This window comes from Phlebotomus papatasi, chromosome 1 (genome assembly GCF_024763615.1).
Source record: "Phlebotomus papatasi isolate M1 chromosome 1, Ppap_2.1, whole genome shotgun sequence".
Classification (NCBI taxonomy): Eukaryota; Metazoa; Arthropoda; class Insecta; order Diptera; family Psychodidae; genus Phlebotomus; species Phlebotomus papatasi.
In genome coordinates, this window is record NC_077222.1 from 81,092,414 (window position 1) to 81,229,927 (window position 137,514).

General features: G+C 34.3%; 9 protein-coding genes across 21 annotated transcripts; 4 read left to right on the top strand and 5 right to left on the bottom strand.

The window, feature by feature from the left end:
- Positions 1 to 612: 612 nt before the first annotated feature.
- Positions 613 to 36,156, bottom strand: LOC129810330 (choline-phosphate cytidylyltransferase A-like). 4 transcript variants are annotated; one of them, XM_055860725.1, is made up of 4 exons: positions 35,874 to 36,156; positions 25,388 to 25,849; positions 10,288 to 10,611; positions 613 to 2,457 (listed from the first exon to the last, which is right to left on the bottom strand). In XM_055860725.1, the coding sequence occupies exons 2-4, from the start codon at positions 25,664 to 25,666 to the stop codon at positions 1,828 to 1,830; spliced, it is 1,233 nt and encodes a 410-aa protein (XP_055716700.1). In that variant the 5' UTR covers positions 25,667 to 25,849; positions 35,874 to 36,156; the 3' UTR covers positions 613 to 1,827. The 4 variants fall into 4 exon arrangements, with proteins under 4 accessions (XP_055716700.1, XP_055716703.1, XP_055716702.1 ...); XM_055860728.1 differs by lacking the exon at positions 35,874 to 36,156 and adding an exon at positions 35,516 to 35,751; XM_055860727.1 differs by lacking the exon at positions 35,874 to 36,156 and adding an exon at positions 30,795 to 31,016.
- Positions 36,157 to 39,948: 3,792 nt separating this feature from the next.
- On the top strand, positions 39,949 to 51,800 carry LOC129810324 (uncharacterized). Its single transcript, XM_055860716.1, has 3 exons — positions 39,949 to 40,443; positions 44,184 to 44,318; positions 48,833 to 51,800. Exons 1-3 carry the CDS (start codon positions 40,140 to 40,142, stop codon positions 50,584 to 50,586), a joined length of 2,193 nt encoding a protein of 730 aa, XP_055716691.1. The 5' UTR covers positions 39,949 to 40,139; the 3' UTR covers positions 50,587 to 51,800.
- Positions 51,801 to 57,115: 5,315 nt separating this feature from the next.
- LOC129810335 (NADH dehydrogenase [ubiquinone] 1 subunit C2) lies at positions 57,116 to 57,665 on the top strand. The gene is made up of 2 exons (XM_055860734.1): positions 57,116 to 57,348; positions 57,409 to 57,665. The coding sequence occupies exons 1-2, from the start codon at positions 57,201 to 57,203 to the stop codon at positions 57,600 to 57,602; spliced, it is 342 nt and encodes a 113-aa protein (XP_055716709.1). The 5' UTR covers positions 57,116 to 57,200; the 3' UTR covers positions 57,603 to 57,665.
- LOC129810329 (galectin-4-like) lies at positions 57,618 to 64,760 on the bottom strand. Of its 2 annotated transcripts, none has more exons than XM_055860723.1 (3): positions 64,420 to 64,760; positions 63,735 to 63,856; positions 57,618 to 58,953 (listed from the first exon to the last, which is right to left on the bottom strand). In XM_055860723.1, exons 1-3 carry the CDS (start codon positions 64,630 to 64,632, stop codon positions 58,044 to 58,046), a joined length of 1,245 nt encoding a protein of 414 aa, XP_055716698.1. In that variant the 5' UTR covers positions 64,633 to 64,760; the 3' UTR covers positions 57,618 to 58,043. The 2 variants fall into 2 exon arrangements, with proteins under 2 accessions (XP_055716698.1, XP_055716699.1); XM_055860724.1 differs by having other exon boundaries at positions 64,021 to 64,755.
- Positions 64,761 to 67,478: 2,718 nt separating this feature from the next.
- Positions 67,479 to 68,691, top strand: LOC129810334 (ADP-ribosylation factor-like protein 6). The gene is made up of 4 exons (XM_055860733.1): positions 67,479 to 67,971; positions 68,035 to 68,163; positions 68,239 to 68,367; positions 68,431 to 68,691. The coding sequence occupies exons 1-4, from the start codon at positions 67,794 to 67,796 to the stop codon at positions 68,583 to 68,585; spliced, it is 591 nt and encodes a 196-aa protein (XP_055716708.1). The 5' UTR covers positions 67,479 to 67,793; the 3' UTR covers positions 68,586 to 68,691.
- A 544-nt stretch (positions 68,692 to 69,235) lies between these two features.
- Positions 69,236 to 73,984, top strand: LOC129810328 (trifunctional enzyme subunit beta, mitochondrial). Its single transcript, XM_055860722.1, has 5 exons — positions 69,236 to 69,502; positions 69,620 to 70,095; positions 72,897 to 73,268; positions 73,330 to 73,719; positions 73,779 to 73,984. The coding sequence occupies exons 1-5, from the start codon at positions 69,439 to 69,441 to the stop codon at positions 73,890 to 73,892; spliced, it is 1,416 nt and encodes a 471-aa protein (XP_055716697.1). The 5' UTR covers positions 69,236 to 69,438; the 3' UTR covers positions 73,893 to 73,984.
- LOC129810327 (protein amnionless) lies at positions 73,918 to 75,657 on the bottom strand. Of its 2 annotated transcripts, XM_055860720.1 has the most exons (3): positions 74,623 to 75,657; positions 74,126 to 74,561; positions 73,918 to 74,045 (listed from the first exon to the last, which is right to left on the bottom strand). In XM_055860720.1, exons 1-2 carry the CDS (start codon positions 75,644 to 75,646, stop codon positions 74,143 to 74,145), a joined length of 1,443 nt encoding a protein of 480 aa, XP_055716695.1. In that variant the 5' UTR covers positions 75,647 to 75,657; the 3' UTR covers positions 73,918 to 74,045; positions 74,126 to 74,142. The 2 variants fall into 2 exon arrangements, with proteins under 2 accessions (XP_055716695.1, XP_055716696.1); XM_055860721.1 differs by having other exon boundaries at positions 73,918 to 74,561; positions 74,623 to 75,656.
- Positions 75,658 to 80,144: 4,487 nt separating this feature from the next.
- Positions 80,145 to 113,812, bottom strand: LOC129810337 (fasciclin-3). 8 transcript variants are annotated; one of them, XM_055860739.1, is made up of 9 exons: positions 112,226 to 113,205; positions 111,855 to 111,969; positions 93,145 to 93,798; positions 88,444 to 88,764; positions 87,822 to 87,935; positions 83,635 to 83,662; positions 83,304 to 83,380; positions 80,632 to 80,756; positions 80,145 to 80,518 (listed from the first exon to the last, which is right to left on the bottom strand). In XM_055860739.1, the coding sequence occupies exons 2-9, from the start codon at positions 111,904 to 111,906 to the stop codon at positions 80,369 to 80,371; spliced, it is 1,521 nt and encodes a 506-aa protein (XP_055716714.1). In that variant the 5' UTR covers positions 111,907 to 111,969; positions 112,226 to 113,205; the 3' UTR covers positions 80,145 to 80,368. The 8 variants fall into 8 exon arrangements, with proteins under 8 accessions (XP_055716714.1, XP_055716717.1, XP_055716713.1 ...); XM_055860742.1 differs by having other exon boundaries at positions 80,145 to 80,546; positions 112,226 to 113,202; XM_055860738.1 differs by lacking the exon at positions 83,304 to 83,380 and having other exon boundaries at positions 80,632 to 80,887; positions 112,226 to 113,206.
- A 14,600-nt stretch (positions 113,813 to 128,412) lies between these two features.
- On the bottom strand, positions 128,413 to 135,205 carry LOC129810338 (zinc transporter ZIP13 homolog). The gene is made up of 3 exons (XM_055860746.1): positions 134,841 to 135,205; positions 133,634 to 133,916; positions 128,413 to 129,655 (listed from the first exon to the last, which is right to left on the bottom strand). Exons 2-3 carry the CDS (start codon positions 133,866 to 133,868, stop codon positions 128,802 to 128,804), a joined length of 1,089 nt encoding a protein of 362 aa, XP_055716721.1. The 5' UTR covers positions 133,869 to 133,916; positions 134,841 to 135,205; the 3' UTR covers positions 128,413 to 128,801.
- Positions 135,206 to 137,514: the final 2,309 nt, after the last annotated feature.

The following is a 137,514-nucleotide window of genomic DNA, read 5'->3' on the forward strand; positions in this document are numbered from 1 at the left end:
TACCGTCTTTATTTACTCTTAAATCATTTTTAATACATTTTAAAATGAATAAAAATGTAGACATAGCTTTGGTGCCCTATTTCGGCCACCTTCATTCGCATAGTTCTTTGCCCTTAGGGAATTCTTTCAATGACTTTTTCACGTCATCTCGTTTGTCGAAGCTAGATTTTTTGATATTCTTTTGCATTGTATAATCTCTAGAGTACTTAAAATCTGAAAGTTCATGGAAATTCGAGGAACAAAAAAGGTGGCCGAAATTGCAAACTGGCCGGAATTTGGCACACTTACCCTAAGTCTGTCATTTTTTTCTTGTTTTCAAATCATATATTGTAGAATTTTTGCAACATTAAAACACTTGATTAGAAATAGTAAAATCTCACTTCTCACTTTCTCACTGTTATTGCCTTTTTTTCTCGAAAGAAAATCTTGCTAAAGTTGTTCGCTGGCTTGAGTACCATTATCTCGATTAAGTATTACAATTTTATAAGTTAGAAGTGTAATTATTTCTTGCGCAGATCTGTACATCATATTTTTCTCTATTCTATGTAAGAATATTGTATAGTTACCTCTTTTTTGGATGAGACAAATTTCGCAAAAATAAAGAGAAAAATGTTGGAATTTTGAAAAAAATAGTTTATTTTTTCACTGATTTTGTTTTTTTTTCTATTTTCATATTTTAAAAACACAGTTCATTTAAATAAGGGGGTCATTTCTATGTCGCACATTGTGATATTTTTCTCATAATTTTTGCAAATATTTTGTTCAAATTTAGCCAAATTTTGCAATGACTGCAAAATTTAAGAGATTACCAATAACATTAATGCATTTACAATTAAAGTAATTTCAATGGTTTCACATGAACTGCTGTTGTTTTTTTTCTTGCTTTTATGAAGGCCTCACTTTCTCCTTCAAGAATCCATCAATTGTGCCAAGAATGCAAAATCTTCTTTATTTTTCGCAAGGCACAATTTTTGTTTTTTTTTTTTAATCTGGTGCGTTTTTTCACGTTCTGTTTTTTTTTTTCTTATGTAAGATTTTTCATGAACTTTGGGAAAGGTAGATTGAGGCAGACAATGTTAACTTAGCAAAAAGGAATTTCACTTTATATTTTTATTTCTTTTTTTTTCTTGGGAAACAATAAATTATTTTTTTTTACTAATATTACATTACCTACAAAAAAAGAGGAATCATATTTTGTTGCATCTAAAAAAAAGACAATATTTTTTTAAATTATCCGTCTCACATTACTCTCATCGCACTAAATATAAACATAATTTAAAGGTTTTAATCAATAAGCGCCTCCTCCAAGAAAGATTCTGTGTTCTTTCATCTCTGCAACACTCGCTCTAATATTTTAGAATGTCTTTTTTCTTTCTTTTTATCTCAGCTAAAAAAATTTCTCAATGGTTTTCAGCTTTTATAATAGTCTGCAGTTTCTATGCTCTCAAATTCATTTATCAATTAAGCCTAATTAGTCAAATATTTCTAAATTTATTTATGTTTTTTTTCTCTTCTTTTACTTCATTTAATAATTTCCACTATAGATTACCAAATAAGTGAATAATTTCTTTTTAAGCAGTTAATTTCTAACACAGAATTTGCATTACAAAAAAAAAACATTATTAAATTTTGGTTGACACGCAGCGATTTGTGCACAATGTTTTGGACACTGCGTAAAAAACAAAGTTACAATGCATCTAAATGGAAACGATATTGAGGAAAGACAAAAAAAAAGTCCCGGAGGGTGGATAAAAAATGAGAAAATGACCGAGACATTTAAGAGTGTCAAAATACATGAGGGAGGAGAGTGAGAAAAGATGATTAAAACTAATGCTCTTCCATATCACCATCCTCTGAATCTGAATAATCATTGGGATGGTAAAAATGTTGTGCACGCTTCTTGGTCGGTGGTGAATTTGGCAGGGAATCACTACCCTGTTCAGGATCATCATCGTCCCCATTGACAGATCCCGATGGACTCCCAGGTGGACTAAATGCCTGCATTATTCGTCCCTTTGACTCATTCCAAATATTCGACAGACGTTCCCGTCCAAACAACAATAAGAATGTCTCAATGAAATCCCGAGATTTTTCTTCCCACGATCTCAAAAGGTCCACTTTCACCTCCTTAGCCTTCCCCTTCAGTTCATCCATCTTATTTTGCAGTCGGAATTTTTTCTCATTGAGAAATGACACATTGAGGTCCTTGGCCGAATAGCCACGTGCCAAATTCCTACGCACATAGATGTCATAGTCCTTAACAATTCTCGCCACAATATCCGACGTTGACACACCCTCAGTCCTCTCTGTAGCGACAAACATACCACGTTGCTTCAATGGGCCATAGATATCATTGGTATCCTCAGCCCCATAGGGAATCTCATCATGAGCCACAAAGTCAATTTTGTGCTTCTCCAAATACTCATCAGATATCTCCCACGGTGCATTTGTGATTATCTGCAAATAACAGAAAGATTCTTCATATACCTATCCTAAAAAATTCTATTTTTATAAATATTCTCATTAGAATTCAATGTCCTTTTAAAGTGATAAATGTACCAAATTGATTTAACTTGAAAAAAAAATCACAATCGAACACACTGAAAGACAGGAAGCAATTTATCTGCATCATAGATCATTTTCTTACGCTTTTATAACTAAAATAGTCTTCCAAAGCAAAGTCTTCCAGGTTTTACGAAGTGCGCGAACTACTAGTTACTTATTGATGTATATTGTTAAATGATGAACAATAGTGGTACGGGACCGGGCTTCCCAACCAGTATTGTATATAAGCCATGAGATGAATAAATTGGTTTAGTCTACCCCGAAACCTCGTCTTGTACATTACATTTTGGCGTCGAGTATAAAAGTCCTTTGTCTTTTTTTCTCAGTTTTTTTTTGCGTGTGCGTCGTGAGTGTCCGTGCGATGACCAGTGAAGGTGCCCCCGTGATAAACGTTACCGGTGGTGGGCTGATCGGGAGCGTGAAAGAATTTGTACCGGGCTGTAATGTGTCGGTGTATATTGAGCGCTTGGAAAACCTGTTCTTCATGAACAAGATCACGGAGGACGCTATGAAAAAAGCGATTTTCGTGGGGTTTGTGGGTGATGATACCTACAAAGTGCTCAAGAATGCTATTCACCCAGCAACTATTGCTTCTAAGACGTATCAGCAGTTGGTGGAAGTTCTAAAAGCGAAATACGCTCCTCGCCATAGTATAATTGCTGAGCGATTCAAATTCTACAGGCGAGATCAGCAAATGGATGAAACGGTATCTGAGTACATCATGGAACTGCAAGCTTTGAGTGAGAAATGTGAATTCGGGGATTTTCTTTCTTGGGCATTAAGAGACAGACTCGTGATGGGTTTGAAAGAAAAGAGAATCCAGGAGAAGCTTTTGAGCTTAGACGCTAGCTTTGAGGAGTCTCAAAAAGCAGCAATTCAAGCCGAACTCACTAGAACAGATGTGGGGTTAATGAACCCTGGTTCAAAGGTCGATTGGGTGAAAAATAACCGTAGCAATGACTCACGACGGCAGCAATCTAGAAAAAAAGATGTCCAGGGAGTGCGAGAGAGAAGCAGGCAGAGAGAAGAGCACAAAGGATCACACAAAACCCAAGCCCATGGTGGAACGAGACGGAAAATTCAGTGCTATCGTTGTCACCAGTGGGGGGATCATTTTGCCGCCAATTGCCCTCAAAAGAGACAGAAGACAAGGAGGGTCGATCACACGGAAATATCGAGTGAGAGTGAAGGAGATGAATCCTATGGAGCAATTTCATCGATGTTTCTGAACAAATTGGATGATGATACTGCAGAGATTGTAGTGACCAGATATTATGATGTCTCACAGGAGGGAAATGTTCCAGAAGGGCATCGTGAGGATGGCTCTTATGTGAGAGATGGTGAGCTTCGTCGTGAGGATGAAGTCCAAAAAGCTATTCATCGTGAGGATGACCTTTCAATTTATTTGGCGGTGAGCGCAAAAACTCAGCGGTAGCTGCGGCAAGAATCCAAAGGTGGTCAATTTTTTTGGGCATGTACGATTTGCGTATTATCTATAAGAAGGGCATTCACAATGGAAACGCAGATTTCCTATCGAGATATCCGTTGAGTGAGTCAACAGGAGTGAATGATGCGATTGTAGGTTTTGTTGATACCAAGGGGGATATTGCTCTGGATGAGTGTAAGATTCGTGAGGAATCAATTAAAGACCCTTTGTTAGCAAGGCTTCGATCGTTTATTCAAGAAGGATTTCCACTGCAGCATATTCTACAAAAAGATGAACAACTTACTCCTTATTTAAAATTTAAAAATGCCTTTACTGTGGAAAATGACATTGTTTACTTGGGTCATAGAGTGGTTGTTCCCCAGTCCTTACAAAAACGAATTTTAAAATTGATTCATGAAGGCCATGACGGTATTGTGCGGATGAAAGCCATCGCTAGGGGTTGTGTTTGGTGGCCGGGTATTGAGCAACAAATTGAGCGAACAGCTAGCGTGTGCGAGACATGCCAGATAATTGCTCCTAAACCGCGGAATATTACCTTAACAAAGTGGACGGAGACTTCTTTTCCATATGAAAGAATTCACATTGACTTCTTTCATTGGGATGGAAAAATTTTCCTCATAATTGTTGATGATTTTTCTAAATTAATTGACGTAAAGTATTTAAAAAGATCAGACGTCTGGACAACAATAGAGGCTCTCCAGAGTAATTTCGCGATTTACGGATTGCCGACTCGTTTAGTATCCGATAATGGATCCCCTTTCCAATCCAAGGAGTTCGCGCAATTTTGCAAAGTGAATAATATTTTGCATGAAACTTCGCCACCTTACCACCCTATGTCGAATGGTGCTGCTGAGAGAGCAGTACAAACCGTTAAAAGAGCGTTCAAGAAATACATGTTGGACGAATCAAAGCAGAAAATGTCGATTTTGAACAAGATTTCGTTCTTTTTATTCAGGCACAATAACACACCATCTGTTGTGACGAACGTCGAACCAAATTGCCTCACACTAAATTATCGTCCTCGGACTATGTTATCAATGCTGAATGAAAAGGGGGGAGGAGAGTCAGGGAAGGTGAAATTGAGGAAACAGGAGAAATCGAAGGAGCCCAACACTGTCAAACGAAAATGCAAACAAAAGGAGCCTCTGAAGGAGAACCAGGATGTTCTCTATTTTAACACACTTGGTGGAGAGTGGATCAGAGCAAAAGTTGTGAGACGATTGAGCAAGACAGTCTACTTATGTGACCTTCGAGGTACAGTCAAAAAATGCCATCGAGATCAACTGAAGCCATTCCAGAAGAAAGTAACCTTTGTCGATCCATCTCGGATTACTTCACCATCAACACCCCATCGAGAAGAACAAGCTTCACCACAAGTATCCAACGAGGTCTTCAGAACACCACCCGAAGAGATACGGCCTCCTGTGCAACGAAGAAGGAAGAGGCAGCAGACGAACTCCACCTCAACTCCTATCCTGCGACGCAGTGAGCGCATAAAGAAAACATTGTCCTTTGAGTAATATAGTAAATATTTTTGTTCGTTTAAATTGTATAAAAAAAAATTAAGGGATATTAACTAAAACCTAAAAGGGGGGAAATTATGTATATTGTTAAATGATGAACAATAGTGGTACGGGACCGGGCTTCCCAACCAGTATTGTATATAAGCCATGAGATGAATAAATTGGTTTAGTCTACCCCGAAACCTCGTCTTGTACATTACACTTATATGCTTGCTAAACCTTAAAAGTAGAGGAAAGTACTCTCCCTTCGAAAGTTCATGCCTTCGAATAATGTGAATTTTCTTTTAGTATTCCTAAGACACTTACACATTTCTATTAAATATTAGTTGGCTTATCATCAATTGTTGATAATTCCATGATAATTTTGTGTAAATCTCTTACGAAAAACACAAGAAATTCACATTATTCGAAGGCATGAACGTTCGAAGGGAGACTTTCCCCTATATTCGCATCATTTACCGTTTACCGGTTCTCAACCGATTTGAAGAGGATCTCAATGGCGTAATAGGCAAGACCGTTGGTCTTGGGCGGATGAGATCTCTGACTCGACTTTTATGGTGTCTACACACTAGAAGCAATTTTCCTCAAACATTCCTTTTTTTTAATTCTGACATTTCTGCCTAAAATGATAGGATAAATTTTCTTTAAAAAGCCATTTTTTCCAGAAATTGCTCCTAGTATGTAGAAGTCTTTACAGTTGTGAGTTCGAGTCCCGCCCAGTGCAAATAACTGAATATCTATAAAAGAGGCATTTTCACAGTCTTATAACGTAATAAAAAAAATGCACCGCTTCCGCCCAAAAAACTTCTGAAGCACGGAAGAAGCATTCACTACGGAGAAGGCGTTCCTGGGCGATCAATCAGTAGAATCTTTCAATACGAGACAATTGAAACATTGTAAAATTATTGATTGAAATTGATCACATTGTAAAAAACAATAAAATGTCTCGATACGATTTTAAAAAACAATCAATTTGAATCATTTCATAAATCACTCAAAAGATCCCACAAAATAGTTTTAAGAGGAATACAGGAGACTCTCGTTAATTCGGCTCCTGTAGGATCGGTATACTTTTTAATTCGGGCAGCAGTTACTTGAAAAAAGTTTGTTGTCATTTTTCAAGTTTATGATTATCAAAAGAAGCAAATATGGTCAAATTTGCCATGGTAGGTCTTTGTCATGATGTGATTTTGAATTATTAAGCAGTTTTCACGAAATTTACCAAAAATATAAGAAATATAAACTTAGTATAAGTATACAGATGAAAAAAACGTTGCATTTCAAACAGTTTGTCGCCCGAATTTCTCTCTAATTCGGGTGACATTTCGGTTCCAAATGCCTGAATTTGAGAGAGTCTACTGTAAAATTGATTTTCGGACAAAAATTACTTATCGGTTCATACCCGGTTCATTATCGGTTCATAACCGATCTGAACCGATTTATAAATCACTTAAAACATTGTTCAAAATACACTTTAAGAGTAATATAATTGAATTTCGGATGAAACTTAGCATTTTAACTTTGAAACTTAGTATTTTAACCTATTAGCATCGGTTCAGGTTTGTCAGGAATTCAAAGATTTCTAATGTGTTGAAATATATATCTAATTCAAAATTAAGGAATTACACTGCTTTCCCTGTGGAGTTCGAGCAGTATAAAAAGAAGCTATTGCTAAGCATAGTTTTGCCTGTTCAGTCTGCGGTTCTTTCATTGTAAATTCGAAAGTCTAATAAACTGCTGATAATCTCAATCTAGGAGATATTTCTGACATAAAACAGGAAAGTAAAATCATTAATTTTGATTCCCGCAATGTGAAGGTGGAAAATGAGGTCTCAATGGTCTTAAGGTCTTCCAATGAAAAATGAACATGTTTTTTTTTAGTAATTTATTGTTTTCAAGTGCTTCTGCATTATCGACTTTTCTGTGTTTTTTGTCACGACTGTTTGGTGGTCTTGGAACACGACGGGGACTGGTTAAAACAGTCGAGCCAGGAACCAAGACAAAGTAAAGTGCTAAAAAAAAAATATGTTAATTTTTCATTAGAATAGCACCATAAAGGTGCAGAGCTGATCTATAAATACCTAGAGAGTACTTATCAATAGTCCTCGAAATTTATAAGGCTTCAGATTTAATATTTATCTTGCAAATATTGAATATTTAGCTTGCAAAACTTAACACTAAAGAACCAGATAAAGGAAATTTATGAAAAGCATCTCAATCGATGATCTTAACCACTTATTGTATGACAGTTTGGGACAAATGTTTACTGCTAAATTTTACAGGCTAATTCTCGAGGATGAGCCTAAGTCTATATAGAGCTCTGGGATTGTATATTAAAAGTAATTAGTTAAACGTATTCTTAAAAATTCCTTATCTTTTAGAAATCCGAGATATTCGGGAACTGGCCTAAATTTCTACACATAAAAAATATCTTGTAAAATTGTTCGTAAATGTTTGTGAATTTCTACTGGGGACTTACGAAATGCTCGTAAATCGTATAACACACAAAAAAAATCGTAAAAGTTTGTAATTTGTCACAAACATTGTTCGTAACATGATTTCTTGAAGAGAATTTTTTGTTCTTTTACAGACTTGTTCGTACATTTTTGCTTGTCTGGCAAAACTTTACGAACAAATGACGTAATTTTACGAACACTCGTAAGGTATTTATTATATAATCTCAATTGGTATCTCCTGCACAGACGCTATTTTGAACAAAAAAACACAAAATATTTTATTGTATTTAAAAAAAAATCCTTTAGAAATCCCTTATAAGTTTATACATTTAAGAAAATTCAAGAATTGTAAGGAAAATTTCATGAAATCAAAATTCACATCTCTTTCTTTCTCACAAGATTGCAGGGGTCTATTTCATTCTTTTGCATTCCAAAATTGATTGAGCTAAATTGAATTTGTTGTGATTCCTAAAAGAACAAGAAGAGCGCGAAAGAATGAGATAGTCATATGCAAAGTGTGTGAGAAAGAGATTCGAATTTCGACTTCATAAAATTTTCTTGATCTAAAAGGTGTGCTAGCGCTATAAGAATTTAAATTTATAACCTCTTATCTTAAAAGAGATTGAATTTCATAATTTTCAACTTGAAAAATTTTGCTCCAGGGTCTTTTCTAGGTAATAATTTTTCTTTTCATTAAATATGAGAATTTGACGAGTTAATTCAATTTAACCCTCTAACTTTAAAGACAATATATCAAGGGCACGCATCAAACAAAAATCATATTTACACCGTCTAAATTCACATTTACCTTCAGAATAAATGTCAGAAAGACTTAGATTAAAAGCCGCAAAGCATTTTTTAATCAATAAATACTTTATTATTACAGTAAATTTTACTTTGCTAATGCTACCCCTGGGGAACCATCGGGTTTTAGAGGGTTAATTTGAAGTTTATTTTATGTCTAAAGGGAATACAAAAGTAATATCTAAAATTAATATCTTTCGCATTTGCTTGGACTTGAGGTTTATTATCGTTATGAAGTCTCTAGAATTGGTTTTAGTGGTTTAAAATGAGTAATATCAATGAAACAAGTAAGCTATTACTGTGTTATCACACTTGCACATTAAAATTTTAATATGATTCACATTAATTGTCGCTGGTGAGAGTCCAAATGTGTAATTTGTGTATTTGAATCATTTTATATTCAAAATTTGATCTATTTGTTGATAAAAAGGTAGACTTGGTCCGTAAAATTTGATATAAATTGATTTATCGCATTAATGCGAAAAATTAATGCGATTTTCTCGTTAATTTTTTAATGTGAAAAATTTTTATGCTTTAGGTAAATTTTAACTTATTTTTGCAGGCCAAGTCCACTTCTTTATCAATAAATAGAAAAACCCCAAATATTAAGTGACTCAAAGACACAAATAACATATTTGGATGCTCACTAGCGACAATTAATGTGAATCACATTAAATTTTAATGTGCAAGTATGATAACGCCATTAAACTAATACTTAAAATGAAGTTCAACGTTCAACATTAGAATTTTTTTTCGTAATCATAAAATTTGCTTCATATTCTTCAAGCCATATTAAATTGAATGAAATGGTAAAATTCTACTTTTTATAAAAAAATAACGTGTATTTAAAGATATTAAAAAATGAATTTTGGCAACAAGTCATATTCAAAATTAGAGAAGATCAAAATTTCTATCTTTAAAATATGAGATGGATTGAAACAATTTATTAAATTATGGGATTACAGTGGTTGTGATTTTGAAAAAGTCACACCAAACTAGCTCTATAGCCAAACATATCAGTTCTTCTCTATGTAATTACGCAACCTATTCACAGTGTGACTTCAGTTGCAGAAGTCATTGCCATTTTCTGCTAAATGAATCTAGGTGATCTTCTCTCCTTCTTTTTATCCCTCTTTCAATTTATGTGCAGCAAAAGCTTTGGCTTTTAAAAAGGTGTCTTTTTGTATCTTTTGCAATCTCTAATTCCAATGTTCTTGTGTCTCGAGCATCGAGATAAGATGCTATATTTAATTTCGTGTTCTTCTTGATCCCATTGATGTTGTTTTTGGACTCTGCAGCAAATCTTGCAATTTATAACAAGTTCACTTGCAAATACACTCCAAAGACTTTTAAATTGTAACTCTAGACAGAGACACTGAAATATATTTCTTTTTACGGTTGAACTAGTTCAAGAGTTTGGTAATTCTTCAAAAATGAGAAAACAAGGTTCCGGAAGATTTTTTAAAGATTTTTGCATTCAATAACAACTCACCTCATCCACATAGCGACAATGTCGAACTCCCTCATAACGTTCTCGGTCATTCATGACTGTTCGTCCTTTGCGATTGTGAGTCAATTCATCGCTGCAGACACCAACAATAAGGTAAACATTGGGAAAGACATTCTTGGCCTGCATCAGCTGCCTAGCATGTCCCTGGTGGAAGAGATCATAAATGCCATCGGCGTACACTCTAACGCGTCGCGGCGACTTGCCACTGCGTGCCATCGAGTACGTTATCTTGACATTGTAATCGCACATTTCACGCTCCTGACAAGCTTCGGGATCCGTCGAGAAGGGAGCCGGCTTGCAAATTGTCTGCAAAGAAAAAAAAACACACAGATGAAGCGTGAGTCAGGGACAGAAACAAACGAGATTGTGGCGCGAAAGAAAGATTAAAATTTAGATTTTGCGTCATGACCTTCAAATTCTTTGGGTGAAATAAAAAAATCACATACTCTCTTAAGAATATTTTGGTATATGAGATAGAATCGTAAGATTTCTATGTGTCCACTAATAGGGGAGACTGAGGCAGATCGTACAGTATCACTTTTCGCATTCATTCGCTTTTTTTCGCATTCATCGGAAAAGTATGTAATAAAACATTTTTTTGCTAATAAAGTAGTAAAACAGCCGTAATATGTTTATTAAGATCACCAATTTGCAGCAACACAAATTTTATGAGAATTTCTGATTCTCACGATTTTCAGAAAAGTAGTGGAACTTGGCGAAAAACTGACAAAAGGAATATTGTATTTTTTATGAGCTTCAAAATGACTTGACAGACTTATAATTTCTCTATTTATTGGAAATTTACGAGCAGTAAAAAATGAGTAAACTAGCAGTAAAAAGTCAAATTTGGTTAGCAAAAAATCGAAATCATCAGTAATGGCTCCGGCACACCTTTTAGATCAGGAAAATTTCATAAAGTCGAAATTTTGATACCCTTTTTTCTCACATGTTTTGCATATGTCTATCTCATTCTCTCGCACTCTTCTTCTTCTCTTAAACATCAGTCCAAATTTAATTTAGCTCAATAGAATTTGGTATGCGAAAGAATGAGATAGTCATATGCAAAAGATGTGAGAAAGAAGGGGATCCGAATTTCGACTTCATGAAATTTTCCTGATCTAAAAGGTGTGCCGGAACCATAAAAATAAAAAATTGTCAGTAAATAAAAAAGGCAGTAAAAAGTTAAAAAGGGTAGTAAAAATAAGAAAGAGCAGTATTTTCTTAAAAGCGGTCAGTAAAAAAAGAAAAGCGGTTCGTAAAAAGTGAAAGATGATCAGCAAAAAATAAAAAGTGGTCAGCAAAAAAATAAAATATGATCAGTAAAAAGTAAAAGACAATCAGTAAAAAATAAAGTGATTAGTAAAAAATTAAAAATAAGCCGTAAAAATATTCAATTTGGTCAGTAAAATGAGCAGTAAAAAATTTAAAATTTTTTACTGATCAACTCGAATATTTCTACTGATCGCTTCGAAATTTCCACTAATCAAATTAAACTTTTTACTGACAAAATTGAATATTTTTACAGATCATTTCGAATTATTTGCTGATCTAATTTTAATTTCTTGCGCACCACTTTTAACTTTATACTGCTCATTTATTTTTCCCCGTTAAAATCTCGGCGCGGCTGCCAATATTGGAAAAATATTTTGAGGGACGACAATAACTTGGAATTCAAATGGTATCAACTACGAATGGGACTCATGTTGTAATGTCCCACAACCAATGATCAAATTTTAATTGAAATAGAAAAACATCCACGATTGCATATTTTAATATTCGACTAGTAAAATTTACCATCTGGCTAGTAAACTCTACTATTCGGATATTAATTAGCGATATTAGATCCTAGGAAAGGGTTGTGGTGAAATCTGAAAGAAAATAATAGAATTTATCATTCGACTATTAGTATCTACAACCATAAGATAACAAATTCTAAAGACGGGCATGTATATTAAACAATTTCTGACTGTCCGATCTAAAGGTGAATTATTAAAGGTGAATAAGGGAAGAAAACCACAGATTCGGAATATTAGGAGGCATGCTCGGTATGTAGTTGAAAATATAAACTCCAAAATACTGTTTGGTATTTTTGAGTATACTACTTGATATATTAGTGATCCATTTAACTCTTTCGGAATTATATTTATTCAGAAACATATAGGAAAAGTTTAGTCATTACGAAGTTTGAGCTCGTACAAAACATAGACATTTCTCCTAATTGAAAACTGGCACTCTATCGTCATGAATGGGTTTTATAAATTAAAATTTGAGATAATGTAGTGCATTCTTGTGAGAGTTAAATGGTAAAAAGTACCGAATAATTGTTAAAAAATCATTTTATTTTGGAGCAAAAATACGGTGATAAACTGACGATCAGAGAAACACTGTCGATCCCTGGTGGTCTTCCCTTACATCAATATGAACCAATTTTGAATATCTTTTCGGTTTTAGAGTTCTCATGTAATTTTGTTGTTGACTGGCTTCAATGATTAATAAAAATATTTATTTTTATTTCAATTTGCTTTTGAATCTATAATCTAATTCTAAGTAATTCTATCATATTTTTGTTATTTTATGAAATTTAGGTGAGCTTAGATACGATTTTACTGAACCGATTTTATTCTTCATCGTCATAAAATTAAAGCTTTTTGCAGCAGGGCAGACTGAGACAGAATTAGCCAAGCATGGTATGAGACAGTGGGATGTTACTGCTTGCCTTAGAAGCCTTAGAAGGAATATTAAAGAAGCCACTATTTGTTCCAAATAAACACCTCCCTTTTGGGGATCTCAGTGGCGTAATAGGCAAGACATTTGGTTCTTGGACAGTGAGATCTCTGACTCGACTCTCACAGCTATGAGTTCAAGTCCCGCCCGGTGCAAAGATCTGAATGTCTAGAAAAATACATTTTCACTGTGATAAAACGTAATAAAAATGCACCGCCTCTGCCGAAATATTCCGGGAACATGGAAGAAGTATCCACATTATGAGGAAGGCGATCCTGGCGATCTACGTTTAGCAGATTCTTCCAACACGAGCACGTTGTAAAGATTACATTGTAATACAAATAAAGTGTCTCGATACGATTAATATTAACCTCCTTTCTTTTTCATTGAAGTATTTATCAACCTGATACAAACATTTTTTTATTATTTAATAAAAAGTTTCATTAACTGGCTAATTCTGTACCGGTGCGCCCTATTGAAAATTCACAAAAAGCGGTGAATTATGTGCCTTAGCAATACATGAAAAAATTAATCCTTTTTTTTAGAAAATTAAGGTGGAAATATCAATAAGAACTAAAACAGTTTTAAATTCTTTCCTTTTATGTATTTTATTTGCTTTTTGTTTGTTTTTCAAACTAAATTGTAGGACATTAAAAAAAAATAACGTTAGGGTAAGTGTGCCAAATTTCGGCATAGTTGCATGCAAGCGCCAAAGTCTCAAGTTTGAAATGTAATATCTTTAATAGAAATTAATTTTTTCATTTCCTCTACTTTAGGAGTGTTGCTTAGAACCTTGTAGACAGTTTATCATCTTTATTTACTTTAAAATCGTTCTTAATACATTTTAAAATGAATAAAAATGTAGACATAGCTTTGGTGCCCTATTTCGGCCATCTTCATTCTCATAGTTCCTTGCCCTTCGGGAATTCTTCCATTGCGTCTTTTTCACGTCATCTCGTTTGTCAAAGTTACATTTTTTGTTATTTTTTTGCATTGGATAATCTCTAGAGTATGTAAAAACTAAAAAATCATGGAAATTCGAGGAACAAAAAAGGTGGCCGGAATTGCAAGCTGGCCGGAATTTTGCACACTTACTCTATTTAAAATTTTTTTCTGATAAAAAAAATTAGAAGACAAACAATACGAAATTTGTGTGTGAGATAGCCCCATTCTCTCCTATATATTTTCTAACATTCAATGTCGAGACTTTTTTTTCTAAACACATCTCTGTCTTTCTCTGTGTTCGGCTCATAAAACAAGCCCCTTTTCACCTAGTCCAAATTTTACACTCCTTTGGAGAATTATTGAGCCTCGTGATAAGTTTTCTTTACTATCACCTGTTCATGTGTTTCACATGAGATACCCCGGGGAAGTAATTACAATTGACATTGAATTGTACAGAAAGTGGGGGACTTTGCGCAAAAGTGCTAATTAATCAATGAGTAATTCCATTAAACTTGTCATTAATCTTCACAATTATCGCTGCAAATCAATCACTGAAGAAAATTACTTGGAATTGAATGGTATGTTTTATGTCAAAAAAAATGACAAACTATACTTTCTCGAACAAATATCATTGGAGTATGATATTTTCCTTTTTTTTAGAAAATGTTAAATGTAATAAAATTTATAAATATTTTGCTCATTTTGCTTTAATGATAGCGAAATCCAGGAGAAAATAATCTAGCTTTTATTTACAAAATATTTTCCACAGAAAGTCTTAATAAACACTAATTAAATCCATTTTGCACATTTTTTTTCGCGTATGTGGCAAATGAAACTGTTATAAGAGAGTTTTGTAAGCAATTTTTCTGCAGAGTTAAAACTTTATGATTAGCTACTGTAACATATCACGCGTTTTTTGGCAGAAACTTCCATCACGCGTCATCAAAACGAAAATTATTCCAGAAACATTGACACAGGGTGATGGAAAATATTTCTTATTAGTGGGAAAAACTTAGAAATCCACATAAAGACTATTAATTTTTCTTCGTCTTCCCGGAAATCTCAATGCCAGATAAAAATGAAACGTGGAGGAAGAAGAAAAAAAAATGATGTAATGAGGAGTAGAACATGTTATTAAAAAAAATCAATGTAACTCACTATTTCGTCAGGAGATGTTTTTAAAAAGCCAGTAATTTCACTTTGAGGTATTGGTGCCATTTTGTAAGGTGCTAATTGATTAAGTACACAATCTCAAAATTACAATCACGATGATGTAATAGATAGTGGAGGAAATTGTTTCCTTTTTCTTCACTCCGCTCTGACAAAAGCAAAAGTCTATGTGGAAGCGTTCTTAGTCTCAGCGGTAGAATTTGTATATAATGAAATTTTCCGCGAACGTTGCGCTTCACTTTGCACCACATTCACCACTCTCGCAAGTCCACAAGAGACACTCGTGTTGTTTATTGAAATTTCCAAAATGATAATGTGTGGCCCAAGAGGAGTGACAAAAAAAAATGTTAAATATGTTTTATATTTTTGATAAATTCAATTGACGCGACAGAGCGGCAGAGATACTTGAGCACTGTTCGGCGTTGAGAACGCAACTAAATTCACGGATCGTTTCTAAAAGTGGCCAACGAACCAACTTTACAGTTCTCGAACGACCTTTTTTTTCTTCTTCACTATTTTCAATTTAGATTTTTTTTTCTGCGACTCACGTGAAACTTCATTACATGCTATTTCGCTCCTCCATGTACAATAAGTCTCACCACATTTTTTGCACAATTGGAATTTCTTTCGATCAAAAACTGCTGACCATTCGCGATCGCTGATTGGGTTTTCCACTGACATCATGCCTTTAAAAATTCTAATTTGATGCACACATAAAGCCCTGTCTTAAAGGTTCTCTACATGTATTGCATTTGATAAGCATTGAAAAATATAATGTTCTTGAGATTGACTTTAGAAGATCCAGAAACTTTCTAATTTTACAGCAGATTGCTTCATAAAGTTCACACGGTTCACACTAAAGGCTCCGCCTTCCTTCTTACTTCGCAATTTCATCGTCTTTCTCCTCTCTCACTGAGAAATTAGTAAAATTTACAACTCACAGTGAAAATGTGGAGATAATTGACGAATTACCCCCTACTTCAAGAGTACCTCTTGGAATCTTGGCAAGAGGATTTGCTTGTAATACTATACATATCGTAGATAGTTGTGATTTATAATTTATCGTTTGCCGGCAAATTTCCCTCTTTTTTTTGTCTCTCACTCTGCTCACTCTCCAATATCAACAGGCTTTTACAAAATTTACATGTGACTGTGATTGATTATATATTCTTTTTAAATTTCTCTAAGAACAGACACATACAATTATTACTGAAAAAAAATTGACGCAATCGTCTATAAAAACAGAGAAATTTTATGCCAACAGGGAACTTGCGGGGAATTAGCGAGCAAAAAAAAAACATCCACATCAAACTGGTTGTGTTTCGGCATCGTACGATCGCTTTGGAGGTCAATTACGTGTCTTAGTCCAATGAGATTTATCTGTTGCTGATTCGTCATTCCCTGACGTAGTAATTTATTGCCATTTTGGTGACGTGGTCCATACGACTAACCAATGCGCGCGCAAATCATCTCAATCATCCAATATATTAATACTTAAAATTTAAGTGCCAATAAGCAATATATAGGACCACTTGAAATCATATGAATTCACTTAGAATAATGATGCAAAGTATTTGAAATAACTCGAGTATAATAGAAAGACAGAAAAACGGGTCATACGTTCAAATGTTTAAATGATCCCGGACTTTAGAGATAGGCCTGTTATTTTTTTTTTTGGGAGAACTGTAGTATTGTTTATCTCAAAAGTCCACTAGACTTAATCTCCTCAGTATAATAGATAACAGGCAAACCATGTAATTTATTAAAATCGACTTGTAATTTATAAACAGAAAAGTGAAAAACCCTATCTAAAAATAGAATTTCATGTGCCATTATATAAATGAATAGCTAGTTTTTATTTAATGTCATTTTATGATGTGGAAGATTTAAAAAAATAAAGGTAATTAACCTTGTAATACCTGCAGTTTATGTTATAGTAAATTTTTTTGCATCGTTTTTGCTCTGATACCGTCAAACCATACCGTTTTGTTATTTTGTTAAAGGACAAATCAATTTTGGGAAGTGTGTTTTTTTCTATATTTATAAACAATATACTCTGTTTCATAAAGTTATGATTAAGTTTAGTTGAGTAGGGATAACGGTACTTAATGAGTAGAGCGCTGGATTTATGGTACAGAGGCTTTCAGTGCAATCATTGATTGAATCGCCCCAGTGAGTACAATTAACTTAATAAAAGCAGCGGTGTTGAATTGATCAGCAAAAATAAGCTGACCGGTTAGTAGTTCTAGAACAAAAAGTGCTAACCAAATATAAGGATATGGAAAGGAAGAAGGCAAGAATTCAAGGAAAATACATGTGCTTTCAGCTGAATTGAAATCGGTTAGCATTCGATGCTCAAAGCTAAGTTTGTTAATCGAAATCAGAAAGATCGTGGCTTATGTGATACGAACATCTATGGACGACCCTTATGGCCTCTACATACTACAGAAATTTATGTCCATATTGAAGAGTTTTTCCTACACAAGCGTAGGGAATTTGCTTCAATATGGACATAAATTTCTCTAGTGTGCAGATGCCATTAGACACCACTGCACTGCCTTGACTCTCGTCATGTATTGAGTGACTGGTCGAGCAATGAGTCTCCTCTTGAGTCCAGTCCTTTGCTCCTCGATTTAGATTGAACTAAATTGAATTTGGAATGATGTTCAAAAAAAGATGAAGAGTACGAAAGACTGGGAGAGACTTGTGCTCTAATCTAACAGGTGTGCTGAATCCATTACTAACTGAATTTAGTTTTTACTGACCTAATTTAATTTTTATTTTAATTTTTTATTGCTCATTTATTTTTTTTTGATAAAATATAATAAATGTATACAATGAATAAGTTATGATACCACACTTCCTCCCATTAAATTTTTATTTGTAATTAGAAAAGCTTTTTTTCATGAAAAAGCTTTAAGAACAGTTTTAAAAGCTTTTAAAACAATTTAAAGACATGAAAATTGATTAAATTATCTTTCTGAAATCTTAAAATCACCTAAAACAAAGTTGGTTATAAAGTTAGTTCTTCGTAATTTCCAAAGAACAATATGTGTAGAGTACATTTTGGATGATTAAAACTTGATGATGCGAACTTCAAATGCTGATTTTAGCATTTTAATGCTAATGTTTTATGGGGACACTTCCGGTAATCGCCAGTGGAAATGTATTTCACCTCAAGAAGAAAAACAAATTTTCTGTCTTGCCCAGAGTAAGACTATTACTGGTAGTCCGAAAAAGCGCCTAATCAAATCACATCAAAGCCACAATTGCAAAAAGAAAATTTAGAAAAGTAGCAAAAAAAAACTAATTATCTATTAGTAAAAACCTTCCCAAGTGATTACTGCTGGTGATGATCCTCTATTGTTCCAAAAATAACGAACTTCAGGAAATCAAAAAGCATAGTCTAGTCGATCACTGAAGAAGGTCCACATCCGTACCGAAAGCTCTGGGCAAGACAGAAAATTTGTTTTTCTTCTTGAGGTGAAATAAATTTCCACTGGCGATTACCGGAAGTGTCCCCATAGAATATCCATCACGCCAGCTCATTTTCCAACAATTAATGCTAATGGCTCTGTTACACAATTTAGATCACGAAAAATTTCATGAAATCAGAATTCAATTTTTTCATTCTAATACATTTAGATATCGTCGGTTGCGGCTACCTCTGTCGTATCTGCATTTCTTTTGTGTCAGCATTTTACGTAAGAGGGGATGTCTGTATTGTAGCTTGCTCCGAATGCAGATACAAAACATGCAGATACGACAGAGGTAGCCGCAACCGACGATATGTCTATCTCTCTTATTGCTGTGATGTTTAATAAAAGAAGAAGAGTGCAAAAAAGTGGGATAAACATGCAAAACATAAAGAATGTGAATTTTGATTTCGTTAAATTTTCCTAAACTAAAAGTTATGTCAAAGGTATGAATGCTTGTATGAATGAATTGTCTGTTTTTTTCATGAGAATGAGAAGTATTTGTATAATTTTTTTAATTGGCTTATAGATCCTGTGAAGAACTCCTTTTCATTGGCTTGCATTATATTAGGTTGGGTTAACGCTGAGGACCTCCTCGAGTTCTGAGGGTCAATTACATGGCTTACTTTCATAAAAAGCGATATTTTTCGAGAAAATATTGACTTTAATGGCTTTGGCACATCTTTTAGGCTCACGAGAAGTCGAAAGAAGTCGAGGGTCATGAAGTCGAAATTCGCAACTTTTTCTTTCTCAAACGTTTTGCATATGTCTATCTCACTCTTCCTCCCTCTTCTTCTTCCTTTAAACATCATATCAAATTCAATTTAGCTCAACCGAATTTGAAGATCGAAAGAATAAGATATGCATATGCAAAACTGGTGAGAAAGAAAAGGATATGAATTCTGATTTCATGAAGTTTTCCTGATTTAAAAGGTGTGCCGAAGCCGAAGCCATAAGAAAATAGAAAGAGAAAAATTAATCCTTATGCCTTCGACAGATCTTTTAGCTCAGTATAATTTCATAAGATCAAAATTTGCGCCTGTTTCTTTCTTAAAATAGGATAGAACTTCGTAAAATAGACATATTAAAAGCTTTTAAGAAAGAAATGCACGTTAATTTTGATTTTATGAAATTTTCCTGATCTAAGAGTTGTGCTGGAGCCATTAGCAATTTATTTTATTGACCAGTCTTCAGTCATACATTTTTTGAAAAAATTATGTTGTAGTCTGGGCGAAGCCTGAAAATCCCCTTATTATAATTTTCCTGTCTTTTTGCATTCAATAATTTCTATAAATAGTACAAGATGGAGTTCATTAAATCCTCACAATCCTCACAATATGAATCTTGTGGCTATTAAGCTTTAAACCTGACCAACATAAATAACACTAGAGATTTTGTTGACTTAGCAATTTCAGTGTTTTGATTGACAGATCATGACTGACCTCAGAGAGATAGTGTTTATTTGCAAACTTCACCAATCTCTGTCTTATGTTTGGTTAATTTAAATTATTGAGTGTGGGAGATGGATCAATTGAGTGGTTGGATTGCAAATGAATAATTAACGAATGAATTTCTAATGAGATTTTCTACCATTTTCAATTTGCAAAATTACCAATAGCATCAAGTATTGTTTCACATCAATTAATAATTTTTTTTACGTATGTTTAAATCCCCATGAAAGAAATAGGTAATGAGAACATATGTCATGCTTTTGAGTAAGGTAATATTTGCACAGAAAAAATTTGTTTCTTGTGCAAATGACGAAGCAAACAGAAAATCAAACAGAAATGATTCAAATATAACGTAATAATAATTTGTTTAATCTTGTTTTTGCTTTTTCCTTTTTGATAAAACAAATTCCTGCAGGCGTTTTACTACGAAGGAATATTTCTGTTTTTTTTTTTAATTCTTTCTCTCTAAATGTTTTAGCTTCTGTCTCGTCAAATTAAACATCATGCATATAATAAATTAATATAGAAATGTATGTTAACGACTAATCTTAAATAATATTGCATTTTTTCTTTACTCGATTTACTCATAAATTCATCTCTTTTTTTTTTGTTACAAAATTTAAGATTCTGACTTCACCTTTCTTTTTACAATCTATACCACATTTTAGTAGTAGTTATTTTTTGCTCTTCACTCTCTTTTAGCCTCACTATACGAGAAAAAAAAGCACGAATGAAAGAGAGATAATTTCAGCTAGGAATTGTAGAAAAAAAGCGCCACTATAATTACTCATTTCATGCTTACGTGTCATATGTGTGTGGCGAAAATCCCCTTGATACTCGGAACCTCTTGCGTTATGAATAAGTTGAAAATTGTACTTTGACCAACGATCACACCACAAACAATAATTCAACAGCAGTGCAATGAATTAAATGATTTCTTTCCTATCTCTACGGTCTCCTATCTCAAATATTGAATTTGATGAATGTTACGAATGTGACACAATGTGCCCAAACATTCATTGAGGCAGAGGAGTATTTGATTACAGTTTATTTTCACGCAGTAATACCCATTTTTCTACACTGGAATTTTATCAATAATATGCTACTATACGTGATGTTTTATCAAATTCACAGGGATTTTTTTCTCTAACTTTGGAAAATTTTTCTTTAATCTGTTGATATTGAAGAGAAATTATTGACGTGAAGTTCACGTGAAACTCAACCACAAAAATCAATTAATCTACCACAGAGAAGAAGGAAGGAATAAAGTTCAATAAAAATACTCAAAAACATATGAGAGAATATTTTTATGATCCACTGATATTCTCAATCGGACCAAGTTCATTTGCTTTGACCCAGAAAAATATTTCTCTATTATCACATCACATTGTATGTAACGACAGAGAACAAAATTGTGGATTTCGTCAAACTTTGGATTACGCTTCAGAAGCCAAAGGCTTAACCCTCAAGAACTCTCAAACTTTTAAACAGTTCCAAAAAAAAGTTTTGCAGCTCAAGAATTTAATTCTGTTCCCAGAAATCAGAGACTTTCAAGAGGAATCCGCAAAATATTCAGCAACATCAGTTCTTTGCCAAAATTCCAAATTTATTGCTCAAATATTAAATAGAGAGAACTATACTACTCATACCATAGTATTCCCTCGATTTTTATTTATAAATATTAAATTTCGAAACTTTTTTTATGTCCGACGCACAATTACTTTTGTTTGTAAACATGTTTTTAAAACTTTCTATGAGAGTGAGCGAGATGACTAGATTTAAATCTCTTTAATGCCCAATGCACAATAACTTATGTTTTGTAAACACGTTTTTGACATTTCAGTGAGAATATGAATAAAATCAAGATCTAGTCATCTCACGCACTATCATAAAAAATTATGAAAACATATTTGCAAACAAAAGTAATTGTGCGATGGGCCTTAATTTACAAAACATGTTTACAAAACAGAAGTTATTGTGGGTTGAGCATCACTTCTGTTTTCTAAACATGTTCTTGAGATTGCAGTGAGAGTGAGTGAAATATAAATCTACCCATATCGCTCACTCTCATAGACAGTTTTCAAAAACCATTTAAATTACATTTACATTTACATTTATTGCTAAAACAGTAGGGCATGCCCTCTTATGACCAGCGCACAATAACTTTTGTTTGTAAACATGTTTTCTAAATTTCCCATGAGAATGAGCGAAATGACTAGATCTATGTTTCATTCATTCTCATTGAAATGTCAAAAACACGATTACTAAACAAAAGTTATTGTGCGTTGGGCATTATACAAGAAGAGTGTACATAATAAAAGAGAAAAAAACAAAATACAAATGAACAACAGAAAATAAAACGAAAAAAATAAAAGGAAAACAGATCTTAAATACTCCCAATCAATGACGCAAAACGATTCAGAAGCTCCCGCTTACAAGTTCGTGGGAGTTCATTCCAAAAAATGACTCCCCCAACGAATAAAGAGCAATGCAGGATGCAACCCACCGATCTCGGAATGAGCAGACACGAAGACCTCTCGGACGGCCCGCGAGATTCCCATAATTATTCCCAAAATCGTCTATAATTTTTGTATTTTCTGAATTTAGTGTTTCTTATCTCAAATTCCCTTTATACAAATATTTTAAAATTTGTACAATTTTGGTCTCTTATCGTGTCTTGGAAAAAGCCATTTTCGTCAAAAGTTGCTTTTTTAAAAAATTCTATAGTTTCTGCTTACAAGAATAGGGGAAATTTTCTTTAAAAGGGCATTTTTTTGAAGAAATTCCTCCTAGTGTGTAGAGGCCTTTATTGCCGGTAAAGGAATCTGCAATCTGAAATTATATATTAGGGTTAACACTTAAACGATTTTCAGACTAGAGGTTTAGCCAAGTTCCCGAAGGTCGCAAAATCCTTAAATAGCGATAAATTCTATTGCTTTTTGAGAATGGGTAATTTATCTTTAATAATTCAATCCTTAGATAATTTTTTCCAAAAAATCATAATTTACAAGAAATTAGAGCAGTTAAGCCATATGGCTAAGCTTTAGGTCTGAAGCCCGTATTGGTTTATTGGTTATTTCTTTATTGAAAAATGGAAACTAAGGAAAAGATTGTTAAAACTGCTCTCTCTTGGAGTTCGGGCAGTTAAAATGTAAAAAAACGGTTATTTTATTTTTTTCGTGAATTCCCGGAAGGATTAATAAGTTTCTAATTAGCACATTATTATAGGAAATTTACCATTTTACAATTTTTCAATATTTTTCTTTTATCTCAAAGAGAATTATACGTGTTTCGAGCTATTTCTTAAAAGCTGATTTTGTGGGAATTTTTAAAAATTGTGAGGCATATATTGGCAAGCAGGGTCCCGGCCAAAATTCCGAAAGCCAAAATCCCGAAAGCCAAAATCCCGAACGCCAAAATCCCGAAAGCCAAAATCTCGAATTCTTAAAAGTGTCATAGCTACTCCCACGATTGCACCCACGCTTTCTGGAGGCAAAGGGAAATCTTCTGTGTCTTGGAAAATTATTCTAAACATTTTCCCCAGTATAATTTAATCCCTTTCAGGATTTTGAACATTCGGGATTTTGGCTTTCGGGATTTTGGCCTTTTCGGGATTTTGGCTTTCGGGATTTTGGCTGCCACCGTTTTGAATATACCACGTTTAATTTGATGCATTTCTGCGTAGTTGAGCAAAGCCCCAGATTTTCTGAATTTGATGACTCGAGTACTTCCCTAATTAGAGCCTCGCATAGAATGGACTCTACGACAGCAATCTATACTACATCACATCCACCGAATGCCAGATTAAAGAATGCCTGTAAGGACCAAAATAGACTCAGGCTGTTCCTCGAGAATATTTAGGCGGTAAAATTTGGCAGTAAAGGATTGAGTAATGGAAATTCATGCAAAGGACCTCAAATCGATAATCCTTAGCCCTCAATCTATGATAGTTTGGGACGTTTGGGTTTAGTCTTTACTGCCAAATGTTACATGCTAATTATTGTCAAGGATCAGCCTAAGTCTGTTGGTGCCTTAAGGCTGCTGAACAGTGGAGCCTGAAGGGACAAGGACGAGAGGACCAAAGGACTCCTCAAAAAACGATGGCAGGAAATTGTTGATATTGTTCTTAAAGACATTAGAGAGCGAATTTATCAAGCGAATGGGTCATGTTTGGGCTCATTGGAAAGGTCTTAGAATTTCCTATAAAACTGCACCGGTTCCAATCGGTTTTGAATCGGTAATCAACCGGTTCATAGCCGATAACTAATTTTTATACGTAAATCAATTCTATTACTTTTGGAACAATTTTGGAGGATCTTTTGAATGATTTATAAATCGGTTATAATCGGTTGAAAACCGGTAAATGATAAATAATGCGAAAATATTTTTAAGGTATATCATCTAAGTCACGAATTGGAGCATTTTGCAAATCCTGGGACGCTTTGCCACCCCTTTTAATGTTACAACACTACGTAAAAATTTTGATCTTGTTTTTGTCCTTGTATTCTTGTGGTATTTTTATATTGCTTAGGTTCAGTAATTTACAAATTATATTTAAACAAATACGAAAGTATTGAAACGAATATTTAAATGGTATTAGAAGAATGAGTAGAAAAATTATTGCTATATTGACTGTAATCCGTTCGTCTTGATAGAATTTTGATATACCTATTGGATGAAAATCAGTTGTAAACCAGTAAAAATAAAGTGTTAAAGATCTTTTAATTTAACTTATATCAAACTATTTTTACGAGCAAGGCATTGAGTGAGAAAAATTCACAAATTAACGTCTCACTTATAATTTTTACAGGAAACATTAGTCACTCGCTGGTAAAATCACATCTATTATCCTCCTAAACTGTCGTCTCAAAAAATCACTAATATTGATTTTTTTACAACGGTATCACAGAAAAGCCCCAAGTTCAATATATCAATTATTGAGGAATATTTTGCGGCGTACGCAAAAAATCTCAAGGTTAATAATCTAATCAGACTTAAGCGGTACTGATAAGATTTCTCCTCGAACATTGTATGGTCGTTTTTTTTTCGTTCGAGTGAAATGAAAAATTTCTCCTCGTCTCTAAAATATTAAGGAGAAAAAAATCATGACAAAATTTATGAATAATTTGATATCTTGTGTCAATTGGGGCCGGAAATCAATTCTCGTCGTCGGCAGGAAATTGGAATTACTCGGTGTGTATTATAAATATTTGATCCCCTTGTAAGAAGAATTTGTGAGAATTATTGCGAGAGAATTTTTCGAAAATGTATCATGAATAAGATGTTTGAACCATATCCCCTCGATCAAAAACTCACCATGTGCTCAATTCTGTTTCCTGATGCCTCTTCAAACATTCCTCCTGATGAATGACTTCCATTTTGCTGAGCAGTCTCTGAGGAACCCGATGGGGTTGAGGACTCTTTCTGTGATGTGCCATCCTGTGCCATGTGCACACTCAATTTTGATGACAATGCTTGCTGCAGTCCCTGTTCCACTTGGGCTGCAAATGTCGCCTCCCTGGGACGTTTCCTGCTACTGCCCAGTGATGACGACGCTTGACTAGACGTTGAAGCACTCAATGTTGCCGCAGACATTTCTCTGTCACCCTGATTATTCTTTGGATTGCTGTCACAGGAAAGGCACACCGTCTCAGATGTGTCCTCAAATATACTGTATTCTTTTTGGTTCTCCAACTTCCTTTACTGGCAATTTCCGCAATTAACTCTTGTGTGGGGTATCGTCACTCAAAAATCTTGTGTGCATTTGACTCGTTTGACCTGTAAAGAGGAAAAGACAGAATGTTAGAAGACAAAGAGGACAAAATCATTAATGTCATCCGAGATGAGCGAGAGAGAGACAATTGAGATGAATTGATATGCGCATCACACAATAAGACAAAATCAACTTCTTGAGGGGTGCGCATATGGATAACATTTTGCACAATTCAAAAAAAAAAACTCAAATGTTAAATACGTATTACGTATGAAAATAATTAAAATTTAATATATAGCTTCCTAGTACAAGAAAAACAGGTGCGGTTTTCAAATTATAAATTATCAAATTAATTTAAAAAAAAATGTAACATGATGAAAAAACGGTTGATAGATAGAGATATTGCACATAAACACGCCATTAGATGATTAGCTTTTGATATAAGTCTATTATAAAGTTATCTAAAGAGATAATAAAGTCTTATACTTCAACTTTATAAAAATGATTTATGCATCTTCATTTAAAAGATTTTATAATGTTCGCCGTGTTCGCAGTAAAAACAATGGCATTTGAAGAGCATGTTGACACTGCAGAAAGATCCACAAGACTGATGCAATACTTGCTTACGTTGGGGATATAATTACATTACATTTAATTGCTCGAATTCAAAAATATAGCATGTCTATTGCAAGAAAGTTCAGTGGGTTCAGTTTCATTTAAAAATAGGAGAAAAACCCTGTTTAAAAAACTGTCCCATTTCTTTTTAGGTAATTTTTATCTTCATTTTAATTTTAGTTTGAAACTAATTAGGGTAAATTAAGCTAATTCAAAACCTGCTCCAAATGGAAATTTTTCGCTACTCCAAATGGAAACGTCATTGTTTTCCCGATAAATACAGTACTAAATTATTATATTTATTTATTTTCTATACCACAGTTTCATTATTTAGTTAATTCTGCTCCAAATAAAGCGAAAATCAATTCATATTCACAAATTTTGATTTGTTAATTTCTCAGAAAAATTAAAAGTGTACCTTTTCACCATCGAATTTTTCATCGATCGACCATGTTTTCCAATAAAAAACACAATGAGGTGACTGTTTATTCTTTTTGAATAGCATTTATGTCATATTTCTGGCTAATTTAGTTAACACTAAACCTACCGACCGTTTTTGGCCGTTTTTTGATCAAATTACAAGCCACAGTGGGGTAGGATACTCAACAAATTTGACTTGGAAAAGACCCAAAAATTAAAATTTAAACACTGAAAAATATATTACAAGCATATTTTAAGAAATTCATAAAGTTCGATAGCGACATTGTATCGTTTAAATATGTGTTAATTTTAAACCGGTCAATTTGACCGGATCTTGGTAGGTTTAGTGTTAGATTAAGTGCTAATCTTTATTGTTAACGGTACGTGAAGTTTTGTAATGAAATAATTACCCATTTCGTGAACAAAAAGGGTTTTTCTGAAGTGTCTGCAAATGCTTCAATAGGAAACCCCGGAAATATGATTTTTTTTGGAGAGATTTTCTTATTGTTTTAGACGAGAAAGGAGAAAAGACAAGGAATAAGAACAAATTCTGCACTCAGGAGCAACTCAACAAGGTTTTGGAAGCCTTTCGTCGCGGTTTCAATTACACTGTTTGTCTCCAATTAGAAACTTTCCCTTGTCTCCATTTGGATTAATATGTTTCCAATAGAAGTATTTTACGCTCCCGTATTTTTTTGTATTTAAGAAGTTTTCAAATTATATCTATAAAGAATTTTCACTAAACAGTAACATTCTAGAAGAGTCAAGGAACACATTTATGTAATTCTCTTCAGAAAAAATATGAACTTAAAGTGTTGAATATTCTGTCAAAGTTAAAGCGTCTGGAAATGGTTTTGAATTAGGACATTTACCCTAAATTTAGTCAAGATCAATACCTATTATCTTATACAACACACCATTTATCCCTTATCCGAGACGCTTTTCCTGCTTAGTGATGCAAAATTATCTTTATGATATACGAACATTAAACCACCAATATTTGTGGTTTGTCTGAAGGCTAAATGGTTTAAGATACCGAAGTTGGCTCTTCAAGGACCCTCTCTACAAATCTACGTTCCTTAAAGACATGGTTTTTACACTCATCCTTAATTTAACAATATGCCATCTAATTTTTTCTAACGCTGTGTGTGTTTAGGTGCTGACCAAATTCTACGTGATAAAAATTTGTTAATCGTGTGCGTAGCTCACCTTAAGTGGCTCTGCTGGAATGTTATCATTCTGAGGTAGAATAGCATTACATGGAAGCATTGCATTAACTTCAAAAGATTATTCAAAGTAAAATATGAGATCCAGGGTGAAACTTCTGTAGGGGACCCACTGAAACTGTGTTAAATTTCGGACATTTTGTATATAGAGGAAAATTAAGCACCTTTAAATTGGGGTACCTTTGAAATCGGGTTTTTTGCTCCTATTTTTAAATGGAACTGGAGTTAATTATTCAACTCGACAAACCAATTGTGAAGCTAAATTGCATTATAATAAACCTCAATTCCTTTTGAAAATGGGAGAAAAACGCCCTATTTCAAAGGTACTCCATTTCAAAGGTGTTCCATTTTCCTCTATAAACAAAATGTCCGAAATTTAACACAGTTTCAGTGGGTCCCTTACAGAAGCTTAACCCTGGATCTCATATTTTACTTTGAATGATCTTTTGAAGTTACAGTAGACTCTCTCAGATTCCGGCATTTCGCACCGAAATGTCACCCGAATTAGAGAGAAATTCGGGCGACAAATTTTTTGAAATGCAACGATTTTTTATTCATCTGCATACACATATTAAATTCACATACTTATATTTATGGTGAATTTCATGAAAACCCCTTAATAATGCAAAAACACATCAGAACTAAGACAAACCATGTCAAATTTGAGCATATTTGCTTCATTTGATAATCATAATCAAACTTGAAAAATGTAAACAAACTTTTTTCAAATTTAACTACTGCCTGAATTAAAAAGTAGCCCGATCTTAAAAGAGCCGAATTAGCGAGAGTCTACAGTAGTTCAATGCTTCCATCTCATGCTATTCCACTTCAGAATGGTAACATTCCAGCAGAACCACTTAAGGTGAGCCAACCATCCGATTAACAAATTGTTATCACGTAGAGCTTGATTAGCATGTACACTGACATAGCGTTAGAAAAGTTAGATAGGAGGTTGTTAAATGAAGGATGATGGTAAAAAAATGTATTTAAGGAAGGTAGATTTCTGCAGGGGGTCCTTAAGGAGCTAACTTCGGAATCTTAAACCATTTAATGTTATATAACTATATATATCACAATATAGCACTATATCTAAATGTAAATATAGTGCTGTGTGTTATATCGGACACCAAGGTTCTTCGAAGTCCCTTGTGTTCCCGGAACTCTTCCAAAGATTTTTGCACAGCATCTCGTTCATAAAATCGACGTTTTTTTCTTTTCACATTATACAATCTCCAGTGATTGAAAAGGGACTAAAACTTTATAAAATTTTGAGAAACAAGAGAAATGTCCGATATTGAAAGCTGTCCGAAATTTAGCGCAGTTCCCATAAAGCGCTCATTTAAAACAAAAACGATTGTTAATTTTGTGAAAAGGATGTTATTAAAAATATGAAAAGAATGACAAATCTTAGAAAGAATATTTTTTCGCCAAACTTTTAGCAAGATCGAGTTGGTCGCTTTACAAACCAAAATTTTCGAGGTAGTTTTTTATTATTATTTATTTCAATGATTAAGAAAATTATTTATTGCCCTATTTAGGGTCATTAAAAACGTTTATATAACCAAAAAATTATTGGCGATTGAAAATTCGCGATTTGTTTGTGACACCTTGTGATTTCAAGCACTCTGGTAATTTCACTTCGTCATGGTTTTCATTACAAAGTTTCAATTAAAGAAACTGATCCACGTGACTTAAGCATTGTATTTTTAATTATTACAAGACCATTAAGTGCTCATTCAATATTCATAACCTGCATTTTATTTTGAGTCACATTTAATTTGAAATTAATTTGTTTTATAAGATTTCATTGAATTTTAATTCAAAAATATATTTTTATAACAAATTTCTTACTCTCAAGTTTTAAAACCACATTCAATACGCCCTATAAGTATTAAAATTTTACATTTCACATTAAAACACCGTCTTTTGCAATTCGCATTTTAAATACCTATCCACCTTTACTGGCTTGTAGTAATTTGCATTTGAACTGATAACACTGAATACAATTCCTTCTTTACAAACATGCAGATAAGTTTCAGAAGAGATTACAGAAACAAGAAATCTACAGAAAATAATTATACAAAAATAGTTTTTTCACCTTGGAACGAAAAAAAGGTAAAATTTAAGGGAGAATTGGTCATAAAACATTAATGGTTTCACTTTATTTTTACGATTTTTACCCTAGATTGAAAATTGGAAAATATTTCTGGCTTTTGCTATTGCATTTTTAATGAGAAGTAGAGTTTCTTTGGCGTCGGTGCAAGATATCATTGCACTTATGTATTTCTTTATTTAGGACAGGACAAAATCTTCACATGATGAGTAACCCCTTCCAAATTTCATGTCTTATGTAATCTTCGTCTATCGAGGATTCTCAGATGAAAGATTCAACTGAATTTTCCTCTGGTTCTTCTTCACAAACAGAAATCCCCAAATTAGCAAGAACCAAATTAAATATTTCTCCTCTCACAAGGTATCGCTAATTTGATTAGATTGCCTTATCGCGTCTGAAGATGCTTTTTTTGCCTTGGCTCTCACGGTGGAATTTATTCAAATTTAGCTTGTTTTTTTGCGTGATATTAAAATTTTACAGTATTCATTTAGTCACGAAGCCATGAAAGAATGCATTTTTATGCTTATTTTCTCTCTTCTTCATGCTCTTTTCCATGGACAAAACATGGAATACGGCCAAATTATTTATTCACAAAATCCTTTTAAAGTGTACGTAAACTGGTTGTTTTTGCCTTACACTTATGTCCATTCGTTGATTTGAGATTGATTCTTCCTTGGAATGTACTTTACTTAGCGGAGAGGGTTCTGAACTTTGAGGGGTTCACTTAAAACTACAAGACTTATAACTTCTTTCGAAAACAAAACCAAGTTGCTTGGGTGAGTGATGAATACAAACTGGGGGACACCGGCGACACCTTCCTCATCGTCGCCGCAAGTGATTCAGCCACAAGTGTATTGCGTCACTCGCGCGATGATTCCGAGAAGTCAGCTGATGGTGACCACATTTATCACGCCTGCGTGGAACTGGAATCGCTGTACACTCCAAAACACTCCTCTTGGCTTTATCTTATTTGAAAATTTCCATGGTATTTTCATATCAGAAATTCTTGGATTTTTTTCCTTAAAGTTCTCTTACTCGTTAGACTATTTTTTCTTAATTTTGAATCTATTACATTAAATAATATCTTTTTATTTTAATTAAAAAAATTGAGATATGTATTTCGAACGTAACTACTTTTAACTAAATTGTTAATAAAATTATTGGGATCTTCTTTAAAAAAAATCATTGATAAAGGCAGAGTCACCAATTTCTGATAGTGGTCAGCGCAAACTTTAGTAAAATAAATGATTATTTTAAAATTTGTTAAAAGTATACCACAACGCATGAAACATGTTCAATAAAATATCCAATTTGATAGCTAAATTTTCCCAAATGAGATGGGAAATATTTTCTAACTTTTATAAAACCTAAAGACCATCAGAAAACTAACGATTTTGAAAACTTTAATTATATCATAATTTTGACAAGGCATTTGCTTTATCATCGTGGCAGTTCATGTGTACTGAAAGTTGATAACCTTCCCATATTTCTTTTAAATGATCATTGTAAGTCGTACGTTCACATGAAAAATGAATAGAGATAAAATAAATAAACCTCACTCGGGTCCATAGGGGAAGGTTTTGCACCTTCGTAATATTGCAGCTTCGTAAAAGTTGATTTTTTTCCAAGTTACTAAATGAATTTCATCCATGGAATCTAAAAGCTAGTCCTACATCTCACATTTTATGGCAAACTTGGAAGCCTAGGCCATTTTTCCTGAGTCTAAAAGGCAAAAATAAAAAATGGGCCTAAAATCGTAATTCTGATGTATAATATTTTATGCATTTTTTCACACTTCAAGTGTCCTTTCGAAAAAGCAACTATTCCAAATTATAGAGGCTTTATTAGGGTTAATATTTACCGTGAAAATCTTTTGGTCGAAGGGGTTGTTTTTGTGGATGGAGGAAAATTTATAAAAATTACCACCCTTACAGCTCAGGAAAATTGAATTTTGCAGCTTCGTAAAAACATGTGTCAAAATTACTGACCACCGAATTTGAGAATTCCTCACTATTTTAACTCACACCTATGCACGCCGCTAGGGAAATTTGACTCATCAGAGATTCCACTGAATAAATTCACAAGAAAATTGGGGTATTAAACAATTTTCACTAAAATCTCGAAGGAAAACACGCACTTCCCCATCAAAATGAGACTTCATCAGATGTTTTTATTTCACTTCTGTCAAATTAAACATTAAATTGAGTCTGAATCTGCTTATGGTAGATGTAATTCTTTCATTGTCCATGCGGTGCGTTTTGAGAATTTTTCATCTAATTTTCCTTGTTTTAAAGTGGAACTTCCCACATTTCACTTTAAATATGTGGCTGGTCATTTTTGAAATCAGTTACGTCCGAAATATGTTCTGTAAGATCCATTGGAGGTGTTAGAGAAAATCTGAGGATTACATTAGGTGTGATTATGAGAGAATCATACCTAACTAAGCTCTTAACTGTGTCAGAATGCAGGGAAAAAATGATTTTCCAAGTGTCAAAAAACATGTGTTAGAAAAATAGCTTAAAATTGATTTTTAATGCGTGATACCTCCTACAAATGGTGAAAACAAGTAGATGAAAGTTCCATCTAAGTAGTGATGTCCAAATTTTTGTGTCTGGTGTAATGTTTTCGGGGAAAAATGAGGCCTACAGAGGTGGGAAAAAGTGGTACGAAGCTGAGTTAACCAGGGCACCTTCGTAAAAAATGCCGCTACATTTTCATTTTCCTGTAGAGTAAAATCCAAGGACTTCCAGGAATTTTGTGAGGCAGAATTATGAACCCAATAAGAGATTTTTTTGATATAGTGATATAATTGATTCGGTGTGTGTGGCATTCAGTAAAAAATCTTAAATCTTGGACTCCTTTTTTAATACGAACCTTCAAAACCTTCCCCTATATAGCCAAAATCTCTACATTCTACACACAAAAATTGACAGAATTTTGACGTTTCCAACTACAGCACTACAGATAATTTCCTTCAAAAAAGCAATTTTTGACGATAATTGATTTTAATCTGTAGAGGCCTTAAGTACATAACGTACATACGATTTACTTAAAACAAAACCGATTTTCTTACGAAAATTACTCCCAATATGTAAAGACGGTAAAAGCGCTTTACTCTCCTTTCTCAGCTTAGGTTAGAATTTTATCTAACGGCCTCGATAGAACTGATGATTAGCCGAGAAACGGCTTAGCGGGATTATATTCGCAATAATTGTTATACTACTTTTCCATCATTTTTTCACTAAGCCGTCTCTCGGCTTAATTCGTAAGACTGTCTAGGGAATAAGTCATTCAATAAGAGAGTCAGACTAGTAAGACTAAGGATCCAAATAGACACAGAGAGAGGCGACAATCAGAACTAGTGATACCTAACTCCACCTAAGTAGAGACAGAAAAAAATTCTTGCCTCCACCCAGGCTTGAACTGGGGACTTTTCGCTGTCTAGGCGAATGCACTACGAACTGAGCTATAGGGGCACCGGCTGATTGTCATTGCTGCTGATCTCAACCAATTGTCAGAAACGGTATCATGCGTTCAATTGTATCAGCAGCCTACGTTTTCCATTTAAAATTAATTTATTGTGAGTCCTTTTACGTAATCCCAAGAATAATTGTAATTGCGGACAGAGAGAGGCGACAATCAGAACTAGTGATACCTAACTCCACAAATTCCAATCAAGTAGAGCAGGAAAAAATTCCTGCTCTACCCAGGCTTGAACTCCAGACTTGTGTCAGGTAATGTGTGACTTAAGGCTGGCTGTTAAAATATATTGCATTTTCTGGCTTCAGTTGAAACATATTGGCATTTTCTTTTTCTTCGGTATATTCTTTGTCATGTGTCGCTTTAATGCAATAATTTAAAGGAGTTTGTGTTCAAGTGTAAAAAATATGGTGCTATTTTAATGAAAATGAACATGTTTTTTTTTTAGCACTTCACTGTTCTTAAGTGCTTCTACATAATCGACTTTTCTTTGCGTTGGTTCTTGTCACGACTGTTTGTTGGTTTTAGAACACTACGCGACTGGGCACAGGGAGGATGACATTAGCTCTGAAAAATGCGATAGTTTTAGAATAATTTTTTCCTGTTTTCATACACATTTCACGAGATATCTTCAAAACCATGGAGGTTGCCAATTTGGGGTTTTCGGTTGCCTCTTCGTTATTAAATTGGCTTTTATTTTGTATTATTTTTTGCTAATTCATTCTACAATGACAGAAAACAGCTAATGAACTCAAATTTTTTTTCAGCGCGCTAGAAACATATGGGAAACATAGGAAATGTTATGCCCCTGACTGGGGATAACAGTCGAGACAAGAACCAACACAAAGAAAAGTCGATAACGCAGAAGCACTTGAGAACAGTAGGGCTAAAAAATCTTCAGGAAAATGATTTCCACTTTTTAATTTTTCATTGGATAGCACCATTACAGTATAGACTCTCTCTCAATCGGGAATATGGGGCAAAATGTCATCCGGTTTAGCGATAGAATTGAGCGTCAAAGCCTTTGTAAATTCCACAAAAAGCGCTCAATTATAAAGAATCACGATAAAATAGGAAGAACTACAGCGAATTTGAGCGAATTAGCTTTATAATTAAACGTGAAAATTGTTAACAAAATTTGTCGCCCGATTGAGAAAGAGCCGATTGAGTGAGAGTCTACTGTAGCACTTTTTGAGAAATCAGAACTTAGTGACTCAATGACTTCCCTTGAATCCTTCCTGAAACCCAACCGAAAACTTCTTTCAATATTTTAAATTTCATGAAAGTTTGAAACTTTAGGCCACAATGGTGAGATGCAAAGCCCAAACCAAAGTGACGGGTATTTTGTTGAGCAATTTTCCAGTTTTAATGAGGGCCTTCTGTCTTACATCTTCATCAGCAGAAGGTCAAGTTCAGAAATTGTCCAAGACTCCAAGACTCTTAATGGATTTTTGATTTTTTTGCCTCTTGTTGACTGGAATGCTCTTGGAGAATGGAATAGCTCAAACGGGTCAATTTCTCTGGCTCCAGTTCGATTGTCTTTCAAGCGAGACAGCACAGCGATTTCTCTACGAATCTTCGTCAACTTGGTGGGGCTTTCAGCCTCATTTCTCCATCCATTAAAAAATCCAATGGAGAAGTTCCCAATCAGCGCAGAGAATATTGCGTCGTGAGATAAGCCACCGGAAGTGTTTCGAATAATCGACTGAATTCTCGCGGAGGGACAAGAGTGGGGGGGTACATTCTTGGGTACTCTCTGGGGCCGCATTGATGTGTAATGTTGCCAAGTGGGTCAAAAAGGGCCCACACAACTCACGCCACTTGCCTGACACAATTTTCTCATGCGCCGACCATGACGTAATCTCCACGTTACTCACTTTTGGTCACTTCGTGGCTATGATGTGGCTTCCCTGCTGGCGCTTCAGCAGGTGGAATGTACTCCCAGATGCCCTCAAGATGCACCCACTAATTTTTAGAGTCTCTAACCATTGGGAAATTGGCCGTGGATGACCGATAAGATAGCCCAAAAGACTTGGCGACAGACACTTAACTAATATCACAAGAGGTATCCAGATGGTTGGCCGAAATACCCCAGTCATCTCCCGACTACCCAATCCTAATTATAGCTACATGAGGAAACATTTCTACGTTCTTACTATCAATTAAATGCAAAAACGCCTGCATTCAATGACACCCCAAAGTGCCCTGAGGTGATTTGCTGAAAGACGTTATTACCTCGACAATTTGCGTTTTCTTTTTTTCCTCTCTTGGGTCGCTGTTTTCCTTCAGACACGGATTAAAGGTCACTTTGGAATCACGGAGAAGAACATCACACAATTTGTCTCGAAAATTCACACAAGCACACTACAACTTCTATCACGGAAAATTAATTAACAAAGCACTTTTCTTGTGCATATTATTTTTTGAGTGCCTGGAAATTCTGCGATGTTGATAACCCAACAATTTACACGTCTCTGCTATCTCCAAGTTCGAATAAATCGCAAACCCCTATAAAAATTCTCCCATGGAGTTTCATTGGAAAGTTCTTTCCGTAGTCCTGTGAGAATCTTATCAATAAATTAACCAAGATGATTCAGAAAACACGATGTAGTAAAATAATGTCCCCGATTTTTATGCCATTTGAATTAAAGAATTTTGTTATTTTTATTATCATTGGGTTCTACAGTAGGTTTTTTATTTAATGAAAAACAGAGCAAATTTACATCAAGATGTTTCAAGTACAAGGTGTGGGCCAAATCGAACTGTTAGTGACGTAGATACTTTTACCCGACTGGTACAGTGTTGACAACTCAGGTTTGTCAAATATATGTAATAGAAAAATAAGAATCGAATAATTTTTCAAAGATTTCATTTTCTTCATAAATGAAAATATATTTATTGTTCCTCGACTAATGAACTTGAAATAAGTATAATAATAAGATAAATTTTGATTTAAAAAAGAACACATTTTTACTAATATGACCACATTGGGTATGATATTAAAATTGCCTAAGGATAAAATATCTTCCAGCTAATATGTTTAAAGATTGCATTCAAAATTGTACATTTCTTAGTCAATTTTCAATTTTATTAAGTTTTTTGAAAAGTTATAGACTACACAGAAAAAAATCACAGAATTCTAGACAAGGCTAGCCTTATTTTCAATTTTATTAAGTTTTTTGAAAAGTTATAGACTACACAGAAAAAAATCACAGAATTCTAGACAACTGGCCAATCCAATATATAGGGTTGTGTGTGGAGCACCACACTTCTCTTTTTACGTCGCATTTTATAATTTTCATATCGATGAAATAGTTTTTCCAATAATTTTATTACGAAAGGAAAAGTAACACTTCAGAAAAATTGATTTTTTTTTTTTGAAAGGTTATTTCACTACAATGATAGTTCCAATGAATGTATTTGGCCTCAGGCTTATAAATAATACCTCGTTTGATGTTTCGGCAGCAATATTTTCAGAAACTATTCTAGATTCAGAGGCATGTACCTTCACATTTGAAGGCAAAATTGTACCATATGCCTTGGAATAAACCGGTATTGCTTTTTTATTTGTCTTGTAACAAAAAATTAAGAACTTTGAATACTAAATCGACGATTCCATTCTCATACTATTCTATCTCAGAATGACAACTTTTCAGGAGAGCCATTTGAAGTTGGCGATTTCCTATGCTGCCTGTGTAATTTTTTTTTTCGAAAAAATGGAATATCTCGTTACCCGGACGTCGGATGACCACCAAATTTTCACCAGTTGTAGATCTCGGTCCCAGAAACAACATATCTCCCGGAGTATTATAATTCTAAGTCGACTTAGAATAGTATGGAATGCAGCCGTCGAAATGAGCTAAGCATTAGATCTTAATGATTTACAGACTTTTTTGTGTAGTAAAAATTAGGATTTATTTTCGATTTTCCCGGAAAAGATAGAAATGCAGAGAGAAATAGCTGAAATGCAGAGAGCACTTTTCCCTAGTGTATAGAATATTTAATTAACTTTCTCTTTGTGGAAAAATTATTTGATAACATTTTTATGATTTAAATTAAAAAAAAATAGACCAAGAGTCAGAATATTGGGATATAATTCCAAAGTGCGGTAAAATGCCACATTTTTTTATACAAAGTATAACATCATAAATGAATGAACAATTGAATGGGTTTTACCACAATTAAGACTACAATTATCAAAAAAGGTCACGTTTTAATCCAAAATAGAAATTATGAGAATAACGCAATTGATTCTCAAAAATTCCGAATATCTCTCAAGTATTGCAATATTCAAAAAACAACTCGCTAAAGACAAGAAAACGCCAATTTTGTTTTAATGAATTCCCCTCGTTGACAAAACTTCATCAGGTGATGACATTTTATAGGTTTCGTGGCATGAAAATTGGTTAAAAATCACAAAATAATTGTAAATGTAAAAATAATTGATAAAAATTAAGTAATATAAGATCTAAAATAGTCGTAAAGTAGTATTGAAAGAACCATAAGTCGAGAATTCAAATGTCATCTTAAATTTCTTTTCTGAATTGCTCTTGACAGTTAAATAAAATTTTCTGAAAAAATTTATACCTACATATGTAAAGATGTCAATTTTAGAGGAAAGTATATTGGTATGTGTGAAAGAATTCTCGCCAGTGTTGGAAAAAATAACTTAATAAAGTAGCATTTTGTTAATAAAATCAATGAAAACTAATTTTAAGATTTTTCTTAATTTAACACAAAACAAACCATGTGTAAATCTTAATGGGGAAATGGATTTATGAGTCCTTAGAACTGTTGTAAAAATCTTACGAAATTAAAGAAAATTAATATTTGCTTTTTGTTTAGAATGTCTGAACTCGGCATTTTATATCAATTTGGTATACTACGTGATTTATATGTTTAGAATTCTGTGTTATTTTACTTATTCTGAGATTTTCCAAAGAACATATATTAGTATTGTATGTTCTGTTCTGACACATTTGTGATTTGCTAATATGGTGTATGGTGTGCCGGGTTTCGTGGAAATAATTTTTGTCCAGTACAGTTTTGTGGCAAAAAAGTATGAGAAAAACACGGACATCAAATATTGGTTTAATATTTAAAAATAATCATTATTGTTAACAATTAAAATAATAATTTTGATATATTCTCAACTTAGAAAAATATTCGCATGAGATTTTGGCGCGAGTCACAGAACGGATGATTTTTTACATAACCTCTAACTAAAAAGTATCTACGTCCCCCATAGCAAAATTCCGCAAAAATTCCAATGGAAAACTTGCGTCCAAATGGCTAAATTCGCTGGAATTTGACGCTAAAATTCCACTAAGTTTTCCTATGGAATTTAAAGCCGGAAATTCCATGGAAATCATAGTGTTCCATGGAATTTACTAGTACGACATGCTGGAATTCCAGCGTTAAATTCCGCGGTATTCCGCGGAAGATTTATATGGAAACTCACACGTGAAACGTCCGCGGGATAAGCTGGAAAAAACATATGGAAATTTCCACTATCTTTCCATAGTGTTTTATATGGATTTTTCCACTAGTTTTCTGAAATGTCAAACAAATAAAATGGTGTTGCGACAACTTTTAGAATTTGTTTCCAAACCTTCCGCAAACATTTCTAGTGATTCATGTGGCAATTATAATATAATTAATTATGCGACACTGCGTTTCGTGTAGATAATAATGAAGTGATTACATTAAATAGGTCGCCAACCTAAAATAATACTGTTTTTATGTTAATTAATAAATATTTTCGAAAAAATTATTTTTTTTTACAAAATATTTTTTTATTGCTTAAAGTGTTAATTCGTTATTGCTGATTTAGTAAAACATATTATAATCCTCGTAATCTTTGCTATTTCTTTAATATTCGGAAGTAAAATCACGAGGTGCATGTGACAGCTTCAGTTTTTCTCCATTTTATTTTGGTGGAAAAATCCACATAAATTCCACGAGCATTTCCATGGATGTATTCTATATGAAAAATCCAGCATAAATCTATTAAATTTTCCTTGGAACGTATTATGGAAAATTCATATGGAATTTTTTAAGGCAAATAGTGGAAAATTCCGAGGATTTTTTCGCTTGTTATTCCTATTTCGCTTTCTTTTGCTATGGGGTCATCACCAGCCCGATCTGGCCCACCTTTATTACTTTATTATTTGTTTTTATTCATCTTGGATTTATATCCTGCATAATAAAACAATAGGCTTTTTCCGTAGATTCCGTGGAATTTTCGTTCATGACAAAATATTTCAAGGGCGATTTCATTCATTGCAAGATTTTCCCATGGCGCTAGTATCGTTCGAACAGTTTTTAGCACAGTTTTCCAATGTTGACCGTGCGTGGCGTTTAGCTGTGGTGTTTTGTGGAGACAATAAAAAAATTTTGTGGGCTGAAAAGTGACGGAAAAATTGTGAAAATCAAAGAAAAAGTGTGTGTCCTGTGTCGCTGGGCTTGTGAAATTATCAGTTTTAATGGTTTCGCAGGGCAATGTCGGCGTCAATAGGTGTAAATTTGCGCGTAACGGGCCACTGCAGTCAGGGTGGGCGAAAATACATGGAGGATTTCTTTTCTGTGGCGTACCAACAATCAGAGGATGAAAAAGATCTCGAGTATGCCTTCTTTGGCATCTACGATGGCCACGGGGGCTGCGAAGCTGCAACATATGCCAAGGAGCACCTCATGAATGAAATTGTAAATCAGAAATTGTTTTGGTCAGAGAACGACTCTGACATATTGAAAGCCATCCGAGAAGGTTATCATGCCACACACAATAAAATGTGGCGTGAACAAGGTACGTACGTGTACACTAATACACCCATATTGTGCTCCATGGACGCAATTTTGTGCGCGAGTGTGAAAAAGAGAAATCAAGCTGAGGATTTCAAAGGGGAGAGTCATTGGTATTTTGTTTGCCTGAAAAAGTAGAGAACCTCCGGTGGTTCCCAGAATTTGCCAAACTGGGTATTTCCCATAAGTACTGCTGCAGGTATTCTTGGGGGGACTTTGAGAGAGAGGTCTTTTTAGCTGGGACACTCTCATGGCGTTGGGGGGCTTTGTATGTGTTGGATGTTGGGCGGAAAATTCCCAAGTTACTCGAGATTTCCCTATGAGATTTTATTATAGAATTATGTAAGGTTTATTAAACTTTTCTTACGCTACTTTGTTGTTGCGGTTATTATAAAAAAAACCTTTTAAAAACTTGCTTACACAGAAAAAATATTTTGTAAAATTGTTCGCAAATATTTGTGAAATCCTATGGAGGACTTACAAAATGCTCGTAAATCGTATAACTCACAAACAAGTTCGTAAAATTTTGTACTTTTTTCACAAACATTGTTCCTAAAATGATTATTTGACGAACAATTTTTTGTACTTTTACAAACATTTGATCGTAAATGTTCGTAAACACACACAAAAATGTTCGTAAAATTTTGTCATTTGTTTGCATTTGTTCGTAAATTTTTGTTTGTCTGGCAAAAATTTACGAACAACTGACAAAATTTTACGAACATTTTTTGTGTGTTTACGACCATTTACGAACAAATGTTTGTAAAAGTTTAAAAAATGTTCGTCAAATGATCATTTTACGAACAACGTTTGTGAAAAAAGTACAAAATTTTACGAACTTATTTGTGGGTTATATAATTTAGAAGCTTTTCGAAGTTCATAGGATTTCACAAACATTTACGAACAATTTTACAAAATATTTTTTTTTCTGTGTAGAATTGAAGCATTATGCCTAGCGCACAACAATTTTTGTTAGTAAACATGTTTTCAAAATTTCATATAAGAGTGAGGGAGATAACTAGATCTAGGTCTCACTCACACTCATTGAAATGTCAAAAACATGTTTACAAAACAAAAGTTACTGTGCGTTGGCCATTACCCATCGTGAATGAATATTTTGATCTAATAAAATGTTTTAAGTTCATCGCGTTTTTTGATTGGCTAAAATTTATTGACATTTGAAATTTTCAAAATTGCAACCGATATAAAAACAGGATGAAAAAAATTATATAGAATGAAATATTTTTAGTTACTATTTTATTGTAAATTTTTTAGGCTGTGTGGCTCTTGACAGAACGTCCGGTCTAAAACTATAAAGCAAAGAATAAGAAAAATTGTAAATTTTTTAAAGTAAAAATTTCTTGAGTTATATAAGGACAACGGAAAAAATGTTCTTTTTTGATTTGATTAAGTTTATTCTAAATATAATGGCTCTCTTTATTAGATTTGGATAAATTTGTCACTCCTGCAAATTTTCTGTTAAAAAAAAACATTAGGGTAAAGTGATATAATTTGCAATTAGTGTTACAAGTTGGACAATTCGCCGGTACAAGTTGGACATGGCTTTTTTCTTGATAAATACAGTACAAAATTTGTTTTTAAGGACAAGAAACTAAATTATAAAACTAAAGCATTAACAATATACAAATAAAAATGAAGTACTAAATTTATCAAGACAAAAAGCCCTGTCCAAATTGTACCACTGTCCAACTTGTACCACTTTATTCTACTAATTTTAAAATAAAGACTCCATAACATTCGTTTTGTAAAAATGAATTTGACATTTCCTTAAGTTTGGCGTTTTTGGGTAAATTATGAAACATCTTTACAAAATAAGCGTTACTCCTACTTCTCTATAAAATATTGGTCATTTTGTATTCATTAGGTTTTAATGTTATTAACTGTTTATCCATATTAAGCTCTTGGGCAATAATATATTCGTAAAACAAACGTAATTTTGTGATGTGTTCCAAAGATTCCAAATAAATAAATTGAATACCCAATACACAAAAAATATCCTAAATTAAAAATTTTGTATGAACATTAATTAAAATATTTGGAAAAAAGTAGTTAAAAAAATCAAACAAGCTATGAGAGCTATAAAAAGACAAGTGCTTTTTATGAAAAGTTCATTTAATAAAAGATTGTGAATAATTTTCAAGAAAAAGGACTTATCTACCAAAAAGAAATACTATACGTACACTAGAGCTACAATCCTCTTATTCAAATTATCAAATGCTTCGAATTTATTTAGGGTGAAAGGAACACCTATTAACACATTAAGAACTCGTATCAACACCTATTGACACCCTGATTTGCATCATTTGGGATTTAAGGTATGAACATTTCTATAAGAAGAAGTATATTACAGAAAGCTTCATATTACTTACATTTATTTGATACTTTAAATAAATGTCAATGTTTTGACAAAAGTGTCAATAGGGGTTCCCTCTGTCACAGACGTGTTTCTTCAACCTTTTATAACAGGCTCCATATAAATTCTATCTAATGCCCTGTTACATTTGATTGATGTATAATGATCAATATTTAGATAAAAAATGGGATTTTTATTTTGGGAAATGCATTATGTGCTATTTTGGAATATCCATTTCAAAGTTGTCTAAAAAGTTTTCCAGGAAGTTATGCTTTAGGGTTTTTGTGCAGATAGCAGTTTCGATGTGCTAATTCGAATAGTTACGGTGAGCTATCAAGTGATACGTACTTCAAATGATTAAATTTTGGTATTGTAACATAGAGGCATCAGAGGCATTTTCGGATTTTTTAAAAATATGCTTACAAAAGAAAATAGTACTATTGTGCGTCTAGTAGACGCTCTATTCAGTATTTATGTAGATTAAATAGTAATGCCCAGCACACAATAAATTTTGTTTTGTAAACATGTTTTTGACTTTTCAGTGTGAGTGAAGAAAGAAATGCAGATTTAGTCAAATATGTCAAAGTCAAATAAAGTCATCTCACTCACTCTCATAGATTGTTTCGAAAAGATATTTACAAAAGTTTTTTTTTGCGCTGGGCACAATAACTTTTGTTTTGTAAACACATTTTTGACATTTCAATGAGATTGAGATCTAGATCTAGTCTTTCTCACTTTCTACTGTCATGACCAGCGCACAATAACTTTTGTTTTTAATCATATTTTAAAAAATTTCTATAAGACTAAGGGAGATGACTAGACTAGATCTAGCTCTCACTCGTTCTCATTGAAATGTCAAAAACATGTTTACAAATTAAAATAACTTATTGTGCGTTGGCCATCACTTTAACTAAATTGTCAAAAACATGTTTATAAAACAGAAGTTGTGCTAAGCATAAGCTTTTGTACCATAATTGAAAACAAAATATCATCGTAAGATAAAACAAACTATTTCACAATTTTACGAAAACCTTTGTCCATGAAATGTGCAATGAGGAGCCTCTTGGTGAATTGGCGTGCGGTTGGTCTTAGCAAGGGGTCATCGAGTGTGAGAGGGAAAGAGGCAGTCCCTTGTGTTTGTATGTAGTTGTATATGACTGCTTGCACTCAATTTCCGCGCGCAATAATCCCAAGAAACAGTGGGAAAGAGACTCCAATCAAAATTGTATAATATGTTTGAATTTGAATTTTGAGCGCCAAGATTGTGCTATGAGTGGCACGTGTAGTTGATTTTTCCCGCCTTCTTTCGTGGTCTCTGCTCTTCTCTCTCAACACCCAACGCAATCTTTGTTTTGTTGTTTTCCAAACAGAAAAGTGGCCCAAAACACCAACGGGACTACCAAGCACAGCAGGAACCACAGCAAGTGTAGCATTTATTCGCCATGGAAAAATCTACATTGGACATGTTGGAGATTCAGGAATTGTTCTGGGATATCAGGAAGAAAGTGAGTACCAATATCTTATTGTATTGTAATGGTATTGAATTGAAAATGTGAAAGACATATTTTTCGTATTGTTGCGAAATAAACTCTCACTTTTGGCCCTTTCTTGGAAGTGTGCTGAGTCAGAGGTTCAGTAAAAACAGCCGTTATGGAGAGATTGTTTATGATGTATTTTACGATTTTATTGAATGCCCTAAAATAATATAAAGTCTGATTATTGGAAACAGGTTGTCATAAAAAGCTCTCTAATTCTTGTTTTACTTGACATAATAATTATTTTCTGTTTTAATAAATTAATATCCTATTTCGGTGAACTACAATGTTGAAGCACTTAACAGCAAAATTTCTTTTTTTATACAAAAACTTAAAAAAAATACACATTAACTTTTAGGAAGACCATAAAGTGCATAATAACATTTATATGAAACTTTTACAATGTTCCTAATTTTGAATAATTCTTTAAAAAAATACTTTACTTATTTTTGCTAGGCATATAGTCTCTTTTGGGACTTTGAGTGGTATTTCCAGATACCAATATATTTTGAAGTTGGCGGTTACCCGGTTCCACTGAAATCCGTTACCGGGTACCCGGGTAGGAACCGGTTTCAAAAATGAATTTTAAATTATATTTTTAACATGAAAAATAAGAGTTACAGGTTCAGACATTTTTTTGGGCGTGAAGTCGAGTCAGGGCGCAGCATTCTCAAACATTTTCCATACAAAAGTATGGTATATTTTTTCTTAACCCTCTAACGGTGTTTTCTTTAATATGCGAAAAAAGTTCTAAAACAATATTTTCTAGGATAATTATGATCCAATAAAGTCGAAAAATCCATCCATTCTTCATTATCTCTTTTAGTTTAGGCGCTAGGTGAAAAAATATAAAAAATTTTTGAAACTTTTTGCTTCTAAAATTCACATTTTTAGTTTTTTCAATTTTTTTAAATAAATTATACAAAGTAGAATGACATATCTTTCAGTAAAAAATAAATTTATTTTAGTCAGATAACTTTAAATCGGTATTTTTATGGAAATTGGAAATGAGTTTTTTTGCACAAATATTTTTTGTTGCTTTTTCTCTGACCTGTCACACAAAACTGGGAATAGCAACAAAACGAAGAGTCAAAATGAGTTCAAACTTCCAAGAGATGTTTATAAGACTATTACCAAGGACACTATAGCACTTTTTAGGTGTGATTCCTTCATAATCACACCTATTAATAAATAAAACCTTTATTGTCGCTGTAAATGTGATTTTTGTGAAGACCGCCTGGAGGCGGTCTTACCCGTTAGAGGGTTAAGTGATTTTTTAGTTTTAGTATAAAACCAAATGCAATTATTTTAAAACTTTTAGCAAATGAAAGAGTATCTAATGTTATGTTATTGGCTCGAAATTTATAATGATTGCACGAGGATAACAGTTCCTAAAACCTATATGAAAAAGACGTAAAATTCCCAATTTGTTTTAATCTTTCTGACAAATTTTCTATTTGTAACACCAGTAATATTTTAAATTTAATAAAAATATGTTCTCTGTATTCTCTGTCATGTGCCAACCATTTCGTGTTATATTTATTTTTGTGGGATCTAAGACTTAAAAATTATAAAGAATTTAAGAAAAATATATCATTTCTGAATTAAAATGCTCCATCCGTTAGTTAATCATCCTAGACAAAAACACACTTATAGTCAAGTGTGCTAATCTTGGCGCTTCGCTATCTGGATTGTTTATGACTAATCCACTTAAAATAATATTTTTATTTTTATTTTCGTAATATAGTCACTACAGTAGCATAACTATTCAAGTTTGAGAAAAAGCAAAAATAATATTTTTATTAATTAAATAAGTGAGTGTAATCGACTCATTTCAATCTTGTGCCATCTCGGTTCTTCACTAAAAATTTTCTAGCACTGATATTTTCGCTAATGACAGCTGGTTGATTGAAAACATTTACTGCTTTTCTTCCTTGTGAAAAAAGTATTTTAAATCTAAAGGTTTAATTAAAAGTGAATTAGCGAAAAGGCGACCCAGTTAGTGCATACTGACTTATTTCGGTATTATCATTATTTTATAAATTTTCTTTAATATTTTTTGATAATTTTTTTATATTATGTTTCTGAATGAAACAGTGAATAATTCTACGGATTTAGAAGAAGTAAAAAATAATTTCATCAGTCCAAAAACAAGCGTTTAAGTAGCACTCTTCGAAAAACGATCCAGTTACCTCACTGTACTATAATTAGCTTCAGATGGCCTATTTCTCAAATAATTCGGAGAAGTATAAATTCACTTGAGAAAAAAAAGTGAACAAGAAATTTTACCAGTAAATTTTTTTCATTTGAAATAATTAGGGGAAGGTTTTGAAGGTTCGTTTCGTATTAAAAAAGGACTCCAAGATGTAAGATTTTTTACTGAATGCCACATACACCGAATCAATTATATCACTATATCAAAAAAATCTCTTACTTATTGGGTTCATAATTCTGCCTTACAAAATTCCTGGAAGTCCTTGGATTTTACTCTACAGGAAAATGAAAATGTAGCGGCATTTTTTACGAAGGTGCCTGATTAACTCAGCTTCGTACCACTTTTTCCCATCTCTGTAGGCCTCATTTTCCCCCGAAAACATTACACCGGAGACAAAAATTTGAGCATCACTACTTAGATGGAACTTTCATCTACTTGTTTTTACCATTTGTAGGAGGTATCACGCATTAAAAATCAATTTTAAACTATTTTTCTAACACATGTTTTTTGACACTCGGAAAACCATTTTTTCCATACATTCTGACACTCAGTTAAGAGCTTGGTTAGGTATGATTCTCTCATAATCACACCTAATGTAATCCTCGGATTTTCTCTAACACCTCCAATTGGTCTTAGAGAACATATTTCGGACGTAATTGATTTCAAAAATGACCAACCACCTATTTAAAGTGAAATGTGGGAAGTTCCATTTTAAAACAAGGAAAATTGAATGAGAAATACTCAAAATACATCGAAGTGGCAATTAAAGAATCACATCTACCATAAGCAGTCTAGTTTCATCACTGCACAAATTAGAAAGTAGTAATCACACCTATTGTAATCCTTGTTTTTTCTCTAACGTCTCGAATCTGTCTTACAGAACATTTTTTGAACATGAGTGATTCTTAGAATTACCAGTGATTAATTTAAAGTAAAATGTGAAAAAAAATCCGCTTGAAAACAAAGCAAATTGGATGAAAATTCTCAAAACGCATCGCATTGGCAATGAAAGAATCACACCTCCAAATGCAGATTCAGACTCAATTTAATGTTTAATTTGACAGAAGTGAAATAAAAACATCTGATGAAGTCTCATTTTGATGGGGAAGTGCGTGTTTTCCTTCGAGATTTAAGTGAAAATTGTTTAATATCCCAATTTTCTTGTGAATTTATTCAGTGGAATCTCTGATGAGTCAAATATCCCGAGCGGCGTGCACAGTGTAACCCAAAACAGTGAGGAATTCTCAAATTCGATGGTCAGTAATTTTGACAGATGTTTTTACGAAGCTGTAAAAAATCAATTTTCCTGAGCTGCAAGGGTGGTAATTTTTATGAATTTTCCTCCACCCACAAAAACAACCCCCTTCAAGCAAAAGATTTTCACGGTAAATATTAACCCTAATAAAGCCTCTATAACTTGGAATAGTTGCTTTTTCGAAAAGACACTTGCAGTGTGCAAAAATGCATAAAATTTACACATGAGAATTACGATTTTAGGCCCATTTTATATTTTTGCCTTTTGCACCCAGGAAAAAAGGCCTAGGCTTCCAGGTTTGTCAGGAAATGTGAGATGTAGGACTAACTTTTAGATCATATATCCATGGATGAAATTCATTTAGTAACTTAGAAAAAAATCAACTTTTACGAAACTGCAACATTACGAAGGTTCAAAACCTTCCCCTAAATTGTATTTAACATGTAAAGTAAAGTACCCTCTAGTCGGCCGGTTCCTCAACTCGGCCAGTTGAATTATTTAACCAATTTTTTAACGTTTTATAGTTAATTTCTATGAAATTTTCACTGATTTACGTTATATATAATATAGTACACCTTATAATGTTAAATTGGTAAGACCATATTATAACAAATCTAAGTAAATTGAATAAATAGTCGCACTGGCCGAGTTGAGAAACCGGCCGACTACAGGGTACTTTACCTTATATGGGATTTTAGGAAAATTTTGAAGTATTTTTTTTTTCGGTTAGAGAGCTTTTCTATAAGTCAATTTTATCTATTCAAATAAATAATGCGCTTCCCAACTAATATTTGAATTTGTGGCATCAAAGTGAAGAGTTTGACTATTTCGCTAATTTGTTTGCTTTTACAAGATTATTCTTTAATTGGCTTCTGTTATATCAATCTGTTTTGACGATTAGGAATATCAATTAGAATTTAAATGGAGTTATTGAAATAAAATCGCCTTAAGCCAAAGTGATGAAGAAAAATATTTATCTTTAATTGGATGGACTTCCCCCTTTTGTTTATTTAGACAATCCACAGTGGAAGGCACGTCAGTTGACTCAGGAACACAAGCCAGAGAGCAATGTGGAGAAGGAGAGAATTATCAATTCGGGTGGAAAGGTGGTGACGAAATCTGGTGTTCCTCGTGTGGTATGGACACGTCCGCGTTTGGGCCATAAAGGTCCTGTACGACGGAGTACACCAATCGATGAGATTCCCTTTTTGGCTGTTGCCCGGAGTCTTGGGGATCTTTGGAGTTACAATTCGGAATTGAATGAATTTGTTGTGAGTCCAGATCCGGATGTTCGTGTGATACCCATTGATCCAAAGAAGTTTAGATGTTTGATTTTTGGGACGGATGGTCTTTGGAATGTTTTGTCTGCGAGTGGAGCTGTGGAATTTGTTCATGGTGCTGAGGTGATCAATGAACGCAATATGGTTTCCAATGCTCCGAAAAATTGGATAAATCCAAGTAAATATTTGGTGGATAAGGCACTGGAGAGGTGGAGTAATACCAAAATGCGAGCCGATAACACCTCAGTGGTTACGATTATGTTGGATCCACCGGGTCCGCCAAAGCGTGACCTTATAAAATCCTCATGTCCAAGTGGAGCACATATACTAGATCATGTACTGTACATTCAGAATGCGGGGGAAAAGGGTGGTGGTGGAAGGTGTGGGCAGATGGAGGGAGGAGTACCACCTGTATTGCCACAAATCCGTCCGCCAGATCCATATGGACCGTCTACGAGTTATGATATCCACAGCAATCATTTGCATAGCAATGATCCGGCATCATCCACCTCGGCGACGGGTTCCTACATGAGTAGTGGCTTTGTGGAGTCATACAGTAGTCTGCTGGAGGATCATGAGGCACCATACCATCATGAGGCGTATTCAGATGCACTGCAATCGCCATTGGAATTGCTGCATCATCAACAGTCCACGTCGCAATTTGTCGTGACACCGTGTGAGGAGACGTACTCGTTGACGAAGTTGGAGACGCGTACGGAACAGCTCACAGCCATGGCGGCGATTTTGTCGGGAAGTGCTCGGGAACAGCATCTCATGGAGATGGAAACGTTTCATGATTATGCAGGATATGGTCCATCGACGTCTCAGGCGCCCTCTGGGCATTCAATGCTCAATCAGGATGCCCTGCAAGATGGTGGAGTGGCCGGAAGTGGACCGACAACTGAAGAGATTCTGGCTTATTGTCGTCGTATGGCTGAACGGAATGTCGATATGGATTCAGTGGAACGTTTCTTTGCTACATCTGTATCTTCCCCGAGTACTTCAGCAGCAACTGGACCAGCTGCAGATGTACAAATGATGAATACCTCATCGACTTCCCTAGATGATTCTGTGCAAATTCATGAGATCTCATCGAGTGACCAGGCACCACGTCAGGCAACTGGCAGTGGACAGAGAAGTGATCAGACCCACCATCACGAAGAGGAGGACGAGGACGAAGAAGAGTACAAGAAAAATGACGATGATGATGATTGTGATATGCGAGATGACAGTGGAGATTCTGCAAATGTGCCAAGGCGAACAATGCGAAAAGTAAGGCGTCCTAGCACAAGACAGGGCATGGTAACGAGATCTCAGGATGTCAAGGTAGCACCTGCTGGAAAGGTAAGGCAAAAGGAGAATACCAAAGGGAGGAGTGAGGTGCGTTTCTGTCGAAATTTAACGCTACGAAGTGGGAGAATTCTCAAATTGAAGAGTAGCCATGCCAGAGGTGCTGCCAGTCGTTTAAGAATTTTAGCAGTTCACTAAAATTCCTTCAATTGGCAGTAGAGATGGTAAAATTTCACAACAGTCGCCATCTACTTTAAGACGTCTACACATTGGGAGCAATTTTCGTCAAAAATTGCGTTTTTGACAGAAATTTGACGTTTCCCTCTTTGACAGAAATTTGACGCTGCAGGGAATTTCCTTAAAAAAAGCAAAAATTTCTCCCAATGCGTAGAGGCCATTAGGCGTAAATTCATGAAATTTACCAAGTCTAATTGGCAGCACAAAGCCCACATTTTTTATTTTTTTAATTCTTTCATTTCACGCAAAACATTTTTAAAAACAAAAGAAATATCCCCTCGCATTTTAAAGGGGATTTTGCAAAAAAAAAAGTTGAACATTTTTTTTTTAATTTTTGAGAGAGAAAGAGGAAACAAAAGTTGATAAAAAGGAAAATTTCGTACAAAAGAAATCTGTGGATTATTGATAACAAAAAGAAAAAAACATAAAATAGATTATTATAGAAATATTTGTCAAAAATATTTGACATACACATTACATTTTCAGAGAAACATAGTACATGAAGAAAAAAAAGATTATAAAATTTACAGAGATTTATCGTGACAAAAAAAAAGAGAAAAACAAAAATAATTGTAAAAGAAGAAAAATATTTAATGATGAACAAGTGCCTCCTTTTACTGCGTAAGAAAGTTACCAAGTTTTTTTGGGAAGGAGTTGCACACGCTATTAGAAATTTATTCTTTTCAAATATTTTCATCACCCTTTCCCCCTTTCCCATTCCCCAATCACTTTGCAATTATACTATATTTTTTTCGATTTTAAAACTAATCAATCATGATTTAAATTTTAAATTAATCCTTCAAGAAGCATGTTTCATGGAAGGAGAATTTTATTTAAAAAAAAAGAAAAATTTTTGAAAATCACATCCTTTTATTAGCATTTAAAAAAGAAACTTCCTTTTAATGATTGTTCTTAAATTAATTTAGAGAACGTGATGATTTTTACAAACAATCAATGATTTATGAAATATAAGTGTAATATTTCTTTTATAAGAATTGATTGATATTCTGCACATCGTTTTATTTGTATGAATACAATGATCATCTAATGGCGTGAACAATCTTCTGTGTAATATTTACATAAGGAAATAATTGTCAAAATTGAATGAAATTGTTACTATAGAGATGCCGAAAAAAAACAAGAAATAATATATTAGTTATATTTACGATAGGAAATTGTGTTTTTGTTTATCAAAATTGATTTAATACAATCCCAGTTGTAAGCACTCCGTCCGAGATTGTACCGTTTAAATATGCCCGTCAGTTAAATCAGCATTTGTCGTAACCTCCTTTTGACTAGTGATTCCAAATAACCGAGTTTTTAGGATAGACGGTTAATCGGTTTTGGAAGGGTTTGAAACCGGTTAAGGGGCTTTCATAAAATTTAAAATTAATATGAGCAAGTAAATTTAATTAGAGTACGCAGGTAAACAAAAAATCGTTGCATTTAAAAAAATTTCGTGCCCAAATTTCTCTCTAATTCGGGTGACATTTCGGTCCCAAATGCCCGAATTTGAGAGAGTCTATTGTACTACAAGTCCTCGCAAATGTTGGCCTATGCGGACGACATCACCATCATGGGCCGCTCCACAATCGCGGTTAAGGAGACTTTCGTCAAAGTAACCACAGCAGCTGAGAGGATGGGACTCAAGGTTAACGAAAGTAAAACGAAGTACATGGTCTCTTGCGACTCAGAATCCATATCCCGTCAGAATGTCACTTTGTTCGAGTGGAATTTTTAGGTTGTTAAGGACTTCAAATATCTCGGATCGGTACTGACGACAGGTAATGAAGTCGGATTAGAGGTTAACGAGAGACTCGCGGCGGGGAGTAGAAGTTTCTTTGCATTATCGTCGATATTTTGATCAAAGAACGTCTCGCGGTCAACAAAAGATCAAAATATGCAGAACTGTAGTGAAGTCAGTCAAGGGGTCTCGGTAGCTCAATAGGCAAAGTGTTGGCTTTGTGACGCAGAGGCCCTCGGTTCGATCCTTGATCGAAGCGCGTCCGGTGAATAATTGGAAAACAGTTTTTCACCGTCCTTAAAAGCTACAAACTGAACGCAAAAAAAATATCAAGAAGGAAGTATGTTAAAAGATAAGGGAGCAAAAAGAAAAAATTATAAGGAAGAGATGAGAGGAACAAACATATGGAAAAAAAAGAAAAACAGATGGAACTCATATGTGAATAAAAGAGAGCGAAATGGCTATATGGACCTGATTGAGTCTGACAGCCAAAAAAAAAAACATAAAAAGAAGAGAGAGAGAGAGAAGTCAGTCATAACGTATGGTCTGGAAACAGTATCGTTGATCCGCACAGAGGAGAGAAAGCTGCTGATCTTTGAGAGACGGGTCCTACGATGAATCTACGGGCCTTTCCATGAGGAAACCACAGGGGAATTCCGAATAAGGATGAACCATGAACTGCGGAGGAGCTTTAGGGAGAGACTGACATTGTGGCCTCCGTGGCCTCTATTTGGGCGAGAAGACTGAGCTGGCTCGGTCACGTCTGCCCTATTCCAGAAGTGAGGATGCCAGGAAACTGTATGAGCGAAATTCGGACGAGATGGAAAAACATCGTGGACGATGTCTTCAAAACCCTGCACAGTAAAAAAAATGTGTAATTTACTACTATAATAGTGCAAAATCGACAATTTTAGTTATTTAATTTAAAAATGTTTAAGAAATGCACAATAATTTGCTAATTTATTGTCACATGATTGAAAATTACCACTATACATATTATAGTTGAAAAATTTTCAACAACGTTGTATAATTTGAAAATGTGTAAAATTTTAACACTATAATAGTGTGAAATTGGATAAATTAATTATTTAATTGTGATCTGTGTAAAATTTCTCACTAGTATAGTCATAAAAAATTTTCAACAATATTTTGTAATTTAAAACTGTTTAAAAATTCTAAAAATTACCACTATTATAGTATGATTATAGTTTTTCACATTATTATACTGTGCAAAAAATACACAACTTTATGGTATTTTTTGTCACATGATCAAAAATTAACATTATTACAGTCTGATCATAATTTTTCACACTATTATAGTGTGAAGCCTTGCCAGCCTTGTGTATTTCAAACAAAGTTATTAAATTTTTAAAGAAAAGTTGGGCAAAAATTGTTGAATTTCCATTTAAGACATATACTTCAGTCGAGATGCTTTTCATTGGGCAAAAGTCATACAGTGAGCGAAATTCAAATAGGGACGGACTTATAAGTGTGTGGTGTGGGTGGTCTGTAAGTCGGATCGACGTAATATTTTTTTGTATAATATAGGCCTATCCAACAAGACTTTTTATGGTAGTGACCCACGCGCATTGCGTTCGTGTGTGAACGCCAGCCAAATATCAAATTTTTAGGTGATTTTTGAGCGAAATTCAAATAGGGACGATCCCGATTTTTTAAATAAAAGTGAAACAAGTCAGATCAATGAGAATTATTTTAATATTGTGGACTTGATCTCTTATTCTTTATGCCAGAAATAAGGTCTTTTAGCTACACTTAAGACCAATTCATGAAGAGTTTCTTGCTTAATTAGCGCCATGCGCTACTGATAGCGTTCTTGAGTTCATCTACGTTCCCCACGGTCGGATACTACTTAATTTCTGCGTTAAATTATCTTGCAATGATGCCTTACAGATTTTCAATATGATTTGGGCTAGGTAAATCATCTGACTAATACAAAATGTGTAATTTTTTGTCCTGAAACCATTTCATTACAAGACTTTCTTCGTGAATTCCCGTATTATTCTGCTGGAATTTGATATTACCACTAGTTTAAACTTCGGAAAATGCCACCGGTGCATCCTCAAATAATATTTAACACTTTTCAGATATAATTTTAGTGGTGATTCAACGGTTTCGTGTATTTACATAAAATGACTAAAACGTCATATTAAAGCTCGTCTACCATTTACAGAAAAATATATCTCAATGGATAAAAATTGGAATAAACTTACTTTTTTCCGATCAAAAGAAGTTTAAACTGAATGAGTGAAATTGTTTTAAATATTATTGATATAACATACAGAGCAAAAACTTCGGTTGTGCAACTGTGATGACTTGGGTGGCTTTTTCACTTTAGAAAAAGACATGAATCTGTCGGGTGACCAATAGAATGATATCTCAAAAGTGTTGAATACCAAATGAAGATGCACTGGTACCATTTTCAGAAGTCTAAACTAGTGGTAATGCCATTTTCCAGCAGAATTATGAGGGAAATTCATGAAGAAAGTCTTTTAATGAAGTGGTACCAGGCAGTGCCGGATTTAAGTGGGTTCCCCGAGGCTATGGCACCGGGCCCCCACATTTTAAGGGCCTCCACATTTAAGAAGTTTACTACATATAGTCACAATGGCCACAAAATAAAAATTATTACAAAAAAAACTACAGTTTAACCTGCTTTAAGTATTAACAAAGCATTCAATATGCAAAAATATATTTAAAAAAAAAACGTTTGAAACGGCTTGCATTTTGGAAAAGATTTTCTTTTTTTTTAGTCCTGAGGGCCCCACTCTAAATCGTTATTTTATTTACAATATTGTTAAGAATCGCTAAAAACTTTCTTATCTTATGATAGAAACATATTGTTAGATATGATTGAACAGCTCTCTTAATAATTCGTAAATATGTTTTTTTGTTTTTAAGTTTATAAGACACCTAAGACCAAGCCTAAGGCACTTAATTTTATCTATTGGATCCACTGGACCTCTTTAAGATCAGTATTTTAACCATACATTGGTTTAACTAATTCAATTTTCTTTTTGCAATTCAACTCTAAGTAAAAGAGATTACAGTCAGTCAGTCATTTTTATAGTAATTTGAAACTTTTTAACTTTACTGAACAAATTTTTATTTTGAGAAAGTCACTATGGGAAATAAATTAAATATTTACAATTTTAAACCATATTTGGCTATATTAAGGACTCTACACATTGAGAGTCATTTTTGACAGAATTCTGATGTTTCCACCTACAGCGCTGCAGGCAATTTCTTTTTAAAAATGCAATTTTTTAACGAAAATTGCTCCCAGAGTGTGTAGAGGCCATTAGGCCTGACCTCAAAAATTTAAATAAAATTATAGTATTTTTTTACATGTTTTGAAAACATAATTTTTTTGCCAAATTCTTGTACAAAACCTAATTTTCAAAATCTTCAAAATATGCTTTTAAAGGAACTTTGGGTAAAATTTTGATCAACTTTTCTCAAAGGAAGCTACGATGTCGCCTTCAAAGAAGTATTAGGGAATATATCGCTTTCCTCATTAGGCCCTAAACTAAAATAATCAAGATAGGGTTAGCATTAAATTTATGAAAAAAAAATTAATAAAAAATTCAAAAAGCTTTTGAGATTCGTAAAGAGTATTTTCTATTCCATTTCTGACCAATTTTCCGTAATTTTCTTGAAGGAAAAGTTTTCTTGGTGGCTTTAGCAAGCTTTCAGTTTACGAAATCCTCCGAAAGATTGAATTTAATTTAAATTTTAGGTATGATTCCTTCTAATTACACCTATTTAATTTTAGATACATAAAAAATAGCTGCCTTACAGAACCAAGGCTTCACAAATCTTTTAATACACCTTGACAAGGCTTATAATAAGAATTTTGTATTGAAATTCCTGTAGAAGCCTATCATAAGCCCATTGAGAGTTCGCCACTTTAAGTAGTCACAGAGATGGATCAAGAGCGTTGTAAGCAGATTTTATGAATTCTAACTTCTATAATTCGTATTACTTAAAGAATACGTTTTAATTTTAAACGTTCCAGAATTTTTTTTTAGAGAAATGTTCTCGTTTGGGCCTTTCACTGTTTAACTGCAACGGTCATATCATAGGCAAAAAACCGAGGGATTGTACTGTTTGTTTTTTTTTCGATAGAGTTTAAGTCGTTACGAGTAGTAAGAGAAAAGTCGCAGGTCTCAGGTAAACTTAAAGTTGCTTAAATTTACTTGTAGCATTGAATAACGATATATTAAATAAAATTTTAAAGTTGCGATTTTTGGGATTCCAGCAAATGGGCATTGGGCCTCCACATTTCTAAATCCGGCCCTGGTACCAGGTAAAAAACTGCAAAATTTTGGTTTATTCAGTAATTTCTGCCTTCCTAAATCTCAATAAAAATCTATGAGGCATCATTGCAATATAAATTAATGCAAGAGTTAAGCAGTATCATACAGTAGTGACAGTGGAGGACATGATGCTCTCTTACGACAAATGCTGATTTAACTGACGATGTGTTAATTTTAGAAAGTTTTTAAACCGGTCAATTTGACTGTGGCTTGGTAAGTTTAGTGTTAACCCTTGACTGAATTTTTGTGTAATTCAGCAGTTCATATAAAAATCCATTTTAAAAGCGACGAATAGATTTTTATTAATTCTTTTTTATGAATGCGTATTTATTATTAACACGGGCCTGTATTTTTTAGCAGTTCCATTTTAATTTTAAAAGGTTCAGATCTCAGAGCCCTCTTTGAACAAAATCAGAAGTTTTTGTTCGTCTGTCAAATTAGCCTTGTGTGTTTTTCTCAGTCCGGGAAGATTTTTCTGTAAACAAGCAGGAAAAATGACTTCTCCGCTTGAATTGCTGAAGTACGACGAGACAAGGGAGCGCCCATGGCTATCAGACAAATGGGGCTTTGTTTTAGGTGGCTCTATGGGTTTTGGCTTGGCCTGTTGGTCTAATTTCCTGCGACAACGTCCCGTTTTCAGTGGTATGATTACATAAGCACCCCCTGACAAACCATCTGTTCCTTCACTGAAATTCCTTTTAGGTCTTCAGAGACACATCGCTTACCCCCTGATTGGTGCCACCATCTGCTTCTTCGTCGATCGCTACAGAGACAAGTACTTGGCAGAGAAAGATGCCGTGCTTAGACACTACATTGAGCTCCATCCGGAAGATTTCCCTACGCCCGAGCGGAAGAAGATGTCCGAGTTATTTGAACGATGGATCCCTATTCGTTAGATACAATACGTCAAGTTTGTATAATTTAGCAATAATTATCAACATTTATTGAAATCTATACAATCACATTTTTTTCCTTTGCCCATTTTGACGACTGAAGCTACTTTGAATTATTTGTGTGTTTTTTTTTCTGAGGATTTTTTCCTCTTGTGCCACGAATTCCTCAACCACATAAGTTACATTTGGCTTTGGCCATCCTTGGTGAGATGATGATTTGTGGGCGATTGTTTTGCGGGATTTTTTTCATAACGCGATAAATATGTTCCCTTTGAAGAAACTTGGCGAATTAATAAGTAACACGAAAAATTGGACAGTTTATGTATAGGTCCAATAAAACACTAATTTTAAGTTATTGTCCCTGCCAACGGATAAATTTTTACGAAGGGGGGAAAGGTAAGGAAGGTGAGCGTGCCAGGTTATTCCTGCAAGAGGAATTCCCATTCAGTATTCGTCATATTCCTCAATGGGATACTCCTCGTAGGAATTTTGCACGTAGATGCCGAACAACTGGATGTCACCCTGGATGTAGACAGTGTCTGGCTGGAATGCTGGGACCTTGGCCTCCGATTCACGAAAGAGATACTCAGAGATGAGACTACCGTCCAGGTACACATGGTAGGAATTGTATGTGGACTGAATTCGCAGATCGAAAGCCTTTCCGGGAACAAATTCCATTGGACACTCACTGCGCTCCTCACGACCCCAGTCGCCCGCCATCCACGAATTCTGGCAGATGATATGCCTGCCGCCAGTGCTAGCGAAGCGTGCATTGAAGTGGAAGTGTATTTGAGGATGAGGCCAAATTTTATCGCCCACTTGTAGATTAATGTAGAAAGAGTGTGGAAGGAGTTTCAAGCGTGCCCTTATGTGGAGCACATGGCCACTGCGAAAGGGTGTCTGAAGACGCCCATAGAATGGCACGTGAATTCTATTGTCACTGAAGGCCACCGTAGTAGGATCCTCATCATCCTCCAAATGCCGAATACTCTGCAATCGATTGGAGTTTTTCACCTTCTCCGGATAGTATTCTGCATAAACCTGGTCACTCTGCACATCGTGCACATCACCCTTCACCTCCATGCACTTGACCTTCGAAAAGGGCAACCGGTGCGTAAAAGCCGCCACATGGCGCCCATTCACGGAGATCAAGTAGCACGAGGACGTAAAGAGGATCTGGATGATAAAACTCGAGCCTCGATGGAGGCTAAAGGGTAGCGCAGAGGTTCTCTCCTCATTGCCCCAGACGCCACCCACTCGGCTATTGCGCACAATGTAGTTCTGTGGCAGCCGTGGATTTATGTGGAGAGCCACATCACGTTCAGGTGTGTTTAGAACTAGGTTTATTGAAAACCTGTAATTAAGAAAATTTGCATAATGCTTGAAATCCTTGAAGCCTTGCCAGTTGACAAGATATTAGAATTAATGAGAGTTGGTTTTTCAAGGAGGGTCATACAAAATACCCAAGATGATATCCCAACTCGTTTGGCTTATACAAAGATATTAATAATTAGCACGGTTATCATTTGCAATCAAAAAATATTTGACTATAAATCCTGTTAACCCGAATTTAATTCTTTTTAGAAAGGAAACTAACGTAATAATCTTTTAACGACGAGCCACTTTTTACGGATTAAAAATAAACAAAAAAATTAATCTTTAATGAGAAACATAATCAATGATAAGTTTTACATCTAACCTTAGAAAATACAACAGAGTCTGATTCGGTGTATTTTGTGCTTCTATGAACGATAGGGACAAAAATTTAAGTATGAGTATAATAGTTTTTATTGCCAAAAGGGTTTTGCTTAAAAAAAATTAGAGGTATAAAAAATAAATAAAATCAAATGAATTTGAGAATTTAAAAATTTGCCACTTTTGAGCTTAACCCTCTAACCTAACGGGTAAGACCACCTCCAGGCGGTCTTCACAAAAATCACATTTACAGCGACAATAAAGGTTTTAATTATTTAAAAGTGCTATAGTGCCCTCGGTAAGGCTGTCTACACACTATGAGCATTTTTTAAAAAAATTCTTTAAAAAATAACCCTAAAAAGGTTTTTAAAAAGAATCGGCTCTACACTAGTGAAAATTTTTGTAAAAAAATGGATTTTTTACAGAAATTTGCCTAGTATGTAAGCAATTTTGTAAAAAAAACCGACTCATTCTTATTTTTTAAAAATTTTTTAAAGAATTTTTTTAAAAAATGCTCATATGTGTAGACAGCTTAATAGTCTTATAAACATCTCTTGAAAGTTTGAACTCATTTTGACTCTTCATTTTGTTCCTATTCCCAGTTTTGTGTAACAGGTCAGAGAAAAAGCAACAAAAAATATTAGTGCAAAAAAACTAATTTCCAATTTCCATAAAAATACCGATTTAAAGTTATCTGACTAAAATAAATTTATTTTTTACTGAAAGATACAGTGGGTGTCAATATTTTGTTGCCTAATGCATGTTTGAGAAATCAAGTGAAAAAAATTATAGAAAAAAATACTTTTTCAAATTTTGCTTTTTGCAGATGAGTTTTCTGTAATCCGTAGATATTATTTATATTTTTCAAAAAACATAATTTATTTTATTTCATATCAAAAATAATTGTTTTCCAAAAGTTTGTTGCCTCATTTAAAAAAAAAAAAATTAAAATGGTTAAAACATGCAATCAACTTAATGTAAACTGGTTACATTTTGAGCTTATGTCATTTGAAAGGCAAATGGTGGATTTGTACATTTTTAAAGTTGTCAATGGTAAATATATGTATATAAAAATGATGATAAATAATCTGTTTTTTGATAATTCTTAATTTAGGTTAAAATGGCAAATTACAAAAAATTGAAAGGTGGGAAATTGTCCAGAGATACTATTAGAATGAATCTGCGTCATTAATTGCCAAATTTTATGGAAACTCACGAAAGTTTATACATATAATGATCAAATATTATAATGATGAGGCATGAGTATATCCACGGATTACTATATTCCTGGATAGTAGATAGAGATTTTCGTGTCTCATAGTAGTGCAAACAAACCAAATAAAAGTGCACCCAGGAACGATGCGATTTGATGCTGAGGAACGAAAATGTAGGATTTAAGTGATTTTCAGTCTCGAGAATATCAAGAAACAAGGATACGACGTCTTTATTCGTACTTTTATTCACTTTGTTTGCACTACTATGGGACACAAAAATGTCTACCTACTATCCAGGAATATTGTAATCCGTGGTATATCTGAAAAACGCTACTTGTAGACCCGGGGTTTCGACTCAGAGTGTCGATAACCGCATTGTAAGAATCTGTGATAGTAACCCCATGATGTCTGCTCCAAAAATTCAAAGTTAGTTGGTTATCGAAAGGCATAGAGGCTTCAAAACCAACCGCAAATGAATGAAAGTTGTAAGAATAATTACTTGGTTTGCAAGTTTCCATTGGTAAACAAACCCAATCTGGGTAAAAGGTTGTAAATTTACTTGGAACATGCTAAAAAAGTAAAAATACAACCTCTTACCCAGATTGGTCTTGCTTACCGATGGAATTTTTAGAGCCAAGCACCTATTCTTACATTTTCTTTCAATTTGCTTTTGATTTTCGAAGCATTTGAAGCCAGTGTTCCTTCGGTAGCCAGTTAATTCTGAATTTTTGGGGCAAATATCATGGGGTCTCTATCAGAGATACTTATAACGTGGTTATCAACTCTCTGAGTCAAATCATTGGGTCTAGCTTTTTCCGAATGTACTCGTACCTCTTTAAAATAAATGTTGAATATTTTATGTATACATTGACACGATTTTCCATAAAATTTGACGACTGACGAGGTAGATTTATTCTAATAGTATCTCTAGACAATCTCCCACCTTTTAATTTTTTGTAATTGCCATTTTAACCTAAATTATGAATTATCAAAATACAGATTATTTCTTATTATTTATCATCATTTTTATATACATGTATTTACCATTGACAACTTTAAAAATGTACAAATCCACCATTTGCCTTTCAAATGACATAAGCTCAAAATGTAACCGGTTTACATTAAGTTGGTTGCATGTTTTGACCATTTTAAATTATTTTTTTAAATGAGGCAACAAACTTTTGGAAAACAATTATTTTTGATATGAAATAAAATAAATTGTTTTTTGAAAAATATAAATAATATCTACGGATTACAGGGAACTCATCTGCAAAAAGCAAAATTTGAAGAAATATTTTTTTCTATAATTTTTTTCACTTGTTTTCTCAAACATGCATTAGGCAACAAACTATTGACACTCACTGTATGTCATTCTACTTTGTATATTTTATTTAAAAAATTTGAAAAAACTAAAAATTTGAATTTTAGAAGCAGAGTTTCAAAAAAAAATTTATATTTTCTCGCCTAGCGCCTAAAATAAAAGAGATAATGAAGAATGGATGGTTTTTTCGACTTTATTGGACCATAATTATCTTAGAAAATTGTTTTAGAACTTTTTTTCACATATTAAAGAAAGCACCGTTAGAGGGTTAAATATTTACTACATAGCAAATAGCTGGAGACTTGCAAAAAATATTCTAGATTCCTTCAACCTTCTACTTTACAATTATGTACAGACATAAGAAAAAAATAACTTTAGGTAGTCAGAAAAAATTATTTTCTTTATGGGACACTGGTGTTCTAATCGTCCTTAACACTTCGTAGAACCCTAACTAAAAGTGTCACGGAAGGACCAAGTGGCAGCCGCTGCCATTTATCGAATTTTACATAATATTTTGATATTTTTAATTACATTTTAACATTCGGAGCTTTAGTCGGTTCTTTTCTGGTGTCTGAACCAGAAATTTCATTTCTTTGGGTACTGTATCTAAAGATTTTTAACCATTCGATGTTTTCATCTTTATCAGAATCATGGAGTCAGAGAAAGTGGTGTGCCTTTTAATACGGCAGCCTTTGAATTTTTAATTTTTCTCTTATTTTTCAAAGGAAAAATTCTACTTTATGAACAATAGTTAATACTATTAACTATTTTCTATTAACTTCGCTTAACAAAATGGATTTTTAGCTTTGGGAAATAAGAGAAAAATTGAAGCATTCTGATTTTGACGCATTTAAAGGTATGTCACTTTTCCCTATATTTCATCTCAATAATTAGCAAAAACACTTTCAAACTGTTCTTTTAGGTCTTTTATACACTAACAATCAAGAAAATTACATCTGCAGAACGTCAAACTCCCATATAAAATGCAAATGGCAGCAACTGCCACTTGGTCCTTCCGAGTGCAGTTTTTTGTTTTTGCAATATATTTACATTAATATTTAATTTTTATTAAAAATTTTATAACGAAAAAAAAGCTAGATAAATTCTGCATGCATTCAATCAGGCGTCCAGGCGAAATGATATATTCTTCACTATAAAAAATAACATTGAAAACTAAATTGGCAGCGGCTGCCACTAGGGTCCTTCCAAGTGTTAAAGGGTTAAAGTATTTTATATTTCGTCAGTTAAACCAGTGCTTGTCGTAACTTTTATTTGTTTAATTAACTCACTTGAGTCTCACTAGTCACTATATCTGTTCTAATTAGAATCTAATACGAACAAAAAACTTTACTATGAAAAAAAAACTCTTTAGAAAATTTCTTAAAGTTGATTCAACATTTTTTCTTATTAGCGTTTGAATCGTTTGAGTGGCCAAAACCATTTTTGTTGGATTAACAAAAAATAAATGACTCGTGAAATTGCCAGAATGTCAAGAAAAAATTCTTAAACTCTGTTAATACCTAATTCTTTTAGAGGAAGTTTTTCTGCCATTGACGAGGCAGTCGTGGTTGACTAGTCAGACTTCTAAGATAAGAAATATCACGAACATTAAAATGATAATGGTTGTTCAGTTATTCAGAGACTGTGCAGAATTTCAATGATTTATATTTATATCCATGAACCCATACATTTAAATTCAAGTTAATAGTGTCTCTATTCAAATCTTATTTTTGGTACAAAAAACTTTCGTTATCTCTTATCAATCGCGTACTATTAACACGTAGAAAAAATCGATTTACTCTATCAACCGAATAGGAATTAGAGGGGGATTCGGGGATTATTCTTAAAAGCAGAGATCTTTTTTGAAGGTGTGGCAGGTTCCTAAATGAAATTTGTAAAGATTACCTTTCACATGTTGGTAGAATCTCTCCCAGGACGCGAATACTGAGTCCATCTCGTGGCTCCAGGATGATGGGGCAGCGATATACAACGTCTGCATCCGTCATGGTTGCATTGTCTTCGGAAAACTGATAGGAAAGATTGAGAAACGAAGCCCCAATGAGTTAAATTCAGTCATGACTCATCCCTCTCTTCGCACTGCGAAGCCAAACGAGTGCGAAGACAAGACTTGGGGAGGAGCAGAGAATGAAAGAAGAGAAAATGACAGTGTTGTGAAAAAAGTGATATTTACCACGGGTTCCCTTTCCTCTTCATCTTCATCTGTGGCACAAAAGCAATCACAGATCGCGCACATTTTTCACACCACCAGAGATTACACTGATTAGATTATGAACCTCTTCCCAACCCCAGATCTCTATGCGTTCATGTTCTCAGTCCGACTCAGGCAATTTACAGACTGACTTGGTCTATGGCATTGAATGACGAATTTTCTATCAACTAATTATTATTCGTACTTGACGTGATTGGTGAGAGAGAGAATCAAACGGGAGTTTTTGTTTTTTATTCTACGGAGAGGGATTGGGACTGAAAACTTGTGCGAAAAAACAAGCCAAAGGAGGAGGGATGGTGTTTTGTTATGCAGCTTTTCTGCCTACTGAACCCCGGAAAAATCCTATAAAATTTTGCATACCTCAGTTGCATGAGTGTTCAAATAGCAGTTGATTGTGTGATTGGATGTATCGAGACCTGTGGAACGGAGATATTGGAATATTTTGGTATTTTGTCTCTGGACTAGGAGGAAGTGTTTCATGTGACGGAATGATCCGCCACTCTGGATAAAAATCCACGTTAATTGAGACACTTGCGACAGAGTATTGGCCACAACAGCGGCCAGAGCTGCCATGCACTTTTACTGCACTTTCAGCAGTGTTTTTCCTCAATTTTTCAACCACGAAACTTTTTCACAACATATTTTCATCAGACTTCGACATTATTTCGCCATGCGCCGTCAGCTGTTGCTGAAAGTGAGGTTAGGGTGAATCGGTAAAGTTTTTTAGCGCGCTTTTCAAATGTTCAACGGAATTGCCATGTTGAACCCGTTGAACCTAAGCTGGCTATCTGGCTAGACATAATTTATTGAAATATTTCTTTTCAATGTCAAATATTGACAAGGATTGCCTCCACATTGCAAAGATTTATTGACATAAATGTTTCAATATTGAAGAAAATTGTCCAGTGTGTAGGCAAATATTGAAATATTTGTTTCAATATGGAACATTTTATTTAATATTTTATTTCATTATTTAAATGGCTACAAACTAGGCTAAATTATGTCAATAAAAATTTCAAAGTCACATTGAAATAAAATTTCAAAGAAATTCTAAATCGTCAGCTAAATCAGCATTTGTCGTAACTTTCTTTTGACAACTTTTCAGGAGACGAAATTTTCAGTTCAGCATCATTTTTCTTAAAAATGAGCCCCGAATGCGATACTTTTGAGTCAAAATAATAAAAGTGGCACTAATAAACTGTAAATTAACTCGAGAAAATATTTATAAAATCATTTAAAAGCTGAGATAGTAAGATATATGTTCGATGAAACACAATAAGATTTTATCGTAACTTCTATCGTTTATAAAGCCGTACCGTACCTTCCAATATATGGAGATCTTGGAAGTTACGACAATTTTCAAAATGCATTATATCAATTTCAATGACTAGTGATAATAAGCGTCTTTATTTGACTAAATTAATCAATTAAACTCTTATCCCTGTCCCTAAAAGCTTTTAATTCATAAATTTTATTGAATAATTTTGCGCGTCGTGTTGTTTGTTTTGTTTTAAATTAATGACAGATGGGCAGGGATTTGTCTTACTTTTTTCTCACAAATATTAAATTAGAATGATTTAATATTGCATTATTCGCACTGTCTTTGAGTATTTGGAAGAGTTTGTGAACATTTGAATGAGAAATATTACAATCTTGCTGCAAATTACAAGCCAAGCAAACGAGCTAAAGAAGTTACGGCAAATGCTGATTAGAGAAAATTTTGTATGAAAATTTGTCGTAACTTCCCCAAAAATGGAAGTTACGACAAATTCTGATATAATTTTATTAATTAAGGGCACTTACGATAATTTTTGTTTAAAATAATTTTTAATGGGTTTATAAAAGTTTCTTTATCTCAAGTGCGTTTAATAAACAAAATTACGCCGATTCTAAATATGTATATTTCCCAAAATCGCAAAAATGAAGTTACGACAAATGCTGATTTTTAACTCTTTCCGGACCGCAGCATATGCTGCAAGCCAATTTCACAATTTTTAATCAAAAATATCTAAGCTCAGGAATTAATTGAGGTCCTACAAAAAATATCTTACATTTGGACATCCTTATAGTTTGTAATCATCCACAATAATGGGATTTTTATCAGTTCTGAATAATTAAAAAACATTGTTTTTCATAGAAAATGCATATGTTTCTTTGGGTACTACAGTCCCAAAAGAGACGAAAGAGTTAACTGACGAAATATCAAATTGATTTGATATTTTCTTCAATATTTTTTATTAATGGTCAGGAATCTTCATCCTTCAGAACATCACAGAACTGCTGGATTTTCCTTGTTCACAAATGAAAACACATCCAAGATCAAAATCCAAGTCAAGACACATCTCTCCTGCTTACTCCAGAAAATTCCAGATTCTTAGAATTTGGTTATTTTGTTCAATCTCCTCAAGAACCCAACTTGGTCAGCACTAATCAGCTGCTTCCTCCAGAAAATCCCAGATCTTCTGGGATTTTCTTGTTCATTATGCCCAAAGGACTTCAGATACATTCTGTGGTCCGAGGATTCCTGGAGCTTCCTCCAAGATATCCCAGATCTTCTGGGATTTTCTTGTTCATCATGCCCAAAGCACTTCAGATACATTCTGTGGTCAAAGGGTTCCTGGAGCTTCCTCCAAGAAATCCCAGATCTTCTGAGATATTTTTGAAAATTATGTCAAAAACCAGTCAGATATGTGCGGTGGTCAGAGGATTCGTGGAGCTTCCTCCAGGAAATCCCAGATATTCTGGGATTTTCTTGTTCATTATGCCCAAAGCACTTCATATAAGTATAATTTTATGATACGAATCGGAATCCTACAGAGGGAACGAAGGCTTGTTGTTGTGGCCATCCAGTCCGTTTGCTCGCGATGATGAACTCTCCTACGGTATGATACGAAGCATGATCCTGAAAGTCTGTAAGAATTCAAGTTATTAATTCTATTTGGCTTTTGTTTCCAATCTGAAGTGTTTTTGACATAATATACAAGAAAATCCCAGAAGATCTGGAATTTCCTGGAGGAAGCTGGAGAAATCTTCTGACCAACTTGGTTATTTTTGGGTGTTTATGACAAAATATGGAAGAAAATCCCAGAAGATCTGTGAATCCCTGACTAGACTGGTGTTTTTAATATTGAAGTTTTAATATTGAAGTCAATTTGTTCAGTGTGTAGGCAATTATTGAAATATTGGTTTCAATATTCGCTTGAATATTGAAGTTTCTTTTCAATGTCACTTTGAAATGCTATTATTTCAATAATTTGTCTAATGTAGACAGCTTTTTAGCATCGATCTACGACGATCTTCACATTTTTTTGTATGCTTTTTGGCCAATTTTTAAGATATTCTTCCCTTATTTTTAAATAAAAATGATACTGGTACTTAGAAAAAAAATGATGGTTTTACGCATTTATCAATATTAAAATCAATAATAGGAAGGGGATTTTCTTTACCAAAACACTGAGAATCCGCGAACCGCCAGATGTATAAATAAATCATAAAATGAAAAGGTTCGAAGGATTCAGATTGTCCTTGCCAGGTTGTCATTGTCGTGATTTCATTGACGCATTCGTAAACTTCAATGAATGGGTTGCCATGGTATCAAACACAACAGTCACACAGGGAACTCCAGGCCTTTTCACTTGAGTATTTTTCACCCAACTTCCCACGCGTGAAAAAGTTACTATCCTTCTGGGAATAGTGCGTAGTGTGTTTTGTGTGTAAAACCCGAATGCGTGAAAATGGGCATCTTCGACAAATTGGCGGGAATGTTTCGGGTGCGGAAGGAAGAAGTGAATATCCTGGTTGTGGGACTCAATAACAGTGGCAAATCCACCATTGTCAATCACTTTAAGCATCCAGAAGAGAAATCCACCGTGACAGTTCCCACAGTTGGCTTCAGCGTTGAGAAATTTCAGAGTAAGGATTTATAATTTCTTTTTGAGAGATCTACAAGGCTCATGTTTAATTTATTCTTTGCAGATCAGGGAGTCTCCTTTACGGCATTTGATATGTCTGGTGCTGGAAGGTACAGAAGTCTCTGGGAGCACCATTTCAAGTCGTGCCATGCAATTGTCTTTGTGATTGATTCCAGTGACAGGATGAGATTGGGTAAAAAAGAGCGTATTATTTTTAGCCTTCTCAAATATAAATTCCATAATTATTATCAATTTTGTGACCTTGAAGTTGTGGTGAAGGATGAACTGGACATTTTAACTCATCATCCGGACATAGCACATCGCAAAATTCCCATCCTTTTCTTCGCCAATAAAATGGACTGCCCTGATGCTCTATCCAGCGTTAAAATAGCGGCTGGTGAGTCTGTTCTAAAGACACAATGTTTTTCAGCGATTTATCCTTGTTTTTGCATTCTTAAAGCCTTGGGATTGGAGAAGATCAGGGACAAACCATGGCATATCAGTTCCAGCAACGCTCTAACGGGCGAGGGGTTGCAGGATGGTGTCCAATGGCTTGTAGGCGAAATCCGAGATGGTATATCCAGCAGAAGAGCGAGCCAGAAGGCTACTCGCTAAACATTTTTACCAATTTCCTCAAAAAATCATTATTTATTTACATGCAATTCCTACGCTTAAATTTAAATGCGATTTAAAAATAAATCTATTTTGAAAATCATAAAAATTACCGATTCATTTTTGGCACTAGATGGCACTCTGAAATCCTCTGGTTTTCATAACCTAGTTTTTTTCTAAATCAAAATAAAAATACGGATTTTAGGTTTTTGAAAAACAAAGTATGAATGCGGGTAGAAAAAGGGCAAATACCCTACTTTTTGGATTTATAGGACTTCTGGGATTAGCCTTATATCCGATTGTGGTGGATCCAATGATAAACACTGAGAAATACAGTAAGTTTCGGGAGATCCGCAAGAATCTTGCTTGACAAAATGCTCAAAATTTGATAAAAAATATAACTTTTCAGAAAAAATCCAGAGCAAAAACCGAGCTGGAGTCAACCAGGAAGAGATTCAACCTGGAAGTAAGATTTTTTGTCGAAAATTTTTAGTGAAAATCAACTGAAACTGATGACTTTTTTCCCCTTCCAAAACAGACATGAAAGTGTGGTCAGATCCCTTTGACAGGAAGCGGGATTGATGGAAATCCGTTGTACATCTAATATTCTTTCATTTTAGTTGATACAATATTGCAATAAATAATTTTATCATTAATTTCTCTGTGTTTTTCCAAAATTTGCATTTTATTTTGCTTGTTTATTATGAAGCGACCTCTTGTGATCTTACCATGAAAGTTCTGACAGAGCAGTTCATTGCGGGAGCAAAGTGGAAGCACGCATAGTAAAGTTTTTTCTCCAGAACAATAATTTCACAGTACTTTTTTGTAAAGTTTTTTATTTAAACCTTTTTTTGAAATGGCCAACTATATGGGGCGAGTATCAAAATTGTCATTTGTTGTGCCAAATATCACGAAAAACGGTGAGTTTTGCAATGAATGGAAGTGATCAAAGTCTGTGAACTTTGATCTCTTTCGTCATTACGGTATAAAGCTGAGATTTTAAGGGCATTCTCTATATCTCACATGTGACTTTGCAGGTTGGCGCACCTTGAGCACCACCCCGGCCAGTTGGCAGAAGAAGACAGTTGCTGATAAGACTGGGAAAAACATTGTTTTGGTCGATGGAGTTCGTACTCCATTTTTGACTTCCGGAAGCGACTACTCCCGCTTGATGCCTCATGAACTGGCCCGGCATTCACTGGTTAGCCTTCTGCGGAAGACCGGGGTGGACAAGGAGATCATTGACTATATTGTCTACGGCACAGTCATTCAGGAAGTTAAGACATCGAATATTGGCCGTGAAGCAGCCTTGAGTGCAGGATTCAGTACCAAGACACCAGCTCACACCGTCACCATGGCCTGCATCAGCTCAAATCAGGCCATGACTACGGGGATTGGACTTATTGCAACTGGAACGTATGATGTTGTTGTGGCAGGAGGAGTTGAATTCATGTCAGACGTTCCCATCAGGCACAGCCGGAAAATGAGGAGTCTCATGCTCAAAGCAAACAAGGTAAGAAGACCTTTTCTGTCTGTATGCCCGGTATCAGGGCCGTAGCGCTGGGCGGGGGGACCATGAGGAGCAATGCCCTACCTTAAGTCTTTCGTCTACTTTGCGACTTTGGGTACCCATGGAAACAACAATTTTTTTAGACTATCTAAAATCGATAAAAATCCGATTCTTCTGGATAATTATAAAATATAAGGATGTCCAAATCTAGGATATTTTCTGCAGGATACTAATTAACTCCTGAGCTTAGATATTTTTGGTCAAAAATCGTGAATTTTCGATTTTTTGGTTCCTTGCAGATATCTTAATTTTTTTTTATATTTTTAGACCAGAATAAGAAAAAAACCTCTCTAGACCAATAAGTACGATAACTAACAATTACAGATTACATAAATTCGAAAAAATTTTTTTCTTAAAAAACCAGAAACTAAGATAATAGGGGAGACTGGGGCAAAAAGTCACAAATCGAAAAATTCAAAATTTAATATCTTCCAAGGTAAAAAAGATAGCGGCTCAATATTAGGTGAGATTTTTAACAATCTCACCTACTACAACTGTGCTATCACACTTGCACATTAAAATTTTAATATGATTCACATTAATTGTCGCTGGTGAAAGTCCAAATGTGTAATTTGTGTGTTTGAATCATTTTATATTCAAAATTTGATCTATTTGTTGTTAAAAAGGTAGACTTGGCCCGCAAAATTTGATATAAATTGATTTATAACATTAATGCGAAAAATTAATGCGATTTTCTCTTTAATTTTTTAATGTGAAAAATATTTATGCTTTAGGTAAATTTAAACTTATTTTTGCAGGCCAAGTCCACTTCTTTATCAATAAAAAAATATATTAAGTGACTCAAAGACACAAATAACATATTTGGACGCTCACAACCGACTATTAATGTGAATCACATTTAAATTTTAATGTGCAAGTGTGATAACGCCGATACTGTTTAAAAAGGCCATCGATTCCCGATTAATTTAAATCATGGGTCAAAGTTCACGAAATTTAAAAAATCATATCTCTGGTTCTATTTGACCGATTTTGATGAGTGAGGGGTCAAACGAAAGATCTCATAAAATGCTACAACTTCCTAGAACATTTAAACTTCGTGAGATCAACACCAGGGGCGCCACAGTCGAAAAGCGAATTTCAATATCACATAACCTCAATTACCTCGACTATAGCTGAACCGATCTTGATGATTACTTCGACATAATTGTAGAGAACATTTGTCTCTATATTTCGTCTATACATCATTTTTCGATCAGATAATGCGATCTGTCCGATTTTGTCGTTTAAGTGTGAAAAAATTGATTTTTCTCATAATTACAGTAGACTCTCTCTCAATCGGGAATATGGGGCGAAATGTCATCCGGTTTAGCGATAGAATTGGGCGTCAAATCCTTTGTAAATTCCACAAAAAGCGCGCAATTATAAAGAATCACAAAAAAATAGGAAGAACTACAGCGAATTTGAGCGAATTAGCTTCATAATAATTAAGCGTGAAAATTGTCAACAAAATTTGACGCCCGATTGAAAAAGAGCCGATTGAGTGAGAGTCTACTGTACGCTTTGAAACCACTCAGATGCCAAAATTTGACTGCTTCTACTCGACTAAGACACTTAAAATAGGGTTTTAAATGGAAAGTCTCACAAAATACAACAATTCTTTGATATAGTTGAAATTCATCAAATGAACATTTGGGGCGCTCTGGTAGAAAAAACGAGTTCAGAAACAAACAATGTCGATTATCTCGGCTTCTGAGCAAAATTATAGAGAACATTCTGGTCTACATTTCACCCATATATTGTTGCAAATATTCCAGTCCCACCTTCTTCCCACTCCATTCCTTACTCCAATTTCCTTCATTCGCTAATTAATATATTGACAATTGAATAAAAATTTAGTCTTGCACAACCAGTCGCATCATTCACTTCGTTGGGCTACAATATCACTTTTCTGTCATTCCATCCAAATCTTTGATATTTTGGTTTAAATAAAAAAAATGTATAATTTCACGAATTTGATTCAATATAACTGAAGGGCGTACCTAACTTCAGCTCTAAATCGAATTTGAGTACATTTCGAGTTAGCTCACATCAAGAATCTCATCTACATAAGCCGGTTAGGATTATCTGCCCTATTTCGGCCACCTTCATTCTCATAGTTTCTTGCCCTTCGGGAATTCTTCCAATATCTTTTTCATGTCATCTCGTTTGTCAAAGCTGCATTTTTTGTTATTCTATTGCATTGTATAATCTCTAGCTAGAGTATGTAAAAACTAAAAAATCATGGAAATTCGAGGAACAAAAAAGGTGACCGGAATTGCAAACTGGCCGGAATTTGGCACACTTACCCTATGCCTAATAGCTTTAATTAATTATATTTTTTATTATGTTAAAAAGAAATTAGAACAAAATTAGCTATTTCTTTTGTCAGTTTTGACCCCTATAACCCCTACTATAACCATTTAAGTGTGTGTATCGAATAATAATCGGAATAATTTATGTTTTATTTTTAAAATTTGTCTTATTGAATTTTTTTTTTGTTTTACCTCATTCACTTACATTGAATTGAATTGGGATGGAAATCGATTAACTAAAACACATCAACCAAAGTTTTGACTAATGCCCTACCTTTAACTACTGATGCCCGGCCCTACCTTAAATTCAACTCTAGCTACGGCCTGCCCGATATGCCCTATTTGTGACCTTGGGGTGTCTGGAAATGACATTCTCGGATGGTTTTTCCATGGGAACGTAAACTGATGAGGTCAAAATTGATTTCCTTCAAGGCAAAAACTCCAATGGCCAAACTTTCCCTCCTGTCCTCCCTTCGAGCCTCACACTTCATCCCTGAACTTCCGGCTGTGGCTGAATTCTCTTCAGGAGAAACAATGGGACACTCAGCTGATCGTTTGTCAGCTGCATTCAATGTTTCAAGGAAGGAACAGGATGATTATGCTCTCAGAAGTCATACCCTGGCCAAGACAGCTCAGCAGAAGGGCTACTTGACAGACCTGGTGCCTTTCAAAGTGTCAGGAGTGGACAAGATTGTGAGTGAAGACAATGGGATCAGAGTGTCAACGCCTGAATCCTTGGGAAAGCTCAGGCCAGCTTTTATCAAGCCACACGGGACAATCACAGCGGCAAATGCTTCTTTCCTTGTAAGTTCTTTAGGCTTCACTGGTTCCAGGATTCTGGACTGACCGTTGATTTTCCTTTCAGACCGATGGAGCTTCAGCTTGTCTGATTACGACCGAAGCAAAGGCCAAGGAATTGGGGCTCAAGCCTAAGGCATATCTTCGTGATTTTCTCTATGTCTCGCAAGACCCCGTTGATCAATTGCTTCTGGGACCTGCCTATGGGATTCCCAAGATCCTCAAAAAGGCCAATCTCAAGCTCAATGACATCGACACATGGGAGATTCATGAGGCTTTTGCTGGACAAATCATTGCCAATCTCAAAGCTATGGATTCTGATTGGTTCTGTAAGACCTACATGGGACTGAATGAAAAAGTGGGAAATCCAGATTTGAATAAGTGGAACAATTGGGGAGGATCTCTGTCCATTGGGCATCCTTTTGCGGCAACAGGAGTGAGACTTTGCATGCATACGGTAAGATTCCCTTGCCCTCTTCTTGAAATCTCATCAACTGATTACAAATTACTCTCCAGGCCAATCGCCTTGTCCGGGAAAATGGACAAATAGGAGTTGTGGCAGCTTGTGCAGCTGGTGGTCAGGGAGTTGCAATGGTCATTGAAAGACATCCTGATGCTACGGCTGAGTAGAGACATTGAAATAACTCATCACAAATCCATTTTCACTGCATTCTTTTGTTATTTTATTTTTTATTCTTAATAAATTTTGGAATGAGAGTAAGTTTAAGTGTTGGAAAATAGATTTTTTTCAAGAATTTGTGGCCTTTTATTAGCTGGCCAGACCTAAAAAACAAAAAACATTAAATTTGAGGTTATGGTGAATCGGTAGAGAAAATTTGCCGCCATGGTGAATCGGTAATTACCAACAAGTTCAAACATGTCAGCCATCCAAGTCGATTTCAAGCAAGTTCTCTACTTTTTCTCCATTTTGGTCCTCAGCGAGCTGGATTTGGGATTCAATCTCTGCTTCCGGAGATTCAGTTGTGGTTGAAGTTGAGGTACCTGGTTGAATTTGCAGCTCAGCAATGCTGGTTTCACCGTCATCGTGAGTGTTTTCAAAGCGTGCAAAAATGAATTGTGAGTTCCAGGAATTGAAGAAGGATTGGAGCCTCTGTGGTCCAGGAACGGGGATTGACCATGTGAGTACTTGCAATTTTCCATCCTCTACTTTATAGTAGTAAGTGTAGATGAGGAAAAGGACAGCCAAGATGGTAAATAGGGGGAAAAATACGAAATTCCAGAACGATCCTTTTGCACTGGGTTTGTAGGGACGCCCGGAAAGGGAAATCTTGGTTTGATCTGAAATAGTGAAGGATATTGAATTAATAATTCTTAAACATTCTGCACATTCTGTACTCACTCGTTTCATATGGATGCAATACGGAAGCTAGTAGGGTCCTCATGAGCTTAGTACTCTTTTCGTTGTATTCCTCAACGTCTGTTATTACGACTTGGGCTTGCAATTTTTTATCTACCTCAACAATTCCTACGTAGTAGTCGATCTCGTGAGTCTCTCCCAGGGCCATTAGGTTTGTTTTTAATACTTTTAAAATCAGCTCCATAATCTCGTCATTTATATCGGTGTCAGTTATAAAAGATGCTCCACATATTTTACAACAGAACCCCTTGGGCTTAATAGGATCCAGGCAATGGGGTATTTGACAAAACTCTTTCTCATTGTAGCATAGCATTGCCTCATAGTACTCAAAGGGTGGACTATGACATGGCAATCCTATTTTTCCTGCTAATTCCATGGTTGAGCTTATAATAGTAACTTCTCCATTCCTAAACATCTTCTGACCTTCTTGACTCAAAATAAAGGGCTCAAATTCTTGAGGATAGATGACTTTATCGTTCAATTGGACGTGACCTAGATCTATACGGGGTATCAGTTGTAGGTCTACAACAAAATTTCTATCAGGTGGAAATCTCACTTCATCGTAGCTGCATGGGATGCGATCTGTATGGGGTTTGGCAGTATTGATTTTCATAGGACCATTCCTATCGTCAATTTCACGCCAATTGTGCGAAAGATACCAGAAATGACGATCGGGTTTCTTGAAGTTCGCCACGGAGTCTCGCAATTTGACCTCACAGTCACTCACAGGGTTGAGATTGAACTCAATTTGACCGTTTTGAGGGAGAACCAATGTCCCAAAAGAGGGCAGAATCATACCCTTAGTCCTGACAATTGACGGCAGGTCCAGAAGTGCATAGAAGTAGGCAGGAAAGAGGATTAATTGATCGGCACATGGGAGGTGAGCCTGAGTCCACATCCGAGGGTCGGTGAATGAGAAATTTGGCACCCATTGTTTGATCCCCGAAGAGATTGTCGGGACCATGAAATTGGAAACGAGGCACAACAATAGGAAATCTCTCAACATTGTCACACCACAAACTGATTGGGAATTTTCTCCTCATCAGTCTCAATGGGTGAATGAGTGTGAAAAAAAGGGGAGGATTTCTCTTTTATCTGCTACCAGCTTATGTTTGGGTATATTCTTCTCGGATTATCGATCAGGGTTTTCTCTCATCCTGAGATCATGGAAATTTTGGACATTTTCAGGAACTTCACAAATTTTCATTCATGATCTTATAATGCTTTTTTCTGGGTAGAGATGTCATAAGAGTCGCATATAATCGTGCTTACCACCTAAACATCTTCAAAAGATCGATTAATACTCATTACAGCGCAGAAGGTCAAGGTGAAGAAGTTTTAGGCATGCATGACTTTCTAAACTAAAACATAAAAATTTAGGATAATAAATTAATTTATGGAAAATGTGCTGTATAATTTCAAATAGCCAATATTGAAGAGAAACTAGCTGAACTTGATTGCTTTAATTATAGTTCATAAACGTTTGGCAAATGAGCCTTTAAAAAAAACTTCAGCTGGGTGAAAGTGCTCCACCCTCCCCTATTATTAGTTCATCAACTTTCGGCATCGATTTGCAATATAATAATTACCAGTAATATTAATAATAATTGGTTGAACTTAGTTTGAAACTCCTTCATTATATTCATTATAATAGTGATATATATATTATCATTAATATGAGTTCTCGAATGACTCGAAATCCTAAATCACAAGCAATTTTATAGGTTTAAAAAAATTTATTGGATCATTAAATGTTTGATAAATATTTTCCTAAAAAATCTTCCGTGATTATAAATTAGAGAAAATATGGCTAAATCTTAGATATAAAGCCGTATCGACCAAAATCCTAAAAAGCACCCGAATAGGTCGGAATTCCGAAGAGTCAATATGGTCAAAATCCTGAAAGGGCCAAGGGTGGGGAATCTTTATATTTTACGACCGAACATTCATACATTCGAGGAGGAATAGGAAGGAGGAAGGTAGAATGTTAGAAGGAAGTTGCAGATCGGGGAGCAAAGAAAATTCCTGCCGCTACTGGGAATCGAACTCTAGTTACTTTGTGTGGGAATACGCCGGAGTGGCGACTTAATACTCAGGATTATCAGGGTTCTTTGAAAGGGATGAAATTATACGGAGGATAATGTGTAAAATAATTTCCCAAAACACAGAAAATATCTCTTTGCCTCCAGTAAGCACGGGTGCAATCGGGAACCGTCTAACGACCTTTACTGTGCGGTTTTAGATTAGAACAGTCCCAGTTTATGAAATCTTCACAACAGGATTGAGTAAACTTAAAATCTTTCAATGTTTAACTCAAAATTAAAACTGAATGTGGATTTATACTTTCATGACTGCGAATGCGATTATTTTAGAGAAATAGCGTCATGTTATTTTAAAATGTATATTGTAGTCTAAGGCTGCTATTCTGCCATCTTTATAATTTTGTAACTGAGCAAGATCCAAGAAATTTGGTATTCTCACAGAAAAAATATAAAGTTCTAAAATATTAGTACTCTCCAAATATTTTAGACCTTGTTATAAAGTCTGCAACAAAATTTTCAAATTACCATATTCTATATCCAAGAATTTATCAATTCATCCAAAAATTCTTCCAAATTTTCTTGGACGATCCAAGGAAAGTTTAGAGGTCATTTTAAATTGTGTAAAGTGAAAGTTTTGTCAAGGTTGAATTGAATATAATTACCTTTAAAAATATTTTAATGCTTTTTTTCGTGAAAAATAACAAACCACTGTAAACACACAGTCAAATAATTCCGCAGATGACGCTGCACGACAAGTCTCCAAACTTTTTATATCTTGTTCAATTTTTGCTATAAAATTTCTTGGCGGCAGAATTGCTCAACCTTGGATTGACTCTAACAAGAATTCCAAATTCTGCAAAATCTTACAAAATTATAAAGATGGCAGAATAGCAGCCTAAATCGCTAAACAATTGCAGACAGCGACTTAGAGTCACTAGGCGTCTCTATCAAAACTTGACCTTGAGCCTGGGATTATTAAAGTACTTTTATTTGTCTCCACTATTTTTTGGAATGGTTTTTTTTTCATTTTATATATTTTGAAACTTGTTTAAATGGACATTACGGACTGTGTCCACCCTCGTATTGAATTATTCCTTCTAATGATTCTGTAAGGTCATAGACTAAGTCTACGATGGGACAATATCTTTATCGATTTCGTTATTCTTAATTTTCTTTTAAGTGTTACAGCCAACAATAAAAAGCTGCTCTTTAAGCTTATTTTTGCTAAAAAATGTGTGATAATCCGAAACATGAAGATAGAAAAGATCAGTGTTCGTATCGCACGATGGAGGAACCAATCCTTCTTGTATGCCAAACAGATGTAAAAACATTCTAACTTTTCCACGGCTTTTAAATTTTCAGTAAAAAGCTAGATTTTTATTTTAATTATTAATTTGGATTTTTTCAAATTCATTTCCTTTAACATTCATATTCACTTGCTTAAGTTTATTGCAAGATTATGTAGTACAAACTGTTTTTCTCGAGGATAACTTCAACTATAAGCGGAACTTTGTAGACTTAAATTTTACAGGATTTTAACTAATTGCCGTAATATACTGGACACATTTAATTTACGATTAAAGTCCAGAGCTAAGGCTGAGCCCAGTTCCCGTAGGTCTTGATTTGCTAAACAATAAGCACAGTTATATTTTAAAGTCCAATTTTCTCAAATATTTCGCCAGTTATTAATAAATTAAAGCTGTTAAGCTATATGGCTAAACTCCCTTTTAACTTTTGTTTGCATTTTTTATTGCTCGAACTCAAAACGATTACTCATTTTTTGTCTTGAATTTTGAAAAATGAAGTTTGAGCACTTAGATACTGGCCGAAAATTATGTAGAGAGCAGTATAATCAGTTTTTTTTTAACTTGTTACCGTATTAGAGTTTAAAACGGTAAGAGATACCAACATCTAGTATTTGGTGATGCCCCCTAAAAAGAATTATCTAGAAATGCTGTTACAAATCATATTTTTTGAGATTTTTTCGAAAACAGCTCCATCGATTTCTTTCATTTTCAGATATGTTTTGGAGGTAGTCCATTCGAATATTACTGTAGACTCTCGCTAATTCGGCTCTTTTAAGATCGGGATACTTTTTAATTCGGGCAGCAGTTATATTTGAAAAAAAGTTTGTTGACATTTTTCAAGTTTGATCTTGGTAATTGAATGAAGGAAATATGCTTAAATTTGCTTTGGTTTGCCTTAGTTATGATGTGATTTTGCATTATTAAGGGATTTTTATGACATTTACAATAAATATGAGTATATATGTAAACTTAATGAGTGAAAAGATAAATAAAAAAATCGTTGCATTTCAAACACTTTGTTGCACGAATTTATCTCTAATTCGGATGACATTTCGGTCCCGAATGCCCGAATTTGAAAGAGTCTTGTACGTCCATATGAAACATGTGACAGAAAAAATTTCTACATCGCATTCTCGAAGTTTTTCTCTGAAGCGATGTGTTTAAATTTGGAAAGTAACGCGAAAGCAAACTTTTTTATGAACAAAAAAACTGCATGAAATAATAATTTACGGAATGCTCAATGTTGCGTATTCGAGCAATTCGTAAAGCTAGGACGCTTTTCCATCTTATAGCAAAAATAGTTTACAATAAAGCCCAACTTTGAACCAATGAGCACTTAAGGCGCCAGTGGTTAGGGAACCAGTAATAATTTAATTAATACCCAGCGAGAACCAAATGCTAACCGATTGCAATTCAGCTGAAAACATATGTATTTTCAGCTGAATTCTGCTAACCTTGAAACAAAATTGGCGATTCAGTGCCATTTCCATACATTTGGTTAGCACTTTTTGTTCGACAACTGCTGATCAGTCAGCAAATTTTTGCTAGTCGATTCAGCAAAAATATGCTGAAAACGCTCCTTTTTTCAGCTAAGTGTGCTCGCTGGGTAACTTTTTTATTCGAAATTCAAATTCATGATTTAAAGTTCCTCAATTGGTTCGCAAATAACTTTATTTAAACCATTTTAACAATTATTGTAAAAGCAGTTTTTTGGGCGTAGCATCAAAGACATGAGATCGAGCATTCTGCAAATCTAGGATGCTATTCAATTCGTATTTTCTCGTATTTCCTTAATTGAAAATTATTTCATGAAACTATCTTATTTTTCATGGGAATTTTTCAACCTTTATCCCATACTTACCGTTGTGAGGGTCGCAGCATGGCTTTTCAATGTCCACCAACAAAAAGTGTCGTGTTCTGTTGAAAGTTATTCCAGCTTTCCACTCGAGAGGGACTTATCGTGAAGTCGATCTCCTTTTTTTACTACACTCGCCGGGATCCTATTTTGATTTCTGAGGGCTGAACATTTCAATTTCAGGGGTAATTTTTCATCCGCCTCTTTTTTTTTGAACGGTGGGACATTATTTTTTTTGTTTGGGAATAAACAATTGATTATTTGTTACCAGTGAGATTTATGTGAGTCAATAGATGATGGTTCCACAGAAAATTCTCATTTATTTCACTTCACTGACAAATATTAAAAAAAAATAATATTTACAAAGCTAAGTAAAAATTTGAGAAAAAATTCTTATAAAAGTCTAAAAATGGACATTAAAAATGCGCAATTTTTCTTGAGATTATTCTCATGTCTTAAGTGATAGAATAGTTTGAGGGGGATGATTTTGTGAATTGATTGAGGAGGTTGATTCTGGAGGGAATTCAGTTGTTCTTGGTGCTAGTGGCCTTTTGGGTTTTTGGATAGACAATTTCGGCATACTCCGTTGGTGTCTTCTGGGGAGGTGCTTTTCCCTCTTGTGAGGGTTTCAGCATAAGTTCAGCATAGACAATGTTGGGCTTTGAATCCTCCTCCTGGAATGTTTCGTGGTTACATTTTGGGCTGGGAAATTACACAGTTATAGTCTATACATTTATTTTGGGACAACACAAAAGATTTGAGATGTTTAAAAAGAAAGAATTCTCACCTTTGGCTCTGTCACCTCATCTGTGATGATGACAGTTTCCTCACTATCACGGGGATGTTGATCATCTTCAGCTGCTGGTGTAGCTCCAGTTTGCTGTGGCTGTGACTCCAGGGCCTCATGCTTAACTGTCGATGGGGATTTGTTCCTCTTGAATATGGCATTCAGTGACAAATTCGGCTTAATTAATTTTTGTGGTGTTGGGCGCGGTGTGAAATTCTCCAGTGGCTCCCGGCGATTCTCGACACTCTCTGTGTCACTTCTAATTCATTTTCATTACATTTTTTTTTGAATTGTACATTTTGCACATGAAATTTCCGATAGACACGAAATTGATGGGGTGCAAAATGGCAAATAGAAAGGAGGAAGAGAGAAAAAAGGAGGGAAACCATTAACGAATTTCCTTTGGGAAATTGTTTTTATTTCATTGCTAATAATTTTATATCCTCTCTCCTTGGGAATGTTTCCTCTTTCATCCCTCTTTTTTTGTGTTAAAATTTTCAAATATTTCTTTTATAGTGAAAAACTTATTTCCAATCAAACTAATGAAGAGACAAATTTGGCGGGAAAAACAGGGATGATAGAATTAACATTCACATTCTACTTTACTATTTTATTTCTGTACTTGCCCAATGAAGATGGTATAAAGTAAAAACTTTGAACCAATTCGTGCATCATGCAATTTGTCATGTTTTCTATCAACCAAAATAAACTCCCAGAAGATTGTGAAAAAGAGGTGTTTTTTGCAGTTAAGAAAATTTTCATGCTACACTCTAGAGAAGCCTTAAATTTATTAATTAAATTATGATTTGGCCATATTAGAATTTCAACCTCAACTTTGTGAAAAATTTGGTATAGGGTAAGTGTGCCAAATTTCGGCTAGCTTCTAATTTCGGCCACTTTGAGTGTAATTTCGGCCATGGAAAAAAATTAATTAAAATTACAGTAGAGTCTCTCAAATCTGAATATCTCAAATTCGAACGACGTTTGGATTCAAAATGTCAATTGTGGGGTTATGTTAAAAAATTCGTATTTTGGATGAATGAAAATCATATTCATGTGTTTCTTCCTGAATATTTACATACATTATGATCATATAAAATGAAAAAGAAGTATGTTACCACTATGACTTGTGAGAAAGTATGGGAATTTGATTCAAAGTATAATTTAATCTCACATAAATTTCGTTAGTTTTGAAAAAATCGTTCGAATTTGGGAGGTAAGAAATGTCAAAAATACCCCCCGAGCGTTCGAATTTAGAAGACTTAATACAAACTGTATGTATGTAATCTTCGAATAGTCAATGAATTTATTTTGCTTTTAAATATTTATTCATTTTAGGATGTATTAACACAAAGACCGTTAAATTTTAGGTATAATTTGAATTTAATTTGCGTTGTAAAAACTCAGTGTGGAAAGAGTCTTATAAAAAATGTGACAGATCACTTGTGTTTCTAACAGTCTTCTGATTTGTGGTGAAGTGCAAGAGGGTTTTCCTTCGGTGTTTTTCATGAAAATTGATTAGTTTTCATTAAAGATTTTTTCTGTTTATGTTAATAGTGAATCAATCTTTAAATTTCGGATAAAATTTCCCAGCTGGATCCTGTATTTCGCGTATAAAAGTATATACTTTGTGAGCGTCTCTCCGGTGAGATAGTGTTGCCTATTCCGGCAACATCTTCTGCTTTCCTAAATTTCTTATTCATTTTATGTTGTTTTTTTTTCAATTTCTAAATTCTACAATGTCCAGAGAAAAAACCATCGCGTCTATGAAAAAGATGACTTGAAAAAGGCATTGGAAGAGTTCAGGAAGGGCAAATTACTACGGGAATCTGCGCGTAAATTTAAGATTCTACTCTTCAGGTCTTCTAGACAAATTGCACAGAAGATCTCAGGGCTTGTGGGTCATATAAACGTATTAAACTAAATATTAAACTCGTTCCGTTTGACGTTTTAAAATTTTCTATCCGTTGCGTCCGTTGCATCACAAAAGGTGGTCAGAAAAAAGGTGGCCGGAATTTCACTCAGAGTGGCCGGAATACTACCCAAAGCAATGCCCATATTTTTTTTTATTAATTTTTCTATATTTTAGGAAGCGATTTAAAGAAAACAAAGATGATAAACTAGTTTTCAAGGTTCCACACAACCCTCCCGAAAAGGAAGTAACAAGAAATATCAATATGAATTAAAAAATTGCATTTCAAACTTAGGACTTCGGTGCTTATATTCAACTATGCCGAAATTTGGCACACTTACCCTAATTAAAAAAAAAAATTGAAAAGCTTAAGGAATATTATCCGGTTAATGCGGAATTCCTATCTTTCTACATCATTTTGTAAAATTGGCAAACAAAATTGCATTGAAAATCTCATTATCGAGGGATCATCTGATAAAGGCAAAGTTGAGGTTTTAATCTTTAATCTGTAAATCTCTATCTTGTTATGCTTAAGCGTTTATTTTAAATTAGAAAATGTCGGTGCTTTTGCTTTCGCGATTGATAAATTGCGGCTGAAAGTGATCTGGAAACCGGCCAGAGACGGGTGAACTAACGGATGGTGATGGACTAGCGGAATAGCCAGTTGGTGGAAGTGCCACTCGTGGGGACATTGTGTTGGGTGGTGGGGTGCTAACTCCTTCATTAAACGTAGAAGAATCACTGGAAATCGTTGACCTACCTGGCATAACTTTGGCCATAAGTGTTGTGGGTTTAATGCGTGAAAGAAGTGATGCTCTTGCTTCAGGCTCATGCTCCCTGTTTAATAACATACAAATATCCACCGGGGTTAGTTACACCAATAGCCAGCTGGTTTATTTATTTTTATTTTTTCTTTTTGGCGGGAAAGGTCTTTTTTTTCTGTGCATTTTGCAAGATAGAGGAAGTCAAGAGGCAGAAAAAGCCAGAAGACAGAACAAAGGCAAGCCCTTATTGGAAGAAAAATCCCTCTCACCAAATCTAATAATAAAACACAAAAAGCACTCTTTACTAATTCCATTGTTACTACTCACGTTTCTGATGGTCTGGGAGCGGAATTATCTGCAAGAGGAAAGAGGGGATTTATTTTTGGGTAAAATATCCTGCTAAAAGATATTTTTTTCTAACAGGAATTTTCGAAGGGATTTGATGTTGGAAAAAGAAATTCAGCTTCTGTTGTATTTAACAAAATTTATTTGTTTATAAATAGCTTGTGATTAAGTAGAGTTCTCTCTTCACAATATAAAGTCATGAATTTCTTGTCTTTTTTCTTTAATTATATTTTGTTTTTCTAGTCTTACGGGGTGTCATTGTCCAAAAATAAGGAGATTATGAGAATTGAAATGAGATTCCATCGTTTACAAGAGAACTGTTATACTTTACAATGAATACAAGATACTTTTACAACTAACCGTACTAATTACTACATGTAATATTTTTTTCTTACATTTAAAAAAAAATATGGTCCAAGATCACGAATATTAAATTTAATTAAAAATTGTACATTTTTCTCACCGCTCTCACACTAAGTTTATAAAAAAGAAAAGTCAAAAGAATATTGGAAAAAGTATATTAAATTTTTATATACTTATATTGAGAGTAAATAAATTGGTGGAAGAGATTCGTTTGGGAGAATTATTTATGGTCTCTTTTTTGCTCTCGATGAGATTATTACCTTAGTAAAATTAATCATTTTTACCTACTTATTTTTTCTCTTCTACGAAAGAGAAATTATGGACTCGTTTTTACACACACATCTAATAAAAATTGTTGTACACAAAGAAAGGCAAATTAAGACTATTTTCGATGCTTAGCATTTCTACAAAAAAAAAGACATTTATTGAACACGGTAATTATTAGAAAATTCATCAATTTGGATGGAATAAATTTTCAATATAGAAATTATTATTAATAGCGTGTTTTTTTTTTATCGAGATTCTCTATAATTCTTTTGTTTAAAAGAGTGCCTTTTAAATTTTTTGAATATTTGCGCAAAATCAGACTGAAGTGTTGGTTTTACTCTCAACGGGATTTCCATTTCTTGTCTTATCGTGGTCATGTTCTTCGGCCTCAGCTGCATCTGGATGGTGCTTTCCTTCGTCGTCCACTTCATCCTGGTGGGATGGAGCAATTTGGGCCTCAGAATCGGGACCAATGTCAGTGTTAAGTGAACCTTTAATAAGAGAAAGATCAAGAACTAACTTCAGTTTTTCTTGATTTAATAAGAAAAAAAGCAAAAAATAATTTTTTTAAATGAAAAAATATTAATTATACTTTTTTTGTTTTTTGAAAGATTTTCTCTTCTCAATTTCTCTGGTCACATGATTTTTTCTCTTTTGTACAAAATCCAAGTTAGAGTGCGCATTTGCAAAAGATGACAAACGACAAATTGGAAAAAAATGTGAAAATATTGTTAATTCAGTGGAAAAATTAATTAAAATTAAAATGTAATGATTTATACAAGAAAGTAAAAGTTAGCTCTTGGTCTTCTTGTACCACTTTTCCCTGCTGCTTTTGTATTATTTAATATAAAATTGTCTCTTTCACCTCAAATGGTTAGACTTCACTGTATATCGATAAAATTTCCCCAATAAAACATTATAAATTCATGACGTAAAAATTGCAATTTCTTGCAAATTGATTACATTCTATAGTTTATTTCTTTTCATATAGCAGTGCTCTATTGTATTGGTGGAATCTCATTTGTTCTCTATCACTATTGGTGTCTCCAGTTGGGAATTAAAAATCATTTACAGCCCAAAAATGGTGCAATGGGGAAATGCAATATATTTCAATTTCACGCCATGAATCGCTCCAATGGCGTTTTTGTATACTATCACTATTTTATTTTACTCTATAAAAGGGTCTTTCAACACTTTAGCTCTGGGTCTTTTGTTGCAATTAAGAAAAATAGAATTTGTTATTGGTTTTCTTAGGGGTGTTTTGTTATTGCATTATTTTGATTTTGCTTTAATGAATGGGTGGAGCAGAATATTGAAACCATTTAGGGTAGAGGATTCATTTAATGCCGCTCTTCTTAATAAATTGCTATTTCTCTTTAATTAATACGATCAAATACTATAATCAAGTATTTTAACTTCTCAATGATAAAGTGTTAATAAAATATTGAAAAATCATATAAATTTATTTAGGAGTGGCACCAAATGAACAATGGCATTAAACAATTCCTCTAACCTTAAATCATTTGATTTTTTCAATATTACAACATTTCAGAATTGCAATACAAAATGCCGATTTTATTTTTTTAATTTTGCAATTGTCAAATGCCGTGATATTGAATATATTTCAGTTTTTCAAGGTGATATTTAATGGAACATGACATTTAGTCGTAATACTAACATATTTGGCATTGAAAATAAGCTCCACCCAAAATTACTATAGACCACGCCCTATTTAGTGCATCAGTTAGTACCCCGCAACGCAAGTTCGCGGTTTGTGCAGTACACCTCATTCGCGAACCTGTTGGTATATGCCTTATGGGAATTTTACATTGGTTGGTCGGGGATTTCAGTGCCGCAATAGGCAAGACCGTCGGGTCTTGGGCGGATGAGATTTCTGACTCGACTCTCAAAGTTGTGATTTTGAGTTCCGCCCGGTGCAAGCAATCGAGTGTCAGTAAAAGACATTTTCACTGTGATAAAACGTAATACAATGCATCGCCTATGCCAAAAAAAAAAACTCTCAAAGTTCGTAAACTATATTCAGGGATCGCGACGTAGTTGAGTGGTGAAATTAGTGTTAGGAAGGTGGGGAATAAAGATTCTGAATTACGAGTTTTTCAACGAGTTTCAATGTTCTTTCAATAGAATACTAAAAAATATAGAATAAAATTCAAATTTATAAACAAATTAAGCATATACAGTAGACTCTCTCTCAAATAGGGCATTTGGGGCGAAATGTCATCCGGTTTATCGATAGATTTGGGCGCCAAAGCCTTTGTAAGTTCCACAAAAAGCGCTCAATTATAAAGAATCACGATAAAATAGGAAGAACTACATCGAATTTGAGCAAATTAGCTTCATAATTAAACGTGAAAATTGTCAACAAAATTCTCCCGTTTGAAAAAGAGCCGATTGAGCGAGAGTCTACTGTAAACCTGGTTAAAATGTTTAGAAAAGGTCGTGGAAATGTGGTGAATAATACTGAGGCGTCAAGAAATTGGTGGCTACCAATCTAACTAAAAAGAGCTTCTCATGGTGACCACTACGTTTTGAATAATTTAAGAGGCCGCCACCGTCACGCCTCTAGAACCCCGATCTCCTTCGTTGCTGAGTAGAGTAGTACCTCTATAAATATGAGGTCTCGGGTTCGACGAAACTCGGCAGCTATAGATTTTTCAGAAACCGTATCGAATTATTCCAGTGAATAAATAAAAAGTAATGCCAATGCATTGACAATGAATCGCCTAAAACCAGAGAGGCTGGTACAGAAACGAGTTTGAATTAAGAGATCTGTCGATACAAATACACGTTCACTGTAACTGATCCAAGCAGAGCTTGTCTGCCGTAATATAGAAATGGCACTGCGTGTGTACCTTAGGTACATGAAAGCTGAGATACAGAGCGGTAGAACCGCCTTGCGGGTTAAGATGGAGTGGAAGAATGGGGAGTGCATAATTAGCTTAATTAAATAAATGGTTTGGATTCAGCGTAACCGTTAATGTTTTCAGCTGACTCATAGACAAATCAAATTTTAATCTTATGTTGCCATCACCGAAAATTCAATAATAAATATTTTCCTGAAATATTTTTCGTAAAAAAAATAATTTTGGGAGGCGTGGCCTATTTTTCATTTATTTACCAAATTTAATATGTGCGAGTGTTCAGCTCTAGAGATCCATTTTCACTATTAAATATTCAAAATATAATTCTTAGCCTTTTCAAAGATTTAGAGAGCCGTCCTTTATTAGTTCAAAAGGCGTGGCCTAAAATTATTCATGGGCGGAGCATATAGAATGATTTATATAAAAAATGCACCAGTAAAATTATGTCAATGTCTTGTTCAATGTCTAGAAGTAGTAGGGATGTTTTTCCAAGACAAACCACTATTATTATTGGATTACAAATGATCTAATGCACTATATGAAAGACCCTTTATTTGTTCTTGCAATGATTTAAAGTGGCAATAAAATGGATGCAAAACAGGGGAGTAATGTATATGAGTAGGAAAAAATACAGTGCAATTGGGGAAAGAGACTAACCTGAGAAACACCAACGTCCTGTTGCACGTGCCACGACAATCAAACCAATGATGATGAGGATAACGAGCACTCCAACGACTATTCCAATTATTGGTCCGACACCCAGTCCAGCGGCTGCAAAAATATGATGTAATATTCAATTATTTGCTCTTGGAAGCATTTTCAACCCTATCTAAAATCTCTGTGTGGTCGTTAATTCAATTTCCCATGGGATTCGGGCTAAATTTCCCTTGATTTTCATGCGGAAACACATTTGATACAATTCAATTTTCTCGCCTATAGATTTACACGTTTTGCTTTATAGCTATATTTATATATTAGATAGGGTCCCAATGAGGTAAAAAAACAGCTTCCTTTCTCTATGTGATTCATCCGAAGCTATAGAGAGGTCTTTTATGGGTGTACTCCACCGGTTTGTGGAATTATAAGAGTAACCTTATAGTCACATTTTGACCTAAAAAGTCAACAATCAACCATTCAATAATCCATCTTTCAGCTGCATACACCGGATTCGACCTCATAGTGTTCTCTCACGATCACGTTCTTGAAAGTTTTATAGTTTGGAAGTGAATGTTTAGGAAATTGGTGAATGAGTAACAAAAAATAATAATGGCAAACTTACCAGGAGCTGCCTCTGAGGAACTAATTCGCACTTGGTAATCCTGAGTGCCGAATTCATTACTAGCCCTCAGGAGGTAGTCTTTTGTTGTATCCTCGAGTGTGAGTCCAGCAATGCTGAGAGCCACATTGAATTCTCCACGTCCGAGATCTTGAGGTTCATAAGCTTCGTATCGTCCATTCCTTGTGCCTTGCTGAATTTGCATTCCAGACACATGCCATTCACTCAGGGGCCGAGGATTGGCTCTTATGGTTACATTAATGAGTCCTGTACTGCCCAGGATAAGTCCGTAGAGTTTGACAAGGGGAAGGGGCTGTGGTCGGTCTGCAAGAGACAAAGAGGTTACTATCACACGAATATACCCATATTTAACATTTCCAATTTGCTTTTTTTTATTATGTATAACGTATATTTAGTATTGGAGGTTGGTTAGTTTCCCATTCACTCTCATGGTGAGATAGTCAGCACAAAATTTCACTTTGTTGTTTGATTTCACTTCATCTGATAAAATTTCCTAAGCTTGGAGAATTATACATGTTGGTCTATACGCATTATATAATTTAAAACTCCAAAGCTGCTATTTATCACTTCTATTCGGTGTTGGAAGATGTAGAAAGAGGTTTTAATAGTGAAGAACCGTGGAAAACATAAAAAAAGAAGATATTTAGTATCTGAATACGATGAAATTGAAACCTCTTTCTGGGGATTTATTTCTCAACAGAGACAATCCGATATATTGAATGAAATGCCATTGAGTAAAAGTAAAGTACCACTGCTATGCTCTGTATTTTAACGGACAATTTGAGATCTTCTCAATCTTCAATGTTTATTTAGAATAAATGTGTATTTAGGGAGAGTTTTATCGTTTGGATTTTAACGTTTCAAGTGTTCTTTGTTTAGAATATATACTCATTTTCTATTTATTTATTTATTTTTTGCGATAATTGAGTCTCTGAGTGAATTGATCGTTTGTGGAAATGTAGCTTGTGAGGTTGAAAAATAATTAAGTCTTAGTTCATATGGAAATTGTTGTGATAGCTTATCTTATCAATTAACCAAATAGTGCTTGAAATATATTGAATACATGAGGATTGGCAATGAATGTCTGGTTTTTTTCTTAACCGAAAAAAATTAACAAGCCTCTTAGATATAGGCTGCAGATTTCGGGTTTAACCCTAATCTTTAACATTGTTTTCAGACTGGGGGCTTAGCCCATATTTTCGATGGTTTCTAATTTCTATATAAGAAGCCTTTCCTAAAGCTGTTTAGACTAGAGGTTTAACCCAGTTTCCGAAGGTGTCAAAAACCCAAATAGCAACAAATTTTATTGGTTTTTCAGAATCGAATAGATCATTTCCTCTTAATAATCGAATCCTAAGTTAAACTTTTCCAAAAAATCTTGACTGATAAGAAATTAGAGCAGTTAGGGTAAGTGTATCAAATTCCGGCCAGCTTGCAAATCCGGCCACCTTTTTTGTTCTTCGAATTTCCATGATTTTTTAGTTTTTACATACCCTAGAGATTATGCAATGCAAAAGAATAACAAAAAATGTAGCTTCGATAAACGAGATGACGTGAAAAAGACATTGAAATAATTCCCTAAGGGCAAAGAACTATGAGAATGAAGGTGGCCGAAATAGGGCACCAAAGCTATGTCTACATTTTTATTCATTTTAAAATGTATTAAGAATGATTTTAGAGTAAATAAGGACGATAAACGGTTTACAAGGTTCCAAGCAACACTCCTTAAGAAGAAGGAATAAAAAAAATCAATTTTTATTAAAAATATTACATTTCAAATTTGAGACTTTGGCGCTTGCATGCAACTATGCCGAAATTTGGCACATTTACCCTAAGCCATATGGCTATGCCTTAGGTCTGATGCCCGTATAAGGGTTATCACCCTTAATGCAATCTTAAATCAAGATTTTCCCTTGTTAATAATCGCTTGTTAATAAATTAATGCAGTTATGCTTTATGGATAAACCTCAGGACAGAAGAGCGTTTAATTCTTTAATTTTTAAGCAACTATTGCAATGCAGTGAATAATAACTAATAGCTTTATATAAGAATTGTGGGGGCTATTTATTTTATCACTATATATTTATTTTTTTTAGAATTGACTTAGCTAATCTTCTTTGAAGACAAAATCATTTTTTAAAGACCTATTTTTTAAATTGTATAATGAGGTTTATGATATTTAATGTTCACAGTAAAAACTACGCATTTGTATTAACTTCTTAAAGATGAGTGAGTAATTAACTTGTAAACAATTAATTTTTTTTTTTTAAGATTAATAGGAAAAATACAATCGATAACTATCCTATGAAAATTTTCAAGATATATGATGGACAATTATTTTAATTCTTTTCCATTTAATGCTGCGTTATTAAGGTATTGGCGTTATTAATTAAGGTACACCTCCAATCTGTCTTAGAAAATTTGTTTTGCATTCCAGAAATGATCGAAATAAAATTAAAGTGAAATGCAGGAAATTGAATTTGAGTATGACGTAGGAATGAAGAAAACATAACTTAAAACGGTCTTCAGTTTATTTTTAACCATAAAGTTTAACTTTTCTAATTTTTTAACGGTTAAGAATAGGTTTGAAATACTGCATATTTTTTTCAAAGTCACTGTAATTGCTTGTTTAGTATTCGGAATAAAATAGAGAGGAATATTTGTTTCTCATTGATTAATTCAGTAACATAACAGGAAATGGACGGAAACATTAAACCTTTCTTAATTTTCACAATTTTATTCTCTACGACGGACGTTTCGAGGATGGATGTCCTCTTCATCAGGTATCGAATAAGTCAGGTAAAATCACATACACCGCACTTGGACTTGGATCACAACTTTTGCCTGAATGTTTACCATTCGGTTGACTGTCGCAGAACATACAGTAGACTCTCTCTCAATCGGGAATATGGGGCGAAATGTCATCCGGTTTAGCGATAGAATTGAGCATCAAAACCTTTGTAAATTCCACAAAAAGCGCTCAATTATAAAGAATCACAATAAAATAGGAAGAACTACAGCGAATTTGAGCGATTGAGCTTCATAATTAAACGTGAAAATTATCAACAAAATTTGTCGCCCGATTGAAAAAGAGCCGATTGAGTGAGAGTCTACTGTACGTTAGACACGATATTAGATCCTCGAAACGTCGCGTCGTGGAGAATAAAATTGTGAAAATCAAGAGAAGTTCTATGTTTCCGTCCATTTCTTGTTACATTACACCGGACCGAAAGTCTTCTATCAATATTTTTAAGTCCCTTTGAGCTTATCAATTTTATTTTTCTGAAGTCTTATCTCCATTTCGTATATGATATATTTTTATTAGATTACAAGCGATTTGAACTCAAGTAGAAATTTCTTGAAAATATTAAATATTATTTCTTTTGCAATGCATTTTATTCTCCGTTCGTAATTAACTATGACATATTAATACAATTTCTGCAATTCTAAAACCTTTGTCGAAGCGGCATCACTTTTGAAGAATTCGTCAAAAATATGCTCTGCAAAACGGTTTAGGTTTTAGCTTTAAAAAATAAATTTTTAGAACGAATAAATTAAGTTTAGAGTCGAAAGAAAGCCTATTTTGGCATTTTAAGAACTTGAACAATGACAATGACCTATAGGCACTCTTTCAGTGAAATATTTGGGATACGAAATTTGAAAACTTTTCTTTATTGGAAATGGTATATTAAAGAAAAACGTCATGCGTTCTCAACTGAATAAGTGTTCTTTCGACCCTATTTGTTTATTTCCAAAATTCGTGTGAACGTTCTACACCTAGGCCTAGACCTATACTTCTATACACATTGAAAGAAATTTTCATCAAAATGGAGCGTTTTGATGTAAATTGTAAATCATTTGAATTTACTCGTAAATCACAATGCATGCAATGGTGCATGCATTGTGATGAAAATTTCTCATAATCATAGAGGTCATAAAACATGTCAATTGTTGGACATGTTTTCAAATCCTCGAAAACATTATTTTCGTTTTTTTGTGAAGTACGTTAAAAATGAAGACCGTGATAAGTATTTTATATCAGTTTAAGTGATAGTCCTCTTGAGGCCTTAAGTTGATAGCTATTATAGTTTGACTTCTTGGTCTGTTAACAGACTGACAGATAGACAAAGAACTGCTTGATGTAATTTTCTCAAAATTGAACAAGCAAAATTATGTCAAAAATCTATATATAGATTTTTATTTCTATTGGTTGCGAATACCGCTGTCTTTGTATACCGGTTTCTCTAAAGGCTTCTACACACTACGTGCAATTTTTCAAAATGAAAAAATTATTTTTTAGAGAAAGTTTTCCCTATCCCTATCATTGTGGGCAGAAACGCCAATGTTTATTTAAAAATGCACTTTTTGATGAAAATTGCTTCTAGTGTAATAGCCTCTACACATTAGGAGCTATTTTTGTCAAAAATTGCTTTTTTGAAGGAAATTTTATGCAGTGCTGTAGGTGGAAACGTCAAAATTCTGTCAAAAATGCAATTTTTGACAAAAATTGGCTCTCAATGTGTAGAGACCTTTATTTCATAAGAAAACAGTTTTAGTTAATTCTAGTAGTTACCCCATAATCCAGATATCATTTGTTAGTTTTATCTTTTGGGATAGAACATCAAAACCTGTTACTATAGGTGGGGGGTGTAAGTTATATATAGGTCAGAAAATATTACTTACATCTTACTAGAAGCTGTATCCTAGAATCAAGGTAACCTTGTGGGTAGGAAAAGTGATTGGCACGGCAGATGAGATTGCGTCGATCATCATCGACGCGAATGAAGCGTTGAATTCCTTGAACAACGGTGTACAAGGTAGCATTGTTTCGGTCGTGTGTTTCCACAACCTCAGGCATAGTTAGCCCATCAAATAGGGGCTCATCGTCAAGATACCATGTAATATTGGCCGGTGGTCGTCCATCATGTGAAATGCATTTAGCTTGGAATTCTGTGTCTACTTCGAAGGCACCATTGCGTCCTTGGGACAGAATTTCCAATTGTGGACGTTGCGGTTCGAGTGCAACTACGAGATCAGCTGTGCCTCTAATTTCGTCTCCTTCAACGCCTAAGAAGCATCTCACGGGTCCGTGATTTGATGGTTTAACTCGTTCAATCGTCACGCCACACTGACCCGCTTGGAGGCCCTCACCATTGTAGGTGAAGCCAGGTGGTTGTTTCCAATTTGGGGCCAAGTTGAGCACCCTCTCGCCAACGATCTCAATACGACAGTACTGAATTTGTCGTCCGGCACGACACAGAATTGATGCAGGTTCACCCACGCGTGCAATTACTTGCTGTGGTGTCACGTCCACTTGTTGTCCAAGCGTCAGAGAACCTAAAAAGAGACGGAGAAAGAGAGAGAGAATAGAAAAAAAATGTTATTAGGGCCACTGAACAGGTGCATCAGTACGTTTCATCTTCCGCTCAAGGGTTTCCCTTCATATTGCATTTTCTACTATGTCTGTCGACAATGGGACAATTTCGACACGACACCCACTCAAGTGTAAACACCCGGTGGAGTGCTTGCATGGATGGGATCAAATCACATTCAATACGCTTCACTATCAATCTGTTGCGTCTTCAGGGTATATTGTTATTACTTTGGGGCGATAGAAGTCACTATAGAGATTGGTTTAAGTTTCAAAGTGATTGGAAACCCGCTAACATAATTTTAGAGAAATAATATTTTGGGTATAAATATTCAATTTTTCTGCTCTCTTCTTCCATAAATTATGCCAAATGCAAGTCAGTATTTCAGGTACGTTCGATGCATTGAGAAAGTGATTGTGTTAGGCCAATTTAGTGTATACTGATGATGTTGCAATTTTGCTTCAATGTTAAGTTATTGCTACGATGGTGGATTTCACGAGGAAGTTGGTGCATATTTTGGGCTATATTGGCAAATTTGTGTCAGAATCTCATTTACAAACTTTACAACATTTTTTGTGTTCAATAAATATTGCTAAAAATATTTATTTCGAGGAATTCAGCTTCAGCAGAGACAGAGCATATTTTTACTGCTCGAACTTCACAGAATATATAAACTTCACAGGGAGTGCCGAATATATTATAATTCGGTTTTGAGTTAATTTTCGATTTTAAGAAATCTGAAGTTTCGAGTTTTTTTTAACGTCACGCTGTTTTGCCCGTACGTCCGACCGTTACCACGCTTAGAGCCTAAATCCTAGTCCCCGGCGAGTGGGCTTCAAAGTTGAAGCCAATTTCTTACTTTCACATACAAATTCGTATGGGGATTTTTCTGCACTCATGATCGTTATGCTAAAATTTAAAAAGTGAGAAGTTTTTCCATATTATAAGATACCTTTCTGTATGGAGGGATAAATATACTAAATTTTTCTTCAAATAATTTTTTTCCTTGGAGCACTGTGAGCTGCCTCCGAGATCAATTTAGGAATTGGCTTCAAATAGCTCCATATAAAAAGGCTAACTTGCCAGGCGCTTGCCTAAATCAGAGGTGAGCAAGAACCGTTTGAAACCGAACAAACATTAATTGAAAATTGTACGTTAATGGACAAAACGCTATCTGGATAAACTTCTTTGGCGTCTATTCGGTTTCAAATGGTTCTTGCTCATCCTTGGCCTAAACGGTTACAGATAGATACTTGGGCTCTTAGGGGAAACCCACTCATAAGTTGACACTGGGACCATTTCGTTCTTATAAGAAAATACCGTTGAATCATTCCTAATAAGGGTTTTTTCAAGGTCAAAGGTTTAAAAGGCTCTAGAGAGCGAATTTCTGAACCGAATGGTATCATATTTGGGCTCGTTGAAAAGGTCTTGGAATTCCTAACAAATTTGAGCTAATTCCAATTAAATTAATGCTCAAGTATTGTAGGCAATGTTTTGAATGATTTATAAATCAGTTCAAATTGGTTGTGATACGGTAATGAACTAGTTATAAACCAATGAGTATTTTTTGTCTAAAAATCAGTAGGGGAAAGTGCTCTCCCTTCGAACGTTCATGCCTTCGAATAACGTGACTTTCTTTTGGTTTTCGTAAGAAATTTACACTAAATTATCACGGAATTATCAACGATTTATGATAAGCCAACTAATATTTGATAAAAATGTGTAAGTCTCTTAGGAAAAGTAAAAGAAAGTTCACATTATTCGAAAGCATAAACGTTCAAAGGGAGAGTACTTTCCCCTACTATTATTTTTAAAACTATTTTGGTGGATCTTGTGAATGATTTATAAATCGGCTCAAATCGGTTGAGAACCGGTAAACCGTAAATGATGCGAAAGTACTTTTGAAGTATGACATCTAAAGGCTTTGACAGACCTGAGGATTAGTCGAGAGACGGCTTAGCGTAATTATATTCGAAATAATGGTTAGACTTCATTTATATCATTTTCCACTAAGTCGTTTCTTGGCTTAAGTCGTAAGTGTGTCTAGGGCATAAGTCACGAGTTTGAGCAATTCACAGTCTTGGACGCTTTGCCGTTTGCAACCCCTTATCAGTAGATGATTTTTTTAAAACGGGCTTGGTTAAAGGGTAGAGAGTGAGTTCTGTGATGATCCAGGTTTGAATCTCTCGTCATCAAAGTTTCCTAGTTTTAAAGATGTTGCATTTTTGTATAAAAAGAATAATCTCTAGAATATGGAATATTATTGCAGCATTAATATTATTGTATTGATACTTCTGAAATATAAATAAATAATGAGGTCTCTGAATTGACATTCTGTGAAAAATTGAACAATATTTCACAATTTTTTTCTATGAAACTCGAAGGGTGAGTGGAAAGCTTGTATGAATTAATACCATCTCATAATTTATATGAAAATAAAAGAGATAAAATAATATTTTTAGGGCATGAACCCAGAGGGGTAAAATTATAATGCATTTGTGAAATGAGTTTTGGCTTCAACGGAGGATTACTATTGTTAATATAGTAGAAGGGAGAAAATATAGTGTCAAAAAGTTATTCCACTATATCTCAAAAGTCACACGAATAATTCTTTTTCATAATATGGCTTCATGAGTCTTCATTAAATTCACATCAAAGAAAATTCTGCATAATTCTGGGTTTTCTTGCATGTTATTCAAGAAAATAAGTAAGAGAATATTTGTCACTTCACACGTGTCACATTGAGAAAAGAAAAGCCAAATAATGAATGTTCGTGGTGTTGAAAGAAACATGGTATTGTGAAATGATTTCTTTTTCAGCGGAACTATTTCAATTTCGAGGAAAAGAAAACATTAAAAAAAACGCGTCTCTTTTTGAGATTAACATGATAATTTCCTTGCTTTCCTAGGTAAATCTTTTAAAAATTAATCAGCGAATATTTAATACAAAATGAGTATTTTTTCTTTAGCTTATTATTATGATCGATTTTCTTCACGTGAATAATTTTGTTATTCACGCAAAAAAGTGATTCTTCAAACTATGTATAAATGTATGTTGTCAACCTTGTCAACCCTTTTAGACGTTCCATGTGAATTGACCAGTAAAACTGTTGAACTTCTTCATAGAGTGCAAGTTAAACCAAATGGAAATTGTTAAAGATTTCTTGCAACACAAATTGCAAGTTGGATTGCAATTTCTGAAGAAAATTCTACCTTTATGTCGCTTTAATCAATGGATATTGTTTTTCAAATTGTGTGATAATGCATGTGTTTTCCTTTTTGCTACATAAAGTATGTCCAACTTCAACATGTATAAGTAGTGAATGGTAAAGATAGAATTTATGTCGAGGGCAGATGAAGTTTAATGAACTCTCCTGTGAGCATATTTCAAGGTGTAGATACAAGTTTGTGTTACATTGTAAATTTTGATGATTATTTAGTGGTGAGACCATTAATGTTTGTTGTTCCTTAGTGTGAATTTCAATAGAGGTGGGTGGTGTGTCTATTTAGATAATGTTAGGGTGTTAAATACAGCAAAAATAACCCTTATATATGAAATTTTTGCTATGCACGCAGAAAATTTTCCAGAGAGGGTGAAAATGGCACGGAAACATGAAAATGTACTTGGTAGATTTTCATTTCCCAACATAATTAATATACATTTCGTGTTTGGGAAATTTAAAAGCTCGTCCAAAAAAAAAACATTGAGACACTTCAACTTTGTTGGGGATGAAAAAGTATATTATGGAATTACCTCAATTAAGAGGTTTAGAACAGAGTGAGTGAGATAGAGAGAAAAAAGTGCATAAATTATTGAGCATGGGGTGTTTTTTTTTAAGTGTAGGAATATGGAGTAATTAATGCAATGGGAATGAAGAAAAAAACAACACTGTAAAACTCTTTAGCAATTTTACGTAATTAAAAGATCTTCATTGATGTGAAGTGGTCTGCTTTTGGGCTTTTTCGGGTCACAAAAATGATTCACAAGAAGTCACTTCAATGGCAAAAGAGAAGATTATTTGTTTTTAGCGAAAGTTTTTTTTTGAGGCGATTAATTTCGTCATACGGAAGTGGCAAAAATTATTTCTTCATTTGGATCTCAAACTCGCGAGAAATATCAATCTTGCGAGAAGAGGAGGAGACAAGAAAAAGGGTGAAAAAAGAGTGAGAGCCAGACAAATCCAATTGTATTTCATTTCTTTGATGATTAAAATTCATAGTATCACCGGAAGATATCTCGTATATGTGACATTTTTCTCGAGCATGAGACTTTCTGCATCTCATTGTCATGTTTCTTGAATCGGATACCCTTCCTTGTCAATTAAAACAAAATAAAAAAAATTGTAGAAATTGAGAGAAATTCAATAACGAGAATTTTATACAGTTGCATTTTAAAGCGAGCTGTGCTATTATGGAGTCATTAGACTTTAGGTTTATACGGGTTTTAGATTGAAGGTTTAGCTCATCTGGCAAATGTTTCGATATTCAAAAAAAAAAACCAAGGGATATATATGTTTTTTTCTTATCAAGTAGTGGGCCATTTGCCAAATATTTAATCCTAATTCAAAATTCTCTCAAAAATCTTTCATGGTTAAGTCGGTTAAGCCGCCTACGCCGTGCTGGACAGACTTATGACTTAAAGAGGCGGCTTAAAGTAATTACAGTAGACTCTCTCTCAATCGGGAATATGGGGCAAAATGTCATCCAGTTTATCGATTGATTTGGGCGCCAAAGCCTTTGTAAATTCCACAAAAAGCGCTCAATTATAAAGAATAACGATAAAATAGGAAGAACTACAGCGAATTTGAGCGAATTAGCTTAACAATTAAATGTGAAAATTATCAACAAAATTTTTCGCCCGATTGAAAAAGAGCCGATTGAGTGAGAGTCTACTGTAAACCTGGTTAAAATGTTAAGAAAAGGTCGTGGAAATGTGGTGAATAATACTGAGGCGCCAAGAAATTGGTGTCCACCACTCTAACTAAAAAGAGCTTCTCATGGTGACCACTACGTTTTGAATAATTTAAGAGGCAGCTTAACTCGTTATGTGCTGGACACACTTACGGCTTAAGCCGAGAGACGACAATGCGTAATTATAATAAAAATAATGCTTGGATTACGTTCCTATCAGTGTCCCACTAAAGCCGTCCCTAGGATTAAGCCATAAGTTTGTCTAGGAAATTAAGTTTGTTGAAATCCATTTTAACTACACGGCCTAACTTCTCTAATTTCTCATCCGGCTAGACTTGAAAAATTTTGATTTAAGTACAAATATTAAGTACAAATGATCCATCAGATTTTGATAAACCTTAAAATTGCTTGTGAATGGAGCAAACGCGAAGGGGGACCTGGACGGAGCGGTTGCACTATTCACAGATGTCTCTCGTATAGAAGGTTCTTCGGGAGCCGGTTACCACTCTCCTGTGTTTCAGCTCAGTGGTTTAGAGCCTCTTGACCTCTTGGATACACAAATGTGTATCAGGCCGAGGTTGCTGCCAGAGTATTTAGTATATTTTTGGATAGCAAGGCGGCGATTTTTTCCATATCTGGTTGTAACACACGGTCTGCTCTTGTTTCTGAATGCCAGGAATTGTTAGAATCGACCTCACAGATATGAGGCTGGCGTTGGACTTTAGTGGGTACCTGGTACACGGTAGAATAGGCGATGAGGAAGTAGATCGCCTCGCTGTTGTTGGAGCTAGGATTGCTTTCATTAGATCTGAACTAGTATTAGGACTCCTCACAAATGAGGAAGTCTATAATAAGAGAAAATATGTTAAAGGCCCGTTAAACGGACTGGGCCGCGTCAATTAAATGTCGTGTATCCAGACTGTTTATGTCTAATATTGGGAAAAAAACAAACGGATTACGTTGTGGGTTGCAGCCACGAGAGACCCCGGCGAGCTACCGATACTTTAACCGACCAGTGTTTGAGAAATCGTCGGATGTGGCTACCTCTGTCGTGTCTGCATTTCTTTTGTGTCAGCATTTCATGCAAGAGGGGACGTCTGTATTGTAGTTGCTCCGAATGCAGACACAAAACAAATGCAGATACGACAGAGGTAGCCGCAACCGACGAAATATCAACATCTAATGTGATCCAATGTGCAAAGGATGTAATGAGACTGAGGAGGCGGTCATAGACCTTGTATGTGACTGCCTTAGTTTGTGTAATTTGAGGCTGAAGCTATACTTGGTAAAGCGATAGATACAACGGTCACTTTGTTATTGCTTGTTATTTAGGACCATTAAATTGCTTGTGATTTAGGATTTTCGGACATTCCGGACATTCGAGAACTAGACTAAATCTCCTGTCTGAATCCTATATTATTGAGGCACAGCTCGGCTTTGGAGACCTTAACGATTAAAAGTCTCCAAAAAGATCTTTTTTGTTTTACAGGTAGCCTAACAGCGGGAAATCATTGAAACTCATTAGCATGAAGTATTGAGACATTGTGTTTGGTGCAATTTGAGCCGTTTTTTTTTCTTCTTTTTCACCACAATTCTCCAATTTTGTACAATGAGAGATGGAGAGAGAGATTTTAAATGTGTTGTGTATTTTGTAATGTCGTGAGAACAATATAAAGCGACAAGAATTGAATGGAATAAAAATCCATCGAGTGAGAGCAAGAGAGACGCGCGCGCTCACATAATAATGCCAAAAGCATTTTTTTAAAGAGGTCGAGGGGATTTTCTATCGTGTATTTTTCATTCACAAGAGTGACTTAGGTGAGATTCTTAACAATCTCACCTACTATAATCCTAACAAAATTTCATGTCGTCCGATCGCGCTCAAACTTGGCCAAAATGTGTTTCGCCACTTCCTGATCACGAATATATGGGGGGCTAAGTTACGTTCCCGGCCGGCCGGCCGGCCGGCCGTCCGGCCGGCCGTCCGGCCGCTCTTTGGAGCTTAATAGCTCCTAAACTAAAAAAGATATCGACTTGCGGTTTTCGGCAAAGGTTAAATATCGTATGAAAATTGCAACATGGTGCATTAACCCCCCACCCCCCACCCCTCCTTCCGCCATTTTGAAGACCCCCCTTTTTTTGTTTTCTCAATAGCTCCGCCCCTATGGCATCGAGCGGGCTCAAATTTTAGTATGTTATAGCTGGGCCTTAGAGCTTTCCATCAATACCAAACTTAAGGTCCCCCGACCCCCCTGACCCGAGCTATAAGGGTCGAAAAAAAATTTCTTAAAATGGCCATAACTCCGGTTCTAATTGTCAGAATTTAAAAAATGAGGGCTTTTTGGAAATCACTCGTGAAATGCCACTTTCCCTTCTAACATCGCAAGTTCATAAAACCACCGCTAGGGGCGCTATTATTAAAAAGAAATTTTTTAAATCTTATAAGTTAAATAACTCAAAAATTCCTTATGCAATCGGGCTGAAATTTTAGTATGTTGTAGCCGTTGATTATACCTATCAAACAAAAAAAACCTTAAGTCGATCCATAACCCCTGACCCGAGCTATAAGGGGTCAAAGTTCGAACATTGACCGGCCTCTATCTCCGGTTCTAATTAACATAGCGACATAAATTTTACCTTTTTGGTTTCGTCTCAATGAGCACTTTCAGATGGAAGTTCAAAAAGTCACCACAGGTGGCGCTGTGATAGCGTCAAAATTCATCGAAATTCAAAGTCACTTTTCTCAAAAACGGCATTGTGCAAGTTAATGAAATTTTAGTATGTTGTAGTCCAGTCTAGGACGTTTCCAAAATGGTGCGTATGTGCGCTGTGGTTTCAATAGAACCGGAGATATGAGGGGTCAAAGTTCACAATATTCAAAAAATCATATCTCCGGTTCTATGTGACCGATTTTGATGAATGAGGGCTTAAACGAAAGATCTCACCATATGCTACAACTTTCTAGAATATTTGAACTTCGTGGGACCAACACCAGGGGCGCCACAGTCGAAAAACCAATTTCAATATCACATAACCTCAATTATCTCGACTGTCGCTGAACCGATTTTGATGATTACTTCGACATAATTGTAGAGGACATTTGTCTCTACATTTCGTCCATACATCATTTTCCGCTCAGACTACGCTATCACTCCGATTTTGCCGTTTAAGTGTGAAAAAATTGATTTTTCCCATAATAACGCTTTGAAATCACTCAGATGCCAATTTGACTGCCTCTACTCCACAAAGACACTTAAAATATGGTTTTAAATGGAAAGTCCCACAAAAAACAACAATTCTTTGATATAGTTGAAGTTCAACAAATGACTACTTGGGGCACTCTGGATGAAAAAACAAGTTAAGAAACAAAAAACCTCGCTTATCTTGGCTTCTGAGTAATCGATGAGATCATGTTCTATGGGAAAATTATAGAGAACATTCTGGTCTACGTTTCACCCATATATCACTTTTCTGTCAGTTCATCCAAATCCTTGATATTTTGGTTTAAATACAAAATTTGTATAATTTCACGAATTTGATTCAAGATAACTGAATGGCGACTCACAATTTCAGCTCTAAATCGAATTTGCATGCACTCCGAGTTAGCTCACGTTAAGAATCTCACCTACATAAGCCGGTTAGGATTATCTGTCCTTTTTCCTCTGCAACTCTTAAATGTCAATTTGGACGGTAAAAAACAAGCTCTGGAGGAGACTCATCCAGCAATACCTCTTCATGATGAATAAAAATGCTTCATGGATGCATTGTACGATGAAAAGGTTGATATTTATTCATAGGTATTTTCCTCCTGTTTTTGGTTATTTGAGAGCTATATTACATTACGTACATATAATTATATTTTCTCTCCCAAAATAAAGGGGGATCGCGATATTATATTCCCCTTTTTTATTAAAAGCAACTTGACATATACAGGTAGAACATTAGGAGACAATTGGGTGTGGTCGACTTATTTTTTTTTGTAGCACAAACACAAATAAAATTGTATATGCCTCTATTATGTATGATATTATGCGGCAAAAACCAGAAATATCAAATAGACAAGAAAATGTCAATATAGTGATCATCTCACGATCACTTTTTTCTCCTCTTTGGACGCTTTGAAGTGTAAGGCGGGAATTTACGTGCTAAAAAATTGTTCAATATGAACTCGAAAAAGGTCACAAAAATCGAGATAAATGTCCATCATTAACATTCATTCCTGCCACTTACCCAAAATAACGTGAAAAAGAGTAACGTATTGAATTAAAGAGTGAGAAAGGGGGAAAAAACAGTGCAAAATTCTCTTGTTTTGGCCATTGTTAACGGTCTTGTTCCGCCAAAATAAGTTGACTTTTGTGCGGATTGAAATTTGAATATTTTCCACTCTAAGTGTTTTTTTTTCTTCCTGTTGCTCTCAAATTACTCTTTGTTGCAATTCCAATTTATTTGCAAAATAGCAATGTCCAAGAGTGGATACTCTAGAAACCATTAAGATATTGTGACTGCGGGATATTTGGGAATACTCAGAACGTAGCAAACCTTTAAGTGATTGAGCAATAAAAATGTAAATTTTACTGCATTTAAGCATGTAATTGTTCCCAGCGTAAGCTTTTTACAAACAAGATAAATAAGGAGTACTCCTGAAAGATTTTGAGTGCTTTCTACTATACAGAAAAAATACTTGATCTTAGAAAATATTATAGTATTTCAAGATCAATTTATTTTGGTATTAGGGGGTATATTTTTTAGGTATAAGGGGCAAAACAGTTTAACTGATGAGTCCTAAAAAAATTATAGGTAATCAGTCTTGCTTATAAAATGACTGGGGTGGACTCCAGACTGCCCGCGAGAAGCTAGAAGCTACCCCTACTCTAAAAGAAACGGCTTGTAACCTGACCAACTGATCTTGTTAAAAGTTTGTCAAAAAGATGTCATTCCTCAGTTCTACAAAAACTTTTTCTCAGTGACAAATCTTTTATACTGTAAAAATCATGGTTCAAAAGAACAACAGGATCTATATCCTTATTGCACTTTCATTCTTAAAGTCATATTCGGTACTAATACTGACGGCTATTATTAATATTTCCTAAATATTGACAGTTCAATTCAATTGAATTCATTTTAATCATAAATCATAGAACAATCTGACCTCCGTACAATGGAAATACAAAAAAAGTGTAACTTCAAAATGACAGTTGTGTGCAAAACCTCTTTAGAGGTCTTGAGTTCTGATCCAGATGACAGCTGTCAAACTCCCGACAATTCAAAATATTTATACGTCATTTTTCTGTTATTTTAACTTGCGATTATCCGAGTAATAAGAGCGGAGTGGAATTTATAAATTTCACATAGGGTCGAATGAACACCTCTTCGACAGGGAACCCCTATTGACACTTTTTTCAAAATGTTGAAATTTATTTAATGTATCTAATAAAATGTAAGTAATATGGCGTTTTTTCATTAATTTACGTTTTTCGATAAGGATAACTGTTCAAATTTCGTATTCCAAATAGTACAGAGTAGGGTATCAATAGGTCCTGATACGAGTTCTTAAAGCAACAGTAGGTGTTCCTTTCACCCTTGGCAAATAATCTTTTGGTTTTGATTTAGTGCTTAAAGTAGTCAAACGATTTCCTATTTCAAGTTACAACTTTTCTTATATCGTACGTTTCTTCACGAGTTCACGCTTCATAGAAAAAAAACTCGATGAATTATTGTGTAAAAGAGATCAAAATTTTGAATATGTAGTAACAAGATCATTATATTCCTGATACTCAAGAAGAACAGTTCTTAATATAAGGAAACAATATGCTTGACTAGGGTGAAGTGGGGCACCTTTGAATTGGGGCAGCTTTGAAATTGGGTTTTTTCTCCTATTTTTAAATGGAATTGAGCTTTGAATGATGTAATTTAGCGTCTGTAATGTTAGATCAATAGGAGAAAAAAGCTCAATTTCAAAGCTGCCACATTTCAAGAGTACCCCACTTTCCCCTATGTAATTTTCTTTTATCTTGATATTGGATTCTTTTTTTTGCTCAGTGTCTCTTCTTAGTACTGAGAATGTCTCACAGTCAGAAATTTTCAATTGCAATTTATCAACAGCCGTCAGTCATGCGTTATCTTTTGCTTTAGCGCATTTTCAGGTGTGTTAATCCTCTTTAGAGTTATTCTGTCTCTATGTAGAGGTAGAATTTTTCCTAATGACTCTTTGGTCTATTTCTGTGGCTTGAACGTGGAATTTAAAGTTGGTAATTATCTGTTGTATGTCAAGTAAAATGCGTCTGCAATTCGTGCCAGTGAGCACTCTTTTTTTGTTTTTACTCTTTACCATGAAGGGAGAGATAAAAATGCAACTAGACTAGGCATAAATTGCAGTTGAGAGTGAAATAGTTGGATGATTAAAAGAGAAGTTGCTGATCGAGTTCTTTTTTTCCCGCCAATCTTCCTCCTCTCTTGAGGCCATCATTAAGGAGATTGTGATTATTATGCAAGAGAGCGATTAATGTATTCATGTGTTTTGTCGACTTCTATATATGTACAGAGATATCATAATACGACGAGGAAAAATGCAGAAAGAGGGACAGACCGGCTGAATAATGGGATTATGGACGATAGAAAACAGAATATGTGTGTCTCCTCAATTGAAATATTCACTCAAGTGAGAAACTTCTGGCTTTTTTCCATTTCCATATTCAATAGATCTCCCGTTCTTTTCTTTTCGCGTCTGGTTTGACATGAAATTGTCACCGCAAAACCACACAATTGATTTTATTGGTCTTTCTCTCGGGATTATTTTTTTCCTAAAATTTCTTTTTCATGAGCAAAATGTAGGTTTTTGACCAATTTTTTATCCATGGTATAACATCAAGTTGAGCAGAGAAAGACTTGACAATTTTTGCAGTCTTTTTAGTGTTTATTTGATTCCGGAGTAGGGCTTAAATGAGTGGAAGTAAAATGAGCACATGAGAGTCAACACTTGAGATTGATGGATTTTAATCTTAAATGTTTCCACTCAATTTTATAGGGCGATAATTTCGTTAGTTTCTCAAGAGTGTTTAAAAAAGAAGCAACAATTTAAGTAGGGGGAGTGAGCTCTTATCGCCACATTAAGCTCTCTTGGCCCTGACTAAAATAATGTAATAACGAAATGAGTTTTGTGATCTGTAGGAGAATTCTGTAATTTTCATGGCATTGTCACGCGTGAGTTCGAAATGTGACAATGCCAATCAAGCTTTTTTTGTCATATCATATGAGTTCGAAAATGCAATTCATTAACTTTTTTAATGAAATCCCTCCTACTTGTTGATTTTATGAAAACACAGTACGTCTTGGTTGATTTGTTCAATAAAATTCAGTGTAAATTGAATTGCCAGAAATCTCAAATATCTGACTTCTGACAATGCCACGTGAGCTGAAATTGCAATGTCACGGCTACAGAATCGCATTTTCGAAAAAGCTCTCCTATGATTTGAACCCAATTTGTCATATAGCATTGCCAGAGCGTTACAGAATTCCCCCCCCCCCCCCCCCAGATCTAAACACTCTAAAAACGTGTGGTATTTGATGAAGTAATATTGTAATGCAATTAAGATCACTTTAAACCATTCAGACAATGATGCACTAGGAATACTGGTGCTAAAATCTTCATATTTTGGAATTTGCTTCTTGCAAATTGCAATCTTCATTATTGTAAAAAGAAAAAAAAATCTATTAAGTGAGTGAAGGAATACGCTATCAAAGCTATCAAACATACGTCTTAATGGTCTCAGAATTTTAATTCTTTACATCAAATTCTTTTAAATTCCATTTATTTCTACAGTGTAACTGCTGAAGAAAAGAATTTATCATCTAGAATTCAAATCAGGAAGAAGAGTAAACAAAAATATTATCAAAATCGACGCGATGTCAAACTTTGCATAATTTTCCGCGAAGTCAGTAAAGAGCAAGGAAATGTATTTTTTCCTCTGTAGGGTTGTTTTTGCGAATTGATACGAATGGGTAAAATTTAAAAGGGTTAAGAACATCTCTGAACAATTTTTTTCTACATATCAGATGGTTTATAGATTACACTAAAATGAATAACGTAGTTTAGCCCCATCATTTTTGTTATATTTTTGAATCCACTAGAAAAGTTATAGTATTTTGCATCCTTATAAGTATTGCCAGAGTTTAATATTCGGTTTCAAAAGATCAAGTTCGTTCTGGATGATTTTTAATGCTCTCCCTAGACACACTTACGACTTAAGTCGAGAGACGACTTAACGTAATTATAATCAAAATAATGATTAGACTAAATCCCCATCGGTTTCTCACGAACTAAGCCGTTTTTCGGCTTAAGTTGACAGATGGATTAGTCAGAAACTGATGAAAATGTAATCTGATCAATGTTTTGATTATATTTACGTTAAGCCATCTCTCACCTTAAGTCGTAAATGTGTTTAGGGCATAACATTGAAGGTGTTATTTCCCACTTAATAAATCTTTCGATCACTATTTGTACCGAACCCTGCAAAATAGTTTGAGTACCAAAATTTTAACTTTGTGAAAGCTGTCAAAAATCATTTTACGAATATTCATAAAGAAAAACCAAGCGTTTTTTTCTAAAATGAATCGTTAAGTTTAGACCATTAAAAGACAATATAATTAAGATCATATATAACTAATTAATTAAGCTATATGTTTAAGAAAAATATTTATCGAAGTTTTGCTTTGCGTCGTATACAAACTTATGCATCCATTTTGTGTGATACTAGGGTGGACTAACCACTTATCGCCTCTTTTAGGAAGAAGTGAAATTAACTGTATTATAACTTTTGACCTTTCATTATCAGATAACTCAAATTTGACACAAAGTTACTTATATTTATATTGGCTCTAGATTCGTCAAAACAATAGTCCTACAATTCAACGCGGTAGTACCTAAAAAACTCATTTCTATTTACAACGCAAAAATAACTACTTCATCGCCACCTTTTACCACTTTTCGCCAGTTCTGTAACCACTTCTAGTCACCCATTTGGAAAGGTTCAAACTCGATTATTTTGGGCAATATGCAAAGAATACATTCAGCATTCGTTTTTCCGCATGATCATCTTATTATTGCTCAAATTAAATGCCTTTTCTTCACTTTTATTTGAGAAATTGAATTATTAAACTATTGCAGAAAGTAAACAAAGCAGATTTGACAACTGAGAATCTATGAACTGAAGTTAGCGTCGCCTATTGAAAAGGAATGGCGACAGATGGTGAATCAATTTTAGAATATTACCACTTTCCGCCATAGATCATTTTTACATGAAAATAATATAAAATGAAACATTATCTAATTAAATATAAATTGTATGTATTCGCCGAATGTAATTAAATGTTCAATAGACAAATTATTTATTCAAAATCGTAAATTTTGTTTGATAAAATATTAGAATTGGAATATTGGATATATTATATTCGATGCTCAATATTTAAATTCAAAACGAAAAATTAGTGTTTTTCGACTCTATAAGTAACAGCAATAGAGATACAAATAAATTTACGGCTAATTTATTTCGCAAATCATGGAAAAATTGCGATTTAAATACAAGTGCCGAAAAGTGGGGCACTGCTGGCGAGAAGTGGTGATTCCACCCTATAAGAATTTCTAAATTTTGAAGGTTACAAAGGCTAAAAGTGGCAAAAAGTGCTGACTCTCGCTATAGTAGGGGGTTGGGGTTATGTATGAAATTGATTGTTTATGGAGAGATTGCAATGAAAATCTGTTTGGAGACTTATGGTCGGCTAATGCATTTGGCGCCAAAATATTCTTTACCTTCACGCTCGTGACTGTAAAAGAAGATTATTAACGTGGAAAAAGGCTTCCATTTAGTATGCATTTCATGTGGCAATTTGAACTGAAACATAGGAGTGGTCATAAATTTCCTGGGAGACGTCTAAAAACCCTCATTTTCGAAGTGATTGTGTTTTCATGGGCTCTCTTGGAAATCCAGGTGATAGTTTAAGGTAATTTCTAATGTTTGAAGCAACTCAATACACATCATGCTTGTTCTATCCCAAGAAAAAGTGGCAATAAAAGAGAAGATATTGAGAAAAAGGAGCGTGAGTTCAAGAGAGGTATATACAACACAAAGGTAAAGTGCCAAACACCTTACCTATGCCGTGTGTTTCGGTTTTTTTTTTGTGGCTTGTGACAAGAACCTCAAGCCGGAGAAGAGCGGAAAAGACGTGAAAGATGAATGTGTGTATTGGAAGGAGATGGAGGAGTCTCTTCGATCATGATGCTCATTCGTGGCAATATTGTGGTGGAATAGTATTTAAAAAGGCGTCTTTTTAATACTTCCAGTTCAACTCTCAGGTGAAAGCCAAAACAGGTTCGACCAGTTTTCTATTGTCCATTTTGTAAAATATGCTTTTTGTAGTGTTGTGTGTGCTTGCTCGCGTTGGTACACAACACACTCAAAGGAGATGAAGAAGTTGTTCACGAGAAAAGAGTTTAAGGCCGGACTTGGAACTCGCGCGGGAATTTATATTTCTCAATCCCCCAACATTCACTACAAATGTTCCATGGCAAATATGCCCAAGAAAGGCTTTTGTGGTCTTTCAGGGGATCTAAGGCAGCACCCTCCCTCACTATATAAGACCCTCTTTGCGTGATCTTACTCAACCGTTTGGGACGGATACAGGAATATTTTTTTGACTTAATTTTTTCTTGCATTATCTGTGTTTAGTAGCAATTTTGATGATGGGCGTTGGTGCGTTTTTGCTCCGGCTTGGCGTCAATGATTTTTCGCTTGTATAACCACTTAAGCAATTTTTTTTGGGAGAAAAAAAGATTTCTTGCGTTTTCTATTCAATTAGCACTCTTTCGGTGTGCCCAAAAATCTTCATCTATTATTGTGTAGAATTTTGTGAAAAAAAGAACGCAGTAAAATTGTTCAACGAGATTAGGTCAACACAGGGCGTCCCTTATCAAATTATGAAGTGTAACAAAATTTATATTTGTTTGAGGACAGATACTGTGCTCTGCTGAACATAAATTGTGTCTTTTTAACCGTGAATTTTATTTTTTTTGTGCAAGGTAATAGTTTTTTGAATTAAGTACAAGCCCTGCCCATAACTAGATCTCAATCACTTATCATTCAGGCCTTGTGTCCTAATCGAATGGAGATTTCCAAGAATTTAATCTTATTCCAATTGGAAGATACTATTATATCCGCTGAAAATGAAACACTAATATCAATCCGAGCAATGAAACTATAGACCACGCCCACTATAAATACAGTAGACTCTCTCTCAATCGGGCGTATGGGGCAAAAAGTCATCCAAATTATCGATAGATTTAAGCATCAAAGTCATTATAAATTCCACAAAAAACGCTCAATTATAAAGAATCATGATAAAATAAAATGAACAACAGCGAATTTGAGCAAATTTGCTTCAAAAACAAACGTGAAAATTGTCAACAACATTTTTAGTCCCATATTGAAAAAGAGCCGGTTGAGCGAGAGTCTACTGTACTTGAATTATAAAAATTGTGCTTAAACTTCCATTTAGTCTATTTGGATGGCACATTAAGATTAAGGATCAAGGGAGGATAATAATATAAATTAGTGAAGTCGGGCATGATAATACTGAATTCTGGATTTGTCTAACATTTGAAAGAGTAATTACATATATTTAATAAAAGGGCTATAAGGACGGAGGAACACCTATTGGCACTTTAAAAAATCATATCTGAAGCTATTGGCATCGTAATTTGTACCATTTGGAATATGAAATTTGAACATCTATCAGTATAGGAAATTGCTGAAATTGTCAGTAAGTGTTCCTTGCCAAACAGGTGTTCCTTCGTCCCTATTAATAATAGAGTATTATTATTTGTTTTATTTTTAATTTTACTATCTATTTTACTGGAATGTAAAATTACCAAAAAATTCTAGCTTATGTGCTTTGGATAAGATATTTAATTTGTAAATTTTAAAAGGGGCGTGGCTTATTTTGCAAGAGGTAGTATTTCTCTTTTTAAATTTCTTTCAACATTGAAATTGTGAAATTCTTTTTCTTATGGATTATTAAATAGTCGACCAGATAAATATTCAAAATGAGAAGAAATCAAATTGAATAGGGCACTATCCCTGAATAGGGCGTGGCTAATATTTAAATTTATTTCACTGAAATCTATTTGCGGAGTTTTTTCGTGAAATAAAAATAATTATAGTGAAGGGAAATATTTCTGATAATCCGTTAAAATATCCTCAATAGGACTTACTTTGTACGAATATTTTGCATCAGCGAATATGCTACGTGTATTTTCTCAGCTAAGGGTTTTTACTTCTTGCAGTAGTCTTCAGTAGGGGAAGTCTTTCAAGCTTAGCATAGGGGAAAGTGCCCATGCTTTACACGGTCCCAAGCTTTACAATGACTAAATTTTTCCTATGTTTTTTAATTAATGTGACTCATCGCATCCATATTTTAAAAACTAGGGGAAATTGTCTTGTTTTTAAAATATATCGCGAAGGCGCATTTATTCAGGAACATAGGAAAAATTTAGTCATTATAAAGCTTGGGACCGTCTATAGCATGGGCACTTTCATCTACTCTGACTTCGAACAATTCATATTTTTCGCATATTCCTTTAATGCAGAGGTGTGCAAGAACCGTTGAAACCGTCATAATAAATTTGTTCTGGTAGCGTTTTGACCATTGACGTACACGTTTTATTTGACGTTTATTCGGTTTCAACGGTTCTTGCAGGCCTCTGCTTTAATGTATCTAACCTAATTTTGTCAGGAACCATGTGACTTAAGACTAACTATTAAAATATATTGACAGATCAGATTCATTGAAGGAATATGGAAAAAATATAAAGTGTTTGAAGCCAGAGAATGTGCGAAGCCTTGAAAACTTCCCCTATTTAATTATCACACTTAAGCTTAATTTTTTATAAAAGCCGGGACACTTGCACTGAGTTACCCTGTATATTGGCATTTTATTATCAGTTGTCAACTATCGCACGAAACGTTCTCTTATCTTTTTTTTTGTGTATTGGACCTGGGGTTTCAGGGCAAATTAAAAATGTTTGTGCAGGTAACTGAAATAGTATTTGAGAAAGACTCACCTGTTATCATGATAATGTTTATCAGGAATTTAGCAAACACTTTTGTATCCATTTTTTCCACGATTGCGTTGAAGGTTTTCCGTACACGAAATTCACTTTCGGATTAATAGTTTCACTGTGAAATTAAATGGTTTTTTTTTAAACTATTTTTTTTTTTTTTTGGTGGTTAAATTGTAACATACACAAGCGGGGGAAAGTGGCGATTTCAACAAAATGAGGTGGATGATGATGAAAATGTTGGCTTTTGGGGGGGAGGGGAGTTGGTATATAAGTTAAGGAGCCTTTTATGGATGACGAATGTATGAGTGAATCACATAAAAGTTCACAAGAACATGAAATCACGGTATAATGATTATTTTTGCTTCTCTCACCTCTTCCTACACTTGAGACACACTGACACGCTAATTTATTCACGTTAATAAAAATCACAATGTGCCACAGAGTGTATTTCTTTTTTTGAATTTTCACCAACAAAAATTCTCTTTCTCTTTTGTCGCACTGAAGAAGAATTGGAATGGAAAATTTTTTCTATTTTCAAATGCCTCACAATTTTCCGCCTTCATTCACATTCTTGCAAAAATTGTGCCTAAAAGGTGTGCACTTTGGAGATGTGTGAGGAAGGTGGTAAAATTCCAGAAGTTTGTTGCTTTTGTAGATAGTTTAAAGAAGTGGAGATGCCGCACTAATAGACACACAAAATACACAGATAAGTTATAGAATCTTTCCAGTAAATTCGTCTTAAAGGCCACAAATTGATACTAAAACGGTGTGGTTTGAGCACAATGACGGCATCACTTGCGACTTCTCTTTGGTGCGGTGGTAGTACCGTTAAAAAAGTGCTATTTAAAATGAACAACTCTTTTGCGCTCTCTGTTCAGTTCTTTTTTTTTCACATTCAAACTTTCAGAGTGCAAAAATACACAAACACTATTCCTTTGTCCATTTGGCGTGACTCTCTCACTCTTGGCGTGCTGGGGGGCTTTTTCTGCCTCGCCACGAACTTTGATGTGTTGGCCGTTTCCTCGAGGTGTCCACAAGGGAAGCCGAAAAGAAAATGTTTGTAAGAAGAGAATGGCAAAGAACGCCCAAAGTTCTTTTTAAGCACTTAGTAGAAGACACCTTTCCACTTGACCGAATTTCACTGTTTTTAATTTTTTTTGTTGTTTGCTAAGAAATACACAAAATATTGTGAAAATATTTTTTTCAATAAAATTACTATTTAAATAAGATTGTATATTTCCAGGGGAGGAATAATCGCACAGCCGTTTCGAGTCGACAACTCAAATGGAATGAAACTGTCGAGTAGTTCACACAGCGACAACTCCCAGAGCTCGAATGTTTTGGGCGCCTTTCGCTTCCAAACTGCCTGCAATCTCACTCCCTCTTATTGACTCTCAATATGCCATGGAGCTTGGGCTGACGGTTCTGTCTCTCTTCAACCACGAAGTTTCATGGTGTGCTTGAGAAACTCAGGTAAGCTTATGCTATAAGACTGATTTCTTGTCTTTTTTACAAGTCCACTTCTTGGAGTTTGTTAAAATGTATATGCACAGAAACATCAATTCCGACTCTGGTATATTTCTTACGATTATTACCGCGCCCACCTGTGGTGTGATTGTGTGAGTTTTTGGGGGCAATCACGTTGTACCTGGATGAAGATTTTCAGTATAAGAGAAGAAGAAGGGACTTTTTTTTCGTGTGCAAAAATAAAGTGAGAATAGCGGGTTAGTGAGAAACTGCCATAAAATGATCCCTTGAAACTTCTTTTTGCTTCTCTGGAGAAATTGTACGTAAAATTCTGAAAGTACAACACACGTAAAAGTCAGTTAAAGCAGGAGACTCCTCACAGTAAAGTTAATTATCTTAATTGAAGACGCAACACACTTTGGTGGGCGAGAAAGTGAAAGATGATGCAGAAGATCACAGTGTAGATCGCCTCATCTCTCCAGGGAATATTGTCAGTGTTGTTTGCTCTAAATTGAGTAACTCTCGTCGACTAGATCATTTTTATGTATATACATATATATGTAGCACCTAAGAGTGGGAGATATTGCAAGCGAAAGGGTTCGTCAATTTTATGCTGCATGGCAAATCTCAATGGGTTTCTTTGGTGAGACGCTTTGTGCTCACGTTTACTATAGAAGAGTCTCTCAAATTTCAGTATATAAGAGATCAAGGCTGAATTTCTCACATTAGGTATATAAAACTATACTAAGAGATTGGGAATATTTTCTGCCACGACAGTATTTTGAATAATTCACCTATGCGAGATTTCCAACTTTAACATGAAGATTACCTTCTCTATGAATGCGCAATTTTGCTGGTGCTGATCACGAGGTGATCTTTAGAGAGGATTGTGAAGTAACTTTTGTCATATTCCAAGATTTTTATCCTCAATGACACTAGCAATTTTACCAAATCATTTTTAAACTCTCAAAACAAATTATAATTGTCAAAGTTCAAGTTACGTGTAAAAAACACGAGTTTAGAATTCCGAAAGACTGTCTAAGATTGGGATCATTTTCTAATTACATTTTGGGTTTATTGCTTCTAAACTTAGCAATTCCTCTTTTCTTCTATAAGTCAATATTTACTTCTTGCCTGGTATCCTTTCGGCATGTCCTTTGAATTTTTGGAAGAGTAATTCTTGAAAATTCTTCTTTTATTTGCTTTGAGTAGAAGAAAAACTGGGTAAGCACGAACAATATTCCGATAAGAAATTATATATAATTTTATGCCTTCTCTTTAGAAATATATATTTAAAACAAGGAAAATAAAATTACATGGTCAATAGCAGTTTACCTGAAAAATGGTATAAGTTACCTTTAAACAGAAAAACAATTGGTATTGAAAAAGCCGGTGTCCAGTGTGAATGAACAAATATTATGTTCTATCTTGAATTCTTCTGAAATATTGAAAACCTTTTTTCAGTGTGAGAGCACTCTGAAGTTTACCAAATCCCTATGGACAGATGACTATGTGAAAAAGATTAAAATAATCAATTTTTCATACTTAAATTCAAAATTTATTCACAATAATTTTTCTTCTATTATTACTGCTCGAATTCTACAGAGAGAGAAAGAGTCGTATATAATTCCTTGATTTTGAGTTATTTAAGACGCCTTACCCGCTAAAGTCATATTTTGGTAGAATATTGCAAATCTGAAATTTCGAGTTTTTTTTACGTCACACTGTCTGTCCGTCCGGCCGGCCGTTATCACACCTAGAGGCCAAACGGTTTGAGATAGAAGCTTGTAACCTTCAAGGGACCTCCTTTCATTAGTCGATCCTTTCTTGGGATTGCTTGAAAAAGCGTTGTGCAATTTTTTTCGCCCATGTCGAAATCTCTCCTATTATTAATCGTATCGGGATATTTTTGTTACAATGTAAACATATTATATTATATTGTTGTTGATCCCATGTTAGAAGAATCTGCGAAGTCCATTATAGACCGCCTAGGAGCGCCTTCCCGTGATGTGAATGCTTCTTCCATGCTTCCGGATTGTTGGGCGAAGGCGGTGCATTGTATTACATTATTTTTACATGTGAACATTGTCTAAATCAGACATTCAGATCTTTGCACCGGGCGGGACTCGAACTCACAACTGTGAGTCGAGCCGGGGAATTTTTCCGCCCAAGAGCCAACGGTCTTGCCTATTGCGCCACTGATTCCCTGAAATCTCTCCTGGTATTCTCCAATCGCCTTGTGAGCCTTGTCAACTTCGACAATAGGGGAGACTGGAGTAAAAAGTCACAAAACGGATATTTTATTTTTTTTACAAGCTACCTGAGCGCCCCAGAAATTTCTAATTAGCGCAGTTTTAGAGGAAATTTACCGCTCTACAACTTTGTGAATGGCATTCTCTTCTATTTTGTAAGGAAATACATTTATCGAGCTGTTTTCAGAAAGGTAATTTTGTGACCATTCTCAAAGATGCTGGGGCAAATAGTACCAGGTATGGGATATTATCATATTTTGATTCGCTTCATTACGGGATTTCGTAAATTTAAAAAATAGCTAGGTGACGTATTTTTATAGAAAATTTATTCCTCTACAACTTTTTAAAACGCAGTGTTCTCTATCTGAACGTGGAAAGTGTTTTTCAAGGTATTTTAGAAAAAAACACACAAGAGACTGCTAATCGTTTGATCAATGCAAACAAAAAGCGGCGAAACATAGAAATGACGTTTCTTCTCGCCGTGAGACATCAGAAATTGCTTCGGTCTCTGTTACTTTTTGCTCCATACCTTTTGTTACTTTTTACCCCAAGTGGTCATTTTTAATAAAAGGATTTCTGGAGAAAAGAATCCTTGTAAAATTCTAAAATAGATTAGTGGTTTTGTATTCAAAGATTCCAAATCATTTAGGAAATATGTACTAGTGCATCAGTTTTGGAGAATATGTAGGTCAAAATTGATATCTGCTGTAAGGAAAACATTTTAAAAATAGTCTTCTTAGCTAAGATATTTTTAATCAAAAAATCTCGAAATTCGCTTACTGCGTATTATGCTGTGATCTTGAAAGATTTAAGTCCTGGATTTGAAGAAAAGCTTGAACAGAGGCAAAGTACCCGCATCTACACAGAAAAGAATATTTTGTAAAATTGTTCGTAAATGTTTGTGAAATCCAAAGGAGGACTTACGAAATGCTTGTGAATCGTATAACCCACAAACAAGTTCGTAAAATTTTGTACTTTTTTCACAAACATTGTTCGTAAAATGATCATTTGACGAACATTTTTTGTACTTTTATAAACATTTATTCGTAAATGTTCGGAAACACACAAAAAATGTTCGTAAAATTTTGTCATTTGCTCGTATTCGTTCGTAAATTTTTGTTTGTCTATTATATTAGCCTTTAATGTCGATATTTTTGCTGTTAAAAAATGCTAAAAATTACAGATTTTAAATACCTACTTAATGTAAATTTCTACTGCTGATGAAGATAAGAATATAAATTTTACTAATTTAAATAATTCAATTTTAAAGTGAGAATTATATTTTACTATCTTCAGTGAAACATTCTTATTTCTAATTTGAAAATCAAAAGTAATGTGCTTCAATTTGAAAAATGGCGCACCTCTTTGATAGCCGTGCTTTTTTTAAAGAGATTTTACTAGTCCACGATAATTTATAGAGCCAGTGTCTGAAAGAAACTTTAGTGCAAGTTTCCTTTGGGTGAATTAGCAAAGTTAACTCCAAGAGATGTAAAAACACAGTATAAAGCATCGTAAAGATCGTCAAATTTGTGGAGAATATTTGCGAGAGAGAATCCGCAGTATATGAAGACTTTCACAATTTCTCGACTCAATTTGAATCCAAAAAATTTTCTGTGTCAGCAGAAGCTCACTCACTCTGTCTCACTTTGCTTCAATCAACAATTTGATCTTTTCAATTCGAGCCCATTAATGGACTTGAATTGGTCATGTTGTGAATTGTAAAGTAAGAATGTGGTCATATTTCTTGTGAATTAGAGATTTATTCACTGCTGCACTGACTGCTCCCAACTAGCATCTCCAATTGCTCCTCAATCAATACTATGTGATTCAATGTTTTTAATGATGGAATGAGTCATTCTCAATGAGAATTTGTCACTCTGCGTTTTTTGTTATTGTTATTTATATTAAAAAAAAAAGAAAAACGCATAGTTGCCACATAAGTGTAAGAAATGCAATCTCAAAAGAAGTCTTTGAGAATTGTGGGTTTAAAATATTTGCAACAATTTTCAAGATAAAAAAAAGACATTTTTTTGTTGCATGGTCAATTTGATTCTTGTTTCTCTCTCTCGCGAATTTTAATGACCTACCCATAAAAAGGCGAATTATGACTCTGCAACATTGCTTTTGAATGCTCTCAATTGTGTGTAAACTGAGAAGTGAACTGAAAAAATTGCCACCAAGGAGGCAAAAGAAAATTGCACCACACAGAAAGTGACAAAGTAGAATATCTTGACCGTTGGATGACCAAACCAGCCAAACCAAATGTTAATGAAGGGGAAGGGGGGAGGAACTAAGAAAGAATTATTGTGAAACTTTCATGTTATTGTTCTGAGAACCTTTTCGTGGCTTCTTGCTCATATTTTTTCCAGTCATTTCCTAGGAAATACTATATAATGTAAGAGTATCTTTTCAATTTGCAAAATCGCTTCTGATGATTCATGAACCATTGATTAGCTCTCAGAAGATTTCTAAAATAAACACTCCTATAGATGAAGATTAGAACCACGAGATTTCAAAAAGATAAATATTGCATAAGATAATTCTTGCATTATATTTTATAAATATATTTGAGTGATTTTCAAGAGATATTAATTTTGCTGTTAATAAAACTTGCAAATCATGTTAGTGTGACTCAAAGAGATAATAGCATATTGATTCCCCGTAAACAGTAAATACATTTTTTGATAGAATTCTTCACAATTGTATTCGGAAAATAAATTGTGTTTGTCTATCTGGTATATCTGTTAGCAAAATTAAAGGCCAAACCGTAAGAGGTAGAGATTTCCTTTCATCAATGACCCCTATACAAAAATCTATTTTCATTAAGGATACGATAAGAGAACTTTAAAAATAAAAAAAAATATTTATTTTGATAAGCCATTTCTGATATAAGCTTGCAAAAAATCAATTTTTGTTATGACTTATATTTCGAGATAATTTATGTCCATATCGGTCCAAATCGGCTATGAACCGGTAAACAGAAAAAATGTGTCGATGTGAAAATCATTCGCGCAAAGCTTGAAAACGTGCGTTTAGGTATGGCTCGTGAGATGATCTCACCAACATTACTCACTATTGTAAAATCAATTTTTATTTAATAATTTCTTTACATCGAATTGCCCATTATTAGATCATTCTCTCAGACCTGTTCATGACAATTTTGTTTAAATGAAGAAACGACAAATTGAATCGTTTGATTTATATTTAAGAATCTTGCCTTTATTCATTTTTTGATGAATTTACTTTTTGGCATGTTTTATGGATTTCTTTGTCAATTCCCAAACATCATTTCAAAAGAACTAAGCTGAGATTCTTTATAATCTTAGCTTCTGTGGTCCGAAGTGATATGCGATCTCGTCAGATTTTATATCATATGTGCTAAAAATCTATTTTCGTGGCCATACCATCCCTTCCTGAAAACAGTTTACTTAACATGATTCTTTATCCTGAAAATTCTTATAATTCTATAGAAATAATATAAATTTATACGTATTGCGTTACGAGTTACGAGTTGCTAGCATTCCGATGTTGCTGGTAAGGATCTTATGTATCATAAGTTTATCTGGACTTTTGATTGGCTTTCTAGGACTATGAAAAAGCTGCGAATAAAGAAGGTATCCCAGAAACCTTTAGAATTCATACACTGAGAAAATAGGTGTGATTATGAAGGAATCACACCTAAAAAGGGGGTGCGATTAACTTTTTTTTCCTCAGAACTTTAACACTTTTTAGGTGTAAAAATATATCAACATTTTTTAATATTAAATTTACATCTTTTTAAGGGTAAAATTAGCATAAAAAGGGTAACTTTAACCTTTAATACATCTAAAAAGGGTAATATTTACACCGATGTTAGATCAATACTGCAGAACGATTAGAACATAAAACAAGGATTTTGTAAAAGAAATAAAAGGGTAGTATAGAAGAAACTAAGAATATTTGTGAAGTTTGGAGTCAAACAAAAATACCGATGTTGACAATATAAGAACTAATGTATTTTCTAAAAGGTCCATAATGGACGCTAAATATTATATATACTGCAGGGTAAAATTAACATTTCCGGAATGTTATTTTAACTTTTTCGGATGTCTCTCATCAGTGTATAAAGCAAAAAATGTTAAATTAGCCAAAATTTTAAAAATTTTAGTACCGTAAAGCGTTTCCCATATTCTCATTGTACCACATTTAGAATTTTAGGAAAGTATCCTTTGTCTTGTTTACTGATAACGGTTTGGAACCTGAGTAAAAATAGGGCTCTGATAGGGTTACTGTTTTCTTTGAGTTACTCCTATCTCCCAATGAACTCTGATATTCTGATCAATACGACAAATCTTTTTTTTTTCTAAACTAGGAGAGATTTTCTATTCTTAGTTGATGAATTAAAAAAGCTTTTTATAATATAATTTTTTTTTCAGATTTCAGAAGTTTTTCTAGTTCAGTTGAATTCCTTCTTTCAGCTCTTAATTATTTTTGATAACAGTTTAAGTGATCGTTAATACATTTGTATTCCGAGATTTTGAATTTTAGATTCACAAATTAGCCTTCAAAAACTAATTTACACTCCCGGAAAGAGGTCTTTAATTTCAAATTGTTTTTTTTCGTTCATCCTGTAATATAAAACCCAAAAAACGTATAATGACTAAGCTAAAAATAGAAATGGTGTACGAAGATTAAAAACTTTTCAATTAATAAAACTTCTTGCAAGGTTATTTTAAATTCCTTAAAATTTTGAATTGATTTTGTACTTTGAGAAGCAATGCTACCATTCAATTTAGAATAGAAAAGCTTTTAGGGAAGAGCCTACATTAGGAGGCTAAAGACATGTTTTTCATGTTTTTTTTGTTGAAATCAATTCAGGAATATATTATAGAATTTTGATTACCATATGAAAACCATAAATAAGAAAAAGAAGTGGTTGTTTATGAGGTGTTGAATTGCAAATAGTTTTTACTGCTGGAGAAATAACAGGATTCACTACCGGAAAAAATACTCTACACGCTTGGCTTCCCTTTTTCGTAATTTCAATTGTTTAAGACATGTTTTTTTAACGCCTAGAGCCCAAACGGTTAGAGATTGCGACTTAGGAACTTCGGGGAACCCCCCATCCCTACCCGTTAGATTGCTTCAAAACGCGTCGTGCGATTTTTTTTTTAATTTTTTAACATGTTTTAGATATTACCAAACATTTATTATTTATATTTAGTTTGATGAACTAGGCTATTTCTTTTATTTTGTACATTATTCAGTCCACAAATTTACTATGCAGTTTACAATGCTTCGTGAAAAATGTCCATTCAGACATTTCAGTTTCAATCATTTGCACCGGGTGCTAATTGAACTCATAACTGTTATACAGGCTTTAGACTTAAGGCTTAGCCATATGGCTTAACTTCTCTAATTTCTCCTTAATCATGATTTTGTGGAAAATTATCTTTTAACATTGGTCAACATAGGCAAGTGCTGTTTTAAATTTCGAAAAACCAATAAAATTGGTTGCTTTTTTGAATTTCGAGACCATCGGAAACTGAGCTAAACCTTAGGCCTGATGCCGGCCTTACAGTCGATTCGGGGGTCACACCGCCCAAGGGCCAAACTCTTCTACCAATTGCAAAACGGCCCACTTGATTATCTAAAAATACCGTTGAATTATTTCTAATACTAATTTTTCAAGGTCAAAGTTTAAAAGGCCCTAGAGAGCATAATTCTCAACCGAATGGGGTAATGTTTGGGTTAGTTGGAAAGGTCTTGGAATTTGTGATAAGTTATTTGTGTCCGAAAATCGATTTTGTTAACTCCAAGCTATTTTACACGATGTTTGAGTGATTTAACAGTTGAATTAAATCGATTGAGATCCAATACTCAGTAAATGAAACGAAATTACTTTTGAGGAATAGTATCTAAGTTACAAGTTCGAGCATTTTGAACAGCATAGAACGCTTTGCTACCATTTTTATTATAATCAAGCCAATAAAAATAGTTTTTGTGGTCTTTTGAATAAGACGCTTTCTTTAAGTTTCCTTTGTTCTCTAGAATAAAGGAGATTGTTACAACCAAGCGCCTGGCAAGTTGGCCTTTTTTATGGAGCTATTTGAAGCCTATTCTTAAATTGATCTCGGACCCAGCTCACAATGTTTCGAGGAAAAAATTTAATTAAAAAAAAATTTAGTATATTTATCTCTCCATATGGTAAGGTATCTTATAATGCGAAAAAACTTCTCACTTTTTAGATATTTAGCGTAACGGTCGCGAGTGCAAAAAAAATCCCATATAAATTTAAATCGAAGTATGAAAAAAGTGACTTCAAATTTCAGGCAACTTGCCAGAGGGTTGGTTACAACGGTCATCAGTATTCTATTAGCATTGAACAGACTGGGCCATTGCTCTTTTAATCGATTTTCAAAGAAGCAATGGAGAAGTGATATGACACCTTCATTTTTTTCGATTAGATAACTCCCTGAGAACAGCGCCATCCGGTGTAAGTAAAATGTCCAAGGCGGGAAATATTTTCAGTTGTTCAAATCAATGTAATTCACATTATTCACATGTATTTTATACTAAACTTTAATTTCACTAAGCCTAGACTCATTTTAAATGTATTTCAAAAGTTTTCACAAGAGTTTTATGAGTAAAATTTCCTTTGTTTTGATTTTTCCTGGCATCAGCTGATTTCGATGGTGGTCGATGAAATTTCGAACAGTGAATTCAAATAGAGAATGTTAACGGACTATGTAATATGGAAGTGTCAAGAAAAAGCAATTGACCGGGCAATTGCTTTTTGCTTTTTGTTCAAGGTATTTATATTTGGCTAATTTTACTAAAATATCATTTTCTTTTTACAGAATATTGTCTCAGAGAACGGAAAAAGATCAAATTGATGCAAAAATTGGTTTGATGCCTCAATTTTTTGAATATTTTTTCCACGTGTAAAAAAGCAATGAAGGAGTAAAAAAGCAATGACCATGTAAAAAAGCCCAGTCTGTTCGATGTGATTAAGCCTCAAAATAAACTTTTTATTATTTTAGTGGTTTAAGAAACTGCCGCCAGACCACCATTTACAGTAGACTCTCGGTAATTCGGCTCTTTTAAAATCGGGCTACTTTTTAATTCGGGTGGCAGTTAAATTCGAAAAAAGTTTGTCGAAATTTTTTAAGTTTGACTATGATTATCGAATGAAGCAAATATTCTTAAATTTGCCATGGTTTGTCATATAGTTATGATGTGATTTTGCATTATTAAGGGATATTCATGAAATTTACAATAAATATGAGTATGTAAACTTAATATGTGCGTGCAGATGAACAAAAAATCGTTGCACTTCAAACAGTTTGACGCCCGAATTTCTTTCTAATTCGGGTGACATTTCGGTCCCAAATGCCCGAATTTGAGAGAGTCTACTGTATGTTAGTCTAACGACCTCTTTCTTTGAGGGTGTTAAATTATTGTAAATTTTCTTTTAAAATGTGTAAGGTCTAGGTTGAAAAAATCTATAAGATGTTGAACTACCAAGACGTTTTGCACTTGTTGAGCTTTGATATTATAACTAGTTTTTTTTACTTGATTCCCACAGCTATTATTAGAGGTATAAAATTCAACAAAAATTTAAATTTACAATGAAGTAGCTGGCTCTCTGCTGATTCATTTAACATTTTAAAGTGTTGCTTGCAGTTTTGCTCAACTGCTACGAAAACTTCTTATCCTTTATCCATCTATTTTTTTTTTTACTTTAAGAGTGTGATGCTATCTATTAGGTTTAATATTTGCTTTGTTTTTGAGGGCCCTACTTTAAGCCAGAACAAAATGATGCAAAAGTTTCTCTTTAATCGTCATTTTCCTTTTCTTGACTTATAAAATTCATTGTTTCTCAGAATGGGGCACTATTTTATTACTTTTACCCACATTTTACCTGAACAAAATAGAAGTGCAAAAATTATTGTGGTTTTTTTTTAATAGCAGCGACAACACAACACGAAAAAAAGTCACCGAGTGATATTCCCAGGTGTTATAGAGTGATTTGAATAAAATGGCATGAAGCTTTTGAAGAGATAAGAAAGCATAATTTTAAACCAAGTGTTTTGAGTTTCATTTAAATATTTTTTTTTTGTGTTTTGCAAAAGAAAATTTGCAATTGGAATAAATTTATCATTTAGGAGAAAATATGGGAACCAATGAAAGTGGAAATTTTTCTCAAGGAAAGAAGAATATTAAGTGTTGCAATAAATTTTCAGTGTAGTGTTTAAGTCACCACGACGAATGAGCAAGACACTTAACAAATTGTTGAAGAGCATTTTAGGAGTAAATGAAGAGTTGAGTGATGAGAAATATCGCGGTAAATAAATTAAATATGCAGTGAATATTTTTTTTTTTAAATAATTATTGCGATCTCTAATGTAAGATGAAGTTATTTTATTTCCCTTTTGGAGACTTCTATATTGTAAATTTTGGGTTCAGACAAATAGAGTGGAATTGAAAAGCATTTGTACAAATAATCTGCTTCATCATTTCCCTTCTCCATTTGCTCCACTTGTTCTATATTCACTTTTTTCTTCCACTTAATATTTTTTTATTTATTCTATTTACATTTTATCGGACACTTAGAAGAAACTTAAAGGGAAGTGCAAACGATTGTGCGCCGTCTCCAGAGTGAAATTTAAGATTTGTAGTGTTGAAAATAATTCTCGACATTGGATATTTGTGCATGTTCAACAAAATTTAATGTTAATTTCTCTTTCTCACTCGTTGTTGCGCTGCAGCGTTTCATGATGATGATGCTAGAAGGAATGGAAAAAAGGCAACGATTTTAAATATTTATTAATAACACAACACTATCCCATATACGGCCATTGAGTTTTGAGATTGTTCTTTGTTTTATTTACCCTCTTCTGTTTCTGACCACGAAAGCCTGAAATTTATTTCGTCGCTGAAGTTAGTCTCTTCTGCTTTTTTTGGCTATATTTGGTAAATTTCTCACTGAAGAGATTTCTATGAAAGACGTAGATCCTGTTTTGAAGTTTTTCCCTCAAGATCAGATTGTAGGTAATTTTCTTGGTACGTACAGTAGACTCTCCCAAATTCGGGCATTTGGGACCGAAATGTCAACCAAGTTAGAGAGAAATTCGGGCAGCAAATTGTTTGAAATGCAACGATTTTTTGTTCATCTGAATACTCATATTGAGTTTATATACTCATTGTTATTACAAATTTCATGAAAACCTCTTAATAATGCAAAATCACATCAAAGCTAAGACAAATTATGACAAATTGAGCTTATTTGCTTCATTTGATAATCATAATCGAACTTGAAAAATGTCAACAAACTTTTCGATTTTAACTGCCGTCCGAATTAAAAAGTAGCCCGATCTTAACCCTTTAAGGACGAGAAATTTTCCGCTGAGCGAAATTCAACGAAATCAAGTTTCCCTCGATATTTTAGCCTAAATAAGAGATTTACGGTTAAAAAGAAATTTTTCCATCCCTAGGAGTCCTGGAAAACTATGGGTCATATATGATCCAATCGTCCTTAAAGGTAAAAAAGCACAAAATTTTCCAGATGACTAGTTTACTCGTTTGCTCTGTTATTTTTGAAAGATAAATAACTTGAATATATTTGTAATAATAAAAAAAATATTTAGAGTACGAGTAAAAATTAAAACTATCAAAAATTAATTTTAAAAAATCTCATTCAATTTTTGGTCTCAAAGACTCTTGGAGACTTGTACACAAAAACAATAATTTTTTTGAAAAAATGTGTTATTTACTTCATTTTTATTTTTTATAATATTCATCGAAACAATTGCGAGTACTGGTAACACAGAGATAAATGTCGCATGCCTCACAAATACAATTGGTCTTATAATCCTTTTTTCTGATAGCACCATGTGCACCTAAGTTTTCTTCGAAACATGTTTAATGGTAATGAGTAGGTGCAATGTTGTTTGTCTCTGGGAGTTTAACTCTTTCGTCTCCTTTGGGACTCTGGGTACCCATGGAAAAAAGAATTTTTTTAGACTATTTAGAATCGATAAAATTCCGATTCTTCTGGATAATTACAAACTATAAGGATGTCCAAATCTAGGATATTTTTTGCAGGATCCCAATTAACTCCTGAGCTAAGATATTCTTGGTCAAAAATCGTGAATTTTCGATTTTCTGCTTCCTTGCAGATATTGTGACTTTTTTGATATTTCTAGACCCGAATAAGGAAAAACCTCTCGGGGCCAATAAGTATGATAACTAACAATTACAGATTACATAAATTCGAAAAACAATTTTTTCATAAATTTTCAAAAAACTTGTTCAAAGTTGATGGGTACTCTCGTCCACAAAAATCTAGAGGTCAAATGTAAGGTTATCCCGCCAATGTCCGCCATTTGCTTTTTGACACCAACCTTGTAAGAAAATTCAAGCGGGAGCGAAATTTTTGTCAATATGGCCGATAATTTTGACATTTGGCAGCGAAGGAGATTGCTTTCGGGGAAGTTTTTCCTATTCTTCCAGATTTTGGTGAATTCTGATTGTCCAGGAAGTGTTTTTTTGGCTCTTGAGAAAGCTTAATGTGTCTGCAATAACATCCTGTTGAGAGAAATGTGTGTTAAAGTGTTATTCTGTGAAATATTTTGAGGAATTTGTTGGCAAGCAGGAGCTGGGTGTCCTTTTTAGCACTTCCTGGACATCACAGAAGATACTGGTCAATAATTCTTCTTGTTTTAGTGATCAATATTTTAAAGGAGTCATTTGACACGCAAAAATAATTCACAACATTGATATTATTGGCTTTTGGAAAATTGAAGTTTGTCCAAGTTTGTATCGTTTGCTTTCTTTAGGGGACGAGAGTTCCCATGAGTTTTCCAATTTCCCAGAGGCGGAGAAAATTCTTTCTCTATAAAAGTATCATATTTGACCACTAAGACTTACAATAAAGTGAGTTTTACTGAAATTCGTTCGCTGGATATGTTGTGGTCCGGAAAGAGTTAAGACGTACAGTTGCACATTGCTGGTGGATCTGGGGAGTTCTTCCGGAGTTGATGCGCTTTCGATGAAGACTTCAAAGTCCACTTCATCCACGTCTTGTTCCAAGTATATTTTGTCGCTTTCGTTCAGGACAAGATTGTCGGCATCATCGCTATCTTCCGGGCATAATATGTGGATGATTTCGGGTTCATTGATTATGATTTTTTTTCCATTTTTGAAGTCATGTACAAGAGTAAAAAGTTATGAATTTACAACATATACGCAGAAGTATCTTAAATTATCAAAATATTACCTTCTTCAGTCAGTATTGCACTGCCAAATCTCAGTTATTTGATATATGACAAAATATTACACGAATAATTAACTATTTTGCGCACACATAAACAAAAACATGAAACATTCTAACCTGAAATCTTCGAAAATCCACTATAGACAAATTCGGTGTTTTTTACCTTTAGGGACGATTGGGTCATATATGACCCATGAAAATTATAAAGCTTTCTTGAAAATACCAATAAACTATAATTTTTACTTTGTTGAGAAATATTATGTATAGTTATTATAGTTTCTAGTCCCAAGAGGTTTTTACTTAAAAAAATAGAAATATTAAAAATATTAAAATTCAAGCACCAACTTGAAAATTTGAAAATTCGTCATTTTTGAGCTTAAATATTTTTTATATCGCAAATAGCTGGAGATTTGCAAAAAATTTCCTAGATTCTTACATCTTTCTACTTCGTGATTATGTACAAACATTAGAAAGAAATAACTTCAGGTAGTCAGGAAAAATTATTTTCTCTATGGGTCACGGGTGACCCAGTCGTCCTTAAAGCGGTATTTATAGGGGGGATTTTTTATTCGAAACTGTTTTTTCGAAATAATTATATCTCACTGAACTTTCTCGCCGTGTCATTTTGCCTACTCTCAGGCGCACAAAATATCACACTGAACTGTCTCTGAGTGACAATTGCCTACCTTCTGGCGCACAAAATATCGCTCTGAGCTTTCTTAGTGAAAATTGCCTACCTTCTGGGGCACAAAAATAATTCTTCGAAAGCTCAATCAGCTGTTTTCTGTTATTGATAAATATAAAGTGCTGTCCGTGCAGCTTTTTCAAGAGTTTTCACACCTTTCACCAAGGATATTTTTAAAAATGCCTAGTGTTACAGTGAAATTGTTTAGTGAATTTAATTTTCATTTTAATAGATTGTGTCTCTATTTTTTAATAACAGTTTCACAACATACATGAGGAGAAGATCTGTTGAGTAAAATCTCCAAAAAACTATATATTGCTATCAAGACAACACAAAGAGTACCTACTAAAGTAAGATGAAGGTTTTCATAAAGTCTAGCTATCATGAATTATATATAAAGGAAAACTAAACATTAGCTATTGTAAAGCAACTTCATTAGCAAACGTATTCGGATTGTAAAGCAACTGACTATGTTTCCTTAAATTCCTGACAACATGTCATAAAACCCTGCAGTGAGACCAGTTTGACACAATGTTTTTTTTAATTTATTTTTCATCAACCATTAATATTTACTTTGGTAACCCTTTGACTTCTATTAAATTACCACGTACCTCAAAGCAATTTCGAAACGTTTCGGAATAAAATAGAAAGTCTGCTAGACTTTCTATTTCAGTCGAGACACAAATGGGAGTATTATAACAGCTAACTGAAAGATTTTATTCAGACACAAACCTCAAGAGGAGATTTTCCAAGACTCGCCGATGCATAGCACAGTGGGGTGCATTTTTTAAATACCCTCGTTTAAAGGCAGGCTAAAGGGTTAAAAGAGCCGAATTAGCGAGAGTCTATTGTAGATGAACCTAAATTGGATCTCCATTAAGTAATTACACAAAGATGTTGGATTTTCTCCACAGAAAAATAATTTCTTTTAATTCTACGACATATTCAACAATATTTAACATTAATTGCTATACATGGTTAGGTTCGCTTGTCTCTCAAATCACATGCCTTGGAGTTTTTGTTTTTTGCTCTTGTCCTATGCCAGAAGAGTATACAAATTAATTTATACATTATATTTTCCTGCTCTCAATCATTCCAAACTCTCTCTCTAAGCATTCTAAATTGCTCTCTAAACTCTCACCGACACACGCTCTAGCCATCGTCTCTAGACTAGACTGGGGTCTCTAGGGAGTTGTGGTGATCACGGAGTCATGGTAGACTCATGATGCGCCATCTATGGCAATGGGAGGTGGATGGGAGGAGTGTGTCTCAGAATGTATGTGGTTTTAGGATTCGAATACGATGGTCATGAAGGCCATGACTAGAATCCCAAAAATGAGTGCTGTGAATTGTTTGAGTGATTCCCGCGTGTCTGACTCCTGGAGGAGATCCGGCAGAACGGTCACGAGGGAAATATGAAGGAATCCACCGGCCGTAAAGGGCATAATCCACGATGTGCGTGTCTCAACGGCTGATGTTACAGATGATCCAAAAATAGCTACAAGAGCACCAATAAGTCCCGCGCCGGCAGTCAAAAGTTGTGCCTTGGCTGCGTCCCAACGACTGAATCCGGATCGCAGGAGAATGGCAAAGTCACCCACTTCATGGGGAATTTCATGGAGGAGAATGGCAAAGGTGGCAAGAACACCATGGCGAAAAGAGACGAGGAAGGAGCCAGCAACAGCTAAACCATGCGTGAAGTTATCAATAGAATTGGCTAGAAGATTGAGATAGCCAGCCACTTTCCGTTGTGGCTCTTTTTCTTTGCGTTCCTGAGCCGCTAGGTAGCATCCATTTGGCACATCTTCAATGTCACATTTTCCATTTACCGTACACTTGATTGCTGTGCCATTGGCAGGTAATTTCCCACCGTGCTTCCTCAGGAGGCAATTAGCTATTTCCACACACTTTGGCTGAGGATTATTTTCATCGGCATTGGTGTAGCCTGAGAAAATTTTCTCCACGATAGTGAAGATGAGAATACCAGCTAATACCCAAAGTCCACTTCTCATTGATGGATGCTCTCCTTCTGTTGTCATATCACCAGACCAAGCTTCAGGAAGGAGGTGCAGGAAGACATCACCCAATAGGCCACCAACTGCAAAGCTCAAGAGGAGCTTCAGAGTCTTAGATTCAGAAGCTGTGAATTAGGTGGAGGAAGAAAAAAAAAGTTATAGATCAATATCTTCCTCACTCAATCACCTTGGAAGTCATCAGAGATCTTGTTGCCCTTCAGAGGCATTTTTCATCTCACTCTCTCATTCTGTTTCAATATTTATTCGAAAAACCAATAAAATAAGCTTGTTTGAGCTTATTGAAGCCGTGATTCTTAATATTGTAAATATACTTGTAGTGCAATTTTTAAGAATTAAAAAACCAAAATTTCTTTGTTTTAAAATGTTTGTTTTAAGGATTAGGTATAATACACTAAAAACTGAATTAATTTGGTATTGAAGTTTTCTATGAAAAATATGATTTATTTTGTAACTGGTTAAAACAAAATCTTGTTTCACTCATTAAGTTACATACAAGCAACCATGAAAGCAAGTTTCAGAGTTAAAATATCTTATATCAATATTTAAAGGCCAATTTAAAGATTTAAAGTAAAAATCATTTGGTACACATTTTAAAAACAACAAAATTTCATTAAATCCAAAATTTCATCGTGAAACCAATATTCCTCCAATTTGACGCTGGACCACAATAATTTTTATTAACAATTCTAAAATAACCACTTTACCGCCACTTTTTTAACCACTTTCCGCCACCTTTGTAACCACTTATCGCCATTTACTTACATGGGTTCAAACTTGATTATTTTGAAGAATAGGTAACACATGTATACAAATTACTATGCTATTTGATGTGTAGATTTTGAAAATGTCCTTAATTATTTTCCGTCACGCTACAATTTTGAGAATTTATGTATTTTGTTTTTTTGCTGTTTTACTTCACTTTATTGATCATATTTGCGGTTCTAGTGAACATAATTTAATTTTCAGATATACATTGGAAAGGTGAAGAGTTGTAACTTTGTACATATCCAAGAAAACTGTAAAACTGCCCTTCGGGGTGAAAGTGAAATTATGAGATTTTTTTTAAATCCTGGTCCTTGGAGATAACTCTTATGCTTTCTCTAAATATCTTGTTTATTGATCTTAGTCGTTTTTCGAGAGAGTAAAAACTCTATCTTAGTGAAAATGCCGTAGATTTGACTGAGAAATTTATCTCGAATTAGTAGTTTAAATTACTATTAATATTACATTATTAATTACGGTAGGTGTGCCAAATTTCAGCATGCAAGAGCGTAAAAGTCTCAAGTTTGAAATGTAGTATTTTTAAAACAAATTGATTGTTTTATTCATACTTCTTAAGGAGTATTGCTTAGAACCTTGTAGACAGTTTATTGTCTTTATTTACTCTAAAACCATTCTTAATTAATTTTAAAATGAATAAAAATATAGACATAGCTTTGGTGCCCTATTTCGGCCACTTTCATTCTCATAGTTCCTTGCCCTTCAGGAATTCTTCCAATGCCTTTTCCCCGTCATCTCGTTTGTCGAAGCCATATTTTTTGTTATTAATTTGCATTGTATAATCTCTAGAGTACGTAAAATATAAAGGTTAATGGAAATTCGAGGAAAAAAAGGTGGCCGGAATTGCAAGCTGGCCGAAATTTGGCACACTAACCCTACATTAATATAAAGACAAATTTTTTAAAAAAAATTCTAAGAAATATTCTCTAGATCGAGAATCTACGAAGTGATGTTAGCGTCGCCTATTAAAAAGCATTGACAGATCGTAAAATCAATTCGAGAATATTGCCACTTTCCACTATGCCTTATTTTTACCTAAAAACGATATTTAATGAAATATTAACTGATTAAAAACAAATTTTATTAGTATAGAATTTGCTCGTATTATTTATTTGCTAGTGAAAAAATCTAAGGATTAAATTAAACTGCTCTCTCTGTGAAGTTCGAGCAGTAATATTACATTATCAAACTTAAGGCTTTGGCGCTTAGATGCAACTATGCCGAAATTTAGTATAGTTGCCTTATAACACCCTACTGTCTAATTCTACCCCTGCCTAATTCTGCCCTTAGTAATTCTGCCCATTGGTACACCTTTTTGATAGGTAAAATTTCACGAAATCAAAATTCGCGACCCATTCTCTCTCAAAAGATTTGCATATATTTACCGTACTTTTTCGGACTCAAAATTGAACTGAACTAAATTTAATTTGGTGTGATGTTCAAAAGAAGAAGAAGAAGATTGTAAAAGAGTACGATAGACATATGTAGTTTTTTTTAAAGGGTTGTGAATTTTGATTTTATGAAATTTTCCTGATTGAAAACGTCTGCGGAATTATGGCTTCCGCATAATATTTAGGCATTATTTACTCCAAAAATCTCCCCAGTTATTCTGTGGTATTCCGAGAGATCGCCCGTCAAAAATCTCCGCTACCATAAGTTTATGTAGGCTTAACACTAATCATTTGTTTTTCAAAATATTTTTTTCAATAGAAAAATTTAAGCTAGGGCAACAAACCCTTACTGACCATAATCCATGTTGTCATCCTATATCTTTCTTTAATACAGAATAATATTACAAAGACTTGCTAGCTACACAGAAAAAAATATTTTGTAAAAATGTTCGTAAATTTGTTCGAGTTACAAAATGCTCGTAAATCGTATAACCCACAAACAAGTTCGTAAAAGTTTGTACTTTTTTCACAAACATTGTTCGTAACATGATCACTTGACGAACATTTTTTGTATACTTTTACAAACATTTATTCGTGAATGTTCGTAAACACACAAAAAATGCTCGTAAAATTTTGTCATTTGTTCGTAAATGTTTGTTTTCCTGTCAAACATTTTACGAACATTTACGAACAAATGACAAACATTTATGAACATTTTTACAAAATATTTTTTTCTGTGTATGCTAACTTTCTCGATTTTGGTCATTTTAGTAATCGCGGATTTTAAGCTATATTCTTTATACTCTTTATGAATATCATGGTGCTCGAAAATGGCTTGCGATGTCACAATAGCTGTGATTTTGAAAATATCATAGCGAAAATATTTGCAATATCAATATTCGCGCATCCCATTGAAGAGTGAACTAAGGAAGTTGTAATGTATATTGCAACGCATTATGAAATTCGCAATAAATTTCAATGGGATGGGATGTGATTTGAAAGTCATTATCGTATTTTTGTTGTTGGTCTGGTTTCTTTTTGTCCATTAAGTGAGTCAGAAGCTGTTCAAAATGATAAAACATTACATGGTTTTTTTTTTAACCAGTTGATTAGCTTATTATTAGCAAAGTTGTTTGTCTCCATTTTAAGATTCTCTCTCGGGTTTTTTGCTTGAATTTCTAAATGATATCGCAGTCTTGTGGAATAGATAAATTGCACAAAAGAGTAACGAACGATTGATGTAAGGCGTGAGTGTGATAAGATGTGGCGATTCAATGAAAAAATTCTATTGTTGGAAAGTTTATTTAGGCGCGTTACAATGAACTTTCAAGGGTATCATCCGAAAAGGTACTTTTAATTGCAGAATCCCCATTTTGCGGTGTTTATTTGGAGAACAAGATAGGATCTTATAAATAAAAGATATGTTTATTATTTGTCCTCCGTTATTGCAAAACTAGTCTTATTGCATTTGAGCCTGATTAGATAAAACACTCATGAATCACTCTTGAAAACTGCACATGGGGATTTAATGTCTTATTTATTTGAGTGAAAAGAATGAGCTTTGCTGGCTCATCAACTCCAGTGTTTTGTATTTTTTTGTCTTATCAGTTTCTCTGGTTTTTTTTCAGCATTCTTCCTGACATGGTTTTTTTTAATGTGTATATACTGCGGATAAGATCCAATATTGGCTTCCTACATTGACCATCGTGTTTGCACGAAGTGTGGGGTGTAAAATCACAAATCGATTAAATAAAATCAGTTTTGTTTGCTTGTGCACGTAAATTTTGCACGCTGATAAGAAATGCGAAATAATACAATTCCAATTGAAATGTTTAATTGAGAGAGTTTAATGATTTATTACGGGGAGTTCGTAGGAAAAACTGTGATTTTTATTTAAAGATTGAAACTTACGATTAACTCCTTTCTTTTTTTCATCCTCCGTTTGGCTGGGAATCACAAGAAGTGGCAGTATGCCACTGAGTCCAATGAGAATTGATCCTAGAACTGAGAACATCCATGGTCTGTAGGGCATGCTCGTTATAAAGTCCGGAACGTAGTTAGTCACTAGTTCTTGGCATACAAATTGAAGAGTGTCGTCGAGGAAGACACTCGTGAGATTTGCAATACTCATTATTGTTGCGTTCATGGTGGATTCAGGCGAAAGTGGTCGTCATGTGAAGATTCAGTATGGGCCCTGTGGAGGAAGACATCAATACTAAGTGAAATTGTCTGCTGTTATCTCGGTGTAGATAACGATTAGAAAGAATCAGAAGTGTTTTCCACTCTTGACTCTACAATGAGTTAGGCGATTTTGCTATTGAATGACAACTGATAAGAGATTGTTATCTCAGTTATCGGTTACTTAGATTCCGAAATATCATAAAATAAATTTCTTAAATTACTCATGCTAAGGATTCCACTAGGGCTTCTTGAAATCCTTGAATGCGCTCTTCTCCAGAACGACCTGCCCAGAAATTCTCACAGTAATTGTTGGAAGGTTTATTTTGTAGTTCAAGTTTTTACGAGTAACTAAAACATTCATTGTCCTCGCATTTATAGAAGCACAAAAGAAGCAAATGGAATTTTATGTCGACTCATGATAACATTTCTCTGTTTGCCCTCACGGACTCACGAATAGAAAACCACCCATAACTTCCATCTGGACAATTATATCGCACATGACTAAATACACTCAAAATTTCTCTCTCTAAATCCAAAGCACTTCCATTAACTATCACTGATCGTGTGGGAATGAGAAGAAGAACTAGAGTCTCTATTCCAAGGCAAATTCCAGAAATTCCCTAAAGATTCCTCAGCGTATCACAATGAACTCTGCCATGAACTTTCCGGGAGACCAGATAAGATCCAGTAGCTTTGACGATTAAACTTTTATTGAAATTCGAACAAAATTGTGCAATATGTGTAACGTGTGTAACTAATTCCTATCTAATAGACTTTCTCAGCTACAAAATGAGACGCAAATGCATGAAAAAAGGCGGCGGAATAAGTATAAAAAAAAAAACTGAGACTCTTTGTTGAGAGCGCAATAAGTGACACAACAAAGTGAGAAAAGCTCTCATTTTACTAGACTTCCTAAATTTTCCAATAGGATCCTTACCAAGTAACTTATGAGGATTCTGTCTGAATTGATATCACGTTGAATTTGCTGATTTTTTAGCACTGGATTGAGATGGTTTGCCTTGAAATGGTCCTCGTTGACTAATCTGCCCTGAGATTGAGTCAAAGTACTGGACACAAAAGTACCTTCCTTCTGTTCACTTTTTCCTCACTGCCACTCAATTGTCACCAGTGTACTCGCTTCCCAGTCGGTCTGGGGTGGAATATATACGATTTTGGTGGTATTTGATCAGAGACTGACTGATAATTTTGTGGAGAAAAAAAGCCAGAACTTTATTGTTCCCCGTCCATGTGTGTACTGTTTTTGCTTCTTTCTCTTCTTCCAATTGCCTGGGTGTGAGTTAGGCGCTCTGCCACATGCATGCAAGTTAGATAGAGGTTGTCAAAAATCAAGAGCAATTCCTAGAAAAGATCAGAAATCTTTACAATCGAGTGATTCTTAATGTAACCATATACAGTTGTACTTCAACGAAGTTAACCGGGAGGGAAGCGCTTGGGGAATGTCTAAAATCTTATAAGTAACAGAATATAGGGGGCAAGCAATATCTACTCTTAAATCTAATATACATAGGAGGTGACCTGCTTATACAATCGACTGGTGTGGGCTCCAGACTGTCGCGAGCTCTCCGCACTATGTCCTATTACTTGTACGACTCGAGACGAACTCACGTCCGTAGTCATTGAGATCGTACGATCGACTAAACTAATACAGTCGTCTCCACCATCACCAGAGGCGCTGGCCTAGAAAGTATACATTCTTTCCGTACAGAAGTAGATCTTGAAAAATTCGAAAATCTATTTGAAGATCCAAAAAAGAGACTTTCTTATTTCTTAATACTTTTGTAAGGTGGCTGAAGTTACATCCTGTTCGAATTTCGAAGTGTTCGAGTGTCAAAATGTGACGGTCTTCACATTGTTGTGAGGAAGAAAAAAAACAGAAGAACGACATTTACTGTTCTTGCCCCAGTATTTAATTACTCCATAATCACTGAGAGTAGCTCTTTTGCCAGCTTTTTTTGTGATATTTGATAAATTTTCCCCACCTTGTTCGAAAATTTTATTATGAAAATTCGAAATTGAATTTGAATTCTTCGAACTTCAACGACTTTTTGTACAAATACAGTCCCATTTACCTTTCATCCAAGACATTGGAGAATCAAACTCCACTTCTGTTATTTATTTCTCGAATATTTAGGGTTGCCTCAGCAGAGCATTTATTGCTATAAGGCGGGAAATTTAAGCTCAACAAGAGGGACAGAATTATTCAGTAAATGATTTTTTTACGTATAATTTGTGAAAAACAAGAAAACTGTACCAAATTTCGGTCAACTTGCAATTTCAGCCACTGCAATTTCTTTAGTTCCTAAAATTTCCTTGCTTTTTTTTTAATTTTCCTTATTCTAGAAATTATACAATGCAACAAAAAAAATAAAAATGTCACTTCGACTAACGAGATCATGTGAAAAAGACTGGAAGAATTTCGGAAGGGCATTGCCGCTCTGAATATGGATAGGGAAGTGAGCGTGTATGCGACAGCCTGCTGATGCCAAAATTAGACTAACGAATATACGTGCAAGAGAATATGTTGTTCGGAACATGCCTAAAGCGGCAGCATCTTCTCGGCTTCAAAACGGCAGTATCGCTCTGATATGTTCAAAATTAAACATATTTATGATTTATGATATTTATGATTTGTACAATTTTGTGTGATTTTTATAAAATACTTTCCGTGGTTTCCACCATTTATAGAAAGTGCAACTTTCCAAAAAAAAAAAAAAAAAAAATTCGACTTCCCCGTAATGCAAGGGTGAATCGTGGCTATTTGTACAACTTTTGGGAGTTCAAAATCTTTTTTTTTTAATTTGTTTTAGGTTCTATACTTTCAATATCTCTTTGTTTTCCATTTTGTTCTTTTCTGTACTTTATATCTGTTTTATTTCACAATTTTAAATGAAATAACTCTATTATTGTGAATAAATACAAATTATTAATTTTTCCGGAAATATAATTTATGAAATTTACAAATATGATTATTTTTCAAACAACTCCTTGACGAGGAGCTGAATAATTGCATCGTTATTTAAAAAGAACAGCTTCCGAATTTTCAATCAAGTAATTAACAATATTTTAATTATTTATAGAATTTTTTTTTATAAAACCCTTTTCGAAAAAATTTATTATGCGAACTAACTTTTAAAGTAGTAAAACTAATGAATTTATATCAGTTAAAATTAAAAATTGTCATGTAAAAACTGTCAAAGTAAAATAATAACACTGTCAATAAGAAAAGGATCTTTTGAATGAGCAGTTTTTAAAGGATACTTTTTAATTAGTAGTTTAAATTTTTTTGTAGTTTAAATTTAATTTTAAAAAAATTATATCGAACAAGTAAGTCATTACAAAAGAAAAGTAAAGGATATAAAATATAGGTACATAGTGAAACATTGGAAAAACAAAGGTAACGAAAGTCAGGTCAGGTTTTAATCTTATGCAGCATTTAACCGTCCGGGAAGTAACTACCCGGGAGTTATTGATCCTTTATAGTCCCTGAGAATTTTGAACGATCAATGTTTTCAGTGAAATTCAATAAAATCTTTCCATCGCTTCATAAGTTGTCCAGAGATTTATTTTTTAACATTAAACCACAATTTACT

Coding starts and splice junctions, on each gene's coding strand:
- LOC129810330 (XM_055860725.1), bottom strand. CDS start 25,666: ATGTCTGCGGCAACATTGAGTGCTTCAACGTCTAGTCAAGCGTCGTCA. Junction 10,612..25,387: donor GAAACAGAATTGAGCACATG/GTGAGTTTTTGA, acceptor TTTTCTTTGCAG/ACAATTTGCAAGCCGGCTCC. Junction 2,458..10,287: donor ATTGTCGCTATGTGGATGAG/GTGAGTTGTTAT, acceptor TGTTATTTGCAG/ATAATCACAAATGCACCGTG.
- LOC129810337 (XM_055860737.1), bottom strand. CDS start 111,906: ATGGATACAAAAGTGTTTGCTAAATTCCTGATAAACATTATCATGATA. Junction 87,936..88,443: donor TTCCTCAGAGGCAGCTCCTG/GTAAGTTTGCCA, acceptor ATATTTTTGCAG/CCGCTGGACTGGGTGTCGGA. Junction 80,891..83,634: donor GCTCCCAGACCATCAGAAAC/GTGAGTAGTAAC, acceptor AAAATGAATTAG/AAGTGACACAGAGAGTGTCG.
- LOC129810335 (XM_055860734.1), top strand. CDS start 57,201: ATGACTTCTCCGCTTGAATTGCTGAAGTACGACGAGACAAGGGAGCGC. Junction 57,349..57,408: donor ACAACGTCCCGTTTTCAGTG/GTATGATTACAT, acceptor AATTCCTTTTAG/GTCTTCAGAGACACATCGCT.
- LOC129810329 (XM_055860723.1), bottom strand. CDS start 64,632: ATGGCAGCTCTGGCCGCTGTTGTGGCCAATACTCTGTCGCAAGTGTCT. Junction 63,857..64,419: donor TGAACACTCATGCAACTGAG/GTATGCAAAATT, acceptor CTTTCCTATCAG/TTTTCCGAAGACAATGCAAC. Junction 58,954..63,734: donor ATTCTACCAACATGTGAAAG/GTAATCTTTACA, acceptor TCTTAATTACAG/GTTTTCAATAAACCTAGTTC.
- LOC129810327 (XM_055860720.1), bottom strand. CDS start 75,646: ATGTTGAGAGATTTCCTATTGTTGTGCCTCGTTTCCAATTTCATGGTC. Junction 74,562..74,622: donor ATTGCATCCATATGAAACGA/GTGAGTACAGAA, acceptor TCACTATTTCAG/ATCAAACCAAGATTTCCCTT.
- LOC129810324 (XM_055860716.1), top strand. CDS start 40,140: ATGTCGGCGTCAATAGGTGTAAATTTGCGCGTAACGGGCCACTGCAGT. Junction 40,444..44,183: donor TAAAATGTGGCGTGAACAAG/GTACGTACGTGT, acceptor TTTTCCAAACAG/AAAAGTGGCCCAAAACACCA. Junction 44,319..48,832: donor TCTGGGATATCAGGAAGAAA/GTGAGTACCAAT, acceptor TTGTTTATTTAG/ACAATCCACAGTGGAAGGCA.
- LOC129810328 (XM_055860722.1), top strand. CDS start 69,439: ATGGCCAACTATATGGGGCGAGTATCAAAATTGTCATTTGTTGTGCCA. Junction 73,269..73,329: donor CGGCAAATGCTTCTTTCCTT/GTAAGTTCTTTA, acceptor TTTTCCTTTCAG/ACCGATGGAGCTTCAGCTTG. Junction 73,720..73,778: donor TGAGACTTTGCATGCATACG/GTAAGATTCCCT, acceptor ATTACTCTCCAG/GCCAATCGCCTTGTCCGGGA.
- LOC129810334 (XM_055860733.1), top strand. CDS start 67,794: ATGGGCATCTTCGACAAATTGGCGGGAATGTTTCGGGTGCGGAAGGAA. Junction 67,972..68,034: donor CAGCGTTGAGAAATTTCAGA/GTAAGGATTTAT, acceptor TATTCTTTGCAG/ATCAGGGAGTCTCCTTTACG. Junction 68,164..68,238: donor CAGTGACAGGATGAGATTGG/GTAAAAAAGAGC, acceptor GTGACCTTGAAG/TTGTGGTGAAGGATGAACTG.
- LOC129810338 (XM_055860746.1), bottom strand. CDS start 133,868: ATGAACGCAACAATAATGAGTATTGCAAATCTCACGAGTGTCTTCCTC. Junction 129,656..133,633: donor AAAAAAGAAAGGAGTTAATC/GTAAGTTTCAAT, acceptor CCTAATTCACAG/CTTCTGAATCTAAGACTCTG.